This window comes from Helobdella robusta (assembly GCF_000326865.2).
Source record: "Helobdella robusta unplaced genomic scaffold HELROscaffold_3, whole genome shotgun sequence".
Classification (NCBI taxonomy): domain Eukaryota; kingdom Metazoa; phylum Annelida; class Clitellata; order Rhynchobdellida; family Glossiphoniidae; genus Helobdella; species Helobdella robusta.
Genome location: NW_008704501.1, coordinates 2,652,716 through 2,780,115, shown reverse-complemented (window position 1 = coordinate 2,780,115; position 127,400 = coordinate 2,652,716). Strand labels below are relative to the sequence as shown.

General features: G+C 30.9%; 13 protein-coding genes across 13 annotated transcripts; 8 read left to right on the top strand and 5 right to left on the bottom strand.

Annotated features, from left to right (window-relative positions):
- Nucleotides 1–10,463: 10,463 nt before the first annotated feature.
- On the bottom strand, nucleotides 10,464–14,173 carry HELRODRAFT_65888 (hypothetical protein; the record flags this gene model as incomplete). Its single annotated transcript, XM_009021186.1, has 4 exons — nucleotides 10,464–10,668; nucleotides 10,860–11,046; nucleotides 11,476–11,616; nucleotides 13,867–14,173. The coding sequence occupies 4 exons, from the start codon at nucleotides 14,171–14,173 to the stop codon at nucleotides 10,464–10,466; spliced, it is 840 nt and encodes a 279-aa protein (XP_009019434.1).
- A 10,237-nt stretch (nucleotides 14,174–24,410) lies between these two features.
- HELRODRAFT_161249 (hypothetical protein) lies at nucleotides 24,411–25,952 on the top strand (the record flags this gene model as incomplete). The annotated part of the gene is made up of 3 exons (XM_009021185.1): nucleotides 24,411–24,479; nucleotides 25,173–25,374; nucleotides 25,882–25,952. 3 exons carry the CDS (start codon nucleotides 24,411–24,413, stop codon nucleotides 25,950–25,952), a joined length of 342 nt encoding a protein of 113 aa, XP_009019433.1.
- Nucleotides 25,953–27,086: 1,134 nt separating this feature from the next.
- HELRODRAFT_136690 (hypothetical protein) lies at nucleotides 27,087–27,769 on the top strand (the record flags this gene model as incomplete). The annotated part of the gene is made up of 2 exons (XM_009021184.1): nucleotides 27,087–27,164; nucleotides 27,578–27,769. Coding segments are annotated over 2 exons (270 nt in total), but the record flags the coding sequence as incomplete, so codon positions are not given.
- Nucleotides 27,770–33,269: 5,500 nt separating this feature from the next.
- On the bottom strand, nucleotides 33,270–40,606 carry HELRODRAFT_65173 (hypothetical protein; the record flags this gene model as incomplete). Its single annotated transcript, XM_009021183.1, has 11 exons — nucleotides 33,270–33,498; nucleotides 33,654–33,705; nucleotides 33,853–33,945; nucleotides 34,792–34,905; nucleotides 34,960–35,026; nucleotides 35,425–35,495; nucleotides 36,026–36,098; nucleotides 36,725–36,854; nucleotides 37,110–37,189; nucleotides 39,862–39,986; nucleotides 40,525–40,606. Coding segments are annotated over 11 exons (1,116 nt in total), but the record flags the coding sequence as incomplete, so codon positions are not given.
- A 3,654-nt stretch (nucleotides 40,607–44,260) lies between these two features.
- HELRODRAFT_161245 (hypothetical protein) lies at nucleotides 44,261–47,564 on the bottom strand (the record flags this gene model as incomplete). The annotated part of the gene is made up of 3 exons (XM_009021182.1): nucleotides 44,261–44,395; nucleotides 44,864–45,042; nucleotides 46,160–47,564. The coding sequence occupies 3 exons, from the start codon at nucleotides 47,562–47,564 to the stop codon at nucleotides 44,261–44,263; spliced, it is 1,719 nt and encodes a 572-aa protein (XP_009019430.1).
- A 2,925-nt stretch (nucleotides 47,565–50,489) lies between these two features.
- Nucleotides 50,490–59,464, top strand: HELRODRAFT_184964 (hypothetical protein). The gene is made up of 14 exons (XM_009021181.1): nucleotides 50,490–50,540; nucleotides 53,772–53,802; nucleotides 53,988–54,037; nucleotides 54,177–54,255; nucleotides 54,646–54,851; nucleotides 54,933–55,034; nucleotides 55,470–55,538; nucleotides 55,657–55,780; nucleotides 55,868–56,094; nucleotides 56,542–56,744; nucleotides 57,215–57,279; nucleotides 57,768–57,831; nucleotides 58,231–58,336; nucleotides 59,153–59,464. The coding sequence occupies exons 2-14, from the start codon at nucleotides 53,797–53,799 to the stop codon at nucleotides 59,391–59,393; spliced, it is 1,542 nt and encodes a 513-aa protein (XP_009019429.1). The 5' UTR covers nucleotides 50,490–50,540; nucleotides 53,772–53,796; the 3' UTR covers nucleotides 59,394–59,464.
- A 5,622-nt stretch (nucleotides 59,465–65,086) lies between these two features.
- On the bottom strand, nucleotides 65,087–66,329 carry HELRODRAFT_161241 (hypothetical protein; the record flags this gene model as incomplete). Its single annotated transcript, XM_009021180.1, has 2 exons — nucleotides 65,087–66,009; nucleotides 66,122–66,329. The coding sequence occupies 2 exons, from the start codon at nucleotides 66,327–66,329 to the stop codon at nucleotides 65,087–65,089; spliced, it is 1,131 nt and encodes a 376-aa protein (XP_009019428.1).
- Nucleotides 66,330–66,599: 270 nt separating this feature from the next.
- Nucleotides 66,600–72,683, bottom strand: HELRODRAFT_161240 (hypothetical protein; the record flags this gene model as incomplete). The annotated part of the gene is made up of 10 exons (XM_009021179.1): nucleotides 66,600–66,701; nucleotides 67,405–67,647; nucleotides 68,484–68,656; nucleotides 68,769–68,927; nucleotides 69,344–69,410; nucleotides 69,820–69,969; nucleotides 70,393–70,484; nucleotides 70,901–71,043; nucleotides 71,918–72,055; nucleotides 72,670–72,683. The coding sequence occupies 10 exons, from the start codon at nucleotides 72,681–72,683 to the stop codon at nucleotides 66,600–66,602; spliced, it is 1,281 nt and encodes a 426-aa protein (XP_009019427.1).
- A 2,084-nt stretch (nucleotides 72,684–74,767) lies between these two features.
- HELRODRAFT_161239 (hypothetical protein) lies at nucleotides 74,768–77,543 on the top strand (the record flags this gene model as incomplete). Its single annotated transcript, XM_009021178.1, has 2 exons — nucleotides 74,768–75,049; nucleotides 76,371–77,543. The coding sequence occupies 2 exons, from the start codon at nucleotides 74,768–74,770 to the stop codon at nucleotides 77,541–77,543; spliced, it is 1,455 nt and encodes a 484-aa protein (XP_009019426.1).
- A 9,896-nt stretch (nucleotides 77,544–87,439) lies between these two features.
- Nucleotides 87,440–90,087, top strand: HELRODRAFT_161238 (hypothetical protein; the record flags this gene model as incomplete). Its single annotated transcript, XM_009021177.1, has 4 exons — nucleotides 87,440–88,102; nucleotides 88,445–88,657; nucleotides 88,765–89,151; nucleotides 90,034–90,087. The coding sequence occupies 4 exons, from the start codon at nucleotides 87,440–87,442 to the stop codon at nucleotides 90,085–90,087; spliced, it is 1,317 nt and encodes a 438-aa protein (XP_009019425.1).
- A 1,968-nt stretch (nucleotides 90,088–92,055) lies between these two features.
- HELRODRAFT_65165 (hypothetical protein) lies at nucleotides 92,056–106,453 on the top strand (the record flags this gene model as incomplete). Its single annotated transcript, XM_009021176.1, has 20 exons — nucleotides 92,056–92,240; nucleotides 93,360–93,480; nucleotides 94,488–94,669; nucleotides 95,150–95,280; nucleotides 95,906–96,040; nucleotides 96,617–96,704; nucleotides 97,052–97,135; nucleotides 98,187–98,250; nucleotides 98,357–98,428; nucleotides 98,586–98,633; nucleotides 99,163–99,285; nucleotides 100,142–100,275; nucleotides 100,655–100,751; nucleotides 102,175–102,262; nucleotides 102,425–102,584; nucleotides 103,197–103,287; nucleotides 103,918–104,247; nucleotides 105,070–105,171; nucleotides 105,650–105,849; nucleotides 106,345–106,453. The coding sequence occupies 20 exons, from the start codon at nucleotides 92,056–92,058 to the stop codon at nucleotides 106,451–106,453; spliced, it is 2,544 nt and encodes an 847-aa protein (XP_009019424.1).
- A 3,747-nt stretch (nucleotides 106,454–110,200) lies between these two features.
- Nucleotides 110,201–112,782, top strand: HELRODRAFT_161235 (hypothetical protein; the record flags this gene model as incomplete). The annotated part of the gene is made up of 4 exons (XM_009021175.1): nucleotides 110,201–110,269; nucleotides 111,211–111,257; nucleotides 112,151–112,285; nucleotides 112,692–112,782. 4 exons carry the CDS (start codon nucleotides 110,201–110,203, stop codon nucleotides 112,780–112,782), a joined length of 342 nt encoding a protein of 113 aa, XP_009019423.1.
- Nucleotides 112,783–114,409: 1,627 nt separating this feature from the next.
- Nucleotides 114,410–125,338, top strand: HELRODRAFT_94361 (hypothetical protein). Its single transcript, XM_009021174.1, has 22 exons — nucleotides 114,410–114,543; nucleotides 115,590–115,702; nucleotides 116,026–116,148; nucleotides 116,918–117,003; nucleotides 117,470–117,600; nucleotides 118,095–118,169; nucleotides 118,232–118,319; nucleotides 118,527–118,602; nucleotides 118,701–118,806; nucleotides 118,994–119,124; nucleotides 119,348–119,404; nucleotides 119,802–119,899; nucleotides 120,144–120,352; nucleotides 120,744–120,833; nucleotides 121,184–121,268; nucleotides 121,430–121,550; nucleotides 122,129–122,279; nucleotides 122,904–123,044; nucleotides 123,859–123,965; nucleotides 124,043–124,119; nucleotides 124,406–124,463; nucleotides 124,876–125,338. Exons 1-22 carry the CDS (start codon nucleotides 114,478–114,480, stop codon nucleotides 125,075–125,077), a joined length of 2,391 nt encoding a protein of 796 aa, XP_009019422.1. The 5' UTR covers nucleotides 114,410–114,477; the 3' UTR covers nucleotides 125,078–125,338.
- The last annotated feature ends 2,062 nt before the right edge of the window (nucleotides 125,339–127,400 follow it).

The following is a 127,400-nucleotide window of genomic DNA, read 5'->3' as shown; positions in this document are numbered from 1 at the left end:
TTCCCCCCCCCCCCCCCCGGAGCGTTACGTAATATTCGAACGGCCCCTATATATATATATATATATACACTGTTACTTTTATCAACAATTTTTAAAAATTTTCATTTTGATTTCATTGCGATATCGATGATGATGATTGTGACCTGACTGATTAAAAAGCATCAATGAAAATTTTTAAAATAGGATGGAAAATTTGTTATATCGGGATATTCGTATATAAAGCGAGCAAAATTTTAATATAAAAGCGCTTATAAATCTACGCATATTGGCTCAGCTTGGCTTGAAATTGGATGTTAAGCAAGGTGTGGTCACATACTATTTTGAGTTCATCCGAAAAATTTGAACTGTGGCGTATATATGTACCACTGATTACTGCTGTTTTTATAATTAATTTATATTATATATATATATATATATACATGGTTTCTAGTTACTTAATATATATATATATATATATATATATATAGATATATATATATAAAGTAACTAGAAACTATGTATACAAATAGTTAATAAGATATATGTTTATATAAAAAGCAATATAGCAGATTCAACCAGCTAATCAGAAAGTTTCGAAGGCGTTCGTTCGGTGACGTCAATTTAGTACGGTTAGCATTGTGATTAAGACTGTATAATAGTGTAGTACATACATTAAATAAGTTTTTTATTGGTGTGAATGAATGAAATGATGAAAATGTATGGTTGAAACAAGTATAAATAGGAGCTGAGACAACATGAAAATCAGATCAGCATTCTGCCTCGCTTGAAGCAGTCTGTCTGATCTTATTTATTATATTTTTATACTTTTATTATTATTATTTATTTTATTATATAGAGTTATATAGAGTTTGCATGTCTGTGGTTTGTGTGTTTATATGTTGTATTTTTTTTATATTTAAGGTGGGTTCTTTAGCGGTTGCACATACATACATACATACATCATGTTTGTTTGTGTGGTAGTATTTTATGTTTTTTTACTCCTTTTTCTCTTTCTTCATTAGTCTTAAGTTAATGAAACATAGGTAGGTGAGATTAAAAATTAATTTATTATATAGGTAGGCTAGGGCATAAGGTAATTTAGTTACATAGGTAGGTTAGGGACTTCTATTCTTTTTTACTACTTGGTGGTGTGTTTTTTGTTTTGTGTTTGTTTTGTTTCACACCATACATATAACAGGTACGCGGTGGTTCCTGGTTTTAGTGGGATTTTTATTGATTGAATGTGGTAGTATGCATAGTTATATAGAGTTATATAGAGCATAAATCCTATATAGATACCTTTCTTTGAGATTCTTTTCTTTGCCGACCGGTCGGCTTCTTTGTGTTTCTTCATTTTCATTTGAATTAATTAAAGAAGTAAGATTTTTCTATTCATTTAGGATCATTCCGGTTCATTCAGGTTCATTCATTCAGGTTGAAGCTTCCAGAGGAGTTCATCGTGGAAGATCAGAATGGTTGTGATGTCACGCTGCGTTCGTTCATTCAGTGGCAAAGAATGCACGCCTGGCTGAGGTTCGTTTTACGGTTTCTTTGCGGTTCCTTTTTTGCAAGTTGGCTGGCTTTTCCGGCTGGCGGGTTTCACCGCGGCTCACTTCTTTATTTTCATTAAAATTAATTAAATGAATAAGATGTTTTCATTTTATTTAGGTTTAAGTCTCCAGAGGAGTTCATCATGGAAGATGTCACGCTACGTTCGTTCATTCAGTGGCTAAGAATACACGCCTGGCTGGGATACGTTTTATTTTTTTTTCTCTGTAATTTAACATTAAGTAAGAATGCTCTCTCTTGTGCACACACACGCACACACAATTACATTAAGTAGCTATATAGGTAAGTTAGATAGGCATAATTTTAATTGTAGGTAGGATAGATAAGAAGTTGTAGTTGAATAATGTAGTTGAATAGGTAGGCGCGTAAGTTTATCTTTTCTATTTTTCCTTGCACCCACATTACACGCATCAGCGTATTACACACACACACACAAATACATACATAAACACCTATGTTAGTATTTGAGCGTAATTTTATTTTCATTACACATTCTAATTTATTATTACTAAGGTTGAGAGTAATTTAATTTTACAGGTAGTTATGAGCAATAATGTAGTTCTAAGAACAATCTTGGAATGTAAATTAAAACGCTGTAAGTGTATCGATAGGTAGGTTAATTATAAGTTTTACATTATTATTATTATTATGTTGGAGCCCAAGGCATTACGTAGGTGGTGGGGTAGGTGCCGAAAGGCCAATGAATTGGGCTCTTGAGTTTTGTAATTTTAGGTAAGATAGGGCCGTAATGTAATGAATAGGTAAGTTAAGGCTACGTTGTAACACATACTCATTAATAGATTCAGGGTTTAAGTTTTATATTATTATTATTAAGTTGGAGCCCAAGGCATTACGTAGGTGGTGGGGTGGGCGCCGATTGGCTAAATGAATTGGGCTCTTGAGTTTTGTAATTTTAGGTAAGCTAGGGCTTAATTGTAATGAATAGGTAAGTTGAGGGTACGATAGCCGATTAACTCTTGATTTCAAAGTCTCTTGTCTGAGGTAAGCCTTGGTGGCCAGTGGTGAATCGGTAATGGTTTACTATCCTGACGGCAATGGTTTACTATCTGCACGGTAATGATTTACTATGCGGCATGGCCATAGTCTACTACCCGCACGGCTTCCGGACGGCAAATGGTTTACTATCCGCAAGGCAATAGTCTACTATCCGCACGGCAATGGTTTACTATCCGGTGCTCTGGCTGTCGGTGAATCTCTGTGCAAGGAGGGAGAATGAAGGGGGACTTTCGACTATCGTACCATTAACAATTTAATATATATTACTTATGGTAATTGAATAGGTAGATAGGATTATTTTTATTTAGCAATTTGAGATGCAGGCACCGCTAAGCTTTCTGATGAGAATTTTCTCTTTCTTTATTCCACGGGCTGTGTTTCCAGAACAATCTCGAGAAGGACTGGCACCAGTTTTGGAGAACAACGTAGGAACCGGAAGGCATTCATCATTCTGCCTTTGTGGAATGGACGACGGCAAGTTTTTTTTACATTTTACTCTATTATTTTCAGATATTATTAATTTGCTATTATTTCCATTTTATAATTTTTTGCTTTTAAGACTCTAACATTTATTTACTACTACACTAATAAAAAAAATTGTCTACAGAATGATAAGAGGTGGGCAGTGGTGGGAGTCAGCACGTTTCAGATGGTGGTCTCATGATGATTTACGTATGATGATGGTGGTGTAGGAAGAATCAGCGCGTTGGCTGTTCAACTGACACTGAGTAGTTAAGATGAAATCTTGTGGGCTGAACTGATTCTGTTGGTCGGTGCAATGGATTACAGTAACGACGATTTTTGAAGTTAGGTTTAGTTTCGTTTTTTTGTTTTTCTCATTTATTCATTTTTTTCACTCAATCTTTCAAATTATTCTTCCATTAATTGACGTTAATTCATTCTATTCATTTATTCATTTTTTTAATCAATTATTTAATCATTCAATTAATCATTTATTTATTCGTTCCTTTGTTCCTTAATTTACTACTAAGCTAATAAAAAAAAACTTGTCTACAGAATGATGAGAGGTGGTCTGTGTTGGGAGTCAGCACGTTTCAGATAGTGGTCTCATGATGATCGTTCCAATGACAATTCGAAGAAAACAACAACGACGATTTTTGAGGTATGGTTTAGTTTCGTTATTGTTATTTTTCTCATTCTTTCATTGATTCATTCTTTTTATCACTATCTTTCAAACTATTTCTCTGTCAATTAATTCATTGATTCATTTTATTTATTTATTAAATCATTGATTGATTAATTAATTAGTTAATTAATTCATTCAACCAATCATTCAATAATTCAGTTAATCATTTATTCGTTCTTTCATTTGTTCCTTGATTTACTACTACGCTAATGAAAAAAAACATGTCTACAGAATGATGAGAGGTGGGCTGCAGTGGGCGTCAGCACGTTTCAGATGGTGGTCTCATGATGATCATTCCGATGACAATTTGAAGATAACATTAAAGGGAAATTTGTTTTTGTTCTATCGTACCATTGAAAGTACTCGAATTTGGACAAAGGATTGAGTGTCATCTGCCTATTGCCTATTGCAAGTTGCCTATTTTTTCCAATGGCTTGTTTTTTATTTAAAAAAAATTTTTTTTCCATTTAGTTTTATCAGTATCCGGTCAAATTCACTATTCCATCGGTGCGTGTCAGGTGATGGTCGGTGCAATGGAGGTTCGTCCGTAGCGAGCCAAGAAGTTTCTGGAGAGTACACGTGCGCCCATTTACACACACACATCAATACAACACACATAGACAACACCCATTCATTCGGTGTCGTTATGTTTCTCTTCAACTTTCTACTTTCTTTACCGGACTTAATTAAATTCGTAGGTAAGTTAGGGATTGAGATGAGTTGAACAATAGTAAGTAGGCTAGGGCTTAACATTAGTTTAAAAGTTTTTAGTAAAATAAAAACGCTAAAATATGTAAAATAAAATACCTGAAACATGTAAATTCCTAAAACGTAATAATACAAATTTGTAGGTAGGTAGGTAGGTGAGATGAGTTAACCATTATAGGTAAGCTAGGGCCCTGAGAGTAATTTAATTGTAGGTAGGTAGCTGACTACTATTCTCGCGACTTCTTACTAACTTTTAGTGATGTGTTTGTTTGTTTTCGCTTCACAGCACCACACCAACAAAACACTATATATTTCTTTTTGGTCGTCGCCTTAAATTTTTCCTTTTTGAACAATCCTTTTAATGCCTATTTATTTATTTGTAAAATGTTGACTGGTTTCTAGTTTTTTATTTTGGTTAAATAACTTGTGGTATTTCTTGATTTACTTTGCATATATGCATGTATAAATAATTTCTGTTAGGTATGTTGATTTACTCATTATGATAGCTGTGAACTGTTTTTTCTAAATGTTCATGTTACGTGAATCATCCTTCAAAAACTACTGGGGAGTGTTACGTTAATTTGTTTAAAATCCGAATTTTTTTAAATTGACTTTTTTAAATTTTAATTTTCCGTCATTTTTCATTTTTTCAATGATATCAAATAAAAGCAACTGTTGTGTTTTTCTTTTCTTGCTAAAATCTCAAAATAGTTTGTACGATTAAATGTTTTTTGTTTTTATTTTCGTTTTGTCATAATTCGTTCGTTTATTTGGTTCATTGATTGGTCAATTGGTTGGTTGATTAGTTTATTGAATGAGTGATTGAATGGTTGGTTGATTGATTTATTGATTAATAGCTGGTTGAATGAGAGGTTAGTTGAACGTTCGAATTTATCGACTGAAACTTATTCTATACAGGCCGATTTTGGTTTTTATTTCAAATCAGTCACGATAGTTTGATGATTTTTAAAAAAACTGTAAACAATTGAAAAGAAATTATTAATAACCATAAGGTTCTTTTCTTTGCCGACCGGTCGGCTTCTTTGCGTTTCTCTATTTTCATTAAATAAATAAGATTTTCCCATTCATTTAGAACTTTAAGTTCATTCAGGCTCATTCATCCAGGTTGAAGCTACAAGAGGTGATCATCGTGGTGATCATGTGATGTCACGCTACGTTCGTTCATTCAGTGGCAAAGAATGCACGCCTGGCTGGGGTTCGTTTTACGGTTTCTACGAGTTCATCATGGAAGATGTCAGGCTACGTTCATTCATTCAATGGCAAAGAATACACGCCTGGCTGGGATACGTTTTATTCTTTTCTCTGTTTTATTCTGTAATTTAACATTAAGTATGAATGCTCACACGCACGCACACACACACACACACACACACACACACACACACACACACACACACACACACAATTACATTAAGTAGCTATATAGGAAGGTTAGATAGGCATAATTTTAATTTTATTAAATGTTGACTGGTTTCTAGTTTTTTTTAATTTGGTTATATAATTTTTGGATATTTCTTGAATTACTTTGTATATATGCGTGCATAAATACTGTTTGGTATGTTGATTTAGTCATTATGATATGCTGTAAACTGTCTTTACTAAATGTTCATGTTACGTGGATTATTATTCTTGGAGAACTTCTAAGGAGTGTGTATAATAACAATAATGGATAATAATTATTTTTTATCGGTCGATATTTTGTTATATCTGTTTGTTTAAAATTTGAGTTTTTTAAAAAATTGACGTTTTTACAATTTTGATTAACCGTCATTTTCCATTTTTGAATGAATTCAAATAAAAGCAACTACTGTGTTTTTCTTTCTTTACTAAAACCTCGAAATTGTTTGTAGATCTGTACGGTTAAGTGTTTGTTACAGTTTGAACAAGCCTTGCAAATATTTATTTTTTTCATCGTTTTATCACAATTCGTTCGTTTGGTTCATTTAATTTGGTTCATTGATTGATCGATTGGTTGGTTAGTTGGTTGAATGAATGGTTGGTTGATTGATTGATTTATCTCATAGTATTGTACATATGAAAAAAAATCCGATTAAGCCAACCCACGGCTTTAGTAGCAACCAAACCAAGATGATGATGATGGCAGGCAGACAGACAAACTGACAGACAGACAACCAAACATACAGACAACAGACAAACGAACCAACACACATATTAACACACATGCCATACAAACAAACCGATAGTAAAGCACAAACCTTAAACCTTATTCTTGAGGTACTCTATGTTAGAAACGTACAACATTCAATCAACCAATCAATTAATCACACATATACAACCAAGAAAGCTAACCTACGGCTTTAAAACATTATTGATTGATTGATTGACTGATTGATTGACTACTGACTACTAGAATCAAAGATATAGCCTATACTACGAAACTTGTGAGAAACATCAAGAGTTTTAGAATCAGGTAAGGTAATAGGAGGAATAGTAATAAAGTGTTTAGATTTATTAAAACAAATTAATTCAAATTTAGAAGTTTAAGACACGTAGAGTCAGACCAAGCGATAATTGAAGAAAGACAGATAGATTATGAAAAACACTATTGATATTAGATGGAGGAAAAGAAGAATAAATATAAGAATTATCAGCATGTAGTTGACTAGTGAAAGAAAAGTTGTTAATAATACGAGGTAATTCAGAGGTATAGAGTATAAATAGAAGAGGGCCAAAGATAGAACCCTGCGGTATCCCGAAATTAAGAGTAGAGGAGTAAGAAATAGAATTATTGAGAACAACAGAAAAAAAAGATTACAGAGATAAGAAGAAAACCAAGATAGACAAGAATTAGTAATATTAAAAGAAAGATCTAGCAGCCTTAAGAAAATAGTATGATCAACAGTTTCAAAGGCAGAGGAAAAGTCAATAGCAAGAAGAGTAAGATTACTATTGTCACTAGAGAGAAGGATATCATTATGTATTTCGAGTAAAGAAGTTTCAGTACTGTGAACAGGTCTGAAACCCGATTAAAATACAGGTAACAAGGAGTTAGAGTTTAAATAAGATGATAAATGATTATAAACTACTTTTTCTATTATTTTAGAGATGAAAGAAATATTAGTAACAGGTCTATAATTAGATAAAGATGTAGGATTTAAGGATAAGTTTTTAAGAATTGGAATAACAATAGAATTCTTATAAGAAGTAAGAAGTTTGGAGGTGGAAATAGATAAAATAACTAATTTGAGAATGATAGGATAAAATATTGAAAAAAATTCTTCAAGTAAATTAGAAGTAGATCTAGAGAACAGGTTGTAGACGGCATAGAATTAATAATTTTAGTAAGTTCTAGAAAATTTATTGGAGTAAATACAGAAAAAGATATGTAAAGTTAAAGTAAAGTTATGAGGAAAAAAATTAGAATTAGATGTTCTTAAAAGAATAATTTTATTTAAAAAAAGTCATGAAACTGTTGGGCAGAAAAAGATGAGTGAGAGGATTACTCATGAAGAAGTTTAGATAACACAGACCACCTATTTTTAGAATTAGATGTTGAAGCAGATGTTATAGAATTTCTAAAAAAAGTAGAGTGTTTAGAGAATAGTAGATATCTATAATTAATTAATTCAGATTCATAGTTAGAATAAAGAGAGTTAGATAAACTTAACCTATAGACTTTCTCCTGTCTTCTAACACTTTTCTTAGCCAATACACAAGCATAATCGAACCAAGGAGCCTTACAAGAATAGAGCTTATAAGTAAAAGATTTAAGAGATATAAGCTTATCAAGAATAGAAGTAATGTAGATATTAAAAGCGTAGACAAAATCATCAACATCGGAAAATAAGGTAGTATCAAAAATAGTTTCAGTAAGAGATTGAAGAAAAATATCTTTATTAAGAGAAGACCAGCATCTTTTAGAAATGGACATAGATGAATTAGAAAGAAGGAAAATTAATGAAACTACAAAGTTTCAATAAGGAGATGATCAGAGTAAGGAACAGAGCTAGCAGAGATATTAATAGGCTTAGAAAAAGATGAAGCTATAACAAAATCAATAGTGTTATCAGAAGTGTGTGGAAGAAAAGAACAATATTGTGCTAAGTTAAAAAGAGATAAAATATCATTAAATCTAGTACGAGTGTAAGAACAAGATAAGTTATTGAAGTGCATGTTGAAATCACCAGAGATGTAGAGAGGAATAGAAAAAGAGTAGAGATCCAGCGAGTGAGTAAAATTCATCTAAAAATATAGTAGGAGAAGAAGGAGGTCGATAGATTACAGCAGTACATACATGTATGTGACATACAAAAACTATTTTTTCATATTTTTATTAATGTGGTACAAATTTGAAATAACGATTGTTGCCTAAAATTTTTATTTTTACACTCTCGACCATTGAAACACAAAATTCAACAGTGTGATGAAGTGTGATGAAGCACTTGACCTGAAAGCTAATACACAAGCGTTTGAATATCAAATTGTTCCATCTAAGATTTTCTAACTTTTAACGAATTTAATTTAAAGCTTTCTCTAGTCATGTTTCTAGCCGCAAATCATACTTTTAAGCCATCAGCTATATATTTGTGATAAAATGAAATAAACATTCCGGCATTTTAACTCCTAATTCGATTTCTGGTCGGTGTTATGATTGTAATGATTTTTGGAGACCTATCCTGAAAACTCCGAAAAAGCAAAGCACACTATTCTTCGGTCTTTTACAATGGTTTGAATTTTAATAGACTAAATAGGTGATTCATGGCATTATTCGATGATTTTTGATTTTTACATAATTTAAAAAACTTTTCTTATGTTGTCTAAAGAAAAAATTTTGATCTAAGGGAAAAGTGAAAATTAACTCAAATATAAAAACGTTACTGGCTACCAAATACCTGTGAAAACATTATCCGACATACGGAAATTTCTGAAAACGTTAAATAACATGATGCTTTTCATAAGAAACACATAAGGATTATATGGCAGTCGGCGAAAGATGTTTGCTTGTTCTTAAGTGCCAGATTTTTTTTTGGATAATAGCAACGAGGTAATGATGAACAAATGAGACCATCTCTCAAATAAGGTTTTTAAAAAGAAATACAGATAATAGAATACAATGAATCAGTTTCAAAGCATTTATTTGTGCGATAATTCGAGCTGTGGTACTGATTATAAACATAGTCTCTAGAGCTAGACAAGACGGAAACGAACCCTAAAGAAAACTCATTAGCGGATATAAAATGACAGTTACAGAACACAAAAAAAGAACGGTACTTCCAATCAAATCTATTGTTTGACGTTTTCCCAGACACCTGTGTCTGAATTTGTATAGCACCCCACTCAAGAATATCTCAAAAGAGCTTTCCACGGAGCACATCGTTTCGTTGCTTAAACATTTTTTTGAAAATTCATCGATTGGCGATGGAACAGTTTTTTTATTGGGAAGTGAATCAGCTTGAAATTTGAGAAACGGAAAGATGGATAAACCAGATCATCGTAGCCGGATGATGACCTCGGCTGGTTATGCTCACGTGGCGGCTATGACCAACAGTACAATTTCAAACATATACCTTGCTAGAAACCATTCAGAAAGCGTGTATTCCAGAATGAAGTTGAACTTGAAAACATATATACTTTACTATTCATTCTTGCTACCGATATAAACATCGATTGGACAGCCCTATAGAAATAAACTAATCCAAAACATAATTAAATTTGAAATGGTGATTCAACTTCATACATAGCTGTGAGCAAGTGTTTTTGTTGATCCAATTTTAAAAAACGTATTATTTTTCAACTCGACAAAGTTTATAACCGGATCTCCCGCTTGAAATCAGTCAACCTAATCTGCCTTTGACGGATACGGTACCCATATACCTAAAATAATTTTTACCATACGAGTCACGTGTTTGAATAGTTAGAATTCCCAATAAGGTAATACTGCTGTTCCTCGATTTGCTTTCCAGGAAAAATAAATTAAAACACTTTTGCAAGACAATAAAAAATTAAAAGAATCATTAAAGGCAATTGTCAGCAGACACAAATAAACTATGAAAAATAGCGATTAAAAAATGAAACATTCATTTGCATTTGGATCACATTTATCAAAAATTTTTAAATTTGGATGATTTAAATCCCCGTTGTTTTGATCTTGAATAAAATCAAAAGAGGGCTTTCCAGTATTTTTTACACAGACACACCTTGTGCTTTGTAGATTTTGATCAAAGAAGCTTCTGGGAATCCCAGTCCATTCACGTTCGATGCTACCACTGCATAAATATATAAATAATTAAGATATTAAAAATTATAAAAAATAGTTATAATATAGTTATAACAATTATACAAATGGCAATTCATAGCATCCTAACATCACAAAATCTATGGTTCTCATTCATACGTTTTAAATATTGAGATACTAATGATATATTTCAAGCGTAAAAATGAGAATGAAAAGCAAAACCTTTTACTTGTACACCAAAGTTTCGTCCCTTCATTTTCTTTCCAGGCTACATTGCATGAAGGGAATATTTTATTAAGTTCATCAAGTTGAAATTTTTCAGCGACTGCCAGTTTGTACTTTTCAAAAGCTGATGTTAATTCATTCAACGGACCACCATTCTCATCATAAAACCGACCAACAACTTTTCCTAACAAGTCATCAGAAGTCATAATGATCGTTTAATATTTAATGAACGATTTATTGTAGTCATAAAAAATTACCTTCATAAATAATACAAAACGAGTGAGCGAGACACAGATATATTCAAATATAATAAACAGTTTACATTTTCATTTCAATTAATTAACTAATTCTTTATTTCGTTTACACAGGAATTGAAGATAGCCAAGGCGTAGCGGCCAAGACGATATTTGGGTTATTTATGAAAAAAAAATATTATGAACACAAAATAGCTGACTATTCCAAAAATCTTATCGTTTCTTGCATAAAAAGATTAAAGTTAAAGTTATATCTTGTTTATTTGACATTTCTATGTGGATAAATAATTTTCAGAGTAAAATTTTTCGAAAGACAATATACAAATAAAATTAGTTATAACTAAATATGATAAAATAACCGATGAAGGTATATTTTGAATTATAGAACTGAATCCATTTGTAAACTTCTAAAAGCTGACTTCCAGTGAAATCAGATATTTCATATCCAGGAACGTCGCTTGTGAAAAGTCCGTCTACAAATGACCTTGTGCCATCTTTACCTGTATAATTTTACGTTTATAATTACTTAAAAACAAACCCTGTCTAGAAATATATAATAGAATAATCATGTGCAAAATTTCTCGCATTAAATTTTACCACCCCTTCATTTAATTATACATAAATTTAATTATAAACATATATTTTGTACTGTTTATATTCTTCACCAAAGTAACCATATTATAGAAATCAAGCTTTCTCTAATCACATTCAGACTACAAAGATTCAAACAAATTCAGACTATATAGGCAGCAAGATAGTGTAACGGTTAATGGTACCTGGTCTTGCAATGCCATGACTATAACCTGCGTATCATACACATTATGTGTGTGATGCGTTGATTCATGCTTTATGTGTGTGAGTCAAAAAATCAGCATTAAATTTACTGACAATGACTCCTTTGGATAAATTTTTCAACTAAGTCACTGATTTTAAAATATGACATTCAACAAGTTTATCCAACATTTTTTGAATTATAACCTAAAGAAACTGACTTATGATAAAATATTCTACATTAAAAATCATTAACAATCAGTTGACACAATACAATATTCCTAGTATATTAATGAATATTCATGTCATTCATGTCATGTAATTGCACAGTGCTTATTGTTTGTAGCAGAAACAAAGATGCAAAATTCTTAGCTGTGAAATTTTATAACAGCAGAAAATTTTAATTCTATAATTTTCCAGCAGGTAATTCAAATTAAAAAAATTTGCTAATGTGGCTCATTGATGCACACTTTTTAATTTTCGAATAATCTCATTTTTGAAGATGTGTGCAATGCAACAATTATGTAGAGATGTTTTATGATGTTGCAATTACATGCCAATGTGATAAGCAAATTTGAACTATTGGTGCTGCTAAGCAATGAGTAAATTGAATGGTTAATTAAATAAAAAAATCAAGATTAAATGTGTTATTTTGAAATACAATACCTAATGGTACATCTACAAAAACATGCATTATGATACATTACTGTAAGGAGATTAAAAAATATTCAAAGAGTAGTTCTACTAGAAAATGTTGAAAGTTTCCTTCCTGGGAACAGAGGAATAATAATTGAGAATATTGATAATGATCACAATACAATAAAACACATCATAACTTAATTATACCATGCAATTTGTTCATTTGGGAACAGAATTTTCTAAGTATTGTTTGCTTATTTTTTTTTTCAGAAATTATTTCAAAAATAACTTAAAGATTAAAATTAAAAAGTTAATTGCTAAAATATAATAAAATGCCTAACATAAATTAAGAACTTATTAAAAATTTGTGCATTGTCTTCAAGCATAAATAATAAAATCATGTGATAACATTAAAAACAAATATAAAGTTTAAAAAATATTATGGCATTCATTTTTGAAGATCTATAAAAAAGTTTCTTAAATATTGTTTTCAGTTTGTGTTATTTTATGAAAATTTTTTTTGTCAATTAAAACTATTGTTATTCAATTTTTATTATATTGAGAAATATTAAAATCAGAAAATGCCTGTGTAAGATGTAGATAAAACAATGGAAAAAGCCAAAGCTCTGATCTCTCATAATAAAAACAAATATTGTTCAAACCAGTTAAAAGTAGCATTTGTATGCACAATATAATGTCAGGTACTATAATAAATATTATTATATAATCATTATTAAAGTGAATAACAATAAAGGAATAAAAAAAATAAAGACTATGCAAGTAGATGAAATGAATAAGCAAAGTACATTATCAGCTGATTTGAGATTTTAATATTTACTGTATAATTATTATACAGTAAATATTAAAATTATAAAACTTTTATACTATAATAGTTGTTACAAAATGTCATATGATTATGACATTATGAAACAATGAACATCACTTCAATGATTCAGACAAATTTGAGTTTATATGTAATATTTAGATAAAATGAGCTAGTTAATAAATCATATACATATTACAACAGACAACGCAAAGCCCAAGAGTAAATCTCAGATTTTGTCATAAACAAAAAATATGTGCCATAGTTTGTTATACAATTTTACATTTTGGTTACCTGAAAAATGTTAAATTAAAAAACAATATTAATTTTTATGCGCCTGGAACAAAATATTATTTGATCAACTTTGCAACCACACTGCACAGAACATCAGTTTTAAAAATACTTCAATTATTCATTTTATTTATTTAAATATCCAAATTAAATTGAATATATATATTTTTTATTGTTGTTAATAACTTTTTCCAATTATGTCAATCAAAGAAAAGAGACCAGTCACCTGCAAAGTAGCTGTAAGAACCAGACGTGCCATAATGCCTTTTGCCCGAAGTAACATCAAAAACTTGACCTAATATCGCAAGATAAATCTTATCATTATCATATCCTCGAAAACTGGCAAGGGATTCTTCAGTGATGAGTTTCCCATTTTCTTTACGGATGAAAATATTGTCATCTTCAATTTTACTATCAACAAATAATTTTTTTATGAACAAAGGCAAAGCCTGAATATCTAGCTTCCAAAAATTGTAGCTAATTATCAAAACTGATAAGAGAGCGACCGTTAAAGACAAAACCAAAACCTTCATATGTAAACCTTTTTTATAATCTTAAAAAATGGGAATATTCTATTCACTTGACATCTTCGCGGGAGCACTTCACATCACAGCTGCATAAACAACCGAACAAATTTTTAAAAGTGAACGTGCATGAAAATTGCAGTCAATAATTAACAATCGCTATCACCGCATTATTTATAATAGGTTCATATATATAAATATATATAAATATATATTCTATATATATATATATATGTATGTATATATATATATATGAATATACATATATTTATAGAATATATATTATATATATATATATGCACCTTGTATTAATAATATATAATATAAATGTATATGCAAGGTGCACAACGTCCGTCATAAGAAAACGAACCCGATAAGATAACGTCAAATACTTAATCATTGCACCATATAGGACGGCCCTAATTTTCATTGGATGAATGTCTCTTTGTGCCAGAAAAGAAAAAAAAACAAAATGTTGCGATGAGTATATAAAAACAAAAAAAGGAGCTTTGTACAAGTTTTTTAAAACCGACGACTCAAAATCAAAATCGATGCCAAATACTAGTTTTGCTACTGATTTCTTAGTAAGTTGATAAAAATGTTAGATAAATGTGCTTGAACATTTCATTAAATTTTTAAAAATATTTTACTCGTTGCCAACTGAGGAGGCGGTGGAAACTTGAATTGTTGAACCAGATATGAAAGTTCAAGACTTTAACGACATTGGTACTTGGTAGTGTGAATTTCTTTTGATGCATATAGTCAATGTACGAAATGAAAATTTTCATAATCTATCTCAAAAATTTCAAAAATAGGTCTTTTTCTAATATACATTTCAAATGAAAATTAAATAACGACAAAGTAGTCGAAAAAACTTGAATTAATTTTCCAATATGACCCAGTCCAAGGGGAGGCCTATTTACCAGCATACAACAGCTTCTTATGGGTTGAAGCAGGGATATGCAAAGAACCTCAATTTTTTCAACTTTTAATTATTTTCAGTAATGTCTCCCTTGCTCCAAACCACATATAACTAGAATACTTAATCATTGCACCACAAACCACAAATAACTAGAATAATAGGACTAATCGATCAATTCGATCTATCGGTCGGGCTATTTGTCGTGCTTGGATTGTTGGCTTACGAAATTGCATGGATTTTAACGAGCAAGCTAAATGAAATATTTACTTGATTTAATATGCTTAAAACATTGTAGTAATTCTATTTAATTTTAATAATAATTAATAGAATTATGTATTATTAAATTATTTTTGTTAATTTGAATATAAAAATTGCTTTTGGTCCGGTGAAATCCGGTGGCTTACTGAAGTAGGATTGAACTATAGTCACCCTTTTTTTTACACTATTCGACCATGTTAAAAATTAGTTTGCTTATGAAATAAACGGCATAAATAAATCAAAATTGTTATTTGAACAACTATCTTCATTATATTCAATGAATATTTTACATTCTACTGGTGCTCATAAGAAACTGGCTGCTGAAATCATACGTTGGCTTACAGCAGTGGCTTACAGGGTTTCATAGAACTCTTACGACAGCACTTTTTTGTACATATAATGCTTTAAATAAATCAATATATTCATATCACAATTATTTTTGTCAGTATAAATATAGAAATTGCTTTTGTCAGGAGAAAAACAGTGGCTTACTGAAGCCGTAGGTTGGCTTAATCGGATTTTTTTTCATGTATACAATACTATGAGATAAATCAACCAAACAATCAAACAATCAGTCAGTCGGTCGGTCGGTCAGTCAGCCAGCCAGCCAGCCAGCCAGCCAGTCTGTCAATCAATCAATCAACCGATCAATCAACTAATTTGAATGAAACAAATAAACAAAAATAAAAACAAAAATAAAAAAATTTGCAAGGCCTGTTCATTGAATTATATAATTCCATGGGCCTGTTCAAACTCGAACAAACAGTTAACCGTGCAGATCTACAAACAATTTCGATATTTTAGTAAAGAAAGAAAAACACAGTAGTTGCTTTTATTTGAATTCATTCAAAAATGAAAAGTGACGGTTAATTAAAATTTTAAAATGTCAATTTTTTTTAAATTCGTATTTTAAATAAACAAATATAACAAAATATCGACCGATAAAAATAATTATTATCCATTATTATTATTATCATACACACTCCTTAGAAGTTCTCGAAGGATAATAAACCAGGTAACATGAACATTTAGTAAGAACAGTTCTCAACATATAATGACTAAATCAACATACTAAACAGAAATAATTTATACATGCATATATACAAAGTAAATCAAGAAATATCCAAAATTATATAACCAATTTTAAAAAAACTAGAAACCAGTCAACATTTAATGAATAAATAGACATTATTAAAAAGATTGTTCAAAAAGGTACAATTTAAGGCGACGACGAGAATAAAATGTAGTTTGTTTTGTTGGTGTGGTGTTGTGAAGCGAAAACAAACACATTACACAAAACTAGTAAGAAGTCGCAAGAATAATAGTCAGTCATCTACCTATAATAAAATTACTCTCAGGGCCCTAGCATACTTATAAACATTGATTCAACTCACTTACCTACAAATTTGTATTTCTCCTTTTAGATGTTTCAAGTATTTTATTTAACATATTATAGCGTTTTTATTTTACTTGAAGCTTTTTAACTAACGTTAAGCCCTAGCCTACCTACAATTGTTTAACTCATCTCAGTCCCTAACTTACCTATGAATTAAATTAAAGCCCGGTTCACGGTAAAGAAAATATAAAGTTGAAGAGAAACATAGCAACAACGACAGCGAATGAATGGATGTTGTGTATGTATGTGTTGTATTGATGTGTGTGTATGTAAATGTGCGGGCGCGCACTCTCCAGAAACTTCTCACTATCGACGAACCTCCATTGCACCGACCATCATCTGACACGCATCGATGGAATGAATTTGACCGGATACTGAAAAATAAATTGAAAAAAAAATTAATTCACTAAAATAAAAAACAAGCAATTGGAAAAAATAGGCAACTTATCTTTGAGATAACACTCAATCTTTGTTCAAATTCGAGTACTTTCAAAGGTACAATGAGACAAAAACAAATTTACCTTTAACATTATCTTCGATTTGTCATCGGAACGATCATCATGAGACCACCATCTGAAACGTGCTGACGCCCACCACAGCCAACCTCTTATCATTCTGTAGACAAGTTTTTATTAATTAGCGAAGTAGTAAATCAAGAAACAAAGGAACGAACGAATAAATGATTAATTAATTAATCAACCAATGATTTAATGAATGAATAGAATGAATCAATGAATAAATTAACTGAGGAATAATTTGAAAGACAGTGATAAAATGAATGAATGAATGAGAAAAATAAAAAAAATAAACTAAATCATACTTCAAAAACCGTCGTTATTATCTTCGAATTGTCATCGGAACGATCATCATGGGACCTCCATCTAAAACGTGCTGATGCCCACCACAGCCCACCTCTCATCATTCTGTAGACATTTTTTAGTTGCGTATTAGTAAATCAAGAAACAAAGTAACGATCGAATAAATGATTAAGTGAATGATTTAATAATTGGTTGAATGAATGAGTGAATGAATGAATTAATTGATAAATCAATGATTCAATTAATGAATAGAATGAATTAACGAATCAATTAATAGAAGAATTATTTAAAAGGTTGAGTGATAAAATGAACGAATGAGAAAAATAAAAAACGAAACTAAACCTTACTTCAAAAATCGTCGTTACTGTACTTTCCATTGCACCGACCACCACCATCTGGTCGGCACACAAAATACCATCCGAACTTCAGAGTGTCAGTCGAACAGCCAACGAGCTGATTCTTCCTACACCACCATCATCATATGTAAATCATCATGAGACCACCATCTAAAACGTGCTGACTCCCACCACTGCCCACCTCTCATCATTCTGTAAACAAAATTTTTTTATTTGCGTAGTAGTAAATGAATGTTAGAATCTTAGAAGCAAAAAAAAATTAAATTATAAAATGAAAATAATGTAAAATAAATAAAATTTTAAAATAATAAAGTAAGTAAAATGTAAAAAAAACTTACCGTCGTCCATTCGACAAAAGCAGAATGTTGAATGCGGTCCGGTTCCTCCGTTGTCCTCCAAAACTGGTGCCAGTCCTACTCGAGGTTGTTGTAGAAACACAGCCAGTGTTGATGGAGAAAGATAGAGAAAGAGTAGATTCTCATCAGAAAGCTTAGCGGGGCCGGCATCTCAAATTGCTTAATAAAAATAATCCTATCTACCTATTCAATTACCTTAACAAATCTATATTAAATTGTTAATGGTACGATAGTCGAAAGTCCCCATTCATTCTTCCTCTTTGCACAGAGGTTCACCGACAACCAGGGCACCGGATAGAAAACCATTGCCCTGCGGATAGTAAACTATTGCCGTGCGGATAGTAAACCATTTGCCGTCCGGAAGCCGTGCGGGTAGTAGACTATGGCCGTGCCGCATGTTAAATCATTACCGTGCAGATAGTAAACCATTGCCGTCCGGATAGTAAACCATTGCCAGTACACCACTGGCCACCAAGGCTTACCTCTGACAACAGACTTCGAAATTCAGAGTCTATCGGCTATCGTACCCTCAACTTACCTATTCATTACAATTAAGCCCTAGCTTACCTAAAATTACAAAAAAACTCAAGAGCCCATTTCATTTGCCAATCGGCACCCACCCCACCACCTACGTAATGCCTTGGGCTCCAACTTAGTAATAATATAAAACTTAAACCCTAAATCTATTAATGAGTGTGTGTTACAACGTAGCCCTAACTTACCTATTCATTACATTATGGCCCTAGCTTACCTAAATTACAAAACTCAAGAGCCCAATTCATTGGCCTTTCGGCACCCGCCCCACCACCTACGTAATGCCTTGGGCTCCAACCTAATAATAATAATGTAAAACTTAATAACTAACTTACCTCTCGATACACTTACAGCGTTTATTTAATTTAAATTACAAGATTGTTCCTAGAATTAAATTATTTCTTTTAACTACCTATGAAATTAAATTACTCTCAACCTTAGTAATAATAAATTAGAATGTGTAATGAAAATAAAATAACGCTCAAATACTAATATGTGTTTATGTATGTATTTGTGTGTGTATAATACTCTGATGCGTGAAATGTGGGTACGAGAAAAAATAGAAGAGATAAACTTACGCTGCCTACCTATTCAACTACATTAGTGTTGGATGCTTCCTATCTATCCTACCTACAATTAAAATTATGCCTATCTAACCTACCTATATAGCTATTTAATGTAATTGTGTGTATGTGCGTGTGAGCATTCTTACTTAATGTTAAATTAAAGAGAAAAACAGAGAAAAAAGAATAAAACGTATCCCAGCCAGGCGTATCTTCTTTGCCACTGAATGAACGAACGTAGCCTGACATCTTCCACGATGAATTCCTTTGGAAGCTTCAACCTGAATAAAATGGATAAAATGGAAAAATCTTATTTATTTGACTAATTTAAATGAAAATAGAAAAACGAGCCGCGGCGAATTCCGCCGGAAAAGCCAGCCAACTGGCAAAAAAAGAACCGCAAAGAAACCGTAAAACGTACCCCAGCAGGGCGTGCATTCTTTGCCACTGAATGAACGAACGTAGCGTGACATCACAACCATTCTGATCGTCCACGATGAACTCCTCTGGAAGCTTCAACCTGAATAAATGAACCTGAAAAACCTAAATGAATGGTAAAATCTTATTTATTCAATTTAAATGAAAATAACCGCAAAGAAACCGACCGGTCGGCAAAAAAAAGAGAAAAGAAGAGCAAAGAAAGGCATCTATATAGGATGTATGCTCTATATAGGATGTATGCTCTATATAACTCTATATAACTCTATATAACTCTATATAACTCTATATAACTCTATATAACTCTATATAACTCTATATAACTCTATATAACTCTATATAACTCTATATAACTCTATATAACTCTATATAACTCTATATAACTCTATATAACTCTATATAACTCTATATAACTCTATATAACTCTATATAACTCTATATAACCATACATACTACCACATTCAATCAATAAAAATCCCACTAAAACCAGGAACCACCGCGTACCTGCTGAATGTATGATGTGAAACAAAACAAAAAAAAACACAAAACAAAAATCACACCACCAAGTAGAGTAAAAGAATAGGAGTCCCTAACCTACCTATGTAACTAAATTACCTTATGCCCTAGCCTACCTATATAATAAATTAATTTTTACCTCACCTACCTATGCTTCATTAACTTAACTCAAGACTCATGAAGAAAGAGAAAAAGGAGTAAAACAGAATATAAAATACTACCACACAAACAAACATGATGTATGTATGTATGTATGAGCAACCGTTAAAGAACCCACCTAAAATTAAAAAAATTCCACCTACAAACATTCAAACCACCTACAAACATGCAAACTCTATATAACTCTATATAACACTATATAACTCTATATAACTCTATATAATAAAATAAATAAAAATAAAAAAAATTTAAAAATAAAATAAATGAGATCGGACAGACTGCTTCAAGCAAGGCAGAATGCTGATCTGATTTTCATGTTGTCTCAGCTCCTCTATTTATACTCGTTTCAACCATACATTCTCATCATTTCAATCATTCGCATCAGTAAAAAACTTGTTTAATGTAAATACTGCACTATTATACAGTCTTAACCACAATGCTAACCGTACTAAATTGAAGTCATCGAACGAACGCCTTCGAAACTTTCTGGTTGGCTGGTTGAATCTGCTATATTGCTTTTCATATAAACATATAATCTAATATAATATAATTTAATTATTTGTATACATGGATTCCTGTCACTTTATATATATATATAATAAAAATTCATTATAAAAGCAACAGTAATCAGCGCTATATATGTAAACACGCAGTTCAAATTTTTCGGGGAGAATTCAAAATTGTTTGAGACCACACCTTGCTTAACATCTGATTCCAAGCCGAGGCAAGCCAAGCTGAGCCAATATGCATAGATTTATAAGCGCTTTTATGTTAAAATTTTGCTCGCTATATTTATATATTTTATAAATTCATTATAAGAACAACAGTAATCATTGCTATACATGTACGCACGCAGTTCAAATTTTTCGGGGAGAATTCAAAATAGTTTGAGACCACACCTTGCTTAAAATCCGATTCCAAGCCGAGCCAAGCCAAGCTGAGCCAATATGCATAGATTTATAAGCGCTTTTATATTAAAATTTTGCTTGCTTTTTAAACGAATATCCCAATATAACAAATTCTCCATCCTATTTTAACTTTCTTTGATGCTTTTTAATCAGTCATGTTAAAAAAATCATTATCGATATCACAATGAAATCAATTTGAAATTTTTTTTTAATTATTGATAAAATTTTTAAATTGTTGATAAAAATAACTAGTATATATAGTGTAGTAAAACGTTTAAAATTTTTTGAGAGAATTCACGATAATTTGAAACTACACCATAACACAATTGTACAATTTGAATGTGTAAATACAACATTATAAATGTATTATAACTACGTGTATATATCTATCTATTTCTTTATTTAGTTCTGCCTGTGTATGATATTTTGTCAAATTTATTAGATAGGAATTAAATATAACCTTCATACCGGCTGATTTACCATGCAGTAAAATAACTACTGTTGACACCATTTCTTTCAACGATTTCGCAACGAATTGCCCATACCATATAATTAGAATAAACTCTTTCAATCAATGTTTAAATTTTTATATTGTCATTTATTCTTTCGTTTTTGTTTCTGTACTAATTTTCGAGTCAGATACAATAATTTAGTTTTTAAGTAAATTTTCATTTTCGTAGCTATACACAAACATGCCTACCTGTTGCATTTAAAAATTGCATTAATAATAAATAGAAATGAGAAAATTTCTGATGCATCTTTTCACAGGTTTATTTTCAAATTAACTTCACACTAAAATAAATGTAACAATATCCCTATACTCATTGAATAGAACTATTTTGTTTTACAATTACATATATTTTATTTTATGGACTATTATAATTTATAATGCTATCATGGATTACCATTTTATTATTAAAAGAAATACCAGAGAAATGCACAAGCTTCTGTAACAGTTTATAAAATTTCAGATTTCCTCAAAATGTAAAAATGCAAAACGATTGGATTAAGTGCATCAGACAGGAAATAAATGATTTCAAATGGCTTCCATCAAAAAATGCAGGAATATGCAGTGACCATATTTCTGTAATAAAGATTATAAGGGTTATGATGGAGAAGAAAGCATTCCCATGTTTTCAAGTTAGTTATATTTATATGTCATCAGTTACACAAGGAAGCAATTCACGTCATCATTGTACATTGCAACATTCTTATCTATACAAAAAATATAAAATGCATTCACCAATATTCCATGTATTTTATTAAAACTTAGAAAGGGCATAATGACATTGTGAATAATAAACCCTGCTAAGGACTGGGATCATCATCATCATACCAATCACCATTACAAGTAGAGTCAATTTTATATTAATGCTTAACAAGTTAACTAAATTGGCATAATCAAGTTTTTATATGAAATACACATCAAGTATTTAATGTAACAAATAAATTAACAAAAAATTTCTGGAAAAGTTTAAAAAAATTAGAACATATGACTCTGATCAAAAATCATTCGCGTTGACACTGCATTTGTATGGGCATAAGGCATTATCTTTGGACAAATGGCTTACATCTTCCTCACACTAGGACATTAAGAAAGTAATCTTGTCATACCTGTTCAATAATTTTAATAAGATTGTTTTAAATAACTATTCTCAATGTCATTTTATTAACACTACATTAAAAGGTGGCTACAAAACATTGATGGTATGCCTGGGGTGATTTCTACAAACCTTATTGACTAATGGTGATGGGGATCCTCTGGGAATGTAGGATCATGACATTCAATTTGGTCATGGATTGAGAAATCAATCCTTGATATATTTGATAACAAACATTTATTATAATATAAGAATGAAAAAAAGATGTAGGTGTAAGGCAAAATTTTACTGGAACTATTATTTTTAGCAATTTATGATTTATTTTTTTATTTATGACTTTATCCATTTTCAATGATACCGATATTTTTAATTATTATTATCCAAATTATACTCATGCCTATATAAATTAATTTGATTGTGGCTATTTCTATGCTTAATTATTTTATTTACTTGCCATAGGTATGCACAGCATTTAATAAATTAATGATAATAATTAATAACACAACATTCTAAGTGCATAAAATATAATAAATTAAAAGTAAAATTTTTACAAACCTCATTGGTTATGGTGATGGGGATTCTTTAAAACTGAATGATCATGATCTAACAAGTCATGGATTGATGAATCACTGGAATCACACATTATCTTTAATAAATTTAATAACAACATGTACTACAATTTAAGAATGAAGAATATTTTGTAAAACATTAAATGGAAAAAAATTTAATTTGAATCACTCATAATTAATAAATTTTAATTAAATTGCAAGTTAGCTTGCGGAGTTTGAAGCTTGAATTGAACAAATTACAAAATTGTTTATTTTATAAAATTGATTGGTAAGTTGTTTAATATATTTATTTAATTTAGTATATTTTTTATTCCCAGACCTAAGCATTGTTAATAAAAATTTTAAAACCAATCAAGCAATAGAATTTAGGATCTTAGGAACAAGTGCTGTTAGTCGTTAGTGTAGTAGTAGTATGTATTAGTGTAGTGGTTGGTAGTTTCTAGTAGTATAATCTGTTAATGTTCGTTAGTGTTATCTGTTATTTATTTCAATCAGTAATTACTAATTAGAATCAGTAGAGTTTAGTTTTAGCTTAATCATTAGAGTTTAGTAATTTAATTACTAATTAGTCGTCGTTTAGTGTTGTTACAGTTGTTAATGAGTTAAGTCAGTTAAGTGTTGTTGGTGGTTCACAAAAATTTTTTTTTATTTAAAATGCAAAAAGATACTTAACCGTCATACAGCAATATCTATCCTAAAACTGCATCTAGTACCTTTTAAAACATTTTGAAATTTTAAATAAAAGCAATTTTCCGAAATTAGTAAATATACGATCGTAACTTTTGACTTGGGCGATAAAAAATCACCCTCCAATTTCCCTCCGGAAGTAAGCTCCTTGTTCGACCGTCAAAAATGAGCGAAGGCCGTTATATTTATTCTAATTATATGACCCAGTCCAAATGCAAAACGTCAATAACGCAGGTAATCTCGGAGACGGCAAAGTGGTTTTTCCCTGCAATATTTATTTATAGTCAACAGCTTAAAGAGACTCATAAGTTTTTCCCACGGTACAACTGAAAGTTAAACTAAATAATAAAAGCTTATAATAAAAGTTTAAAATAAAAATTTTAAACCAATTTTGACTAGAAAAACCACAAAACCTCTATGAAGTTATAAAAATATGATACATTACAAAATGTGTAACAAAATTTTATACGTATCAGTTAAAAATATAGTTTCACTTTAAAAACAAATAATTAATTTTTAGAAACTTGCTTCCAGAGGTAACTTGCCGTTGAAAAAAATTTTCAATGTTAAAACGTTGGTAGGGCGCTTCCAGTTATATAATTCCATGATTTTTACTTCATAATCAGCAGATAGATCTATTTAGTTTTAGAAATTGAACTATAACATTATGTTGTATGAATTATTCTTTTCTTCGATAAACGTTTTTCATTCATGTTTTTCAATTTTAAAGTCATTAACATTTAAAAATTAAAATTCTTCAAAAAACCGCTTATTTTTTCTAGTTTTTACTTCATAACCGGCGGATAGATCTATTTAGTTTTAGAAATTGAACTATAACATTTCTCAACGGGTACAAAGCATAAAATTCAGGTTATCAATCAATCAATCAATTAACTTATAAAGCGCTATTTCCGCGATGTTCAACAGCGCTCCTCAATGAATTTTGAAAACAGATGGGTCTTGAGATCCACTCTGAACATCGCAAGTGATGGAGAAGTAGTCAGAGAAGTAGGTAGAGAGTTCCAGAGAAAAGGACCAGAAAAAGCAAAAGCAGATTTGGCAAAAGAGTGTTTAACACGAGTTAAGAAAAAGCGAAAAGAAGAAGACGATCGTAAACCGGGGCGTTTAGGTTCAATTAATATATCTGATAAATACTTAGGAAATAATTTAGATTGAGACTTATACATGAACGTGCAAATTTTAAAAATTATTCTATATTTTATAGGTAGCCAGTGCAAGAGAACAAGATATGGAGATATATGAGAAAAGAAAGGGGCACGAGCAACTAGACGAGGAGCAGAGTTAAAAGATTTACTTAAAGGATAGAGTATAGAGTCAGGAAGATCATAGTAGAGCGAGTTACAATAATCAATCCTAGATAAGACTAACGAAGTAACAAGAAGGAGAAGAGTAGGATCATCAAGAAAAGGCAAAAGTTTTTTTATTCTACGTAGATGAAAGTAAGAACTTCTAGCAACACTATTAATCTGAAAAGAGAGAGACATAGTAGAATCACAGATAAAACCTAGACTACGAAACTTATGAGAGACATCAAGAGTTTTAGAATCAGGTAAGATAATAGGAGGAATAGTAATTGAGTGTTTAGATTTATTAAAACAAATTAATTCAAACTTAGAAAGATTAAGTTTAAGACACATAGAATCAGACCAAGCGATAATTGAAGAAAGACATAGAGATAAATTATGAAGAACACTATTAAGATTAGATGGAGGAAAACAAGTATAATTATAAGAATCATCAGCATATAGTTGACTAGAGAAAGAAAAGTTATTAATAATACGAGGTAGTTCAGAAGTATAGAGTATAAATAGAAGAGGGCCAAGGATAAAACCCCGAGGTACCCCGAAAGTAAGAGTAGAGGAGTTAGAAGTAGAGTTATTGAGAACAACAGAAGAAAAACGATTACAGAGATAAGAAGAAAACCAAGATAGACAAGAATCAGTAATATTAAAAGAAAGATGCAGTAGTCTCAAGAGAATAGTATGGTCAACAGTATCAAAAGCTGAAGAAAAGTCAAAAGCAAGAAGAAGAGTAAGATTACTATTGTCACTAGAAAGAAGGATATCATTGTGTATTTTAAGTAAAGAAGTTTCAGTACTGTGAGCAGGTCTGAAACCAGATTGAGATACAGGTAGCGAAGAGTTAAAGTCTAAATAGGATGAGAGTTGATTAAAAACAACTTTTTCTATTATTTTAGAGATGAAAGTAATATTAGTTACAAGTCTATAATTAGATAAAGAGGTTATATTTTGATTCAAAATCGTTTAAGGGTAGATTGCATTGTCAAGCGTTTTACATTTAATTTATTTTTTTTTAAATTCAATAACATTTTAAAAATAATTACTCAAAAAACAGTTTTCCTTTTTTAAGTATTTCGGCTGTTTACATTATACTGTCGCTAACCAACGAACACGCAGGCTGTATTTAGTTTACTAGTTTACTAGTTGGAGCTTATAAGTCTATTTATACTGTTGACTATAAATAAATATTTCTGGAAAAACCACTTTGCCGTCTCCTAGATTACCAACGCAACGAGTACAAACAAGAGAGTAATATATTTTCGATATTTTGAAAAAAAGTACAGCCTCAAACTTTTTTTGCACCTGGCCCCTGATACGTTAGCACCGGCCCTAACCAAAACACATAAAATAAAACCAAAATCTTTGTAAAACTGTTTTGGCTTACTATACTATTTTCGTAGAGTATTTATTATATAGGCATTACATAAGCAGGGGTTGACGGGAAGTTTGACAACACATAGTTTCGTATCTTCACCTGGATCTTTCGTATCTTTACATTCATATGATGGCTGACGAACAAGAAAATGACAAAACCGTTTGGTGTGGAAATTTGCATAAACTTGTTAGTGAGGAAATCATATACGAACTTATGCTACAGGTTAGTTAGAGGATGATTAGGTTTGTTTTTTTCCTTTAAATTTAATTTCAATATTTTATAAATAATTAAATTTAATTTTATTATTACTTTAGTATTATTAGAAGAGTTTATATTCTTTAGTTTTAGAAAAGTTGTTATATAAATTAAAATGTAACTTTACTTAATTAATCATAGACAAATTTTATTTAAATTTAATTAATTCTAATGTAAATATAATTTTATTCATTTTCAAATTCAACTAACTAAATTAAAAGATTAATCACTTTAAGCAGATACCTGATATGTATTTTTTTTAGTTCACATTTTGATTTTAACATTATTATAATTTCTTATCATTTTTTTTTGTTACATCATTTAACGACACTTTGTAATATCTTTTTTTTATTGTTTATCTACTTATATATACTATATAGGCTGGTCCAATTGATACAGTGAAATTAATTACAAACAAGGACCCTTCCAATTCAAATTATGCTTTTATCAAGTTCCAACACAGAATTTCTGTTGCTTTTGCAAAAATGCTATTCAATGGATTGTCTTTATACAATAATCCAATTAAAGTTCAGTCAAGATACAATTCTAAAACTAGAAGCTCAAATCTCTCAGAGACTGAATTAAACAGCTATTTAAAATGGAATGATGAACTTAAAATGTCTTATATTTTAAAGAAACCTTTGGAGAAGAATGATTTCCAAGATAATTACAAATATCAGGTTGGTGGAATGATACCGTATTCTCAAAATACTAGTTCAAACTTCCTTATGCCAATGCTAATTATTCCATGGGGAAATAATTCAAGAACAGAATATCAGATGTTTAGTCAGCGAACAATGCCTCGTCAATTTTAATACCTTACTAAATAATTGATGCATCCACCATTTTTAAAGAGTGTTTGTTAGATGTGTTTAAAACTCTATTTAAATTAATTATTTATATTTAACTTTTGAGATATACTTTTGCAATTATTTAAATATAACTTATTTTTTACGAATGAATCAAATCAATTATAAATTTTTTAGTCTTTTGTGGAACAGTTGAGGTCAGCGTCATCTACCTTTTATTTTTATATTCGTAACTTTGTAGACCAGAAGAAATTCTTTCTGAAGTGGCAGCAAATACGAACAAAGTTGCCAAAAGTTAAAGTAGAGTGTATATATTTAGACAAACTTTTATCGAACAAATCTAGATATTCAAAAGCACATTTGGAAGCTGGCTTTTTGGGGCAAAACTAACTGTCTATACCTTGTACCTTGATTTAATTACTTTTTTTTTAGTAATGAGCAGTACCCAGTCGCCGTGTAAGATTTGTGTTTTGCTATTCTTTCTATTAACGGTAAAAATCGTGTGGTCTAGCTCTAGGAAAAGGATAAATGTATTAATGCAGCACCACACCTTTTTCTTATAACTTCTTTTTTTATATTTTTAATGTACATTTGACTCAGTTTTGGCATTTGATGCTTAGTTGACCAAATTTTTTTACCGTTTTTAAAAGAATAAAAATAAATAAACACATTTTCAGCGGAATACACACACCTCAAAACAAAAGAATTACAACGAAATAACTAACACTTTAGCAATAGTCCCAACATTTCGATCATTTCTTAAATAAACAAAAACACTGCACAACTACCAAGACCAAACAACATCCTAAGACCAATACAAATGTTCGATTGATTTACAACAAACTGAATTATATGGTCGCCACTATATCACGAATCTTATATTTAAAAGATATCTATTTTTAATCTATAAAGGTACAATGAAATTTAATAAAATAATTTTATTTCAAAAATCAAAACTCAATAAGCAGCTTTAAAAAATCTAATTGAATAAATGACTTTAATACTATGCTTGACAAAAATCAAACAGAAGTAGATAGATTAAAAACAAAGAACTTATATAAACATGCAAAAAAAATCTTCATTTTGTTGACTAGAACTTGAAAACTATGTCTCTTATATGAATGGTTAATTCAAACAAGCTTTGGTCATATGATGCCTTTGCTTGTTAACTTTGCTTTCTGCATAAAAAGAAAAATTAAAGTCGTCGTAAATTTTTATTTAATTAAAATTTCAAAGAGTTCAATACCAATTTTATTTTCTGTTATTGAAAAAAATTGTGAAATGAACTTGCAAAGTTAATTTTATTGAAAAATCTTATTAAAAGTCTGAACATATCCCAGATGAAACAAGTCTGATGAACGTTTCTGATGAACGAAGATACTGACCGTCGAAACGAATATTTTTTTAATGTCTAATAATTTACTTATAAGGCACCATTTCTATAGTAAACAAATCGGCATAGTGTAACTGTAGTCCATTTTCACTTGGAATAGGTTTGCGGTCAGGTATAAGCAATACTGAAAGAGAGCAGGCTAGTCAGTGCAAAATATAAACTCTAATGTATCAAAGGAATCGTGAAGATATCATTTTGGTCCAGTCTACAAACTGATTAAATATGGTCCCGATCCAAGCTCCTCCAAATTGTTGAAACACGAAGACTCAGAAACCAGAGGCAACACTTTCAAGCTCAAAACACAGTCGTTCAAAACATTATTAGAATATATTACTTCTGCAATTATGTCGTTATTTTATGGAATAATCAATCTTCGTTTAGCGTCCAGAGACCCAGTTCCCCCGAGGTAGGACTTCCCCGACTAAGTCCGAGGTTCGACCAGGACTTCTTTGGCCGGCTTTTGGGACGTGTGCCAGGTACTTCAACATCTACAAGAGAAGTTATGGCACAGTTTCCACTTCGTTTGACAATGACCAAACCACTGCAAACGGTGTTGCCGGCATTCATCCTTTATATCATCTAAACCAGCACGACGCAGGATTTCGGTAGATTTGACGTGGTCCTTCAGACTAATTCGTTGCATCCATCGGAGCAATTTCATATCGATTCGTTGAAGTTGTTGTTCCAGTTTGGCTGTCATTGGCCATGTTTCTGCACCATATAACAACACCGGACGTATAACAGATTTATAAAGTCTTGATGGTAGTGGGATGTCACGCCGCATCAATATAGAGGCAAGGAGATGCAATTTATTCCAGGCTGCACGTATGCGTGCTCGAACAGCAGCTTCAGTTGTCCTTTTATGGAATAAGCTGCCAAAATAATGTCGTAAATGCAGTGGACATATGCAGTGGACATTCAAGAATTTAAAAAAGATGCTTCGGTTACATGTTATCTTGTTTCGTCGTGGATTATATTATTATTAATTGTCACATCTTTTAGTTATTTATTTTTTATATATTATAATTTCTGAACATTAGGATACCATTAATTTACCTGTTTGAAGGTTTGCAAGAAGGTGTGATTGTGTGTGAATGTACGAATATGAAATGGATTAATGTGTAACGCATTTAAACGAGCTTGACTGCGCGCGTATTGACTGTATTTTGCAAGTCGATGAATCAAGGCAATTAGAAAAACAAAATTAATTTAAAAGGTAATTTAACACTATGAACTAACTAGTCCAGTTTTGTTAGTTGGAGCAGTTGTAAGCATCTTTTTTTTCAACTCCTGGATTTTCTTTAAACGTTTTTGCGTGATCTCTAACCTTTAGAAAAATATTAAAACTTTGAATTTTTTTTTCAATAAAGACTTACAAAACTAAACAAGAATTCAATGTTAGTAGGAAAAAAATTAAGTATTTACAGGCTAATTATTTCAGATGTTCAAATGAATTAGTTTGATTCCAATTCATATAAATAAGCTTAAAATTTAAATAACAGAAATTAAATAAAGTAGAACAAATTAAAGTAAACACATTGAGAAATCGGGAAAATTGATAATTCAAATTGCGCGAAGTGTATAAAGCATAAATCAAGTCCGAAAGTTGATCAACAATTTTCTGTCGACAATTTTTATTTCCATAGAATCATTTTTTAGGCTTTGAGGTTTAGGGCTTACCATTCAAAGTAAAATCAAAAGCAATTTCATTTTAAAATGTTAAAAAAACATCAACTATGCATCTGGTTTGTTTGTGATTAATTTATCATTGTTGTAATATGTTTACAAACTGCATTAAAAAATCTTTTGTTTTTAGAAGATAATCATATAAATTTTCGAGACTTGAAACTTTTATATCGGTAACGACAAACTTTAGCAACTAATCTCACAATATCAATCAATCTTCGTTTTGCGTCCAGAGACCCGGTTTCCCGAGGTAGGACGTTGTTTTCTTTGCCATCAACTTTTTGCGCCAAATTAGACGATCAGTTGTATCCATTTCATTTAAATTTAGAGCTTTCATGTCTTGCTCGATTGTTTGCGACCAGGACTTCTATGGACGGCCTTTGGGACGTGTGCCAGGTACTTCAACATCTGCAAGAGAAGTTATGGCACTGTTTCCACTTCGTTTGACATGACCAAACCACCGCAGACGGTGTTGCCGGCATTCATCCTTTATATCATCTAAACCAGCACGACGCAGGATTTCGGTAGATTTGATGTGGTCCTTCAGACTAATTCGTTGCATCCATCGGAGCATTTTCATGTCGGTTCGTTGAAGTTGTTGTTCCAGTTTGGTTGTCATTGGCCATGTTTCTTCACCATATAACAACACCGGACGTATCACAGATTTATAAAGTCTTGATCGTAGTGGTAGTGGGGTGTCACGCCGCATCAATATAGAGGCAAGGAGATGTCATTTATTCCAGGCTGCACGTATGCGTGCTCGAACGGCAGCTTCAGCTGTTCCAGTACAAACCAGAACATCCCCTAGATATTGAAACGATGTGAATTTCTCTATTTTAATGGCTTCAAAAACAGTGCTATTTCGAATTTGTTGTTGATTGATGCAAGCAGGACAAACAAAATTGGACACTTTAGATAAAGAACCAATTATTTTTGAACAACGTTTGTGACACCACTGGTTACACTGCTGACACTTGATTGAATTGTTACCTACACCAGCTTTACAAACTGAACAGGGCCATCGTCCAGTAGCTGTGGATTGGATGGGTTCACCAGTGTTCATTGCTTTGGTTTTGCTGATGTTGACTTTGAATCCATGATCGGCGTGTCTGATGTTCCAATCTTCAAACATCTGTGCTGCATTCTGCTCAGACGTGGCTGTTAAAACGATATCATCAGCATATACTAGATTCCAAATGTCACCAGTGCGTATCGGTTTTGTGATTTCTTCCATCACAGTTATAAATAGCAGTGGACTGAGAATCGATCCTTGGTGAACTCCAACGCCGATGTCAAATGCATCTGTGTTTCCAACCGTTGTGCTGACAAGAGTCTTAGTATTCGTATACATTTCCATCACAAGTCGAACAAGATATTCTGGAATGAGTTGTCAACGTAGACTCCACCTGATTGCTTCACGGGGAACTCGATCAAATGCTTTTTCAAGGTCTACAAAAATGTGTGATAGTTGTTGATGCTTTGCGAGGTACTTCTCTTGCAGTTGCCGAAGGATGTGAATTGCATCAATTGTTGATTTCCCCGCTAGAAAACCAAATTAATAATTTCCGATCGTGATGCACGACGTTAATCTTCTCTCAATGATTTTCTCGACAATTTTCAGGGAGTGTTCTAACAGACGTATACCCCGATATGATGAACAGTTCAATGGATCACCTTTGCCTTTGTATAGAGGAACTGTTATGATATAGTTCCATTCAGTCGGCATTGAGCAATTTCTCCAGATTTCACGGCAAAGTTGTAGTAACGTTTTGATACCTGCAGTACCAGATGCTTTGATAATGTCATTTGTGAGTCCAGAGGGCCCTGCTGCCTTTCCATCCTTCATAGCTTTTAGAGCTTCTGTAAGCTCCTCTACAGTGATGTCTGGAATCGGACCTTCGATGGGTGGAGCGTCAAAGTTAACATTGATTGGATTTGTTTCGTTTAACAGACGGTTGAAGTATTTTCTCCACTGTAGCTTGATCTCATCTCGTTCAAGAACCATCTCATTTTTTTCATTTTTTATACATGAGGCACCAACTATGTCTTTTTTCGTACGCTTTGCTTGTTTTGCTATACGATACAGAGATTTCATTTGTTCACCTTTGCTAATCTCACAATAAAATTCAAGATATTACTGCCGGAATACGTCAATCATGTATCAACTTATTCTTTGAAAATAATCTACTTTTTATGAATTAAAAAACTGGGGACATTCATAAAAGAAAAACAAATAAAATTTAAGTTGTGAAATTTTGTATACCTCTCCTTCAATATTTTTTGTATTTCCTTTTTCCATATATCTTTGAAATCTTGACAGAAACTGAACCAAAGACTGAAAAAATCTTTTGGACTAACACTCGATTCTGCCGGTTTCGGTTTGACCATAAAAAATGTTACGCAGTTGTTGAACCTGTTAAAAAGTATAAGGAAATCAATATTATTACGGAAATTTATATACAGCGCTTTTTTAATATATATATATATATATATATATATATATATATATATATATATATATATGTGTGTGTGTGTGTGTGTGCGTTATATATATGTATATAAACAAACTTTTTCACTGAATCTTTCAAGTTGTTTTCTTGTTCTTGTAAACTTTGCCGTGCTACGAAACCATAAATTAAATTAACATTTTGAGTAAAAAATAATATATTCTTAAACATTGGATAACTCTACTTTTTTTTTAAATGAAGCAAATATAAAAAGTTGATTTGTTAAAAAAGTTTGCAGCAAATACATATATACAACAGACCGTAAATAATGAATTTGTTCATTTTGCTTTGAAACGGTTCTAGAGTGGCAGGTGACGAACCACGTAAAACGCACGCCACCTTTGACATACATGCTGAAAAAATTGCATATTTATTGTCATTAATATTAATTTAAAAAAAAATCAACACTCGGTGGACACAATTGATACATCTTAGACAATTTGTTCAAATGAAAAAAAAAGTTGTATTTTCAAGCCATGTGATTTTGCATCGTTTGAAAACATCTTTCGACAAGGCCCTGTAAAAACATTTCTTCCAAGTTGAATCTAAATCTTGAATCTTCCATTTCAAAGGTTTTCTTTTTTAATTTAATTATTCCCCCGTTTTCTTTCCTAACGCCCTAACTCTTAATATAATAATTCTAAATGCAAGCACTATCGCTATCTACTCTCAATTTCTATTCATCATTTATTACTTTTTAAAACAACTTTTTAAAAATGCCACCTTAAATCTTTATAGCATTTCCATTTTCTCTGATCATTCATGTTTATTGAGACTGCACAAGTTAATACTTCACAATACGTTTGGTTATATATGTACTTTCACCCTCAATTTAAACCAAAAACGTTTGGATGACATATTACAATTGAATTTTTGAATTTTAATAATTTTTTTTTCATGCCATTCTTGGTCCACTCGTCTTACTTTCTGCCGAATAAAGATAATGGAAAGAAAGAAATTTAAAACACTTTCAAACGTCACAACTTTTATATTTTTCCATAATTTCGAGCCTCTTAACCATTTAACAATTCCAAACTTTAAATTATTAAAGACTTCTTCAGTCAACAGCAGTGTGAGTGTGCGTGCGTCTGAAGTTTATAGAAATTTATAGAAATAAACTAACAAGAATATGTTGAGCAAATAAACAAAATGCATTGGCAAAATTTAAAAAAATGTTTTGAAGACAATCGTCAACGTACATTCTAATGAGTTGGACACCTTATTTAATTCAGCTTCCAAATCATCAAAGTTGACGTTGGCTGCTTGCATTACATCGCTTGGTTCCGGAACTGGAAGTGGCATGTTATGATCTTCTTCAGTAATTTTGCTCTCGCAATCATCAACATCATTGTTTTCGACGGATGGACTAAGAGATGGTAATTTTGATCTGAGGTATGTGGTCACTAAATATTCCAGCAAGCTAAATGTATTGTCCTGTTATTTTGATTTTTTTAAGGATATTTGTTGAGAAAAATTTACAGTGCATTGTGAAAGAAAAATTTTGAGAATTGGAAGTCGACGGAAAATGAACAGCAGGAAGACACAATCTGAGGTTGTGACGAAGATGTGAAGGAAATCATTTTAATACAACGATAACGTATAACAAAAAAATATGGAATAAGAAAAGCTTGAAAAGCCAGGATTAACCTGAGATAGCTATAATAACTTTAGAAAGTGTTTGAAGAAACACAAATTTTGTTAGAGAATTCGAGTGCCTTTAAACAGCCAAGATCATGGTAGTAAAAAAATAATTTTTTATTAAAATTACAAAACAAAAACGTCATGAAAACTTTTATTAATAACAATATTTACTACAGACGAATTCAGCTAACTTTATTTTTGACATCTTTAAGCTTAGACAAGATATCCAAAGCAAATCCATCTGCCTGTCCCCTTATGGTTCCTATAAAAACAACCAATTAAATTAGCTATCTTCATTATCATCTACGATTAAAGGCAATTGTTCAAACTAGAAGTGAAAGGCTATGCCAGTCAAAAAAGACCTTAAACTCGCCAGTTGTGGTCAAACGACTTATCAACTTAACGTCTAATCTGCATATCTCATTAAACGGTTGCACTGCAATATTTATCAAACTTCAAATCTACCGTTTGGGTATGCAAAAAGTACTTTTACCGAAATACGGTACAATAGTTATGACATTTACCGAAAAATTAAACACCGAAAGATAAAAACCCATCTATCACATGATCATGCAAACTGAAGGCATTGCAATGAATAAAGTTCTTTTTTATAATAAACATTCATCAAATTTTTATCTAATTAATGAAAGGTTATTTGCTGACAGAAAGAAACAATCCTCCAACTTATACGCCGATCAAATAGCATAGATCTAATACTATAGTGTATCAGCCAATACATGTAAAACATTGTGCAAATCAAATATTCAATAAAAAATTATGTCGATAACATACCTCCGTTCATGTAGTTACCAAAGGCAAGAATCATCGCCATAATTTTTTGTATCTCTTGACTATTCATCAGACACTGAAACATAAGTGAGACGTGCAAATTATAAAAAAAAACAAGCAAACGAACATAAGATATCGTCAGTTTATTATTATTATCAGAGATGGAAAATGCATAGTGTACATTAAGTACATATGATCAACGCGTCAAGTACTTTTTGCATATGAAAGACGAGGATACCTTTGAATTCAAGTTTAACAATTACACCATCTCACCACCAAATAAATGTAAATGTATAATACAGTTATTTCATAAATATTACTATAAGCAAACTAAATATTCGGCAATAGAGACCTTTGGAGTTTTAGTACTTGAAAGTACTTAACGTTTTGTCTGCTTTGGTTTTTCATTGTACAAGTTTGTACAATTGGTAAAAAGGTTTGTTAGAAATTGTATGTGCGTGAGTTTGTCTAAGCTTTGTCAGCAGGCACTTTTATCTTTAAAATATTGCCCTATAATAAATCAAAAATTTGCACCAATGTTGTTTGATGTAGCTTCAAGTTTCTACAAATTTTTGAAAAATTTTGGCTACAACGCCTCTCAAAAGAGATGCAGATATAGATTTTTATTGAGGAAAATACATAAAAAAAACTTAAAAAATTTCGTAACAACGAAAAATAACTGTATGAAAAATGCAAAAGCACCTCCGTGACTAATCTAATGTTGACCAATCTTTGTTCAATGCTAGCCAGTGATTCAACAAATGTTGACTGAAATATGAAACAGTAACATCGATCAGCAAAACAAGGAATCGAGGATAGCTCGTATATGAACCTGATATGAAGAATGAAAACAACGAAAACAAAACACTTATTAATAATGGGGTACTTAATATATTTTGAAATGGAATAAAATAATAATAATCCAAAAATAAACTATAACAATCTTTCATTTACAGCACTAAATATATTTCCCAAATTTCCTCCTAAGAAAGTTTAACTGTTATGACTATGTGTTCAAGGGCAAATATAAAAAATGAAAACATTAGCTTGAAATGAAAACATCAATCTAATAATGAAAGCGACATACTGCTCAGGTCTATCTAGAGATGCGTCAGGTTGTTGTTGCATAAATGACCTTATCGTCTCAATCTCAGCTTCTTCTGGTTTCTGCACAGAAAAAATTGTTATTTTTTAATTGTATAATATAACGCTCATTCACTACCAAAAAACGACTCTTTCTCAACCACACTGCTTTTATTTTTTTTTAGAATGTTCTCATTCATTTCTAAAGTTTTAAACCACACACTGCAAAATGTCTTTGAATGTCTAAATAACTGACAACATTCGCAAACCCTGGAAGTTGCTGCTCTGCCTGGATCTCCTGGCTTTTCCACCATCTACCGATGAAGTTGTTCTTAATAACTCAATTATATATCAAAACTACTGAAACGGTGCCAAATTTTCGTAAATGGTCTATAAGTTTTGCTCCTCGATTTTGAACCGAATGCCTTTAAAAAAAAGTTTGAGCAACCGCCTAGCAAGCTTGCGGCATTCAACTTGTGCAAATAAAGCCAATTACTGGGTTCTTGTCGACATTTGCGTGAGATAACGTCTAATACACTTATTTTATATAGATTATAAAGAGCTCTATGAGAGACGCTTTACGTGATCCCCATAGAAACCTGAGTCGAGAACAGCATTAAAGCCGTCCACATAATGCAACTTGCGTTGACCTTCAAGTCACATACACACACACATAATATATTTCTATTTGTACTGAATCTGAAATGGTAACTAGTAAAAGATTAAGTACATGCTGTCGATGATAATTCTGGTTGGTGTAAAATTTCGTTAATTTCACAAATTAAAACTTAAAATATTTAAAATTCACTTTATCATAACTTGACTAATATCTATTTTCTATTCCAAATCTACGATAGCAAAAATCAATCCTTCCATTGAATGATTTGAGAGTATAAAACATCATAGCTAACTTGCTGCAGTACTTGTGCTAACAAAATAAAATTATAATTGGTTCAGTTTTGTAATAAAAATTGTCGTTTTCTAAAATGGGAAAAAATAAATGCAAAAATCATGCTCAATCCAGTTCACTATAAATACTATAACAAGACAATAGAAAAAAATAGGAAATTTTTAAAAAGAAAAAGCTAACTTGTTCATAAAAAGAAATAAGATTTTCCATTGTGAGAGATGACAGTTCGAAATCCAATAAAACTGTTAAAAATATGCATATATTAAGAATTAATATTTACTTTTACATTAAAATGAGATTTTTATTATTTTTCAAAAAGTTTATCTAAATGGACCAGAAAATTAATTAAAACCCCTTCTGGAGGGCTCACCAGGCTGTTATCTCGTACACACATAAACAACGTATTTAAAGTATCAATGCAAAATAATGCACTTGAGAATTTAAAAATGTAGATTTTTTTGCTTTCAAGCCAGGTGATTAACAATCTAGGCCAACTGGCTAAACAACTTTATCAACATAATATATCTTTAAAATTGACCATTTTTACAAATAGAGCGTAAGTAAATTCTAAAAATGGGCTGATGTCGACGCAACTAAAAAAAAATATCCCTAACCACGAGGAGAAATGATAATTTAACATTCAAATATATCCAAAAATATTGATGAGAATCTGTTTGATAGAGAAATTTGATGCGATTGCTTAACAACAAAACTACACACTTGTTTCAACTTCACTGACTGTAAGGTGCAAACTTGTGATGAAAATTCCTAACGATTGGGACCTTTTGTTGTCTAACAATTTGATAACCTGATTTCAATAATATTAATAACTATACGTCAATAATATTAATAGCCATGAGACCTAACAGCAACATTGTGGAAACATTTGTTTCTTCAAATTCAATGACAACATTATAATTCTTTTTATAAAACAATCAAAAATGAAAATGTTCGCCGCGTTTTAACTTAGTCTAATCAAAAGCAACAAATGGACGATCAAAAAGATGTTTCCATATATTAAAAACATTCTAAAATATAGTTAAGTGATTTTATTTTTCTGTTGATACAGTCCAGAAAATATTTTCTATGCTTTAATATTCATTATTTATGAAAACATTATCGATAATACATCTATCATTCAATAATATTACAATAAATAAGAATGTTCTTAAAATTAAAATGTGGCTTTACAATCAAATTGTACAGTACGAGCTACGGCGTTTGATTTTATGAATGAATATTTCAATATTCGATAAGCATCTATAAGATTATAACGTAAACTTCAAAATTTGTTTCAAATAATAAACGAATCTGTTTCAGACCACTAAAATATAGTAATCTTAATCTTTCAGTCGAATCCACTAAAGCTATTGTCGGTATTATTATACACAGAATCTACATAGAAAATTTGAAAATATTTTTAAAATTAATTCATACCTTACAAACATTAAATTATGCCATTACAAAAAAATTACAGTTCTAATCATTGTTTAAGGCTCATCTTTATTACAATTGTGAAATGTGGCCCGTCTGACCAAATGATATTCGACCCATGCTTCAAAGAAGGTCAAGAGCAAGAATTGAACTGCACAAAGTCTACATTCTTAGGATTGGTTTGTAGAATAATAAAATAAATTAATATTGGATACGCTATAAATTGTACACACAAAACAGTGCACAAGAGAAAACTTTACAATAGTGTGGATATAGTAACAAACATCACATACAACATTTTCAAATGCTAACAAATAGATAAAGTTGATAACATTGAAAATTTTGTTGAAATCAAATTAAAGTAAAACATAAGTTATAATAAATTAATGAACAATAAATGAAAATGAATCACTTCTTTAGATTTCAGCTTCTTGTTAATAATTGAGGATGTCTTTTTCTTTGTTGCGGTTTTGGAGAACATGTCTTCGAATTCGGAAAAATCAACGTCAGGCTCCTTCAATATTTCCCACAAACAATCTCGACAATCACTGTCACTAGAAGAAGAACATGACGCCATCAAATAAATCAATGATACAAAGATACTTCAAATAAAACAAGCTATAATGAACTAGAAAAATAAACTGGGTTTGCCTAGGTATTAATCGGAATCATTAAACTGTTGAGCAGCCAATCTTATTAACAGTCACACGCTGTCAAATCAAAGTTGCATGCGTATGCAACTTTGATTTTGTGTGTTGACATTACAGCAATATGATGGTTGCAAGTCTGAGGAAAGAAGAAGGCACCTGATTAAGAATCTGGAGCGGGTCGCAACAAACCAAACATGAAAATTACAAGAGTGATAACAATGAGTACGTGATTATTACCAAAATTACGTTATCGCAAACGTTACATGATTGCACTTAAAATAAAAAATGAAATTATAAAGAATAAGTTCAACGACGATGATTTTTGTAGGTTAAGACGACTAATTCAAAAAGAAATTTGTAAAAGACATTGAAGTGTTTGCAGATTATAACAAATATTAACCTGGACAGCGGCTGCTCAGCAAGACAAGTGCCAACTGTGTCCACTTGAATTTTTTTCCAAAATAGGGGTTTCATGGCTAAATTTGGTTTAACAACCGGTTTGTTTGATTCTGTATAGATGGAAATTCAAAAACTATGTCAACAACAATTCAGCTAATTTATATATTATTACACAAAATTATATTTTTTCAAAAACTTCAGATAGCAAGCAAGATTGTAACTTGAAATAATGCAAAACATACTGGTAGTGGAAAATTCCGTTGGTATTGGTGGTGGACCAGGAGGCAAAGAACATGCTGGAGGTAACGGAATGCATGGCGGTGATGGTACAGTACCAGGAGGTGGTGGTGGTGGAGGTGGTGGGACGCAGGAGGGTGGTGGTGGTGGAGGTGGTGGAATGCAGGAAGGTGGCGGAGGTGGTGGGATGCAGGAAGGTGGCGGAGGTGGTGGGATGCAGGAAGGTGGCGGTGGAATGCATGGCGCCGGTGGTGGAGGTGAAATGCACGACTGCGGCGGTGGAATACATGGCGATGGGGCGCATGGTGGAAGCGGCGGTGGTGGAATGCAAGACGGGATAGGTTGTGGCTGTGAAAAGCGAGGTGATGATAAAGAAACGCATGATGGTGATGAAATTGATTTTGACGCCACGTTATTCAATGAATCGTTTGAAACATCCACTATGCTTGTTTGATCTAATTTAAAAAATAAACATAGCTCATCAACAGGTGAAGTTTTACTAAAACTCTTATCTTTGTTAACAATGTTTTCGGCAGTATTATCTGACGATTGTTCTGGCGTAGTGATGGCACTAGAATCTCCGTTGCTTAGTGAAGAAAATTTTGCCTTGGTGCATGACTTAAAACCTGAATAAATATAAGATTTTAAATCATCGATTGGAGATGTGGCTTGTTCACATAATGACTTTCTAACGGAACTGTTATTTTTAGGAAACGGTAAGGTTGTCTGAGTATATTCATCATTGGCAGAAAGTGTTGTTCCTATCGAAACATCTAGCATTTCAACCTTCTTTACGTTTTCCAGACTGTCTCCACCCATTTGAACATTAGGGTTAAGACTTTCAATACTTGCCAATATTTTGTATTTTTCAACCTCTTGTTGCAAGGCTTGAAGCCTTTGTTCATATTCTTGAGTCAGAGATGCATTTTCATGTTTTAAAGCTTGAACTGTCATGTCATGTCGTGTCTGTGAAAAGATAATGTTACTTCTGTTTAAGAAAAAGTAAAAGAATGGAAAATGATTGATGTAAGTAAAACATAGAAATTTACTTAATGAAGTTTCAAACATATTTAAAAAATGAATTTAACAAACTTAAATTTACTTTTAAAAAATCGGCTTCTTCTTTCAATTCTTTTTTAAGCGTTGAAACCATTGAAGATGTCAAAACTGAAATCATGGAATTTTTTGAAGTTATATAGAAAACTTTTGAAAATATTGAATTTACTTTTATCTTCAGGTAAGTTTCCAGCATTATGACAAGCTTGAACGTTGTTCAAGTTGAAAATTGGATTGGCGCCATTGAACTGGCTGCCCTGAGGAGGCCAGTGACTTGCATGCAGTCGACCTGGCAGTACATCAGCAGACTGGATAGCAATCGTGTGTGACCAGCAATACATCACATCAGGCTGTTTCATTTCAATAAATATCAAAATATCGTCATTAGACACACATCATACATACAATTCATCCTACTAGTTAGTTATGTTAAGTTATACATACATGTATGTCATACAATTTATATATTATGATATTAGTTAACCGACAGCCTAGCTTAAGACTAGTTTATATAAAACAGCTTGGAACAAACTACACAGGGAAGAAGAGAAGAGAGAAGAAGGGAAAGAATGATATAGTCAGAGATTGATTGTTTGGTATTATAGAAATAATCTGAGTAGTTGATAACTAGTTGATAGCCAGAAGATCGAGACCAAGACAGAAGTTGAGAACCAGGAGTGCTGGTTTGACCAAGAATGATATAGTCAGAGATTGATTGTTTGGTATTATAGAAATAATCTGAGTAGTTGATAACTAGTTGATAGCCAGAAGATCGAGACCAAGACAGAAGTTGAGAACCAGGAGCGCGGACCTGTGACGTGACATTCAACACAGTTTAGTGCTGGTATTAACACAACGTCAACTTGTATTTCATATTGCTTGTCCTCATATTAAACTGAAACTGTTAATGAAAGATGAAACCATCAAAATGTTGTGTTTCTTTTAGTGCTTTTATAAATTGCATTCTCATGAAGCAAAATGTTCTGTGAAGCACACGTCTCGTATAGTGAATACTTCGAGCGTTAACTTAACATTGTAGAGAACCGATATTTTATCAACACAACATTATTATCAATACAATATTGATAATATGAATAATAAACATAACATGGAAATAATAAATATAACAATATATGCTTCTCATGTAATTGAAGCACAGATATTGGCTACACTTTTATTAAACATATTTATTACACCTTCTGTCTAAGTAGGTTACATCACCACAGTGTTGTACTACCTAAAAAATGTAGTTGTGTACTACTGTAATAAACTACTTTGAAAAAAAAGTAGTTTACAACTACTTTCTAACTACTTTGAACAGCAATAGTTAGTAACTACCCTTTAACTACCACCAAGTAGTTAACTACTTTTCAATACTACCATTTAAAAACACTAGCGATTACGAGCTTTTGATACCATGAATCTGCTGAATAATTCAATAATTGTGAAATAATTTAAAGGCAAACATTTTCATTTGACATGTTTTATTAAATTTAAATTTACAATCATTTTCTAAAAAAATCTCTTAAAAAAATCATTTTATCTATGTGTTCACCGGACAACCTGCTGCATTTTTCAGTAAAAATATGCCCAGCAACGCTAAATAATCTTTTAACAGCTGCTGAGTGGAATTTATTTTTTAAAAAGTTGCACACACAACTGGATAACTGAATAAATGTTCTACATTTCTAGCCTGACTAATTATGAAAAAAATATGAAAAGTTAAACTAGTTATCTACATGAAAAAATATGGCAACTAAGTAAAGACATGCTTTAAAAAATTGGATGAATTAGAGATGTTATCCGAAATTCTTTTGCTATATGTAACGAATGCAGCAGTGAAGTTTCTGTCACTATCTTTCTTCAAAATCACATCAGCAAAACAATTTTAGCTATTGGCCTATTCATATATCGTATGTATATCCGGAGTTTAGTTTTTTTTAATGTTCAGAACGTTAACCATTTAAAATTTGTTATGACGTAATATGTTAAAACGTAAAATACAACACACAGCACAAACTAAACTGTTTTATAATGCAAGCTGGGCTATCAACTATGTTATGCACATACAAGCAGTGTGTAATAAATAAACAGAAAATAAACAGTGCATCATATGGTGAAATACAAAATGCAGCACAAACTTACATGCTATAGTTTTATTATGCAAGCAGTGTGTAATAAATAAACAAAGAGAATAAAAGAAGTGTACCAGATGGTAAAATAATGCTTAACTGCTATTGTTTTATTATGCAAGCTGGGCTATCAGCTGTGTTAGGCACATGCAAGCAGTATGTAATAAATAAAAAAATGAACAGGGTATAAACAGTAAATAATGTCCTGGTTATGACATTTGTCCTGGTTATGACATTAAACTGACCCTCACTGCCTTGTGAGTGATGTTAGATCATCAAAGGCTAGGCCCACCGCTTATAACTGTGGTTGCGTAAGGAAGGGCGTCCTGCGTAAAAATTAGCCAAACAAATTACTTATGATGACAGAAGTGACAATGGCCCTCAGTATCCGGCAGAAGAGGGAGCGCGAGGGGTATTTCGGTTTCATCATAGGTAGCCAAACGGCAACCCCCGATTTCGGGGAAAATGTCGTCTAAACGTGTGTTGTTTGTTGTTGTATAAACAGTAAATAAACAGTGCACGACATGGTGAAATACAGTGTGCAGCAGAAACTTACTTGCTATGGTTTATTACGCAAGCAGTGTGTAATAAATAAACAAAGAGAATAAAAGAAGTGTACCAGGTGGTAAAATGATGACATTTAAATGTTGTTTATAATATACCGTGAATTTGCATAATTTTTTGAAAGAATATAAAAGTAGTTAGAAAAAGTAGTTAGCTACTGTATTTATTAAATACTAAAAAAAGTAGTTAACTACTAGTTAAAAACTACTTATTAACTAGTAATAAACTATTTGTAATTAGTAACACCAATCACTGTATCTCCATTTAAAGACATGATTCTACAAATATTCTAAATTCAGAATGAAAACAAAAATTGAAGCGTTTCTGATGTACATGCAGCCATACAAATAAATTATTAAAAAGTTGAAAAGCAGACCCTAAATGTCTCATAAGGAACAGAAAAGTTGTCCAATTTTCTGATGACTCCAGCGGCCAGCAGGTGAGTGCAAAACTGCACTACCAAGAGCTTCAGTTCTTGTAGTGACAACAATTTAAGAAATGCATAATGTACTGAGTCTTGGAAACAAGAACAGAGCCAGGAAATTAACATTTGACCTGCAAATATTACAATAACATTTAAACTATTTAAACTATTAATTTCAAACTATTTAATTAGAAATAATTTAATATTAATAACAATAATAATAATAATATAATAGTTTCAAATAACTTATTATAACAATATAAAAAGAATAATGTGAAAAAGAAAAACAACCATTTTGACAAAAAAAAACCTAAAATGAATCTACAACTACTACAATATTTGAAGTTAACCAGAAAGAATTTGGAGAGTTTACTCAAGGTAATGAAGGGCAAATGGTAACGGTAATGATTATATTCTTTCTTACTGCATTTCTCGGAAGTATAAACAGCAAACAAAACTTAAATCATCACACACATTGCATATTATAGATAGGCCCTCAAGCACTGCATGTACCTCACCGCCATACATGGAAAAAGTATTAGAAACTACTTTCGACTTAATTGTTGTCGGCCTGTTTAATCTCATTTTTACTCCTTTTAACATACTCAAGTTAGTTAGCTCCTAATTTATTAATTTGTTTTCCCAATTTTGCATCTTTTAATTTTATCCTCATTCCTTGGGGGAGCTGTTGAAAATATAAAAATTTGGTTTATAGACTCGCTATCTGGAAAAAAATGTCAAAATACTGAAAATATCAAACTGTCTACAAAATGGTGAACAATAATTAGGTTCCAGTAAAATAAAACATAGCAGCTGGTTGAGACAGATCATTTTAGAAATATCCAGACCACATTGCAATACATTTGCTAAAGTTTAAAGGTAACTTTTATGTTTCATATCATAAAACAATAATTCAGATGACCTGACTCAATTGTAAATATGTATAAATACTTAGTGGTCCTTCAATAATACTGCTTGGTACCTGGAGATAATAAAAATATTGTAAGACTCAAACAAAAGTCCCAACTACTCACAAATACCCTACATACTATGTATTACTATATATGATCATAACAAAAATGATATCAAATTTTCTTTGTTTATTCTTGTTCTTATAATTGTTCTTTCTGAAAAAAATTTTTGAATTTTTCATATATCAACTTGAATCATAACATGCCACCTTCTTAAAAGCACAGTAAAATATCACAAAATTTTGAAAATATATTATGGACATAATTTTAAACCAACCCTCAAACTTTTCAAGCTGCTTAAAATCCAGTTTTTCGGGCACCATTCTAGGATATTGAATGATTTCCTCAAGAAGAACTTGTGAGAGACTGTTTGTTGAGCACTTTGCTTTTGCGTGTCTGTCAGATTTTTTAAAACTTGAACAAGACTCTGACAAATTTGAGCTCTCACTATTATATCTAAATCTTTTTTGGTTGAAAGCATAATCATTTTTTATTGTACCATCTTTTACACTGTTACATTTGTCAGTTTCATTCAGAACTGTTTCCAAATTGGTATCATCTTCTCCATGGCAAATTTCATTTTTGTGAGACTGCTTTAAGCTATTATAAATAACGTTGCTATTTTTGACAATATTTTCATGATGCAACACTGAGTTGTAAGATTTGTAGTCAGCAGCAACCTCCATTCCTGACTCCAAAGAAAATCCAAACTTGGAATTTATTAAACCAGACATGTTGGTCAAACATTTATTCTTTTTTGAACACGACTTAAAATCTCCATGGTCTTTAATAACCTCCTGTGCTTTATGAGATATAAAGGAAGAATTTTTTGAGTTTGATTCAATTCCTGATACAGATAATAATCTTGATGTAACGATGTATGGTTTTGTTTCAACACATTTATGTTCAATTTTTAGAGATTGGAATGATTGCCCGACGATCTCAGGTAAAGTTACATCTGAGTTCATTGACGATGCCATGGGCATTGAACAATTTTTGTCTAAATCTTCTGCTTGTATCAGAGTGGTTGATGACAAGGTTGCAGTTGGGCGATCACAAAGACTTATTTCTGATGAAGACCTATTTTCTGAAGCAGAAAAAAAAGTTGATTCGATATTAGGGCTTTGTTGATCTTTGGCATCAACGTACATTTCATCACCTGGGCTTACCTTTCCATCTTTATCAACTAAATCTATTTCAACATTTCCTGCCGATAAAATTTGTGGTCTCTCTTGGTCAAAAATACACTTGCCTCCATCCGAAATGTTTGAAAAAGTTTCAGCATTACACATAAACTTATTTGAATCATTTAATTCACTTGATTCCTGTTCAGAATTTGATGTTGAGCTGTTCAAAGAATCAGTGACATTATGCAACAAACTTTCATCGTTTAATACTGAATGTACGTCTATAGCATTTATGTTTTCAGCAACACATTTTTTTATTATTGGACTGCTAGTCAAAGCATTGTTGCCATTGTAATTTAGATGATGATTGTTGTTCAATTTTTTGGAATGCTTTGAACCAGCACTAGATGTAGATTTATTTTTATTTCTAAGATTTTTAAAAATTTTAATTTTATGCTGTGATTGTGATCCAAAACTTGAATCCAACAGATCAGAAGAGCCCTGAGCTGATTTCAAGGGATGGTCTGCTCCATTGTGACTTCCCTGCTGACCCATTTTAAACTTTTAGGCTATCTTTAACCACATCTATATGTAGAAAAGTTTGCTATAGTAATATTGTATAATAACAAATTTTTAAATAGAAGCAAGCTTCTATAAAATAAAATGTATAAAAAGATAAGATAAAACAAAAAACTTCATTTGAAACAAACAATTCTTCCCTGGTTTTCATTTAGAAATTACATGCTACAAAATTTTTAAATACAAAAATAATTAACTTGAAATACTTAAAAACCATATAATAAATAACAATAAAAATATTATTTAGTTATAAAAAAAATAAAAACACCAATGACAAAAAGTTTTTTTCCTTGTTAATAAACTATCTCTTCATAGAAAAAGGCAAGAATTTTTGAAAAAAATACTAGTAGACTGTAGTTAGCCTAATTTAAATAGAAAAATATAAACAAACAGAGGGCTGATTCAAGATTGTAGCATTTATTAATTATTAAAAAAACTATTTTATTATTATAACCAGGTGTGAAATTTTTTATATCAGGCATCATGTGCATATAAACTATTTATGAAAAATATGATTCAAAATCATTTCAAAATACAGTACTTCAGTACTTTACTACTTCACCTTCTGTTTTAAATCATATTTTAGGATATCATTTTGTTAAATCAGAAAAAAAATACAAATAATGTTCATTCTATGAAATTTAAAAAAGTGAAATTCAAATTTGACTTTGCTAGCAACTTTTACAACTGCAAGTCATTTTTTATTTTTATGTTTTCTAATTAGTAAGTAAGTAAGCTTGATTAAAATTAAAACTAAATAATAATAATAAAATAAAACAATTCATCATTAATAGAGTGATAAAAATAAAAAAATATATAAAAAACTATAGAAAAGCCCAGACACCAAAACCTCTCTTTTTTGATTTGGCTAGACTAAGAGATATATTTACATTGATTAAAGAGAAAAAAACCATTTATTAGTAAAAAGTAAACTTTTAAGTTTTAAAATATTTAATTAAATAAAATATGAATAAAAAAAATAGTGTAAGCTGTAAAAAACTGAATACTAGTTAAATTTTATTTTTTATATAATAATTATTTATTTTAAAATATAACAAATAACAATTCAATAAGTTTTAATCAATTTTTAAAAAATGAGTCAATTAATCAGTCGATTTTACATTGAAAATTGTGAATAAGAAATGTAATTGTGTTAAAAATTGTAAATTTTACATTGCCTATCAGTCAGTCTAAACCAGATTTGTTGATGAACTTAAATAATAAATTGAAAAATCATTGGTGAAAATAATGATGATGAATAACAATAAAATAAATATTTAATAAACATGCAACAAGCCAAAAGAAAGGTGAAAAATGATGAGGCGTTACGATCAAGATATTGAAAATCTAACTTTAAATGAACGGAAGATATCAATTATTTATTTACCGTAAAGCTCATTAAATTAGATGCAATAAAAAAATAAAAAGAAAACAAACGTCAGTGACAGCGGGTACACAAACATGGCAGTTGTATAAAGTTGAAATTTATTCAAATCATATCGATGGTAATGAATATATATATATATATATATATATATATATATATATATATATATATAGCGTCAAAAATTATTGATTCAACCTCCCACAGCGAAAAAAGTAAAAAGAGCGCGTCTGAAGTCAACACAGGAGAGACAATTTTTGCTATACGATACGATACCATTTGATACGATCACAATGTAATATGTACATTAGAGACCGTTAATTATTATTAATATAGTTACACGTATATTTATATCATAAAACAGTTCAGTTTTTTATCAACAGCAACTAAGAGCTGAGTGGCTGATTGCTCTATTTACTTGAAATACAATGACGCTATTTTTGTATTTTTCTGCGCATTCGTTTAATCCTTTCAAACATGTTTTATCGTTTGTTGCTTTTACATAAACTGATGTATCAAACTCTTAACTATCAAATGTTGACTTTATGGTGGTTAGGAACCAAAAGACTGACTGAAAAAACTGATGGAACATCCGTAAAATTGCCAGCAAAACGGCTTGATTATTGGAAAGAATTTTTTGTAGACCTTTACAACCACGACCCACCAATAGAACCACTTCCAAACTCACCAGAAATCAACTTTCCAGCCTCACAAAGCATTGCAATGCAAAAGCATCAGCAGATGAAATCAAAATGACTGTTGTTTATAACTTTAAACATAGACACTACCATATCCACGCGAGCACAATGTTTTGATTAAATATCTTTATATCTAATTAGAAGATATTAAATTGTTTTTTTGAATTCTCTCCCTGCGCATCCAACTTTAAGCAATCCTGTTTTTTATATGCAATAGCCTATATATGATTCAACTTGTATCAATCAATCAATCAATCAATCAATCAATCAATCAATCAATCAATCAATCAATCAATCAATCAATCAATCAATCAATCAATCAATCAATCAATCAATCAATCAATCAATCAATCAATCAATCAATCAATCAATCAATCAATCAATTAGCTTATAAAGCGCTATTTCCGCGATGTTCAACAGCGCTCCTCAATGAATTTTGAAAACAGATGGGTCTTGAGATCCGCTCTGAACTTCGCAAGTGATGGAGAAGTAAAAATACATTGATATTAATTAATATATATGTAATTATTTATATAATATATATTATAAATTTATTCACATACATATTTGAATTTGTCTTGGTTTTATATTTATATTGACATAGTGATTGTAAATAATTATTAAAAGTAAAAATATTTGGAGTTCCATACTTTTTAAACTTTTACTTCTTGGTTACTTGCAGTAATATTTTGATCTCTGCATTCTTCCACAATTCCTTTTACTTGTGCTATATATATATATATATATATATATATATATATATATATATATATATATACTTACATATCTGCTTGTGTGACTTCTTGCACATTCGAATCAAAATATTAATTATTTACGTCGAGACTTCTCATTATTTTATTTCAACAGTTGGTACGTTTGCGAATTAAATTCTTTCTTTTTTTATTTATTAAAATGTTCAAAATTTAATGAAAGGTTTTAGACAGGGTTGTTGTTACGTTATGGTTATTACTTTATTAGTTTTGTATCAGATTAGGATTAGAATTAATGACATAAGATAAGAGATGATTTTATTTTAGTATATACTAAAATAAAATACAATAGATAGAGGTAGATTAATACCGTGTTTCCTCGAATATAAGACAGGGTCTTATATTAATTTTTTCCCAAAAATTGCCCTAGGTCTTATATTCAAGGGAGGGCTTATATTATTATGCCAATTTTTTCGACATCATTTATTTTTCCCAAATACAATAATATTTTATTCAAATACAATAAGATCATCATCTTCTGGGATATCATCATTTTCTTCCAGATCAAGACCTTGAATTCCAGCCAAGATTTCATTTGACTCCAGCTCCTTCAGTATCATAGGTCCCAATCTATCGTGTTTTGCGATGTAGCTCGCTTCAAATGGCGATGTTTTGTCCAAGTACCCTGCTTTCAGAGCCTTTGCAACACAGCTATCAGTGACTTTGCCCCATGCATTCCTTACCCAAGAGACTACCTCCTGCAGATTAGGCTTCACGAAGTTGTTATTTTTGTTTCTTGACATCCTATTCTCAATATAATCATTGATTTCAAGTCTGAGGTAATCCTTGAAAGGCTTGTTTATTGCAATGTCCAAGGTCTGGAGGTAAGCAGTCATCCCTGCTGGGATCATAACCTGATCAACCCTTCTTTCTGCCAAGAAGTTTTTCATATCCTTTGCACGATGAGTGCTTGCAGAGTCCCAAATGAGGAGACCTCGTTGACTTCCTCTTAAAACAAGTGGCAGCATAAGGTCCACCCATTTTCTTATTACATTCTGCGTACTCCATGCCTTTTCTGATTCCAAGACATAAACTCCTCCCTGGCATTCAATCTTTTCTTTCTTTCCTTTGGTAATAAGAAGTGGAGCAGCTTTCTTCCCATCCAGACGAATTGCCAAAATGCAGGTGACGCGTGCACTTTCATATCCAGTTGATGGTACATAAATTGATGAAGCTCCTCTGAAGTCGACTGTCTTTTGAGTGTCCTGACCCATGTAAACAGCAGTCTCATCCAGAGCAATCATGTTGGAAAGCTGATACTTTGAAAAATCCAAACCATCCATGAAAGACTTGAACATGAGAGCTCTCTTGACAGCTTCTTTATCCTCAAGCTTGAACAGTGTTGTTGATCTTCGTAGTGAGAGTTCATACTGCTGAAGGAAGCGATCCAGCCAACATTTTGAAGCTTTGAACTCCTCAGGAGGGATGTCAAGTGTAGGAGCCATCTCGAGAGCAAAAGCTTGAATCTCAGCTCTGCGCACAACCATACGGTTTTCTCTCTTCTCAGCAATCCAGTCAAAGATGATGTCTTCTAACTCTGGAAAGAATGGACGATTTCCAGAGCCACATTTTCTTTTTTTTGCCTGCCCATCTTCAACCTTTTGATTAAGATCATCATACTGTGCTCGCCATTTTCTAACCATTCGTACGTCCAACTTCTTCTCTTTGCAAAATGCAGTAATATTTTGATCTCTGCATTCTTCCACAATTCCTTTTTTGTATTCGACAGAGTAACTTTTCCTCTTGCCACTCATCTTAAATATGGGCAAAATGTTACAAAATAGTTTATTTAAATAGAAAAAACAACCCTTACTTTGACAGCTTTGTAACCTCAGGATATGCTTGAAGGAGGAAAAACAGTTCGAAAAACGAAAAATCTTGCAGCAGTTGGCGTTTCCGGTGTGGTTTTGACAGAAGTTTTTGTTGTTGTCAGCTGATTCATACTAGAAATTATAATCGAGGGAGAGCTTATATTCGAGGGAGGGCTTATATTAGAAAAATAGACAAAAAACGTGCTAGGTCTTATATTTGAGGGATGTCTTATATATGAGGAAACACGGTAGATAGATAGAGGCTTCTTGCTAATAGAGGCGTTTAATTTAAAGCCATTGCTGGCTTTAGTTTTAAGTTAAAGTTCGTTACTGCTAGGGGAATGCATATATATAAAAAATTTCGAATTCTAACGGAATCGGAATTTGATTAAATTTGATTTGTTGAATTTGATTTTTTTTAAATCTTTATTTTATACCGTTGTTATTAAATTGTTAAAGTAAAGTTTTGCTTTGCATAATTTTTTTTAATAATTGACTTTTTATTATGTGTGTTGTCCTAAGAAGAATTACAATTTCAAACATTGACTTGTTTGTAAAACGGGAGATAGGTACTCCTATGGTATCGTCCATGTTTACAAACAATCATAATGTACTTTTAATAAATTGACTCCACCCATTTTGAATTATCTAGCGCTTGATTATTTATTTATATCAAATTGAAGATAATTTAATACAAGTTAATTCTTAGGTAAGTAATTTAATACAAGTTAATTCTCAGGTAAGTTTTTTATTTTTAGATCATTACTTGTCAAATATCACAATGGCTTATGAAGTGGTTAACAAGGTTAGGGCCTCCATTTTTAAAAAATTTTCAATTATTTCATAAATGATTGAAAGTTTTAACCTTTTCTTATTCTTGAAATGATTGAAAATCTTGTTAAAAAGGGAGGCCCTAACCCTAACCCTAACCCTGTTAACCACTTCATAAGCCATTGATTGTTATCAAAACAGAAATTTACTCATATTTTAACTTTTTTTATTTAATGTTTACTATTTCAACTATTTGACAAGTACTGATCTAAAAACTTACCTAATGAAATTATTTTCAATTTGATATAAATAAATAATCAAGCGCTAGATAATTCAAAATGGGCGGAGTTAATTTATTAAAAGTACATTATGATTGTTTGTAAACATGGATGATACCATAGGAGTACCTATCTCCTGTTTTATCAACTTGTTTAGGCTCTAATGTCGTTACGGTGCTAAGAAAGTGTTTTAATTTCTTGAATAATTTAAATTTAATTGATAAACAAATTAATTAACATTTATGGTTATTTTACAGCATTAGCTACAGTACAGCCATTTTAATTGATTGAAATCCTTTTTTAAAGCTATTATTAAACAATTCAAATCAACTTGGATTGATTAAAAAAAGTCAAATTAGATTAGACATTATTAGAACAGACTTCTGTAAAATCAAAAAGTAATAAAGTTTTGATTTTTGTTTCAGCTCTTTCATTTCATGTAATTTTATAAGTAAATATTTTATTTTTCAGATTAGTTTGTTGCATTAGTTAGAGTATGGCGGTAAGTTGCTTTTATTTTTTGTTTCAATATTTTTCTCTTATTTTCAATGTATCCCTTTGTATGCTATGTATTAATTGTTGGTATTACCAATGTTTTAGTATAAATGCTATTTTTTTGTATGTTGAGATGGAATTAATAAGCATATTCGATTTAAATGTATTTTGTCTTAATGTATTTAATTGCAGAACCATCCCCCACAGTCACAGGGCCAATGTTTTTCTGTCTGCTTGGCAGAGTTAGTGAAATTTTATTTATGTACCATTTTTTGTTCTAAAATTTTTTTTGCTTCATTTCGTAAGTAATAAATACTGTTGTCCTAATTAATTATTTCAAAACTATAAAATTTATTATATTCCAAATGAACATTATGAAAGGGCTGATGCGAACAAAAAGTTTGCAGTGTTGAAGTTCCCACCCAGTAACAAGGTCGACTTCACTCTTTGTACAGCAGGGGTATGAATTATTTTCAATCATTTCTTTTTCTCTTGCACATTTTTAGTATTCGTTATTTATTTTATTTTTTTTATTCATAGCATTAGATTGTTTTTGTTGCATTATTTTTCTAATCAGTATACCACTACATACTGAGTATTTTTTTTAAATTTGTTTTAAATTGCGTCTATAAATTATGTGCATATTTTATTCATCCTCACTTTTCATCTTCTACAATCTCTTGTTTGTCTTTGGATGTTCATATATGCCAAATTATCATGCTGTTGTACTTATTGTTTAGAGGTTGTTTATTTTTCTTAGGTAGTTAGCGCTTCTGTTACAAATCCATCAGTTTTTAGACACTTAATTACGGATGCATTGGCATTAATAACAAATGCATTATTTTCGCAGGCAAAGTTAGAGAGAGAAAATAACTTAAAGGAGTTCAAATCGGCCTATGATATCGACGTCCTCCCAAAATTTGGTGCTGGCAGTGAGTATGGCAAAGAGCAGAGAGAGGAAGCAAGAAAAAAGATGTATGGAATTAAAATTAAAAAGTACGATCCCCAAGACCAACCCTGGTTACTTAAATTAGGCTCAGGCAAACAAATAAAAAGGTTCTGGTTGCTTTCTTTCTTTTCATACAACTAATTTTTGAATTATTTTTAATTTTAATTTTTGAAAATTTGCTGACCTAGGTTCCGGGGGACGCGTAATGGTGGAGTAACGAAGAATGCTTCCTATTATATTTTCATGCCCATGTCAGACTCCAAGTTTATTGCTCAGCCCGTTGAAGAATGGTTTGTTTATTTTTTGTTATTCCTTTTCATTGTTTATAAATTCATACATTTCTTTTTTTCTGTTGTTCATTCTTTAGAGTTTAATTGTTTAAATAGTTTTTCATTATTTTGCAATTCCAACCGATCACATTTGCATATTCTAATTCTCCATCATCAGCAATATATTAAAATAAAATTTTTTTGTTGCTTATGTTTCATCTGTTTAAAAAGCGTTTAATGGATTTAATTTTGTAATATGTATTTCTGAATCAACAAATGAGATTGATGAACATGAAATGATAAATTGTTTGATTGAAACAAATGAAACACACATAAACATTGAAGTAATTCAAATTAAACACATGTGAATATCATTGAAGTAACTCAAATCAAACACACTTGAACATCATTAAAGTAATTGAAATATACACATGAACAACAACTGTACAACTGCAGGTACGATTTTATTCCTCAAGCCAAATATAAGGCACTAAATGCAGAAGAGGCCGAGGAGGAGTTCAGCAGGTCTGCAAACATTTTTCACCTTCTTCGATTTTGTTTGCACATTTGTATTGCTTCTTGAGTGAAGTCTGTTAAAATGCATATAACTTTTTCATTTGAACTTGTTATAACCAAATCACAGACGCGATAGAACCCTGAATCATTTTGCAATTATGATGAAGAAAAGAATTGATAAGCATGAAAATGATGGGAACATTGAGGAAGGTGCTGGTGGAAAGAAGAGCAAGAAGAAAGATAAATCATTTGTAATATATTTATTTTTTTATTTTTTATTTTCTTACAATATTCATTTAGATTATCAATTTTTTACATTAAAATTATTTCACCTCAAGCTTGTTAGTGAATTCGATGAAATGAGCAACGAAGATGATGATCTGGATAGTGAATGTGAAGTGGATAAAGATGAAAATGCCAATGAAGGAAAGCCAAAAAAAAGAGGAAACAAGATGAAGAGAAGTAATTTGGTGAAGAAAAGAAAAGGGACGGACGATGAAGCTGAGGAAGAAAGTGATGAGATGGATGAAGGTCAAGAGGTCGACTACATGTCTGGTTCTTCGAGGTCAATTACATTTTGTTACATTATTTTTTATAAATAATTATATGCTGTAATTTTTAGATATTTTCAATTTTATTGTAGCATAATCATTCTACAGTTGTCAGTTTAGTTCCAGTACATTCGTTACATTGCTATACCCATTTTCCATCATTTGTTGCATTTGTAATGTTACAAAAGGTGTGTGAAATACGTGAGAATATTATTATGTACAGTTAAGTTTGAGATATGTGATGTTGGTGTGCTGAATTATCATCATTTATAAATGAGGAAAGATTTTCATAGGATGGTTATAAACAATTGTCTATATTTCTTTACATTTGTTGATCATTAGCTTGTTTCTTTATAGTCGTTGTCTATTTAATTCGAAATAATTGATATTTATGATAAATGTAAACAATATGATAATATGTTATTACAATTATATATAATTAACTGATATGCCAACAACAGTGATGATGAGGGAATGTACGATGACGGCAAGCGAGATGAAGGCGACACGTACAAGGATGCGAGCGTCGTAGAGGAGGAAGCCCTCAGGAAGCTCGTTAACTCAGACGACGATGAAGATGATGAGGAGAACAAAAAAGATGATGATAATGAAGATGACGATATCATGGAAAATGATAAGACGAAGGATGGAAAAGCCGGAAGAGGTAGTCAATTTTGTTTAGTTATTCAGTTAAAATATCTAGTAGAGTGCATGTGTAAGCACGATTGTTACCTTACATTTCTTCGTTTTTAATTGTGATATCTTTCCTCTTTTATCTTTAATCTGACAACTATGTAATCCACTGACACTTGGATTTTCTCCTTGTTTTCAACATTTTCAACTTTTAGTTTTTCAAGTCTCAACTCTGTTACATATCACTTTCTTTATTTTTTGTTTTCCTATATATATATATATATATATATATATATATATATATATAAACACTCCAATAATAAAAATAATTATAATAATAATAATAATGATATGTAGATTACATAGTTGTCTAACTGCATTATAAGGCACACTATATATTTATATATATGTAATTGTTTAATTTTGACTTCTGTTAATATTTTATTATAAGCATTATTTTGCTAATTTAAAAAACCGTTGGTATTTTATGAACAACTTAAGAATCAGACGCTGAATCATCGTCATCTAGCTCCGACATTGACGAGGAGAATGATCAGTTACATATTGTAAGTGTAATTATTTTTATGTGTATTTTTGATTTAGTTTTCAATTATAAATGCTATCCAATAAGACTCACTTACACATCAAACATACATCTAAATATTTATTATAATGGGACCTGTGATTATTTGTTTGTTCGTGTATAAAAGGATAAATAACATTCATTGATATGTTCCACGTGATATGAATTTTCATAATTCTGTAATTTTTTCACACTAACTTCGATTTGTATCATCTAAACTCAGCATTTTTCTGAATGCTCACTGTATTCAGAAATATTTATTTTATAATTGTATTTCTTGCTGTCTGTCTGCATGTTTGTATTTATAAATTTTATTTAAAAAAATTTGAGCACTCTTTTTCACAAAACTTTATTGAAACGAATCTGGTAATTTTAATAATGTTTATGCATCTAACATGCATGTATAAAATGTTGAAAACATTATGTTATTACAAACTATTATTGTCTCATACATAAATATGCTTAAAACAGTCTGGAAAATCAGCATCAGCTGTCAAGCAGACCGAATCAGATGTCTCAACAGTTGATCTTACAAGTTAGAATTTAGATTTCTTTATTTTCGCTTTTTTAGATTTCTAAAAAAAAAACATAAAATGTCTGAAATGATTACAATTGTAGTTTCTCTGTTTAAAAAGATTGATGATTTATTTAACAAATGTTCAGTTAAGCTTCTGTATAAAAATTATGTTTTGTTAGAAAATTAAAATGCCAAAAAATCTAGAAGGAATGTGAAAAAATTATCAAAAATTTTACATATTTTGATGAATTTGTTTTAAATTTCAAACCAAATATAATATCCATTATTTCAACATCTCTGGTTATTATTTATTTGTTATTTATTATGAAAAGCCACTTCCAATTCGTTAATTATTAAAAATTTGTTTTCTCTAATGTTTATTTTATGATTTACATGATTATTTTGTAAATTTTTCAGATAAGAAACGAAAAATGGATCCTCTCGCCACAAGTTTGCTAGCCAAGAAAGTCAAGCTGGATTCATCTTTGTCTCAACGAACGACGCAATCATTTTCCTCAAACAGGTCTAGTTTTGTCTTTTTTTCATAGAGTTGATAATAAACATTTATCTGGGATCCAATTTACTTTAAAATTTTTTAGCTTACGAGTTATATCTACATTGCATTTTGCAATTATTGATCAAATGTCCTGATTTGTTAATTTTTTGTTAAAATATCCGTCTATCCACACAATCTTTCATAAGTCCAGTTTATCACTCTCACTTCTGGCTTGCATGCAACCCAATTTCAAGCTAAGTTTGTTTTTTCAATTAACTACATTTAAATCTTCTCTATGGACAGCTTAAAATTACTTAACTTATCTCTTGGATCTTTGGCCTGCGCTTTCTATTTCTTTTTTCATTGCATGAACATTTGTGGATTCTGAGCACTGTTGCAGTATCAAATTAAATCCATTTCATACACACATACTCTTCACACTCGTTCTAACAATAAAGATAGCATTAATCAAGATGGTAATCTGTTTTGATTGCAATGCAGGCCTAAATATAAACTTGTCAAAAGTTCTTTAATGTTGTATCTGAACGCGTTTAATATTGTACTTAAACAAGTACAAATAAAAATAAAAATTACAAGTCCTTAAATCTCAATGAATACTTTAAATTTTTGCTATAGTACAAATCGCGTACAAGTACAAAGTTCAAGAACCGCATCACTTATATGACGTTGGCAATCAAAGAAACAAAATTTCTTATAAAGTCCTCTTTTTATGTAGTACTGTATTTATTATTCATGCAGGTTCCAACGTAGATAGTTAATCAAGAATTTTATTTTTTATTTCTTTTATTAAGTTGTTATAATTCAATTTAATTAAATTTTCAGTGATGCTTCGATGGAGGAAACATTGAAAAGGTATCTACTGCGGAAACCGATCACGCCACGTGACCTTCTACAGAAGCTGCATTCTAAACATAACAAAATAAATAGACTCTCTAAAAATCAACTCGAAGCCTGTTTGGCAGATATACTAAAGAAATTGAATCCCGAAGTGAACAAAATTGATGGAAAAATGTATCTTTCTCTCAAACCTGCTTTAACTGTTTCAAACAACACTGAAATTTGAAATTTTTTTTGTAATTAGACCTTTAAATTTTTTATGACGAATTTACCCAATAAAATGTTATTTTATTGTGATGAGCTTTGTTCTAACAACAACAACACACGTTTAGACGACATTTTCCCCGAGATCGGGAGTTGCCGTTTGGCTACCTATGATGAAACCGAAATACCCCTCGACGCCATCCACATCTGTCACTCGCCTCAGTATCACGCAACCCCGCTTTCACCCTGTCCTTCTCCACCTGCTCTCTCCATCCCAATCGCGGACGACCCCTTCCTACCACTCCTTCAACCTCGAACTCCGACGCTCGCCTAATCCCGACCCTTTCATCCCTTCACAACACATGTCCATTCCATGTGATGAGCTTTGTTCTAAAGAAAAATAAATACAGTGAATGAGGAACAACGATTAACTGAAATTGCACATGCTTCCAATAAAATTTGAAATTCAAAAGAATGCTGTAGGTTATCGTTTATTTATTTCCTCAGTCGGTGTTTCCAGACCAAAATGACTTGTAAATGTATGTGCTGTGCGCTGGTAAATTTTTAATCTATGGTGTGACATTTCTTCACTTCATTTTTATTTAAATAAAAGTAAACTTTAACGCGAGTCGAATGATAAAAATTGCCGTTCGTTCCATTGCACCGCCTATCAGTGGTGTTAAATTTAAAAGAACTCACAATCTAATAGTAAATTTTTGTGACGTAACTAAATCTATTAAATAATTATAATTAAATAACAGCAATAGTAGGGAAGGAAGATTAAAAAAAAAACGAAGGTCGGGGCGATTAATTCATTTTTTTTTAATTTTTTATAAATAAATTAATTTTTTAAGATTAATTAATTGTCCGGTAATTTGAGTTGTTAAATTTAATTTAAACCATCATAATACTTAATTATTTTATATGAGGTATGTATATGGACCATGAGGCCCCTAATTTTATCTAACTAAATCTAAATTGTTTTGAACATTTTTTTGAAATCAATGTCTACTTACTTTATCTGTTTCAGTTTATAGGATAAAGTAGATAAAGTTTATCTATTCTATCATCTTGTAGTTTATACTTGATTATGCCTATCAAACATACATTTTAGCTTGTAAAAATTATGTAACTTAATGTTTAATGACCTTTTAATTTTAAGTTATTTTATTTATCCATAAGCTAAGCAGAATAAGTTATCTATCAACTATGGTAACTTTTGAGAATGGTGATATCATATTACTAATAAGTCAAAAAGATTTAATTATTTTTTAGTATTTTTAAAAACCAAAAATTTTTCAGACTTTTTTGAAGTATCTTTTGTTTTGTTGCAATGTAAATGTAAAAAATATTTTTAAAAATTTTTATAGCAAATGTTGAAAAATTTTGAGTTGGGAGTCAAATTTTTATTCAAATAAAAGTAGTTCTACAGCTTTAAATCTTATATAAATAAAAACTCCTGTTTTATTCTTATTTCATTTCAGCTCCAATTGATGATAAAGTGTATTTATTATTCTTTTATCAATTTTAGATTATGAGAAAATTCGCTTTTAGAAGAAAATTATCATACCACCAAATTATTGTAGCATCCTTAGTTGGCTTCATGTCAGCTTTGTATGTGTGTCATCCAATGATTAAAAAGTACAGTGAAACAAAGAATTTGAAAAAACAAAATTTTGATAAATGAATTATATTTAATATATTGTTTTCAATATAATTATATCACCTGTTTTGTACAATGTATGTTTCATGTAAATATTTTTTTTTATAAACTAATCATGTTTGAAAATTCGTTCTTTAACGAGAATGTCATACACACTTATGAAAGAGTATTCATTTTAATCTGTTTAGTTCCTGTTAGTTGCACACTTCGTGATTTGCTACAAAAGTTATAAACGAATGAGTGATGTCAAAGCTGCTCTTCCAAAGCTATAGTTTTACAGTATCTTTATAAAATTTAAACTACCTCAACAATGTAACGAACTTGCGACATTGTTTTCGTGTGAAAAGTTTTTTCGCTAATCTTTAAATTAAAAATGTCTCTTTCGCATTTCAGTTAAACGTTTTTTATTATCTTGAAGAAATATCCCATTCAAAGACATTGGACACCGAAATCCGGTAATGAACGAATAAATAAAAATTTAATCAGTTTTAAAAAATGCAATAAAAATTCTAAGGTTTATATCTGTGGCATCATTCAAAAATCCAAGTTTAAACCATGGATATATATCCATTGTCTAAAACAACAACAACACACGTTTAGACGGCATTTTCCCCGAGATCGGGGTAACCGAAATACCCCTCGACGCTGTCCACATCTGTCACTCGCCTCAGTATCACGCAACCCCGCTTTCACCCTCTCCTTCTCCACCTGCTCTCTCCATCCCAATCGCGGACGACCCCTTCCTACCACTCCTTCAACCTCGAACTCCAACGCTCGCCTAATCCCGACCCTTTCATCCCTTCTCAACACATGTCCATACCACCGCAATCTCGATCTCCTTATCAATGTCACAATGTCCTCATTCAGTCCCATCATTGACATCAGCTCTGTACTACTCCTCCTATCCTTCACTTTAACCCCACACATCTTCCTCACCATAGCTCTTTCAGCCCTCTGCAGTACACTTTCCTCCTCTCGCATCAACACCCAAGTTTCACCACCATATACCATCGCTGCTCTCACACATGCTTTATATACCCTCCCTCTCATCTTCACTGACCATTTCTTTCCACACAATACCCCACCAAGTTTCCTAAATTTCATCCATCCAACACGAACTCTAGCCGTAACTGCGCTCAAACATCCTCCATCCGCATTCAGCTTATCCCCTAAGTAAACAAAGCTTTCCACTCTTTCAATACCACCACTCAACCCCGTCCTTGCGTCCGTCCTATTAATCACACCATGAACACATTTCTTACATTTGAACGTGCTTTCCACCTTTTTCAGTGCCCCCCTCACACCACTACATCTCTTATGCACCCATTTCTGACATCCTATACACAATACCGAGTTAGCCTTCACTCTCCTGTCACATACCCCACAGGGGTCTATTTTACTTATCACTCGCTCCCCACCTTCCCCACTCACCATTACCTTCGTCTTACCAATATTAACTTTTAACCCTTTCTTTTCAATAACACTTTTCCATCTGTCAAATTTTAACTGCAATTCTTCCATGCTATCAGCCATCAAGACTAAATCATCTGCATACAAAATCTCAAATAACACACACAACATCCATCACAATTGCAAACAGAAACGGTGATAACACTGATCCTTGATGCACTCCTACCTTAACACTAAAAGCGTCCGACATCCCCCTTCCAACCCTCACCTTTGTCTTTGCCCCTTCATACAACTGCATCACAGTTTTAACAAGTCTCTCATTCACTCCTTTCTTCCTCAACGCCCATTCAATGACCTTCCTCGGTACTCGATCAAAAGCCTTTTCTAGATCCACAAAACACATGTACAATCTTTGTTTCTTTTTTCTATAATTCTCCTGCAACATTCTCACCATGAACAACGCATCCACCGTTTCCCTACCAGGCATAAACCCACACTGCATTTCATTAACTGTCACCATACTTCTCAACCTCCTCTCAAGCACCCTCTCCACTACCTTCATTCCGTGCTCTAGTTATTTCACACCCCTATATGACCCACAATCTCTCACATCTCTTTTGCCCTTATACAACGGCACCAACACACGGTGTCGCCAATCCTCAGGTATACCTTCATCATCAAACATACTGTTAGCAATTCTCATCATAACTTCAATTCCTATCACCCCACTCGCTTTTATATGATCTGCCGCCACTTCCGAAACCCCTGTCGCCTTACCTAGTTTCATTTCTCTAACTGCTTTCTCTACTTCCTCCATCGTCACCTTCTCTATAGGTCCGTGTGTGACCGCGGATTCCACATCTCCATCCCACTCATTCTCTTCATTCATCAACCTTTCCATATGAGCTTTCCACACCTGAGCTTTTTCCTCCTCATCTTTGCACAACTTGCCAGATCCATCCCAAACACATCTATTCCCTATAACATCTTTCCTATCCCTCATTGACTGCTTTGCTACTTTGAACATTTTCTTCGAACTCACATCAAATTCCATTTCCTTCATTAACCTATCTGATGCTTTCGTCATTGCAGTTGCCACTGCCTGTTTTGCAACCTTCTTAGCCTTCCTATACTCAGACTCCGCTTCCTCCGTCATGTCCCTTCTCCATACCCTAAACCTCTCCTTCTTGACTTCCAAAACCCTTCTTATATCTTCATCCCACCACCACGTCTCACCATGCCTACACTTTTCTTTCGTCCATCCACATACTTTATCTGCCGTAGCCAACACACAGTCCTTGTATCTCTCACAAACATCTCCATCCTTACCACTCTCCCAATTTTCAGCCACCTTCACTTCAAATGCCTTCCTCACCTCTGCATCCTGCAACTTCCATGTCTTTCTCTTTGCCACAAACTTATCCTTCTTCCTCCTCCTCATTTCTTTTGATGTCATATCCATCACAACCATACTATGCTGCAACATGCCAGGTATCGCCTTCACATTCTTCACATACTTCCTATGTTTGGCCCTTACCAATATATAGTCTATCATCGATCTATGTTCCCCTGACCTATAAGTAATCAATCGCGCTGGTTCCCTTGTGAACCAGGTATTCCCCACCACCATGCTATGTGCATCCGCCAACTCCAACACTCTACGCCTTTCCTCATTCCGTATACCATATCCCCATCCCCCATGTACACCTTCATATCCGTCGGCATCCACCCCCACATGACCATTCAAATCACCCAACAACACCACAAACTCATCAAACTCCGCTTGCCCAATCTCGCCCAATCCATTGTCTAAACTAAAAGAATAATATATAAACACGCCCAATCCATTGTCTAAACTAAAAAAATAATATATAAACACACGAATAGAAATAAAATAAACGTGAATAAAGATGTAAACAAAATGAAAAAAAAATCGACAGATACGTAAATGAAAAATACCAAAATAAATCGGAAATGCATGTTATTTTGTTGAAGTTTTTCATAGAAAGGGACTGCATAATTTTTTGAAAACACGTTTTAAATCAAAATTTATATAAATTGGACAGCGTGCGGGTAAACAAGAAATATTTTGTTTTGAACCTGACCTGCAAGAAAACCAAAAATTTTGTACTACGTCAATACTAGCTGGCGTTAACTCTGACGGTAGAAGCGCCATATCTTGCGTTATTATGGCTCGATAACCTAGTTTGAGTGCAATCTATTGAAAACTCAAAAAATTGTACGTCATGTGTGTGGGATGCGGTGCTTGCTTGCGTGCGTACAGATAGAGATTGGCTACCTACTTATGTGGTGTGGTGCCTTCGTTTTTTAAGTAAATAATTATTAGGAAATTTTGTTCAATTGTAGCTACACGTTTTTGAAATATATAATTTGATTGAGAATTATATTTGAGAGAGGTTTTCGTTTTTGCCCACAAGTTATTTTTTATAATTATGTTTTATGGTTTATGTTCTACTTCTGGCCTTCTGGTGAAGGCCAGAAATAGAGGTTATATAACTATTGACTGATTTATAGGACAAAATAAATTATTTTTTTATATATAACTTATTATGTACAATTTTTGGAATTTTTTTAGACAAAATGAATTAGAAAACAATGTCAACAGAAAATTAATAAAATATTCATAAAACGCATTGCTTAGGGAAAGTCTCAACATCTAAATTGGTTTGCTTTGTTAACCGTCCCAATCGACAAACAAGAGATTTTGCCATTATGGGCAGTGAATTTTTTCTTTTCATGGTTTCATTGGTTTCCTCAACCGATGGACAAATGCAGTTTTTGAGTTGTTGCATTATCTTATGAGGATGATCTTCGTTGAAGATGTGTTTCAAAAAGTAGTAATAATTGAGTCCAGGTTGCAATGTTTTAACAACTGAACAGCAAGGACATTTGAAATGTAACTCATGAGATGTGCAGATAACGTCAGTTGAACTATAACATAGGTAACAATTAACTTCGTCACAATCTGTTTTTGATCTAATGCAATTGATGACCGGAGAAATTTTCCAAGTGTTGGTGCTTGGAAAGGTCACTGAAGAAAGTGTTGATGCATTAGAAGAATCGCTGAAATAGTTGCTCAGTTCGTTTGCGGATGCTTCGAGTGATGTTGATTTGCTTTTTTGTGGTGTGGTGTCGCTAGTGAGGTCGATGCCACGATCGACCAAATTGTCTGTTAAAATGATTTGTGATTTAAGTTCTGTACTACTTTGAACATTTTCAACGTTTTCTTCATCTTCGTCCTCATCTATGTACTTCATATTTACAAATATGTCTAGATTTGTGAAAGAAATGCTCGGAATTGGTGTAGCGTCGGTTTCAGCTGAAAAGTTCGATGAACAACCAGTTTCAGTTTTGATATTCTCTTCAGGAAGTGGAAAGGTTATTTCCTCGATGCCATCGTCGCTCTCTTCCTTTCCATCGCTTGTGTTAACGAGTAAACATCTCAGTAGCGAACTGTTTAGGCTGTTTCTTCTTTTACTAATGATGTTGGACAGACGTTTTGACGAAGATGAGTTGTATGTTTTTTCGTTCATGTTGACTGTTACTTGTGTTGTTAACATTTTTATAATTTCTATATAAAGAGCAAATTTTATTTGAGGTTGAAGAATTTTTGTAAAGTTCAATGTCTTTGTCGTTATTCATCGTTTTCGTTGCACATGCTGGATTCTCTCGTTCATTATATTTAACTGATTCACTGGATTCTTTCAATATTGATTTCCGTTTCAGGTTTTGGGTTGTGTTAGTTGAAGGCTGAGTAACAGTTTCATCAAATTTGAACGGACGCCCTATGTTGGAAATGTTATTACAAATCTGGTAACTCTGGTCCACCTCATTGAACAACAAGAAGGTTACTCGTCTCGCCATTTTAGTTCAGTTTATGAATAAAATTGTATCAGGTTATTTGCAAATACTTGAGATGAATTTTCAGAAATTTGGAAATTTTTTTGAGAACCTCGTGAAATTCCCAATTTATATAGGTGTCGATGGGATGGAATCAACCTTAGAGAGTTTATTGTTTAATTAATAATCGATGTCTTAATCGTATAGATTAAAAGTGATTAGCCATCTTTATTGATCTTGCTCAATATTCAAACAATCGATGATTGGCACGTGTAGTAAACATTCTAATTGCAATTAACAGTTGGAGACCGTTGAGTTGTGGCTCTCTTTACAATTGATTATTAGAATTTTGTTTTGTAAATATGTTTGAGATGAGTTGATTAGTGTGTTGTTGGGCTGATTTGATTGTTTTGTTTCATATTTGGTTAATCAAATGTTTCTATTGGAAATAATAAACTTGAAAAATATTTTGACAATTTTTAATAATTTGCTAAAAGCTACATTTTTCTATATGGATTTGTACTTGATCAATTATTTCGTTCTGTATTTTTTTAATCCTTGTGCTCAAATGAAAGTTTATGGATGTTTTTGAATGTATATACTTTGTTCATTTTTCCATTTTAAGATTTGAGTTAGACACGTTTCTTTCTATTTTATTTTCATTCTTATTCATGTCATCACATTAGTAAGCCTGTTTAATCAATGAAATAATAGCTCAACATTTTCGTTTGACCTATATGAATGAGAAATATTCTTCCACGTTTGAAATTTGTCCTACACTGCATTTTTGTCGATCGCCGGTGGCAGCTCAAGCTATTTTTTATTTGTACTGGTTCTATCCTATCGTGTTTTCTCCAACCCTAACGCGAACTGAAAGCAAATGACAATTCAAAGGAAATTGAATAAATATTTATTGCATTGGCTCGTAAGAAAAAATGTTGTTAAAATTTAAGTCTACAACATTTGAAACAAAAGTCAACATGATTTTTAACGACATCTTTGTCTTTACATAACGTCATTTTCGAGACCTGAAAATAGAACCTAACCACTTTTTAAAAATAAATTTGCTTTCATCTTTAATGTGTGATAATTTGTTAACATTATCAATATTTCCGAAATTTTTTTCGTCTTTGTCGGTTGCGGTGGGTTGTTTGTCTTGAGTCATTGATTGCACTGGCTGTGGGAGGACAAACTTTTTGCCGAGTTCTTTGGAATTAATCTTTCGTGTGTTCTCATCGAGCACCTTCAAGAGCAATCCATTCATGTAGGCCTCCATGTCCAAGATGTACAATTCTCTGTTCTTGATCCATTCCCTCTGGTCTATCACCAATTGGATTAATTCCTTTTAAACAAAAACACGTTTATGATCAAATTATTAAAATTTCAATTTATTACATTTTGGACAGAAAAATTAAAATCGAAATAGTAGTTAAAGCTAATGTTGAGTTATTTTATTTTCAATAATATAAATAATTGCATAGTTTAATTATTACAGATAATAGATACAATGCTTTCAAATATGTTAAAATTATGTTTCACAAAAATTCAATTCAAATTGAAGTCCAAAATACTTTATACGTAGTAAGCAAAAAAATGAACAATCGAAACTTCAGTCTTCGAAATTCAATAAATGGTTTCTAAAGAAAATTAAAAATATCTTAAATACGGAGATCTAAAGGAAATATTTAAAAAATTCGTTTGATGAAATCAAGAACATTTTTTGTTAAAACATTTGGGGCATAAGGAACTTAAATAAAGAAAACATTTAAATGAATTTTTGAGAAAATCATATCTGGGTGAAATTCAAAAAGTTGCTCTAATGGGAACTACCCAAAAATTTTAGTTTTAGAAAACTGTTCGCTATCGATAATAGGAATAACAAAAGGTTTTCATTTATATAGCACTTCACCGGCGCTTAGAACTAGTTTTTCCAGACACGCTAAAACATTGCATTGCTTTTGAACTCGGTCACTGCGAAACAGAAAACGGACACAATCTTTATTGAATACTATATTTCAACTTTGAAAAAAAGCGAATATAAATTGTTATAAGTATTGTTATGAGAATTAACGCCGTTTTCATTCTTAAAACAGTTGCTAAAATCAACGCCCTTTAATAAAATGTTTTATAAATTACCATTTGAGAGATTTAATAATTTAAAAAAAGTTGACTACGTACGTTTTTAGAGTAGCATTCTAGTTGGCGTGTGATGTTTGAAGCGTTGGTGTCTCGTGTGACTTTGTCTTTTGAGAAATTTGAGGTTTTTAAATTACTTTTACCACCGTTGATATATTCTTCTTCTGATCCTTGCAAGCTATCATAACTATCGAACTTTTCCAACAAATTTTTGTCTGAAAATTAAGAAACGGTTCACTGATGCTTCGAATTTGTTAAACGAACTAAAAAATATTTTAAATATTTTGATGTTGCAATTGAATGTTTATTTGCAGAATTTCATTTTACCGGCTTGTACAACTGTTTTAAACAGTTTTGAGTTTGAAGCTGTTTCTTCGTTGGCCGGACAAACATCTGTTTCAGCCTGGAATTCCTTTATAATTTCTCTTTTACAATTTGGTAAATCTTCAGTCAACTCTGGACTACTCTCTTTTTCATTTTGAGCATCTGCACAAAAGTTGATTAATTATTTAATTTATTTTGAATTGTTTAATAAATTGTATGCTTGATTTTGAATTTAACGGGTTTGAAATGATCTTAAAAAAGACATATTTTTAATAGATTTCAACTTATTAAATTGCTTTAACTTCAGCAAAAAGTAAAAATTACATTCCCTACATTTTCTTTATCTTAATGAACTTGCCACAGTCCAATGTAAACTATTAACTATTGAAGAACTGATTCTTATCAGTTTGCACAACCAGCTGACGGCAATCTGAGCGAGCCAGTTGAAAAGTTATATATTACCGTTATTTAACTCAAACTGAGGCCCTATGTTCAGTATTAAAATAATTTGTAAGTGTTTTTATTAACTTGATCTAATAGTAATTAATAAGTAGAACAAGAACATTTATCTTACTAACCAACATTTTCTAATGGACTGAATGAATCCAATGTTGAAAAATCGATCGTATGCCTCAGTCCGGTAAGCTGATATTTAAAATATTTAGTGTTTTTAATTGTTGAGTTCATGTTATCATTGTTAAATTTAAATAAAAATTTGTTCATATACGGACATAATAGGAGTTATTTGGAAATAATTTAATTGTACATATGCACCTAGCAAGTTTGTAACTTATAAAATGGAAACATGAAACGTCGTCTAGTGTTTAGTGTGGTCGAATGGATGCATAGGAAAACATAGTTGTTTATCAGACGTTTAAAAAATATAAAATATTGATATTTTTTTATAAACAGAATACAGAAATAAAAAAATTAACACTGGGCGAAATTTCTAAAAATAAAAATCAATAATATTGTGAATATTTATTTACCATAATTTACATTTTATTAATACCATCATATCAGTTCTTCATCATCAACATTTGATAAAGCCAACCGTTGGTTCTGATTTTCGTTTTCTTCTCAAAAATGTTTGATCGGACGATTCTGAAGATGTTGAAATATCCAACGGACTCTTCATTATTTCGTCTGGTGTCCAATATAGATCTTTTATTGTAGCTCCCATTGAACCAAATTTTGATATCGACTGGAATTATTAGTATTAACATTTCTATATTTAAAAATGGGATCAGCTTACTGAATTGTTTACATTTTTTCATTTAAATACTTTTAACACTGCTAGCTTGATTAATTTGAAATCCGTTTTTAAAACAACGTGAGCTGAGTGGATAAGATATTTTAAACTTTTATAAACTTTCAAACTTGTTTTTATTTAGATATTGATGTCGTGAATGATATTTTTTATAATTGAATGATACCGTTTGACTGATTGTATTTATAGATCATATGTTTTCAGCAAACAATATTGTGATTTTTAATAACATTATAACAGAAATATTACCAACTCGTTCGAAGTAAATCAAATTTGCTACACAACTTCATGCAACAAATATTCTCTATTATGATATGTATTATAATATAACAATTGCGCTGTGAACAATGAACGTACCAGTTCATTATCTCCACTTCTAGGCATCTGACACAAACTTTCTCTTCGCTTCTTAAATTCATTTTCAGCCTTTTTCACAGATAACTTCTCTCCTTATAAATTGTCAATAAGTGAATTACTTTGCGCCTTAAGAGCACAAATCTATAAAAGTTGTTAATTAATTAATTAAAATACTTTTCTTGAAATTAAAAGAATTATTACCGTTTAGAGGTTCATGTTGGAAAATAATACAGTTTTATGTTCTATAGTTAAATAATTTTTACGAAATAATTAGAAATTCAAATCCATCATTTACATATATGATACGATTGTTCTATCGAAGTAAAAAAAAATGAACAAATTTTATTAAAAAATTATGGACAAAATATTTGAGACCGCTATACTATCAATGATAAAATTAACCTGTTTGCATTAATTGGCAGATTTTAGCCTAAATAATGTTCCAACTTTAACAGGCAACACAAAATAAATAAACAAAGTGGCCTATAATTAGAGAAAACGAACGAACCAAATTTGACGGCTAAGTTTTTGAACGATGTTGACTTCCGAAGGAATGAATAATTTTCCTTGATAGCGGTGAGTGTTTCCCCATATACCAAGGTTAACAATATCTCTCCTTCATCATTGCCTTGATTTTGCAGTCTAAACCAGCTGATCGTAGAGACAAAAAATTGTGATTTTAAATTAAATATTACATAATTTGAAGACCTACTAAATATCAGACTTTATTTTATTCAAAATAAAATTGATAATGCTGACGGATAGCAAGAGGTTATATTGGTTTGTATCAGGTTAATTTTGAATATTATAAAAAATATTAGTTTTAAAAGCGCATAATTGAAAAATGTTATGCAATTTATATAATTATTTTTTCTTACGTTTTTAAATTTTTGAACAAAATTTTGTGATGAGTTATGTTTTTTTTTCAAAAATAAGTGAAACGCCTTCTACGGGGTACAGAACTTAACATTACAGAAATTAAGACCGGAGGCAGTACGCTGGTGACAGCAATATGACTTACCGACCACTGATAGATATTATTGCAGGTTGGTTTCTCAAGAAGAATTCGGAGGAAGTTGAAGTCTGGAGAATTCATTCAAAATAACCACAGATTAACGTTGCCAATTTGACAAGAAAGACTTCTAGAGAATGAACTTCAAATTGAGAAATAAGTTGTGGCAGAATATATTTGTTTTATAAAATTTTCTACAACTCGGTAAACATGTCTTTTTCTTGGTTGACATTTCACTGCCTGCCGAGAGACGTCCAGCAAGTGATAGTTGCAGCATTTGTACATTTGCAACGAAGTAAATGAGCTATTAACTACAGGTTTGGCATTCTGAAGAAAGGACACACTGTAAATCTAATCTATAAATTGTTGTACATTAATATACAAAACCAAAACTTGATGAGGACAAACACTGTCAAAACGTCTTGTTTGAATTGTTGTTTGATTTAGCGCTTTGTAAACTTATTATGAGTAATAATCATTAATATTAAGTATTGATCATTTATTAACACAAACTTCGTTTTAGGGGATTTGTAACAAGTAAGCTCTTTCAAAAGAATCTCCGCTGAACCAAGCAGTTCATCATTGAGCAATAAAAAATTTCGATTGCACACTTTTACAATTATTGACCGGGTGTCGTTTGATTCAGGATTCCTGTATAGAAATAAATAAAATATTTAAATAGTTTCTTTTTTTAACAATTAAATGATCAATTCGATTGTAATACTATTTTTATGTTATTTTGAGAAATGTTGAAAAAACTTATTAATAAATTGTTTTTGTTGTGGATGGAATTTACAAAAAATGTTGAATAAGTTTTTGAAATCGTACAAAATACATTCTTCGTTCCATTCAGGATTTAATGTTCTGTTTTTGACCGAAGTGGCGTGCTTTTCCTTTCCGAATTTGACCACTACATAGCTATCAAGTGAGTCTGATGAAAGATTTTTGAACGAAATTTTTACAATAACAACCTTACTAGCTGACGATCAGTGGGGTTATTTATTAATGCGGATTAACCATCGCAGTAGTCGTAGTTAAAATATTGGGCACATAAGTGGCAAACGAATTTATTGAAACTCCCAGCACACTCAGTTTTGGTTAAATATTAAAAAAATAAGCCTTTTGTGATATTTTTATAAACGACAGAGCTGCGTTAATGCTTCAGTTAAACGAGATAAATATTTTACTAACAAAATTTATCAGCTAAACATCTAACATTGTCAAACACAACAAAATAATCAAAAAGTTAACTGACCTGTCTTCACCTTAGAATGCACATTTCGTGTTTTGTGTACTGAAATCGAGAATATAAATGAAAATATTGCGCATAAAATAGAACAGCCGGTGAAATATTAATCCTCTTATAAATTCAATAAGATTGCGTAATAAAACTTTTAAACATGATATTTTTATATTTTTTTTTGTAGTTAAAGTTAGAAAATGTTTGAAAAGCTACGTTTACAATTACAAAACTTATTATATTGTGAAGAGCAAAATGTTTACTTGTTAATTTCAGTCTTGGTTGGTTTAACATATCTTTCTTAGTAAAGACAAAAATTTTAAAATTTCAAGTTGCGGAATCGACAAATTAGAAAAGTTAACGACAAATCAGTGCTAAATTTATCAAATAAATTTCAATGAGTTAAAAACTGTTCAATTAGAGTGCACATAAACAGCAACATGCTTTTACTTATGCTTAAAAAGAAAATCTTACAACAACATAATGGTAAAAACTGCGTTGTTCAGCTTTTAACGTTTAGTGTAGATGAGCTAGAAAGCAGAACAATGAGTCTGTATGCCTGCGAAGTAATGTGGAGGCAAGGCAACATATTAGTCGCGTTGACTTTAACAATGTATTGTAATTATACATTCATACTCGGAAGATTGCAGTACGAAATTTTGACATACAACACAAAACAGCAGATAAAAAAGGATCAAGTAGCTCTGTCTTACGAAGACCATTCCATGTCTTTGGTCCATAAACTGGGATAACGCGCGAACCAATTTTCAGCAGATTCAAGTGGTCACTTCTTAAATGTCTGGATGACAGCTTCATTAAACATCTATCATTCAAAAACTTAGGTGCCAAACCATTCACAACTTTAAATATCAACAACAACATTTCTACTAACTCCTACTAACAACCAGCCACTGCAATTCATTCAAATCGGAGAAACATGATCAAACTTAGAAGCACCCACAACAATTTTAGAGGCCCAATTTACGATTTTGAAATGAAGCATTTTTATAGACTTTGCAGGCAGACTAAAACACAAACATTAACAAAAATTTAAACGAGGCAAAATTCACTAATTTACAAAATTTCAAGTTTCAAAATACTTTGTTCTTGACAAAAAGGGACACACGAACTTATTCGTTTTTCTGTTTGATGATTTTCACACCTTGCCAAAATAAATAATTTTAAAGACAATAATTATGCGATTTTTTAGAGATCAAGATAAGATCATATTTTTAAATATCAGCAAAGGCGCGTCAATCACAAGGTAACGTGACTCAATAGACGTATTATTTCACTTGAGGAATTTAAATTTTTGCCCGGCGTGATGATGATGTAGTAAGGTGTCCGATTTTTGTATTCCAGAGACCAGATTCAAATGAATATGATCCTGTATTAATGAGAAAGTTGAATATAGAAGCGCGAAACGTGCTATATAAATTAAAACAATTTTTACATTTCTTTATAAAAATTTCAATCGTTTACTTTTATTTGCGCAACATACGTTACATCTTTAATTCTCAAGAAACATGAGGAGATGGTTTGCTATGGAGACAGTTTGACATAACATAATATGTGTGGACACTTAGTTAGGAAAAAAAGAAATAAAAAATATTTTGAACGTGTCCATGTGAGCGTTTGTTCTGAAAACAATATTTATTAAACGTTTTGCTTGTTTACATATTGTAAAAATTTACTTACCAACTTCTAAAACAAAGCAAAAGTAAGTAGAATATATGTGCGATTTTCGAACCAAAAATATTACATTCAAACTTTATATAATCATATCATGTCTATTATTTGATTCAAACTACGTAACATCTTGTAAGTTACTCATTATTTTAAAAGATTTTGTAGGAATGGGTGAGACCAGGTTCCTCTAGCCCTGGCAGTTTGGTGATCAATATATTTGATCAATGTCATAAAAAAGATTAACTCAAATATTTTGAAGAATAGTCTCTCTCTCTCTCTCTCTCTCTATATATATATATATATATATATATATATATATATATCAATAATAATAAGTACCTTGATAATTATATATATATATATATATATATATATATATATATATATATATATATATATATATATCTTTTTAAGGTTATTGATATATTTTAAACATGGAAAACAAAGAAACTTTGATGCAAGACAAAAAATGCTATAGTTTCAAAAAAGAACAAATGGATGTTGCCCAAAAAAATTATGCAACTGATCATGAGAACCAAACATTCTTCATGTCAAATGATGCTGAAGAGAGTGCTTGTCTTGATGTTAGCGATGAACATAACAGCAATGTATCTACCGAAAATAGACTTTATGTTAATAAGGAAATGGATTTTTTACCAATGGAGGTTGAACATGAAACAGATGTAAATACCATTAATGACAATGATCGCCAAAATGTTAGTTGTTAACTTTGAATGTGACTGATATGAAATGGCTGAACTCTTATTGACTGATATGAAATGGCTAAACAGTTAGCATCGGCATCATGTGGTTTTCAAAATTTAATTTATTTGAAGATATGTATATTAAGAGATATAAAATATCTGACAACGTGATTCCATACCTTTTTAATAGCAATAATATTGACAATATGACAAAAAATTTCAAGAAAAATTTCCGTGTCTTCAAAATTTTTTCCACGCGTTTAAGTTTAAAATTTTCAAAGACATCTATCTCTTACTTGAAACTTTTCTTTAAAATCACATAAAAGTATCAGAATATAAAATCTACTGTGAATCTATTGTTCTTGAATCCGCTTGAATGTTTGGACAGACTCTGAAAAGCGTAGGTTCGAGTTTTGTAATGTCATTCCTGTAAAAATCTTACGAACATTGAATAGTTCCAGCAATTTGCTTAGACCTGTTACTTTTCTTACCTTGATTTAGAGCCTTTTCCGTTGATCCAGTTTACAATTTTAAGTTTGTAATGTAAGACTCATCAGTGCTGTGCTCTCTTTTTTAATTTTTCAAATCTTTTAGAAAAATTGCTTTATTTTTCACTGAAGTGTTTTTAATTAGTAATCGCTTTTTGTGTTTAGTTTTTAACTGCAGGTTTAATTTTTTATTTCTGTTTACCGTTGTTAATTTACAGTGAGTGGCTTAACGAGCTGACAGTTTCGAGCAACTCTCTAATGATGAATGATGATCAAGATGTTTGCTATTACCATTTTAAAATGATATTTTTCTATAATATTCATTGAATAATTTGTTTTCACGATAAAATTACTATAATTAAACATTAGAATTACGAAATGTAAAGATTAGTTTTAAAACAAAACTTAAGAAAGGAACGCAGATTAGTCTCAGTTCGTGATTTTAACATTTTTAATGTGAAAGAATTCAGATTTTGAAATGAGAATCTGTTCTCACTATTTTTACTATCGCTCAAACGACAAGATGTAAAGATGATCTGCACATATTCATTGTTTTGACTCTAATGGTGGTAAAACTGCATAAGCAATGAAAAATAACATATACAACATGTTCATTTATTATGTATATAAAATCGTTCGATTTTTTTGAAGTGTTTCTAAATACAAGTCAAAGTTGTTTTGAATGATTGTTAAGTCCGATTTGACAAAATCGTTAGCCGCAATTTATTTCTCTTAAATTTACTTCATATAATTAATTTTTAATTATAAAAATAAAAAATGAAATTTACGGAAATAATGTTCATTTTTAAAAATAACTAATCCATTTAACAAAAATGATTTTTAAGAGATTTCAGGATCCTTATTTCATAAAGAGTTGTCAGATTTATGAAGATGAAATTGCTTGTACAGAATTGTTTGCTCCTGACATTGCCGCAACAAGCCAGTTGATTCAAGAAAATATACGTCGTAACAATTGTGATGTACTGGAAAATGACTTAGTTACTGAAGAAGCACCAAATTGGCGATTATTTAATGATGCCCTGGAAAAACATAATAAAAGTGTAATTTGCGAGAAACAAGAAAATGAAAAATTAACGATTGAGAAAGAAATGAAAAAAACTGTCAAAAGTTCTGAAAGCTACATGTTAGAAATGAATAATCATGTTACTTATAATACAAAATCAGATGACAATCAAATCAATCAGCTTCCAATGACAAAATACGATCTTTGTGAATTTCAAAATATGTTTGCAAAGACAAATGATTATGAAAAAAAAATGTCAACAGATCGTTGTTCAAAACATTCCGACGTCACTTCTTTGTTCGCGGAAAAGACAGTAACAGCATCAAAAGGAGATGTTATATCAAATGGTTTTAATATTTCTCCAGCAGTTGAACAAGGAATTGCCAAAAAAATAATTAGTTTGTTTGAAAATAGAAAGGAAAATAATGTGTCCAACGAATTCAAAACAGATATTGACTTTAATAAAGCAGAAGGTTTTACAAAGACACTGAAAGAAAAATCTATCGTGACAAAAAGTTTATCAACCGATGTCAATAATCATATCCCTGGAGATTTTATAGTGTCAATAGCTAACAAATCTTTATTTCCAAATAATGATAATATACTTCCAAAATTAGAAAAGTTTTCAAAAGTAGATTGTAGGGAAGAATATTGTGTAACGGAAAATACATCCAAATGTTTTCCATCATTCAACTCATACAATGAAAAGTCAATTCCTCAAGGAATTGCAAAAACCTTAATCGAAAAGTGGAAAACAAATGATTTGGAAAACCATAATGACGGGACCAAATCTTTAAAATATTTGGATATCAATGCAATTATAGAAGCCGGCCAAGCTTCTCAATCTGGGATATTTGAAAACGATCCGGAAGTAAGAATTGATGTATCTAGGGAAGAAGATCAACTGCCAGAAGTAAAATCACTTGAACAAATGAAAGCTACAAAAGAATTGTGGCATAAGATGGTTAAACAAAATCCTATTAAAAATAAGTAAATACAGCTTTTCATTTTACTTTTTAAAAAACTAACCCGTTCCTTGAGTTATATAACACATTTTAAAAATTTTTGTTGCATCTATTCTAAAGCTTTTGTGTATAATAAAAATTATCCAAAAAAATTCGAAATTTTTAAAAATTTGATTTCAGCATTATATGCCTAATCCTAAGAACAATCAGCTGAAGCACTCATTGTCAGACAATTAGAATAAATTGAAGTAATAAAACCAAAAAACATTTATAAACTAAAAGTATTGAATATAGATTGAAAACATAGAATTGTAATGCCCATTTTTTGTCCATGCATAGCAGATTGAAAGAATGAATTTCTAGAAGCCAATGAATTGCTAGTTATAATTTGCGGCGGTTGGTCAAAAAGCGTTGTTGACTATGATATGAATGTTATTTGACGAATTTGCAGTTAATGATCGCAGGCATCTATTGAAATTTTCAGTTGGTTGTAATCACGTTTCTGTGACGAGGTGGTTGTGATGCTGGTAGAAAGTAGAGTCACCGATGTTATTGCTGAAATTTTTAATTGAAAATCAATATTTGACTGAAAACTAGTGGATATTTTGAAGCTTATCTTTTTAAGTTGAGTACGACGCTAGATTTTGATGACCAGAGACGGTCTTAGAGGGTTGCGGGAAACAAACAAAGAAATAAAAAAATTATATAGCAAAATTTACTTAGTATATTAACATTATTGGATACATTATTAATGTGGAGTCTTTCGTGCTGAACATTTTTTGTTGCGCGTCATATGGTGGTGTCACAGTAACAAGATTAATGAAGTTTATGGCAATAGGGGGTATTTATATTTTCTGAACTGTTTGGGTTTTAAGAGGAGAGGATAGGTTGCTTTTTGTGAATATATAACTTTCTATTAAGAATGATATGAAAACAATATAAGTTATCGCATTTTAACAATAAAAATTATATTTGCTATATATCATTTACGAAGTTTTTGAATATTGAACATCCTCCATTTATCTGAAACGTTTTTGAATCAAATCTTTCATTTTTCTTCTCATTAAAATTGTCAAACAACAAATTTGTAATTCGCATCCATATGGCATACCCTGATATTGTTAGTCATTCTTGGCTCTTGCATTCGAATATTTTCAAGTGAATTCATGTTTTTTTTTTATTTTTGATTCCAAAGCTGAACTTAGTACTCTAGTTTAAGTCAGCCTGATATAGGTTTAATATGACGATTATTATGACGCCGATAGTCTAATGTCTAGGGCTCCCATATGTCCTTTTTTTAAGAGGACAGTCCTTTTTTTTACATTGGTGTCCTTTTTAAAATCTGTTCTTCAATTTCTTTAATTTTGTCCTTTTTTTTAAAATGTGTCCTTTTTTTGTCCTTTTTTTTCATTATTAAGTTTGAAAATATAACACAACATCACGGTAACCTCGGAGACGGCAAAGTGGTTTTTCCAGAAATATTTATTTATACTCAACAGTTTAAAGAGACTCATAAGCTCCACCCACGGTGCAACTAATAAACTAAATACAGCCTGCATGTTCGTTGGTTAGCGACAGCATAATGTAAACAGCCGAAATACTAAAAAAAGGAAAACTGTTTTTTGAGTAGTTATTTTTAAAATGTTATTGAATTTAAAAAAAATAAATAAAATGTAAAACGCTTGACAATGCAATCTACCCTTAAACGATTTTGAATAAAAATATAACCTGAATTTTATGCTTTGTACCATAAAATTAAAATAAATATAACGGCCTTCGCTCATTTTTGACGGTCGAACAAGGAGCTTACTTCCGGAGGAAAATTGGAGGGTGATTTTTTATCGCCTAAGTCAAAAGTTGCGATCGTATATTTACTAATTTCGGAATAATGCTTTTATTTAAAATTTCAAAATGTTTTAAAAGGTGATACTAGATGCTGTTTTGGGATAGATATTGCTGTATGACGGTTAAGTATTTTTTTGGATTTTAAATAAAAAAAATTTTTTGTGAACAACTAATTAGTAATTAAATTACTAAACTAAACTCTAATAAATAATTAAACTAAAACTAATCTCTACTGATTCTAATTACTAATTGAAATAAATAACAGATAACACTAACAAACATTAACAGATTAGACTACTAGAAACTACCAACCACTACCTACACTAATACATACTACTACTACACTAATGACTAACAGCACTTGTTCCTAAGATCCTAAATTCTATTGCTTGATTGGTTTTAAAATTTTTATTTACAATGCTTAGGTCTGGGAATAAAAAATATACTAAATTAAATAAATATATTAAACAACTTACCAATCAATTTTATAAACAATTAAATAAACAATTTTGTAATTTGTTCAATTCAAGCTTCAAACTCCCCAAGCTAACTTGCAATTTAATTAAAATTTATTAATTATGAGTGATTCAAACTAAATTTTTTTTCATTTAATGTTTTACAAAATATTCCTCATTCTTAAATTGTAGTACATGTTGTTATTAAATTTATTAAAGATAATGTGTGATTCCAGTGATCATCAATCCATGACTTGTTAGATCATGATCATTCAGTTTTAAAGAATCCCCATCACCATAACCAATGAGGTTTGTAAAAATTGTACTTTTAATTTATTATATTTTATGCACTTAGAATGTTGTATTATTAATTATTAATACCTCGGGAAACCGGGTCTCTGGACGCAAAACGAAGATTGATTGATTGATTAATTATTATCATTAATTTATTAAATGCTGTGCATACCTATGGCAAGTAAATAAAATAATTAAGCATAGAAATAGCCACAATCAAATTAATTTATATAGGCATGAGTATAATTTGGATAATAATAATTAAAAATATCGGTATCATTGAAAATGGATAAAGTCATAAATAAAAAAATAAATCATAAATTGCTAAAAATAATAGTTCCAGTAAGCTTTTGCCTTACACCTACATCTTTTTTTCATTCTTATATTATAATAAATGTTTGTTATCAAATATATCAAGGATTGATTTCTCAATCAATGACTAGATTGAATGTCATGACCCTACAGTTCCAGAGGATCCCCATCACTATTAGTCAATAAGGTTTGTAGAAATCATCCCAGACATACCATCAATGTTTTGTAGCCACCTTTTAATGTAGTGTTAATAAAATGACATTGAGAATAGTTATTTAAAACAATCTTATTAAAACTATTGAACAGGTATGACAAGATTACTTTCTTAATGTCCTAGTGTGAGGAAGATGTAAGCCATTTGTCCAAAGATAATGCCTTATGCCCATACAAATGCAGTGTCAACGCGAATGATTTTTGATCAGAGTCATATGTTCTAATTTTTTTAAACTTTTCCAGAAATTTTTTTGTTAATTTATTTGTTACAATAAATACTTGATGTGTATTTCATATAAAAACTTGATTATGCCAATTTAGTTAACTTGTTAAGCATTAATATAAAATTGACTCTACTTGTAATGGTGATTGGTATGATGATGATGATCCCAGTCCTAAACAGGGTTTATTATTCACAATGTCATTATGCCCTTTCTAAGTTTTAATAAAATACATGGAATATTGGTGAATGCATTTTATATTTTTTGTATAGATAATGTTGCAATGTACAATGATGATGTGAATTGCTTCCTTGTGTAACTGATGACATATAAATCCAACTAACTTGAAAACATGGGAATGCTTTTTTCAGCATTACCTTCCTTTCTCCATCATAACCCTTATAATCTTTATTACAGAAATATGGTCACTGCATATTCTTGCATTTTTTGATGGAAGCCATTTGAAATCATTTATTTCCTGTCTGATGCACTTAATCCAATCGTTTTGCATTTTTACATTTTGAGGAAATCTGAAATTTTATAAACTGTTACAGAAACTTGTGCATTTCTCTGGTATTGCTTTTAATAATAAAATGGTAATCCATGATAGCATTATATTATAAATTATAATAGTCTATAAAATAAAATATATGTAATTGTAAAACAAAATAGTTCTATTCAACGAGTATAGGGGTATTGTTACATTTATTTTAGTGTGAAGTTAATTTGAAAATAAACCTGGGAAAAGATGCATCAGAAATTTTTTCATTTCTATTTATTATTAATGCAATTTTTAATGCAACAGGTAGGCATGTTTGTGTATAGCTACGAAAATGAAAATTTACTTAAAAACAAAATTATTGTATCTGACACGAAAATAAGTACAGAAACAAAAACGAAAGAATAAATGACAATATAAAAATTTAAACATTGATTGAAAGAGTTTATTCTAATTATATGGTATGGGCAATTCGTTGCGAAATCGTTGGAGGAAATGGTGTCAACAGTAGTTATTTTACTGCATGGTAGTTAATCAGCCGGTATAAAGGTTATATTCAATTCCTATCAAATAAATTTGACAAAATATACACAGGCAGAACTAAATAAAGAAATAGACATGTAGTTATAATACATTTATAATGTTGTATTTAAACATTCAAATTGTACAATTGTGTTATGGTGTAGTCTCAAATTATCGTGAATTCTCTCAAAAAATTTTAAACGTTTTACTACACTATATATACTAGTTATTTTTATCAACAATTTAAAAATTTTATCAATAATTAAAAAAAAATTTCAAATTGATTTCATTGTGATATCGATAATGATTTTTTTAACATGACTGATTAAAAAGCATCAAAGAAAGTTAAAATAGGATGGAGAATTTGTTATATTGGGATATTCGTTTAAAAAGCAAGCAAAATTTTAATATAAAAGCGCTTATAAATCTATGCATATTGGCTCAGCTTGGCTTGGCTCGGCTTGGAATCGGATTTTAAGCAACAATTACATTAAGTAGCTATATAGGTAGGTTAGATAGGCATAATTTTAATTGTAGGTAGGATAGATAGGGAGCATCCAACACTAATGTAGTTGAATAGGTAGGCAGCGTAAGTTTATCTCTTCTATTTTATCTTGCACCCACATTACACGCACCAGCGTATTACACACACACACACACACATACATACATAAACACATATGTTAGTATTTGAGCGTAATTTTATTTTCATTACACATTCTAATTTATTATTACTAAGGTTGAGAGTTATTTAATTTCATAGGTAGTTAAGAGCAATAATGTAATTCTAGAAAAAATCTTGTAATGTAAATTAAAACGCTGTAAGTGTATCGATAGGTAGGTTAATTGTTAAGTTTTACATTATCATTATTAAGTTGGAGCCCAAGACATTACGTAGGTGGTGGGGTGGGTGCCGAAAGGCCAATGAATTGGGCTCTTGAGTTTTATAATTTTAGGTAAGCTAGGACCGTAATGTAATGAATAGGTAGGTTAAGGCTACGTTGTAACACATACTCATTAATAGATTCAGGGTTTAAGTTTTATATTATTATTACTAAGTTGGAGCCCAAGGCATTACGTAGGTGGTGGGGTGGGTGCCGAAAGGCCAATGAATTGGGCTCTTGAGTTGTTTAATTTTAGGTAAGCTAGGGCTTAATTGTAATGAATAGGTAAGTTGAGGGTACGATAGCCGATAGACTCTGAATTTCAAAGTCTCTTGTCAGAGGTAAGCCTTGGCGGCCAGTGGTGAACCGGCAATGGTTTACTATCCGGACGGCAATGGTTTACTATCTGCACGGTAATGATTTACTATGCGGCATGGCCATAGTCTACTACCCGCACGGCTTCCGGACGGCAAATGGTTTACTATCCGCAAGGCAGTAGTCTACTAACCGCACGGCAATGGTTTACTATCCGGTGCCCTGGCTGTCGGTGAACCTCTGTGCAAGGAGGGAGAATGAAGGGGAACTTTTGACTATCGTACCATTAACATATTATAGATTAGTTAAGGTAATTGAATAGGTAGATAGGATTATTTTTATTAAGCAATTTAAGATGCAGGCTCCGCTAAGCTTTCTAATGAGAATTTTCTCTTTCTCCATTCCACGGGCTATGTTTCAACAATCTCGAGGAGGACTGGCACCAGTTTTGGAGGACAACGCAGGAAACGGAAGGCACTCATCATTTTGCCTTTGTCAAATGGACGACGGTAAGTTTTTTTTACATTTTACTCTCTTTATTATTTTCAAATATTATTTATTTGCCATTATTTCCATTTTATAATTTTTTGCTTCTAAGATTCTAACATTCATCTACTACTAAGCTAATAAAAATAACTTGTCTATAGACTGATGAGAGGTGGGCAGTGGTGGGCGTCAGCACGTTTCAGATGGTGGTCTCATGATGATCGTTCCGATAACAACTCGAAGAAAACAACAACGACGATTTTTGAAGTATGGTTTAGTTTCGTTGTTTTTATTTTTTTCATTCATTCATTTTGTCACACAATCTTTCATTCATCCATTAATTGACTCATTCTATTCATTCATTGAATCATAGATTGGTTAATTAATTCATTCAATCACTCAATCATTCGCTCAATCATTTATTCGGTTGTTCTTTCGTTTTAACATTCATTTAGTACTAAGCCAATAAAAAAAATTTGTCTACAGAATGATCAGAGGTGGGTTGTGGTGGGAGTCAGCACGTTTCATGATGGTAATCTCATGGTAAAATAAGTTGCTCCTTACTTTTTTTCAATGGCTTGTTTTTTATTTTAAAAATTTAACTTTTTCTTTCAATTTTGTTTTTCAGTATCCGGTAAAATTCATTTCCTCCGTGCGTGTCAGATGATGGTCGGTGCAATGGAGGTTCGTCCGTAGTGGGTGAAGAAGTTTCTGGGGAGTACGCGTTTACATACACGCACACACATAAATACAACACACACATACACAACATCCATTCATTCGGTGTCGTTGTTGTTATGTTTCTCTTCAACTTTCTATTTTCTTTACCGGACTTAATTTAATTCATAGGTAAGTTAGGGATTGAGATGAGTTGAACAACTGTAGGTAGGCTAGGGCTTAACATTAGTTAAAAAGTTTCAAGTAAAATATTAACATTAACATAAATTAAAAGCTTCAAGTAAAATTAAAACGTTAAAATATGTAAAATAAATGAGTTGAGTTATTATTACAGGTAAGCTAGGGCACTGAGAGTAATTTAATTGTAGGTAGGTGACTGACTACTATTCTTGCGACTTTTTAATATTTTTTTTTGTGGTGTGTTTGTTTTCGCTTCTTAGCACCAAACAACATCAACAAAACAAACTACAATTTTTTTTGTCGTCGCCTTAAATTTTACCATTTTTGAACAATCTTTTTAATAATGTCTATTTATTTGTAAAATGTTGACTGGTTTCTAGTTTCTTATTTTGGTTATATAATTTTTGGATATTTCCTGATTTACTTTGTATATATGCACTGTTTGGTATGTTGATTTAGTCATTATGATATGCTGTGAACTGTCCTTACTAAATATTCATGTTTCGTGATAATTATTTTTTATCGATCGATATTTTGTTATATTTGTTTGTTTAAAATCTGAACTTTTTAAAAAATTGACATTTAACAAATTTTAATTTCGTCACTTTTCATCTTTTGATGATGTCAAATAAAAGCAACTGTTGTGTTTTTCTTTTCTTACTAAAATCTCGAATACAAACATGTACAAAGAGACACAGACGCAGACACACATACAAACATACATACATACATACATACACGCATACTGCCATCATATATACGCAGTACAATAAACATTCATGTCATTTCTGTCAATGTATTTTAAGTATGTTATACTGTTAATCTTATTAACTATGATGACGATCATCATCATCATCATCACAACCATCATCAACGAACAACAATAACAACAATATAATAATAATTACAACAACAACAACAACGAAATAAAAATAGTTGTTCTCATTATGCATTTCAAAAGCTTGCATTCTTCTTTTAATACAAGCGTTATATATATATATATATGTGTGTGTATGTGTGTGTGAGTTTGTTTGTGTGTGTGTGCGTGTATGTGTATTGTATATTTTTATCTATTTATTTTTACCCCTTGTCTCATTCTCTCTCTCTCTCTCTCTCTCTCTCTCTCTCTCTCTCTCTCTTTTTCTTACTTTATATATATATAAACATATATATATATATATATACATATATGACTGGCTGGCTGGCTGGCTGGCTGACCGACCGACCGACTGACTGATTGTTTGATTGATTTATCTCATAGTATTGTATACATGAGAAAAATCCGATTAAGCCAACCTACGGCTTCAGTAAGCCACTGTTTTTCACCTGACAAAAGCAATTTCTATATTTATATTGACAAAAATAATTGTGATATGAATATATTGATTTATTTAAAGCATTATATGTACAAAAAAGTGCTATCGGAAGAGTTCTATGAAACCCTGTAAGCCACTGCTGTAAGCCAACGTATGATTTCAGCAGCCAGTTTCTTATGAGCACCAGCAGAATGTAAAATATTCATTGAATATAATGAAGATAGTTGTTCAAATAACAATTTTGATTTATTTAGGCCGTTTATTTCATAAGCAAACCAATTTTTAACATGATCGAGTAGTGTAAAAAAAGGGTGACTATAGTTCAATCCTACTAAGCCAACCTTCGGCTTCAGTAAGCCGCCTTATTTCACCGGACCAAAAGCCATTTTTATATTCAAATTAACAAAAATAATTTAATAATACATAATTCTATTAATCATTATTAAAATTAAATAGAATTACTACAATGTTTTAAGCATATTAAATCAAGTAAATATCTCATTTAGCTTGCTCGTTAAAATCCATGCAATTTCGTAAGCCAACAATCCAAGCACGACAAATAGCCCGACCGATAGATCGAATTGATCGATTAGTCCTATTATTCTAGTTATGTGGTTTGGAGCAAGGGGAAACATTACTGAAAATAATTAAAAGTTGAAAAAATTGAGGTTCTTTGCATATCTCTGCTTCAACCCATAAGAAGGTGTTGTATGCTGGTAAATAGGCCTCCCCTTGCTTTGTACCCGTTGAGAAATGTTATAGCTCAATTTCTAAAACTAAATAGATCTACCCACCGGTTATGAAGTAAAAATTTTAAAAAATAAGCGGTTTTTTGAAGAATTTTAATTTTTAAATGTTTATGACTTTAAAATTGAAAAACATGAATGAAAAACGTTTAACGAAGAAAAGAATAATTCATACAACATAATGTTATAGTTCAATTTTTAAAACTTAACAGATCTATCCGCCGATTATGAAGTAAAAATCATGGAATTATATTACTGGAAGCGCCCTACCAGCGTTTTAACATTGAAAATTTTTTTCAACGGCAAGTTACCTCTGGAAGCATGTTTCTAAAAATTAATAATTTGTTTTGAAAGTGAAACTATCTTTTTAACAGATACGTTTAAAATTTTGTTACACATTTTGTAATGTATCATATTTTTATAACTTTATAGAGGTTTTGTGGTTTTTCTAGTAAAAATTGGTTTAAAATTTTTATTTTAAACTTTTATTATAAGCTTTTATTATTTAGTTTAACTTTTAGTTGTACCGTGGGAGGAACTTATGAGTCTCTTTAAACTGTTGACCATAAATAAATATTGCTGGAAAAACCACTTTGCCGTCTCCGAGATTACCCAACATCACATCATAAGTATAAATCAATAATCATAATGCTTAAAATAATTAAAAAAAATAAATAAATTATTTATACATCATAAATCATAATGCTGCTCTTAATAATTGTTTCCAGGTATATAATGCTTATGTTCTGTCCAATCTATAGATTAAAATTCCATGGTTCGAAATAACTTCTATAACAATACTATTTATGATTTCATGTCCATCTAACTTCACTGTGCGTGGAGCGCGTTCTCTTCTTCGCGTGACGTTTATATTATACAGCCACTTTTTTTAATCTAAATTTTTTTAATTTTATCAAATAAATTAATAAATAAAACTAATTTAAATTATAAAATTAACGATGTCAAAAAGAAAAAGCGTTTATCGTGAACAGTTTTCAACTGACTTTCCAGGGATTAAAAACAGTAAAAAAAGGGAAAATTATGCCTTTTGCGAATATTGTTCAACTGATGTTAGTATTGTGAACGCAGGCGTTTCATCTATTAAACAACATTTTGAAAAAGAAGTTCACAAAAACAACGTGAAAATTAAAAAGTCTACTGTCGGAATATCAAAATTTTTTCATAGTAATAATTTGCCCACATCTAGAAAAACTGCTGCAGCAGAAGGAGCATTTGCATATCATGTCGCTTTTCACTCGTTATCGTTTAAAGCTGCAGATTGTACAAATCGTTTAATTTCAACTGTTTTCGCTGAATCGGAAACTGGTCGGAAATTTTCATCTGCTCAAACAAAAACGCAGACAATCATTTCAAGAATATTGGCTCCGAAATCAATTGAGAATCTTTTGTCTGAATTGGGCAGCGAGCCGTTTTCTATTGCAACCGACTCGTCAAATTTTAAAGAAATCAAAACATTCCCTATCATTATTCGGTATTTTTCGCATGAAGGATTGAAAGTTGAATTGTTAAAGTTTTCAAATTTGCCAGGAGAAACGTCAGAATTGATTTTCAAATATGTAATGACTGTACTTGACAGATTCAAATTGAGCCCTAATAATTTGGTAGCGTTCAGTGCTGACAACGCTAATGTAAACTTTGGTGGAGCAAAACAGAATGGTCAAAATAACGTTTTTGCCAAATTGAAAAACATTCAATCAAAACTGATTGCTGTAGCCTGTCCAGCTCACATTCTCCATAATGCAGCTAAAAAATCCTGTGAAAGGTTTTCACTTGACATTGAATCGTTGCTGTTCAAAATCTTAAGCTATTTCAATGGATCCACGCTGCGACATGAAAAATTTAAAGAATTTTGTGAATTTATGGAAATTCAATATGCTAAATTTCCAACTCATACTCGCACACGATGGTTAAGCCTTCTTCCATTGATTGAACGAATTTTACAGTTATGGGGTGGCTTAAAATCACTAGTTCTATCAACGGATGACATTCCAAAGGTTCTGGAAAATTTATTCTCTGATGATTCAAATGAAATCTACTTCTGGTTTCTACAGAGCTCATTGCAGCTGTTTCAGCAAACTTTGCTGATACTTGAAAAAAAAGACCTTGTGCTTCCTGAAATAATAGAATCACTGACAGGATGCAGAAAAATTTTTTTGGTGCCATGACTCAATCAAAGTTGTAATCATTAGAGGATTCTAATTTGGCTAATTGCATAGAAAAGGAGTTTTCAACATTTTATTCGGCATCTGTTGATTACATTCAGAAGTGGTTCAGAATTACTGATTATCCGTCTTCTTCTAAGTGGTTAATGCTGAAATCTGTCGATACAATTTCGTATGAGGATATTCGAAAATCTGCAGAGTTTCTAATGCCAGAAATTTCTGTGAAAGATTCTCTGTTTGATGAAACGAGTCTTCTAATATCACTGTTGAAAGATTCAAAAAAAAGTTTCCACGAATTGCCCATTGATATAAAATGGGCTGTTCTGTTTCAAAACGAACTGTTTTTAGATTTGAAGAAATTGGTATACACAATTTTTGCCATTCCTATCTCGAATGCTGCTGTTGAGCGAATTTTTTCATTATGTAAAAAACAATGGACTGATGATAGAAACAGCCTAAAAATTGATACTGTTAAAAGTTTACTACAGGTAAAGTTTAATTATTCTTTAACATGCTCTGAAATGTACACTTACTTGTTAAAAAACGATGACTTAATTAAGCAAATACAATCAAAGGATAAGTATGTTGGTTGATTTCAGTAGTATGCCGGAGATCAGAGACTTATACAAAAAATTGAGAAACTGTCGTATAGATTGAGTACTACAAGGAAGGAACGCTAGTATTTTTATTATATATATATATATATATATATATATATATATTTATTTATTTTGTTGAAATCGATCGCTGTTATTAAATTATTAAATTATTTCTTTTCTTTTTTAGATTTTCCAACTTTCGAATTAGTTTTTTTATGTTCGTAATCTAGGTCGTGTATTAAGTTTCCTAAAGTCATTTTTAACAATTTTATTTCCCGACGTTTCGATGATATTACATCATTTTTAAGGTTAATTTTATAACTAATTTTTCCGTAGTTATATAGATATCTAAACAAAGTAAGTTTGAAATTTCAAACCTAGATTACGAATACGAACATAAAAAACTAATTCGAAAGTTGGAAAATCTAAAAAAGAAAAGAAATAATTTAATAACAGCGATCGATTTCAACAAAATATGTATAAAAGAGAACCTACTGCCGAATTACACAGACATATATATATATATATATATGTATATATATATATATATATATATATACACACACACACACATATACATATATCTGAATCTGGTTTTAAATTTTGAAGTTGAATAAAGGAAATTTCCATTGTTATTAGTATTTACTGAATTTAGATTTTTTGTTAAAATTGTCCTTTTTTTTGCGAAAAGTAAATGGGAGCCCTACTAATGTCAGATGTTAAACATATTCAAAACATTAATTTTGTTTATTATTATTCTTTAAAAATCAGGATCTGACATACGCAGAAACTGTTTTAGCATGCAAGGCAATAGTACAAAATTAAACAAATAAGTAAATAAATAAATAAAAAAACGGAGAAAGAAAAATGTTTAAACAAAAAATAAAATAAATAATAATAATAAAATAAATAAAATAAAATAAATTGACAATAAAATGAATGGCATAAAAACGCAAATTAATAGACTAGATGATGACTTAGCGAGTAAGTGATGTGATCGATAAATAAAAACTTGTTGAAATTAGCCACTAATTATAACATTAGTGGCTTGTCGTGCTTACAATTTACGAAAACTATTGCACGGTCGTTGTCAATCTTAATCACTAATTAAAACAAAGACGATAAATTTTGTGATTTTACATCAACTTTTGTTTGTTACATTCATGGTAAGCCATATATATTGTGCCTGGTAAGTCAAAATTCGCTATAATATGCGCTGCAAAATGTAGCGTGTTTTGTAAGTATATTTGAATTTTCAATGATTTACAGTTTTTGACTAATGTTTAGGCATAAAAATATGGAGGCCACCATTTTTACCATAGTTTCGTAAATTTGACGAAATTTTTGCCGTTTTAGTTATTTTCCAGCAAAATGTATCGTCCCATTGGTACTCATGGTTAGATTTTTGCATTTTTGGTAAATTTACAATCATCGTTTGTAGCTATAATTTGTTGATTGGTCGCTAACACCTATCCACTGTGTCTGTTGAAAAGACTCCACACATATGAATTAGAATTGAATTATAGTGCATGCCCTAATAAATCTTAAACTAGAAAATTAGGAGCCGGACTGAAATTTTTTAATGCACTTTTTTTAATGAGCCAATAAATTTGCAACACATATTATATATATATTATATAATATAATTCTGATGTAGAGATAGTTAATAAGTAAAGTAGTCTGGTTCAGTTCAGTTTTGTTTAATTAATAAAAAATTGTAATTTAGTAGTTCATGGTATGTACATAATATATATATTTATATTTATCTAAAATTTCAATAATTTATGATTGAATTTAAATTTAAGAAATTATTAGAAATAAAATAATACTACAAGTGCAGTGTTAATAAATAAATGTAAGCAAAAATCTTTTGGTTGCAGAAATCAAATTGATTCATTAACATATTAATATAATTTTTATTGTTTTTTAGTGTGAATTTTGTCACATGTAAATAGATATGTCAGTTTTGTAAATTGGTTTTTCTTGTCAACATAAGAAATAAACTGCTAATGTTTAATTTAATATAAGCAATAAATTACTAATACTTTTCTGCAAATAGATGACCTCAACTTTAATGTAAAAAATGTGTTACAAATAAAATAGTAATGTTTAGTAAAATGTTAAGTTTTCTTAAAAAATTATAAATTTGGGTTTCATAAATTTAATTTTCCTTGATCTGTTTTTAAGATATTTATTTATTTTATCCATAAAATAAAATTCAATTTTTTGTCAAACAAGGTCCACCTGCTCAACGTCCACCAACAACATCTATCCAGAACCCTCTCCCTCCTGTTCCCCCAGGTCCAATTGGCCCACCATCAGGTCAATTTTTATAACTCTTGTCTAGTAGTATATGGGTGGAATGTATGTGATTTCTATAAAAAATAACAATTTTGTAGATTGTAATTGTGTCAAAACAATATATAATATTTATGTATGATAAAAAATTTTTAATGTTAAAATATAAAGTTATGCTTAATTTTCTTGTCAAATAATTAGTTTTTGTTATTATGTATGATAATGGTTATTCACTGAATTTCTAAATTTTACACATTTAAAACTTTTTTTGTCAGTTGATTTTTAACTATAAGTTTACTGCTTACCCAGTTCAGTGTTAACCTTAATTTTATATATTTATAAGACATACTTTATCTGATTGTTTTTTTTGTTGTTGTTTATAAGCATGTTATTGAAACTGAATTGAATAATTAAAGCAATACAAATCTGAATGTAATATTGTTTTCAGCTACCTCTGCTGTCTCGACTTCTTCACTTGGTCTCACTCAAACTCAGATGCCATCAACCTCAACAACACCAATCTTGCAAGACTTTCAAAGTCCTTCTCGTCCAAACCACGGAAATGAAGGTCAACCCATCTGTCTCAGGGCTAACCATTTTCAAGTGAGGATTCCAAGGGGATTTGTGAACCATTATGATGTAACCATATCACCTGATAAGTGTCCTAGGCGTGTCAATAGGTAAGTAAACGGAAGGTGTCAAACATATAATGCCTAAATGTTTAAACATTCAATTGTTTTTTTTTAGTAAATATTAGCATTCATTTGTTCTTGATTCTATCAATAATGTTTTACATTACATTCAGTTTCAGTTGGAAATTATAATGCTTAGTATTTGCATTTTTGAAATCACCTTAACAATCTTATGTGTGTTACGCTGTTGGTGAAATTACTCCCTCTACATCTTAATAGTGATATAATTTATATTTTATCTATTCTATCAATCATTTTCAATCCTATTCAGGTCAGAACCAATTATTTATCATTCTCATACCTTCTATCTTCATGGCTTATCATTACTCTGTCCAATTTTTTTTAATTTTCTTATTTAAAGTTTATGCCATCTCAACTAAACCTGTCAGCTTAATTTTTTTTCATTTGTGACTTGCAAACAAAAGATGCTGGTTATAAAAAAAATAGGTAGCTAGCTGAAAGTTACACAATGGCAGTTATTTTGAGGCTTAATTTGACAGCCATCTTTAGAGCTTTGAATCATCATATCACTTTAAACAATACATTTTAATGAAATGATTTTGTTTGTTATTTAAAAATTGCTGTTTTCTTAATTTTGAAAAAAGCTTCAGTAAAGTCAAGATTAAATAGGGTGATTGCATTTGGAATCCAAGAACAGTGAGAAAATTTTCAGCCATCAATAAAATACCAAAATAGATCAAATATGGTCAATGAATGATGGACTAAAATATTTGTATCTTTCATGTCTCATATGTTACCCTGAGTGACCTCATATGGTTGTATGCATGTACAACATGTTGAAATCAAAATAGAAAGATAATTTACTCTGTTTGTAAATTAACATTGAGACTTCTTTTTTATTTTATGAAAGATTCCTTCATGAGATTATTTTTATCATTTTTATTTTTTCAAGTATTTTGTGAATTAAAAGTTTGCAAATCTTTTGAATTTATGAAATTAGAAAAAAGTAAATTTATTAATGCATTTAACATTTTTACATTTTGACATTTAAATTTAAACAAAATTATCTAAAAATGTTTGTTTCCAAATTATTCTAGCACTTATATTAAAAGATTCAGTATAATGATTTGAAAACATCAATTGTAGAGAAATAGTAGAGACGATGGTACAGTCTTATTCTCAACGAATATTCAGTGGACAGAAACCAGTTTTTGATGGTCGGAAAAACCTTTACAGCAGAGATCAACTTCCAATAGGCAATAACCGAGTATGTACTCATTGCTTTTACAACACATAAGGTGATCTTATTCGTGAAATAATCTATATATTTTGTAATATATTATAATTTCAGTTACCTTAATCTAATTTTAATTTTATTTGCAAGATTATAATAAAATAATGATTATTTAATTATTTAAATTTACAGATAGTAATTTAACATTTTGAAACTTACTCTCAAATAAGTTGAAAACAAATGAAGAATTAGTTGTAGGCAATGTTCTCCTTAAGCAATGCTCTGCCCCTCAGCCCAACTCTTTCATTGATTGTTTTTTAGTTATCATCTTAACAAACATTACATCACAAAAAAAGACCTTTTTTTTATAACTTTGCGTATGTGTTTGTGCGTGTGTGTTTGTGTGCGTGTGACAGTTTATGAAATTTATTGCTCTTTTTGCATAGTTAACTTTTTCAAACTTCCAACAATTTCACGTCTATTAAGCAGAAAATTTAATTTTGATGTTTTTGAGATTCATTTTATTGAAATGGTATCAGATAAATTGCTGACGAAATGGTATCGAATAAATTGCTGATGAGATGATGTTATTGGTGTTCTGTTTTACTCTTGGACTAAAGGCTTTTTGTGTTCCTAAGTTGCAAGTTATGATATTGTGTTGCTTCTGGAAACCTTTAAAATGAGTTTTAATAGATTCATCTTGTTATTGCATTGTAAGTCTTCTTTTCAAGGGTCTCCTTGTCATTCTAATTGAGACTAATTTATGGTGCCTGTACTCACCAAATGTACATTTAAACGGATATATCAGATGACCAAAGGATAAAAATGAATAAAAACGTAATTAAAAACTTTGTTTTCTATATAAATAAGGTAAAAACAATGATAAAAATACGATACAGAATTTTTTTTTTAATATGATAAATGAGAATAACCTGAAATTACCATCACTCATGGTAATCAGATGCCTAATTACGCTTTCAATATTTATTCAAATATATTGTGAATGCTTAACAATATAAATGCATAATGAACCCATGAAGGTAGATCTCGAAGTGACCTTGCCAGGAGAGGGGCGAGACAGAGTTTTTCACGTAAGTATCAAATTTGTTGCCCAGGTGAGTCTCTATGCATTGGATGAGGCTTTGGAAGGTAAAAATCAGCAGATTCCACTTGATGCAGTTCAAGCTCTGGATGTTGTCATGAGGCATCTTTCTAGTATGACGTACGTTAATTTATCATAATCATAAAATAATTTGCTTGTATTATCATAAAAAGTTTTCTCTAAAATTCACTAATTTCAAATGCCTTGAGTTCTTGTGTAGTGAAGATAGGTCATATATTCCTGAACTTCACATATAGGAAACTCAAAAACTGTTAACATAGAAGACAAATAGGCGTAATGATTGTAAATCAGGTTTTTAATGTAATTAAAGTTCAGGGAAATTAGAATGATGTTGTTTACTGCTTGAAGTATCTCAAATTTTAAAACCTTATTCAATGAACTATTCAAATAATGTACGTTGACAGGTACACTGCAGTCGGTCGTTCTTTCTTTACACCTCCAGTCCCACTTATGGAAGCCAGTGCTGATCGTGGTCAGGGTCAAAGGTCTGTTTCACCTGTTACCAATTTTTTTTATTTCAATTTGCCATAATTTTGTTTTTCGGAAGCACCAGCAGACATTTTCGTTTTTTTTTTCAAGGTTCCAAGGACGTTCTTTTTTCTCACCTCCTGAGGGGTATGATCATCCACTTGGTGGAGGTAGGGAGGTTTGGTTTGGTTTCCATCAAAGTGTACAGCCTTCACATTGGAAAATGATGCTTAATATTGATGGTTACTTTTGATGCTAAAATTGATGGTCAATGTTTATAGTAGACATATCATTGACTTTTTTTTTATTTAGCTTCTTTTATTGGTTGTTATTGAAGCAGTTGTTATTGGGGAAGTTTATATTGAAATGGAATATTCATATTTACGAGAATTGAAAGAAAGATAACAGGATGTTGGAGTAGGATAAAAAATGTCTGACTCTGACTTCTTGGTTGAAAATTTTCTGACTCTGTGTTCATTTGCTATTTGGTGGTTTCTGCATGAAAGATAAAAACTGTGCAGTGCATGGTTGACGCTGCTCTTACTTCCAGTTAAATCTTTGATGGAAAAAATGTAATAGGGCGATTTCAGTACTGAAGTCCATGCATAGTACTCATTTCAGACAATATCGATATCATAAACCCTTTACGTTTGCGATGACTCTATCACTTAGGAAAAGGTGTCTTTCCTTAATAAGCTTACTGAAGATTTTGAATATTATTTAGATTTATATGAAACATAAAAAAAAACGTTGATTTATTCAGTCAATCCTATATGTAGTTGAAGTATTTGAACATGGCATAAGACTTTTATTAATAATTGCTAATTCTAATATATAATAATTTTTGTAATAATTGAACTAACTCAGTGTCAGCAACAGCATTTTATAAAGCTCAACCGGTGATCCAATTTATGTGTGAGGCCTTGGACCTGCATGATATACAAGAACAAAGAAGGCCGCTTACTGATTCACAGAGAGTTAAATTCACCAAAGAAATCAAAGGTTTGGCCCATAAATTCAACATGTTTTATCACAGATGTTAAAAATGGTAAAGATCTTCAAAAATTTAATAAACTATTGCATAATTGATCAAATATATGTTTTACCTGCCTTGGCTGGTCCAGTTGCAATGTCATTACGTAGGAGGGTTTCTTAACTTGATTTTATAGTGATTTAAAATGGCAGATGTTTGGTATTTTATTGATGTATATTTTCTTGGATGAAAGGATTCATTTTGTAGAGCTTAATAGTTAGACTAATTGTAATTAGTCAAATTTTTTTCCATTTTAACTTTGTGATTAATAAAAGATAATTAAAAATTTTATGATGAAACTTTTTGTTTAAAATGGCTTTTCAAATCATAGTTTTTTAGGTTATATAATATGTGGTAATATAGTTTTTGTTTATTATTGACTTAGTAAGGATTTGTCTATAGTTTTTGGGTTTAGTAAATTCTTGTAATCAGTGGTTGATAAATTTGTTAAGCATTTATTTATCACTTGGGTTTGATGAGAAAAAACATAAATTGACTAAATGGATCTTTTCAATCAAGTTCTGCAAATAATTTGTATGAACTAGGTTTAAAAGTTGAAATAACCCATTGTGGTGCGATGAAGAGGAAATACAGGGTTTGCAATGTAACAAGGAGACCTGCTCAAACGCAATCGTTAGATATTTTTATAACATCTTATTGTTACATACATTTTCTCTGTATATCAGAGCAATTTGAATGCTATGCATAATTTGTTGTATTATATTTTTTGGCTTTTCTTTTTATTCTTGAGCCATTTGATTCAACAAGGACTCAATGGTAGATAAACTAAATCATGCTAGAATTTTAGAAAAATATTTAGACTTTATTTAGTTTGAATTTAATTCGCTATAAAAACTGGTTCATCTTGAGTAGATTATTTAAATGTTTATGGATATTTAAATTTTTAATTTTTATGAAACATCAAAAACATTTATAATTTTTCGTTTATGAAGTAATACAAATGTTTAATGTATCCATAGTTTTCCTCTGCAGTTGGAGTCAGGGCAGACAGTTGAGTGTACTGTGGCCAAATATTTCCAGGAACGCTACAAGATGAGACTTCAGTTAGCATTTATCATTTTCGAATTTTAATAATTAATTTTTAAATATTAATATCAAAAAATTTTTTATTTTCCAAATTGTAACCCATATTTTGTTGGGTTTGAAAAATCGGGTATTAATATAAGTAATAATTAAGTTGAAGTCAAATAAATTCCATGGATTCAAAACACGAAAAATAGTGAATCAGTTGATTTGCAGTCTTTATACAACGTCACATTTTTATTACATTAGATTACTTTTTTTTATTAACCTAAAATAGATCATTTATTTGAATGTTATGCATGTTCTTTATAAAAACTCTAAATAACGTAAATTTACACCTAATCTTTGACTTGATTTTTTTCACTCCTAAATATTTCTTTCAACATACTTCCATTTCATCACTCAAGCATTTTTGATTGACATAAATGAGCAGCTAAAAAGTAAAATTTTGGTGCTATGGAAAAGTAGAAATACAACATATTTAATCAGATAGTGATGACAATGGTTCACCCAATTTGTTAAATAATACCATGAAATTAATTATAGTTTTTTATTGCAAAATAATTGTAACTGTCTTAATTGATTGCGCTGGCAACAAGGTAGTTGATTCTTTCAACGACTTTGTGTTCATCCAGCTCTAATTACTTCCACTCTCTTTTAATTATAACTTCTACTTTCTTTTAATGATTTTATCAAATCTTCATTCGCTGTTGTAATGTTGCGTGCGCGCTTAACATTTCAAAGAATTTGAATTAAATTGAAGTGTTTGAATTAAAAAATTTTGAATTTTAACGTTAGTTTGTTGATTTGACTAACTTTACCAAAACATTTTTTGATGATGGAATTGTAAAAGCCTTGAATTGGAATGTTTTGAAAGACAATTTTACATAGGCGATCATTAACCATCCGGTTTTCTCAGCATTTGGTTGTTTGTGGTTTTGCTACTGGGCTGTAATCAAACGTTTTTATGTGATGAAGACGATTTTCTTTTTTACTATTTATAACCTGACAAAAAATAGACATTTCTGTTTCAATATGATCATAAATTATGCCTGATATTTTAAATTTTAGGTACCCACACTTACCCTGTCTGCAAGTTGGTCAGGAACAGAAGCACACATACCTGCCTCTCGAAGTATGTAACCAATGTTTCATCCTCTTCTATTGCTCTGCTATTTTTTTAAATGTTCTGATGTTAATATTCGGTTGCAACTTTGTTCAGTAAAATTTACATGTTCCAGGTTTGTAACATAGTGCATGGTCAACGCTGTATTAAAAAACTGACTGATCTACAAACATCAACGATGATTAAGGTAGTTTTTTTGACACACATATGCGAAAAAATCAATTTGCTACTAACCTTTATTCAAATACAATAAATTCATGAATGGCTAGTACAATCTATAATTATTTAATTATATATTTAAATGAATGCTTAGTTGTAATAAAAAAGAATAATTAATTTGAAAGGCTACTGCAAGGTCAGCGCCGGACAGAGAAAAAGAAATTAACAATTTGGTTGGTTTAAGAAATTTTTCATTTATTCTTATTTGTATGGCAGTGAGATAGTGCAGTGATTAATGGCAAGGAGTATCAAGGTTTCAACAACAAACACACAGACCATGCATCGCACACATTATACATATAGGCGGGGATCTCTGCATTCAAACCCTGTCATTGCAATAGCATGACCACTTTTTTAACCACTACCTTATAGCGCCGCTTAATATAATTATAAGGTAGGGCAAAGTTACTATCAATTTAATATAATTACTAAATATAATCAAGTAGCACACCATTTTAAGTTATTGATATAAAATGATAAATCATATTTCTTCTTACATGTTATGTGTTAGCATTGTCTTTTCCCAATTTTTTTCGTTATAAAATGGAAATGGATTATATCTTTAAACGGTAGATAGATAAAATCTATTGCTATTTTTATTAAAAGTTACGAAGATGAAAAGTAATGTTAGTATTTTATTATTTGAGGGTATTTTTAAGGCTGATATTTTTCCTTTTTTTAACTGGTCTTATTTTTCTACAGGTTATGAAAGCTAATTTCAATTCTGATCCGTATTTGCAAGCATTTGGCATTACAGTGGCAAGTCACATGGTTGATGTTCAAGGTCGAATTCTTCCTGTCCCGAAGTTACAATACGGAGGCAGAGTTAGCTTCCATGAATTTTTGTTTTTCACTTTTTTAAAACTTTCTATTTAGGGATCATTGGTTGGGAAGTTGATCAGTTTTTGAGTTTTTTTCATCTTAATAAATTAGACATTATCATTTTTAGTACTAGGACAAATGTTGCAAAAAGTTGGTATGCATAATATATATGTTCAAAAAGGTCAAAGCAAAAATATTGGAGTTTATGTGAAAACAAATAACCAAAATTTTAATTTTTGTTACAATTTCATGATCGTTCTGCTTGAAGACGCGAAAATTTATAAAATATAATTGAACCTCTGCTTGAAAATGCAAAAATTTATGATAGATTATATACTAAAAAAGCGAAGGCTTATAAAATATAATAGAGCAGTTGTTTGAAACTTTAAGATTTATAATAGGTTATCTGCCTGAAAAGCGAAAACTTATAGAATATAATAGAGGATCTGCTGAAAATGCTAAAATTTATAATAGATTATTTTGCTTGAAAAAGCGAAAACTTTTACACTATAATAGAGGAGCTGCTTGAAAAAGCAAATAACAATAATAATAATCTGCTTGAAAACACGATATTTTGTATATACAGAGTTATACATAAAAATTTGGCCCAATTGTTTTCGTGTTTACTTTTTCTTTAGTAAGCTCTAATTGTTATTATCACAACTCATTCATTTCTAACTTTTGTTATTGAATGCCGAATATGGGCGGCTACCTTTTTATTTTAATTAAATGAAGTGCCTCACATTTAATTTTACCTGGAAATAAGGTATAGCCAATTTTAAGCCATAACAAATTAATGGGAGGCATATAGACTAACTTCATCTTTTATTCTTTGCAAACATTACTATATGAAATGCAGACAAGAGCTCAAGTTGTTCCAAATCAAGGTGTGTGGGACATGCGAGGCAAGCAGTTATATCAAGGCATCCAAATACGTGTTTGGGCCATTGCTTGTTTTGCCCAGCAGAGAACTGTAGGAGAAGAATCACTCAGGTTCAATTTTGTTGCTCATTGATCTATGCCATTTAGCTGCTTCTGTTTTTTAAGTATTCTTTGTAACATGATATATAAACTATGTGGCTACTGTTTCTTATAGAAAATAAGAGTTATATATTTGCCATTTATAATATAACAGGATATTGTCAATCTAATGTATCTCTATTTGATCAAACCAGAGTTGTTAAATTTTTTTTTGTAGTAATAAATTGAAAAGCCTTAAAGATGATATTTTATTATAAAACGTTTACGTCTAACAAAGTACTGCCACTTTGCAAAGTTGGATACACATCTACTAAGTTTATATATTTTATGATTGTTTAAAAAAAAAATCAAACTCGGAAAGAATTTCTGATGACAGAAATGTATTTTGCAGGACGTTTACACAGCAGCTGCAGAAGATATCTACAGATGCCGGCATGCCGATCATGGGCCAGCCTTGTTTCTGCAAGTATGCAACAGACGCTGATCAGGTCTGCCACTCGTTGATTATTATTTTCATTGTTGTTGCTATTATTATTAATATTATTGTTGTTGTTGTTGATGTTGTTGTTTTTGTTGTTACGATTCTCTCTTTGACATTTTTCAGAGGCAGCCCCAATAAGCACACATTGCATGTGATAGGAGGGGGTCTCCTTTGTAATTGAATCCGGTCACTGCAGCCGTCTTCTGCTGTTGCATCATCGCGCAGCCCAAGTTGTTCACTTTTGTTTCTAGTTGATTGTTTTTGTTGGTGGTATTTGTTGTTGGTGTTTGTTGTTTGTGTTTTTTATTTTCACTAGTGGCTCATTCTTGATCTTGTTGATCTTCATTGGTTGTGGTTGTTGTTCCTTTATTAACTAGCATCAATTGGTTATTGCTTTCTGAATTTTTTATATACAGACTGCAATTTTTTTATAAACATTTTAGCTAATATAATGAAATTTCATAGTCATATTTTTCATAGACATTATTACCAATCTTCTTTATTATCTTTATTGTAGAATTTGGTAGTAACGCAAGTAGAGCTGAAATCAGTAAATTGCAAGAATGTCTCTACATTTTTGTTATTATTAAGTATTAACAACAACGCTAATAAATAATGCAAGTTCTTTGGTCATACTACCCTGAGGTTTAATATGCCGTTAGTAACTTTACCAACTTTGATATTTGTTAAGTAATATGCAGAAGAAGTTTTAAAACGTTTATTAAAGCAATTTTCCTGGATGTCCTCAGAAGACTTCTGACTGAATGAATGCCTCTTCAATATATGTAATATTACCCCTAACCTGAAGTCCATAAATGAGTGTTTTCTTTTGCGTGCTTGTAATGTTTTTTGAGGCTTTTGTGATGATGAACAGGCATAGGTCAGATAGTGTAAATTTATAAATTGGTTAATTTTTTGGTGCATTAAAATTTTTTTCTTTGGCAAAATTTTGCTTAATCAGTAGGTATCGTTTAATCAATGTTTTTAAAATGAACTTCTAGTACATTTGCAAATATTTTTTGCATCAATATTTTTTGATTAGAGCGTAAAGGAATGCTAACGATTGTGAAATCTAACGTATGCTGTGGTCGCTAAAACGCAAAAAATTCGACGGCCAGATAAGTTGATGAAGAAATTGCCTGCGTGCTTACTCATTTCTCTTTTGAATTTTTTTTCTTCAAAAAAATTGTAAAAGTTATTCCTTGAAAAAAAAAATAGTTGCTTGACTAATTTAATTATCCGCTTTTCTAGTGACCATTTTGTAGAAAAATTTTGAATTATGTTTTGTTAAACGTGGGATGTTGATGTTTTTTGGTACTTCAAAATTGTTAGTCTGTCAACCTTTTAATGACCGTGCTTTAGTCCTAGCTAATTGTTTGCGGTTTGTTTGACATAAAAAAATAAAACAAAAACTTGTTTTACATGACCAGGTGGAGCCAATGTTTCGGTATCTGCGCAACACTTATCAGGGTCTCCAACTGATTGTCGTTGTTCTGCCTGGAAAAACACCTGTCTATGGTATTAAATCGTATAATATCATGACTGTGGTTGTTTATGTTCTAACAATTTTTTATCACAGTTGAATGCTAATTTTTAAAACTAGTTTCAACCTTTTCTTTTAATTTAAACATTTTTAATCTCCCAACTAAAAGTTTATTTTTTTTAATTATCTCCTCACAGCTGAGGTGAAGCGTGTTGGAGACATATTGTTTGGCCTGGCAACACAATGTGTCCAGTCGAAAAATGTAAATAAAACATCGCCACAAACTATATCAAATCTTTGCTTGAAGATAAATGTCAAGTTAGGAGGCATCAACAGCATCTTACTTCCCAGCATTCGGTACACCTATGTTATATTATATTTAATACAGTTGATAATTTTTTCGTTAACAGATTATAAAAATGTAACTGGTATTAATTAAATTTTTCATAAAATACCTTAACTATGAAAATGTGAATAAACTTTAATCTAAATTTCTGGTTTTAACCTTATAGCAAATTGCAGCTTATCCGGTTCTTAATTTTTACCTGATCAGACGATTTTGGGAAATAGATCTACTTATTTAAACATCTCTATGTTACTTTGTTCCTGGCCAGTTATGATTTACCCTCCTCGTTTTTCTCACAGTTTTCAAATTTCGACCTTTTTTCTCTTTATGTAAACCTCTCCATTCCCAGCATGTCCTCTGCTGCTCTAGATTCCACTTCATTTCCATAGCAAGCAGATTGTAACCAAAGCCTATTAAAATTTACACTCATGCTTAAACTATGAAATTTTTGATTGGTAGTTCTGTAGTTATTTATAACTACTTCATCTTGCAAACATTTTGGTATGGTCAACAAAAAAAAACATGTAAAATTTGCCAAATTGAACATTCTGCTCCATTTTATTGTAACATTTTTATTTGAAAGTATATACTTATTCATTTGTTTTCTTATATACTTCCCACAGTCCTCAAGTATTTCAAGAGCCTATCATATTTTTAGGAGCTGATGTTACGCATCCACCAGCAGGTGACAGATCTAAACCATCCATAGCTGCGGTATGCTGGTGTATATATATTGTTGTTGCCAATGTTGTTGTTGCTGCTGTGCTGCTGCTGCTGGGGTTGTTGTAGTTGTTACTATGCTAGTAAAATTTCATGTTAAATTCTGCTAATCCTCTGGCTAAACGTGATGATAAAAACGTTGTTGTTGATGATGATATTGCAATATGAATTCTTATGATTCTTATGAACACTTATTATGATATTTCTTTGTTTGCTCTTTTCAACAATGAAGGTGATTGACATTGTTCTTTGATAGTATCAATACATTATGATGTTAAAAGATATTCTACAAAAAATATTTAACAAAAAATTATTTTTCTGTTTTATTGTATGCAGAAACTGAAACTGCTGAAGTATCATTCTTGTTGTTAAACTTTTGTACTGCACTGACTCTATCATCCATACCACTTGATGTACATGCTTGCAAGCACTCTAAAGCACCACATCACACGCACGTGGCATATAATAGTTTTTCAGTTTTGGACAGGCAATATTCGAATCAAAACATCATGCAGTAACTATACGAGCGAGGTGTTGCACTTTTACTGTCTATGCTAACTGGTCAACCAAAATAAAAACGAAATCGACATAAAAAAATATTTTGCACGTTGATTGATTTTTTAGGTTGTAGGCAGTATGGACGCTCATCCTAGTCGATATTCAGCTACAGTAAGAATCCAACAGCACCGCCAAGAAGTCATACAGGAGTTATCTGCAATGGTCAAAGAGTTGCTGATACAGTTCTATCGATCGACCCACTTCAAGCCAACACGTATCATTTTCTACAGGGATGGCGTCAGTGAGGGACAGTTTGCACACGTTCTCTCTTATGAATTGCGTGCCATCCGAGAAGCCTGCATGAAGTTAGAGGTCGACTACCAACCTGGCATCTCATTCATTGTCGTGCAAAAAAGGCACCACACCAGACTTTTCTGTGCTGACAAAAAGGACCAAGTACTGCTTACATAACTTCTTAATTTTTTTTATCGATGTCGCTGATATATTTTAAGCATAGAGAATCGATACTCAACATCAATACTTTCAAATATCAGTTGAAAATATTTTTGTTAGAAGATATTTCAATTTTCAAAATTAATCTCGTTTTCCGTTTGATGAAGTTTCCATCCAAATAGGTTTCGTTGTCTTTCGCAGTTTTGTTTTTATACACTTACGCTGTACATGCTCTCCATTACATCCTGAAACGTTTTATTCTTGTCACTGATTTATTCCTGTCAGTAATTTGTAAAACTTCTAAAATCTGCTTATCAATTGGTTACCAATGAATTTATTCAACTTTTACAAATTATTTATAAATAATTTTAATATAATTCAATTATTAAAAAGAAAATTTCAATTTCATTTTTTTTCTGCCTAAAGAATAAGTTTTTGAACAAGATCTATATAAAATCTACTGTTACAAATATATGTATTACATTTTTCAGTCTCATTGATGTTTTCTCCGTTTTTGCATATTTAGATGTTTAGTTGGCTATTCAAGCTGCTTCATATTAGATGATTGATTGGCAATATCCAAACAATTTGTCATTACACAGTCAGTTTTACTTGTCATATAAACTATTGAATGCTTTATTGATGGCGAAATGATCATTGAATGAATGATTTCACACAGCATTGTTATAGGTGTCATTTCAAAACTGGCATCAGCGATATTTGACTTTTGAGCGTTTGCATCTTTGAATAAAAAGAACATTTTTAAATTAAGACCGCTAATGTTATGTTTTAAAGTTTAAATTTTGTTTGCAATGGTTTCAACAGATAGGGAAAAGTGGCAACATTCCAGCTGGGACCACGGTCGACATTGGCATTACTCATCCAACTGAGTTCGATTTCTACCTCTGCAGTCATGCCGGTATTCAGGTGAAATATCTTCACGTTTTACGTAGAAACAAGCTAATCAGGCAGAAATAGCAATCCTCTTCGTGTGCTGATGAACTAACTTCAATTCAACCTTACTATTATCAAATTTAAATTCATATTTCAATCTTTCGAGAACGTCCATCTAAGTTCTAATTCTAACTATAAATGTTTTGTTGATTTTTTGTTTGTTTTATTTTTTAATATGATAACCTTGAATTTATAATTTTTCAAACTTGCCCTTTTTATTCTTACTTGTTAACTATTGCAGTTGGTTATTCAATATACAAAGGAAGAAGTTATTATGATTTTTTATATCAGTAGTTAGGATGTTTCCTTGGGCACATTTAACAACATATTCCATTCAATTTTACATTAGTGTAGTAAATTTACAACCGACTAATTAATTGATTAATTGATTGAATGATTGATTGGTTGATTGATTGATTGATTTATTGATTGATTGATTGATTGACAACAGGGAACAAGCAGACCTTCGCACTATCATGTATTGTGGGATGATAACCACTTTACAGCGGATGAATTACAGATGCTGACATACCAATTGTGCCATACTTATGTAAGATGCACAAGGAGTGTTTCCATTCCTGCACCTGCCTATTATGCACATTTGGTGGCTTTCAGGGCACGATATCATCTTGTGGAAAAGGAACATGATAGGTTATTTTTTAAAATCTGTTCATATAGGAGAATTAGCTTAATCTTCAAACTGATTTTTTCTTGCATACTGAAAATTAATTTGGTTTTAAAGGTATTCTTTCTGAATGTTCATCACTGTCATTTGGCCTCTTTCTTTCTCCTTGCCTTGTTTCAACCCATTTATTTCGTTATTTCTTGTTTGCCTTGTGTTTCTGTTTTTTTCACTTGACCTGTTGTTTCTTCTCATTTTGTCTTGCTTCGTCCCGCTTCTTCTGTTTTTTCTCATGTTTAAATGTTGGTTCTTCTTTTCATTCATGCTTACCTTATATGCATTGTTTTTCTTAGTCATTGTCACTGTTAATGTCATTCAGCTGATGCCGTTGGTTGGCCTACTTGATAGTGTTTTAAAGAATTTTTTTCTTGCATTTGCTCTACTATCCTTAGAAAGTTTTTTGTTGTCAAATTATTGTTTTGAACATACTCCGATAATAAATTGATTTTTTTCAACTGAAACAGCGGTGAAGGTAGTCAAATATCAGGTAACAGCGATGAACGAAATTTGGCTGCTATGGCACGTGCCATCTCTGTCCATCCTGACACATTTAGAGTCATGTACTTTGCTTAAATATTATTTATTGTCAATTGAATAATTGTCAAAGTTTTTATAAAAGTTTTGTTGAAATTTGTATTTCATCGTGCTAATTTAGAGTTATTTTTCTAACAAAAACTTTTATTATCTTAGCAAGCATTTGGTGTTCATTTCTCTCCTTTATCAAATATTGGAAATGTGTTTTATAGAACATAAATACTAGACGTTAGTTATCAAAAGTTATCAAGTCCTCTCTGCCTGATTCATTTTTAGGTAATTTATTTTACAGCTGTTAAAAATTAATGAGAATAAGAATTATTTTCTTGCCATTTGCTTTAAGATGGTCTAAATTATTTATTAAGTTTTTGACGGCAAAAAATTGTGCACTGCGTGAGTTGATTCTATTTGCTTCACGTAACTCTATAATTTTAAATGCAACCTTGCTAATGATGGGTTTTGTTTTATTGTTTTGTTTACACATTTTTATTGCATTAAATTATATTTTAAAATATAATTTTAAGACACGTTTATTCATACATTCATTCATTCACTCATTCATTCATTCATTCATTTATAATTTTGTTTGTTCGTGAAGGTTTTATTTATTTTTTTTTTATTTGAATGTTGTTTTATTGTTAAATATTTGATTTTATTCCTTATATTTATAATATACTTCACTAATGAATTGCATGATAGATACATTATGTTAAATACAAAATTATTTGATAGGATTAATTTAATACAGTATGCACAGATACGATGTATGTGCACATATATATGCATAACATCAATATTGTTAGAGACAATTTTGTTTTTTTGTTATGTTTTGTTTCACTTTTTAGTAAAACATTACATAATAATTTATGAAGAACCATTTAATAGGAAAGTTGCAATAAAATTCAAAGTACAAAACTTTAGTTTATTATTGTATTCGTCTCGTTTGCTCTCTTGGACATCAAGTTGTAAACTGTCGATTACTGCTGTGAATTTGTTCATTTTTGGCTTAATGTTAATGTTGTCTTGTTCTGATCATAATCATTACTGATAATTTTTCTCAATATGTATATATACACATGTGTGTGTGCGTGTGTGTGTGTGTGTGTATGTATGTTTATGTAATATATTTCCGTGAACTCTCTGAGGTCAACACAAATGAACTTGTTTTGCCCGCTTTTTATTCTGGTGTATGTTTGTCTTTTGATTATTATAAATTTTCCTTAGTCTCATTGGTTTTATATCCTGATCTTTCAAATCAAACCATTAAGCTATTTTCATGCTCGTCCCAGTTTTTGATAGTTTGTGTGATAATTTAACTACCAATGTCAATTAATTCAGTGCATCGTATTTTTTTCGGTTAGAATGAAAACAGATCATACACAAACAGTCGTTCTCCATCACTGAAACATAATTTGACATAATTTGTCGTTGATATTTTTTTAGTAATTCTGTTAAATGCTAAACCAAGTTAGAGAGGGTCATGTAATTTGAATCCTGTCAAGTATATTAGTATTTTTTGCTTATAATTTAGTTTGCTTACTTTCTTTGTTATAATTTCGTAAAGTAATTGTGTTTTGAATTTTTATAGTTTTTAATTCGTTTGAAAATGGCATGAGATAACAATTTTTAAATGTAGTTTTCTTTGAAAAAAAACTTGTTGCATTTATCCGTTGTTTCTTGGCAAGGCTCTACGTGCGTTTTCGTAATGAGACATGACTGATTTTGCTGAATAAATCTTGTGGAATGCAATGCTATACCTTTTTTTAATGGGAAGCGCATCTGTGCTCCACAATGCATGAAGATATTATGACGGATGCTGGAGTGTTCGTATAACATTTTTTTTTTATTGCAAATCCTTTCTAAATTTGTCGTTGATTAGTAAAACAATTTTCAAAGTTTTGAGGCCGTAAAAAATGTATATATCTATCAAATTACTCAGATCCGAATGGCGTTGGCACAAAGAAGTTAGGTGGTGAAAAATGAACTGAAACAATTTAAATGACTAAAATAGACGACTTACAAAGCATGAGTTAAATGGGCTTATATATGAAGAATAACAGCAGTTTCAACTGGAATTCAACACACTGATTTCTAATATTGGTTAAATTTTTGAGAAATATTCTGCATGTTACTTTTGGTTAAATATATAGAAAACATTTTTTCGAATAATTTTTATTGCAGTATTTTTTATATCATTAACAAATTGATGACCAGTGTGGTTCTCTATGCATTTGTTATTTTGTTTTTTATTCAATGAGGTCTCTAAAATTTTCAGTAAAAGATATAGGTGACTGTATATAGTGCACATTTATGCTCATGTTAGATCTCTAGAGATCTCGTTATTAATAAAGTTATTGCATTCATTCTTAAAACGTTGAAAACTTGACATTTCGCATTGCAACTGCCTTTTTTAGGATCAGAAAGTTAATCAAAAATACTTGTCTTCAAAAAAACTATTTGAGGAACTTTTTTGGGCAAGAAAGGTTGCTTGCTGTTACTGTGGAATTAACGCTGAATAATTATTGCTAAATTTGCTATCTTCACTATTTGTCATCGATTGTAAACCATAGAATCTTTTCATACCATAGAGGACTGTAAAAGTACTGTGGAAGCTATAAAAGGGCTTGTGAATATTGAAGTCAATGGCGAGGTTTGAAACGAATTTGTAAATGTGATTTATTTAGTTACTCGGATTAGTTTAGTGTTTCTATTACTCTTGGCATTCAAATAAACGTTCAACAAAGTTTGCGTTTGAAGTAGTTTTGTTCATCTATCGGAAATCTTGGACCTACGGAGTAACGATAACTTGACGGTCGTTGGAAGCTACAACACTGGTTTTGGAAATTTAGAGATAATTGAAGTTATGACATTGATGTTGGTAGTAACGAGCGTTAACGATTACAACGTTATATATTTTAGTCAATTAGTCATCAACATGTTAGTCAATTAATGAAATTCGATTGCCATGTGTTATACAGTGCTGCAGAGTCGAAAAAAAAAATTTATAATAATAAATTAAAAAATAATAATAATAAATTGTGAAATGATTAAAAAGAAAACTATTTATTGACAAAACGTCAACTAATTTAAGTGTAGTTGACCTTTAATTCGGTTTTTTCTGTGTTAATTTTTTCTCAAAAATGATGGCCAGTAAAGACATAATCCGACCAGGTTTGATCGTTGTCTTCAAGTTAGATTTGAAAAATTGAGCTTAAAAATCATATATAGTTTATTTTAAAAATCATTGTGAATAGACTTAAAAATATTTAAAATATACTCAGTAGCTGGTGGTTCCTTTTTAAATCTTTTGCGTTAAAATAAAATATCCTCTTATCTTACAACAATGTTTATACATCTTCCGAGTCTAGACATCCATTCAAGTAAACGGCTGAGCCCGTAAAAACAAAATAAAACTAGAAAGTATTGGTTCAACCCATGGTTTAACCTTGCCTACAACCTTTCATATATTTAAATTTATATCTGTGCAATCAACCAGACCATCAGCGATCTTTAATACTGCTACTCTGTTTCAAATATGACGTTTAATATATGATGATTTTATTTTTCGACAACAAATAAAAAGTAGTTAAAAAACCATATTATTCTGAGTATACTGATTCTAACTATATTGTTATTCTGCAACTATATATATATGATAAAAACTAATATTGCAAAAATGATTTCGGCATTCCATGTACAATTTTTTCAAAAACGAAAAGGACGTTTAGTAAATAATTGATTTTTTCGACTTTTCAGGGGAATTCCGTTTGATCGAGTTGTAGAATTATGGCCGCGAAAGTTAAGCCGAGAGATGTTACTCCGATTATTCAAGCTGTTCGAAACTGGCTAGGCCAAGTACGTTAAGTTGAATCTTTAGTCCTTTAAACGTAGAATTTTGGACATGCATCTTACTTATGCTTATGGCATATATAAATTAATATTAAATAATATAATTTTTTAATAAAATAAGTAAGGGCTATGGAAGGTCATTTAAAATTTAAAAAGTAATGTAAGATTGAGAATCCAAACAATAAAGAAAAAGCTGGTATGTAAATATTTTTAGGTTGTTTGGTAGAGTACAACAAACATAGCAAGCATAAATAAATTATTTTTATTTTGTCTAGTTAATGATTAACTAGTTAGTTAATGCTTAATTAACTGTGTTTATCTTCCTTACTTAATGGTTTTCATCACATAAAATGTTGACAATGAGGTGCACCTGGTTTCTTAATTACACAAAGCTTTCATTTTATATTCTATTTGAGTTGAAATAAATAAAATTAGGTAAACATGAGAAAAAGTGAAGTAAAACTAAAACTAAAAAAAAAGATGAACTAAAAAACCTAAAGTTTTAATAATGTTAAGAAAATTATGGTAAAGGTAAAGTGAAGCTTTTCCCATCTTGTTAAATTCTCTCTCTCTCTAGAAGTCTAAAGTTTTTGCTACCAATAATTTTTTCTTTTGTCTGTCTACGAGTTATAAGCTTTTATCTATAAAGTATTAGAAAAATTTGTTTAAACAATATGCTACCTTAGTCTGGATTCCTACATGTTCATAGTACCGAAAATATCGCCAACATATACACAGCCCACCTGATTGTTTCTATCTGATTATGCTAAAAAATTTAATTTGACAATTTTACATGTTGAATCATTTAAATTTACAAAAATGTTTTGTATAAATTCATTTAACACATTGAAAACTTTTTTTTTATTTTTTACTTTTATTTTTTATTCCTTGCAGTGTTGGTTTCGCAAATAATTTACAATAATATATAAATAATTTATTTTTTCAAGAGAAAACTGGTCAGAACTTTAAGATTTGAAGATTATGTTTCTCCAAGGTAAATAATATAAAATGAAAAAAAACATGATAATTTCTAATTTAGTCATTTGTAAAATATACATCGAATCATATTTCCATTCACACACACACACAAATAAACAAACACATACTGTGTCAAAGTTTTCATTATTCCTATCTATTTCTTTTTTATTTTTATATTGTGGATTTTATAGTGGATGGCTTCAAAATTTTAATTTCATCCCATTTATTTCTATGAATCATTAGAAATACTAAATTCTTTGGATTAGTGATTAGCTTAAAAATATTGTCATTGCGTTACCTATTCACATCATTGAAATTTTTATAGTTTTTTCAAATTCTCATTCCTCATTTAAACTATTCTTTGTATTTTCTGGAACATCAATGCATGTTCCTGGTTTTACCTTTTTTAATGCTGGCATGTTGTTTTTGTTATATGTTGGGTATCAAATTTGATAAACAAAAAACCATGCAATAACCCATGCCGCTCCGTATGTCTGGAATGCGTTACCCCCTGAGTTTTTTTCAAAAAAAGATTAAGGACTCATCTTTTAAAACTGGCTCCGGGCGCCTCTGAAGCAGCCGTGCGAATGGGCGATTCATAAATGTTTATATTATTATTATCCAAGAGTCCAAGACTTAAATTTTGCAAAATGCATATGTGTTGGTTGTGTTTTTGTAAAATTATCCTGATATAGAAGGTCTCTTGGTTTTTTATGCAAAACCCTGATTGTCGTTTTTTCTTGTATTGTTTTGTCTTCTGCCTAGCTTTTTAACAATTTAGATTGATAATTATTATTATGAACTAATATTTTACATTAAAATTCTATTACTATTTAGCAAAATAAACGAGTTGTTTTTATTATTATATACCAGTTCATGCAAAGATAAATAAATTGTTCCTTGCTATAGATCGGCACCTCCTCCGAAACTTCCTCCTGGTATAAATCACAAGCTGTCAGCCAATCTTTATTATGCAAGAGATGGAAGGAGGCAAGCTGAACCACCAGTTGTTGTGTATGACACTACAAAATTGATAGCAAGCAAGTAAGTCTGATCAGTTGTGTTCGAGGTTATAAAATTAAATTTAAACAATTTTACGCATAATAGTTGAGACTGATGTTATTGCTCTATCACATCCTTCTCATTGTGAACTTTATTGAACTTTATTGCAAGCAAGAGCGGCGATGACATCATACACTCTTTATAATTAGTGATTGGAGATCTTGGCAGTTTACATTTGGTTAATCGACGGGAGCTAAAATATAAAATGACGCAATTTCTTCCGTTCACGTTCAGGTTAAATGCTTCGTTTCCACCCCACGCGTAATTTAGTGGTTTCTCATCACGGGTCATGCATCTTTTATGCTGCATTTTGGTCTATTTGAAAAAGAAGTACAATGTCTAGTTACATAATTTTCAGGTGATTTTCTTGTTAAATATAATTTTATAGAATGGAAAAAGCGGAAACTTCCGTTAGCTCAGCATCAAGTATTCCAAAACCTGGTAGTGGCTACGACTGGAACACAGGCTCTTCCAACTAACTAGCAATATTTACCAAAATCAATTATGCTAAAATTGGGTTATTAATAAATTTTTTCTCAAACTATGTATTTCGTTTGTTGTTATTATGATTAACCAAATCATCACAACCAACCGGAATTGAGATTTTTATTGAAGGAAACTAAAGAAGAAACAACTTGTGAAAAGGTTTCATTATAAAAATTAGAAAATTTTTGTAGCCTAAAAAGTTTCAGATGATTTCCATGCAGTTGAAAATTTTTTTGGTTGGTTTGTTAATAGCTTCTATCTGTGGTTCCAAACCTGTATTTTTGGCTGGAGCCTGACAGTTTTTCCATTTGTGAATATTTATTTTACGAAAAATTAAATTTTAGAAAATGTCGTTCTTGTATTTGACCTCAAACTTTATAGTTTTGTTCAAATACAGCTGTTAATTTAAATTTTAATCATGCTTTCATTATAAAATTACTTTTGATGAATGTTTGCATCGTCTAAAAACATTTGAAAGTTAGCGATATTGGGTTGTCAAGTATAAAATCAGGCAAACTAGTTTTAGTGCGATTAGTTTTAATCGCACGAAACCCACTTAAATTATGTTTTTAGGCATAATTTTTGAATTGAACGCCTATTTAAATTTGCAATATTTTTTTTGTGGTCATGATTTAAGTGACAGTAAAAACTCTCGCCTAGCTTCAATAGTTCGTTCGTCAAAGATTTTTGAACGTCTGTTTGATAATCTTTCCTATTAATTGTTCACTTTAACACTCGTCACCTGTTGCCTGATGTTAAAGGTCAATTACACTTTTCCAAAGTTCAGAGGATTCAACAACTTTAATAACAACTTCAATAATTTTTGTGTTTGCGTTTTTTGTGGTCATGATTTAAGTGACAGTAAAAACTCTCGCCTATCTTCAATGCTTCGTTCGTCAGAGATTTTTGAACGTCTATGATAATCTACCTAATAATCTATTTGTTTTCCATACTCGGGAAACTGGGTCTCTGGACGCTAAACGAAGATTGATTGATTGATATTTGATAATCTATTCTATTAATTGTTCACTTTAACACTCGTCACCTGTTGCCTGATGTTAAAGGTCAATTACACTTTTCCAAAGTTCGAAGGTTCCAACGACGCCACAAACATCATTTGTGAATACATGCTAAGCGACGCATCACACACTAAGCATGTGATAAGCGAGGATCTTGTCAAGTCTGAACCCGGTTACTTCGAATCAGCACCAAGCGACCTTAACCACTAGGCCGTCACGTCGGCCTACCACTCTACCACGGCTTTGCTTGAAGATTTCAATGCAATAATGTTTTAAAAATCGACGAGTTTTGTTTTTGGTGTTATTAGATAAGATTGCCGCATTAGACGCTAATGATGATCCTACGTTGTTGACGCGGCTGGGTTTAGTTTTTGGTGTAAAGGACGTTGTTATTGAGCCGTCAACGTCATTTATCATTGACAGAGTAAATATGTGGCACGACTAATTAATTTAAAGTTATTTATAAAAAAATATGACTGGGTAACGCAAAACCGATATTCCACGTTGACAGCGTTCCTTTATTAAAGTTAATATAAAATAAATTTTTCAACTAGATAAACCCAAGATGTTCACGTTTTAATAAGGGAACGCACCTGGTAAGTGAATGTTTAACATCAAGTTAGGATTATCTTTATTGTGTATTTGAGTGGCGGGAAATAAATCGTATCGATGGCCGACGCAGATTTGCATTTTAGACAAATTGTGCAAGAATATCTTGACTTCCTAGACGATAATGTTAGTAAACTTTTGATTTTAATTTGGAATTTATGTTTTTCAAAAAGTTAGAAATTATATAATTCGCTCCTTCATGTTTTACCTACAGTTGGTTTTTTGTTTTCTAATATTGTTGGTTGATTCAATCATAATTTTAATCAATTTCAATTTTTATTATGTCTAAAGCGCTGTTTTTGTGATGTTTAACTCAATGAATATATGTTAAAAAAAATGATTCCATTATTTTTACAAAAATCATGACATATTAGTGATGGAGGAGATGGAGTTAGTTTTTTTAAGGTTAAAAAAGAAGGAAAGAGAGTTCTAGAGAAAAGAACCAGTGAAAAAGCAGAGGCCATTAGGCTTTAGTTGAAAGAGTAGACAACAATACAGTAGAATCAAGAAGATGATGATAGTCGAATGAATAACAGTAATTTATTCTTAATAAAACTAAGGAAATTACAAGTAAGAGAAAAGTAGAATAGAAAAAGTTTTTTTATCCTACCTAGAATAGATAAAGCATGAAGTAAATATAAGAATTTTTAACAACTTTATTAATCTTTGATAAAAGAAACATGCTAGAACCAAGAATGAAACCAAGTTTGAAAGTCTGGCAAGACATAAATAAGAATGAAAGTTTTGAGATGTCTTAAGATTTTGTTTTGAGATTGTTTTTAAATTAAGATGGATTTTGTTCAATATACATTTAATTATTTCAAAAGATATGAAGACAAATTTTTAAGAACTGTATTTAGATTAAAAAAGGATTATATATGGAGGAAAAGAAATGTAAGAGTCATAATTGACTAATTAGTTAAAGAGTTCACTAATCTCTGCAATCTTTATTACAAGCTGTTGTATGTCCATTTTATGCCAAACAGAATGTCAATATTTATCTATATCAGCATGGTTTCATGCTTGGCAGGAGCTGTATTTGAAATTTAAAAATATCGAGCCTTAACATTTTAGTCAGAATCCTGTATAATATAACCAGATGTATGTATATCTTATAAATTCTGAGACTACCTATATATCATATTTTAATGTTGAATGTTATAAATTGTTAGGATGACCAGTGGATATATCACAAGCGTGTGAAGGACATGATTGCTGATGGCAGAACAAGATTGCTCGTGAACATAAATGACCTAAGGAGGAAAAACCCCAGTAGAGCATTGAGGTACATGTGTAATTTGTACATTCATATTATATTTCATATATCCACTGGCTCGGTGAACTTGCTTCTGATGATATAAAAGTTTTTTTCTTATTTGTGAGTGCATTACTTTATAACATTTGAATTACTGAAATTTGAAACTCTTGTTCTACTATCTTGAGAAACCATTACTGAATTTGTATCCCATTTTTATGTGGCCTTGTCTTTTTGATTTTCCCATCATGTTAAGTTAAGTAAATAAATAATTTCTTAATTTCAGTTTTTCAATCTTTCTATACTCTTAGTTAAACCAAAAAATAAAAAAAATGCATTATTCTTATTTTCAGGTTATTGCAGAATGGGTTTGAAGAATTGATTGCATTCCAAAAGGGACTGAAGGAATTTGTTGATTCAGTTGATCAGGTATTTGGAAAGCAACATGAAGAGTTGTACATAGGACTGGAGGGCAGGTTCTTCATTCTATTTTTTTTCCTGAGATATATTTGTTCAATATTTGTTTTAAAAATCATCCATTGACTAGTTTGCTATCCTGTTAGTTTAAATTGCTTAATTTCAACATAATGACTAGAGCATAAAGGATGGTAGCCAGATGATAAATTTGTTCTTAAATACTTTAGCGTTATCTTTAGCAAATGGAAGAAGTTGTTTTGTGTGCATAGTGTTCAATTTAAAACTGATGGAAGAGGTCTGTTACTGAGCAGTTACAAATAATGTGGTTTAGAGATATTTTTGAATGAAATGGATGTTGCACAGTGACATAATAATGGAATTAATCTGCAGAAAACTGATTTGTCTCATATGACCATTCACAGCAGAAGCAGATTAAATCTTTTTCTATTTGAATGAGGTTTGAAATAAAAAAACTGTGTAGTCTAATGTAGGAGGAAATAACTTGAAGTTGTATGGACCACATGAGGTGTCCTTCGTTAGGTCATTTGAAGGTAGTGCTTGCTCTCCATGAGGTCATTCAAGCGACGACTTTTTGAAATTTTAGTTAATATTACTGCCAAAAGTTTTATTTGATATATCCTTAGTGAGCATTATCATAATGACATTTGTTTCAAACTTTTCTAAAACTTTACATTATTCCATTTTATTTTTATTGATGTGTTGGATTTGAAAATAAATAAAAAAAAGGTGGTGTGTTCCTGAAGTTGCATCACAAATTAGCTGAGTTTGCAATAAATTAACAAGTTTTTAAAAACATATCTCCACAAGTTTCGGAAGTCATCATTTGACACCAAGGACTCTGAATTCCTCATTTTTAGGAAACACTGTGTGCATTGAAGGAATTGTATCAAAATGTTGGTATTTGTCATGTCACTTGTTTGTTTTTTCATTTTGTGTCACATGTTAATTAGAGAATTCACAATTCTGCATGAGTGAATGATATCTATTTAATACTGCTTGTAAATAAATCAGCTTGTATAGTATTTTGTCTGTGAAAATGTGAGCAGCCTAAAGTTATTTTTCACTCAATCTACCTCACATCATATTTTTCAGTTTACTTGAATGGTTGGCTAATAAAACACTACTAAATGTCATAAAAATAATTGTCTGAGATGAAACAAACTAAAGGCTTGCAATCATATCTTTTTATTGATGTGTTTGGTAAATCTTTAGAAGATTATGCGCTTACTAGCAAACGATTCTTTTTGAAGAGTTTTATGTTGAAATTATACAAATGTGCATTAAATCCTGTGATGAAATGTTCATTTTTTGTTTGGTTTGATGCGCAAGTTAGATTATTCTTCCAACATCTGTTGTCAGGCTCATTGGTACGTCCTAAAATATCAAGAAGTGTCCATTATTGTCCAGCAACCAAAAAGTCGATGGAGAGGAAATATACAGATATGACGTCTTTAGATGCATTCCCTTCCTCTGGTGTCTATCCTACCAAAGTATCTACATAGTTTTTTTTTATTACAAAATGAATTTTTAAATATTTGGTCATACTCATAATCAAAAAATTGTTTTTCTAAGTTGAAAATATAAATTTCTGACCTATTTATTTCCTCATATGTGTTATATTCTTAATCTATTAGGTTCAATCACTTTCTATGCTTCAACTCAAATTTTATTTTCAATTTGTGCTACTCTACCATATTCATCAAACAATCCTTCTTGCCATTGGTAAAAATTCTTCTGCGGGCTGCTGATTTAGGCTCATTAAATTCAAAGGTTTTGGCATTGTGAAACATTAAACAACCTTTAAACGTTGTTTAACATTGTTTTTCTCTGTTGGCATATTTATTAGATGATGTTTCATAAAACTGCATTAAGTTTTCATACAATTTGGTCCTATGAAAAAAAGTGAATATAAAAAAATTTTATAAGCACTGATTCAATTGTGTGATCATTATGTTACATAATTGTTTAAACTTGTCTCTTACAGGATGAAAATGGTAATCTTCTTGAAACTGAATATGGACTATCTACTTACAAAGATCACCAAACGTTCAGTATTCAGGTAATTTATGGGAACAATTACGTCGTGATTAAAATAATTTTGATCTTTTCCACAATAAACAGGAAATGCCGGAAAAGGCTCCTGCTGGTCAGTTGCCGAGGAGTGTCGATATTATAGCTGATGATGATCTAATTGACAACTGCAAGCCGGGTTAGATGCATTAAACTGTTGCCATATAGAGGCGTGTTCAACTTTTAGTAATGTTATATCGTTGGTGGAATAATCTTCTTACATAAGTTTTAAAGTTACTGAAAATAACTTGTTTTTAGCATGGTTGCATTTTGAAGGTTTAATTTAATGGTGGTCCTGTTTACTGGCTTCTATTCTAAGTATTTTTTCAATTGAACAATTAAATAGGTGACAGAGTTCAGGTGATTGCTCTGTACAGATGTCTTCCCAGCAAGAAAAACGGTTTTACCAGTGGCACATTCAGGTTTCAAAATTTCTTGAGATCACAGCGATAAAGTACTCTAACGTTTAAAATTTTTTTCATAGGACACTTTATAAATTTGTAATTTTATTTTTGTATAGGACAATCTTGGTAGCCAATAACGTACAGCTCTTGAATAAAGAGCTCCACCCAACTTTCTCTTCCAAGGATATCTCGAAAATTAAAAAATTTTCAAGACAAAAAAAAGTAAGTTGTAATTTCGAGTTAGCTTCAAAATGGCGCCACCATCATGGTCATAACTGTCCAATAATAATAGAGGTGCTACTGCTCTTGAAGTAAATAATATAGCAACTCTACTTTTTTATTCAACAATAATTCAATGATTTTTAAAACATCAACTTCTAAACAACTTTGATGTGTAATAAATGGACAGAATGTGTTTGAAATTCTATCCAATTCATTGGCGCCCACCATCCATGGGCATGAATACATTAAGAAGGCCATTCTTTGCATGTTGTTAGGGGGTGTGGAGAGGATTCTTGAGAATGGAACCAGAATAAGGGGGTAGGCGTCATCTGTTGTTGTTTTCTTTCTTGCCTCATCGATCAACATCATGATGAAATAGGACTAAATATTTTAATTAAACATTTTTCAAAGTTTAATTAGACTGGTTGACAATGACAGACTGTTAATTATTGAATTATTTCATTGTGCATTAGAGCCTTTGATTTAGCAACAGGCATGATACTGTTAAGTGAATGTAAATGAAATGTTGTTTGTTTCAAAGGGACATCAACATTCTACTCATTGGTGACCCCTCAGTTGCGAAATCTCAACTTTTAAGGTATTTATAATCTTGTTTGATTTCATGAAATTTGGTTTGTATGAACGAAAATGTATTCAGTTTCTCTGAGTATTGAATGATCTTCACTGATCTGATCTTCTTTTATTATATTGTAATGTTTCGTCGGTTGGTCGGTCGTATTATATTATATTATATTATTATATTTTATACATTTTAAATATGTTCAACGGGCAACTTTCATTGTTGTTGGATTGAAATGTTTACTGGCATATAAAACAGTGAGGTAGAGCATCATGTCAGAAATGAACCTCCATCTTGCAAGCATAACATGAATGAGATAGTTAGAATCTGATAAATGTTTTAATACTTTTTTATGCAAGGTAGGCGTTTCAATATTTTTTACAATTAACCATTACAAATTGCATTCTGCTGTCAGGTACGTGTTACATTCTGCTCCTCGTGCTGTCACAACTACCGGACGAGGATCATCTGGTGTCGGGTTAACTGCTGCTGTCACCACTGATCAGGAAAGTGGTTTGTTCAACATACCTAACTTGACTATTTGCAATTATCTCATTAATCCTTTTTTTCAAGTTTATGTTCCCCAAATTTGTTAGATAAAAATTAAAAGTTAGTTTGAAACGATTTATAAAGAAGAATATAGGATGTTTTATACTCTAGCATCGAAATTAAAACAAGGTTGAAAATATAAGATTGACAAATAACACTGTATTATAAAAGAAGATGTACACTGTTTTAAAATTCTATTTGAAACAAGGGGAGCGTCGTTTGGAGGCTGGAGCAATGGTCCTGGCCGATCGAGGTGTTGTTTGCATTGACGAATTTGATAAGATGTCTGACATGGATCGAACAGCCATTCACGAAGTCATGGAGCAGGGCAGAGTAACCATTGCAAAGGCTGGCATCCATGCAAAATTAAATGCAAGATGTAGTGTTCTCGCTGCCGCCAACCCTATCTATGGCAGGGTAAGCCAGTGCACATTATTATGTAAATGCTTTATCAGCCCATTATCGTGTATCTAAATTATCATGCATGCCATCTGAGTTGTCATGCATATTCGTTGTCTGCACAATGAAGAACAAAAATTTGAAACTAAACCATTGGAATGGGGAAACTAGTTTACAATTTTTTTCATCATCTACAATAAATTATGGAAATTTTTAGAGGTTTTGCATTTAGAAAAGCATTAAAATAAATTTAGGAAAACCTTATATGCATTACTATGTATAGGCATTTTCACCTGTATATTGTATATCAACTCATTGCTAGTTTGAGATGGTAATTTGCACCACTTGCCTTGGCCAATGTCTTTAAAGGTTTTCGAACAACTTTTATTCAAGTATTTTTACTTTTCAGTACAATCAGTACAAAACGCCCATGGAGAACATTGGACTCCAAGACTCTCTCCTATCTCGATTTGATCTTCTCTTCATAGTTCTTGATATGGTTTGTAGTGATTTTGTTGAGAGCTTCCATCTTTCCTCCATTACTGTTATTTAGATTTGAAGTAATGGAGTAAAATTCCAATTGAATGAAGTTTTAATTTAACTCATTTTATTAAGTGCATATTTCTTTTTCAGTGTACCTGCTATCACTAATCATGTTATGCATTCCATTTTTTTCTTATAATCAGATAAATCATAATTTTTAACAATTTCTTATTTTGATGTTTTCTGGTCATGTGATTGTGTACATATTTGTCGAGTGGGCAATTGCTTATATTCATTGAAATTGTTTTGTTAGTTTGCAATGAACTGCGTTGGACGAATTTGAAATGATTGAAATTAAATTGTTAGAACGATCCAGAGAATGACAGGATGATATCAGATCATATACTGAACATTCACAAGTTCAGATCTCCAGCTGAGCAAGATGGAGATGGTTAGAAGTTAATGATTTGATTTAATTCATTGCCAATCCTCTTAAACTAAATTACTGCTTGTAACTGCCTGCCACTGCAGCAAGTCTTGCAGTGGTCATTAAATTTTTTTTTAACTTTCAATCATCGTAAAAATCTGATTCCATTATTTTCATTTTACCAGTGCTTCACCTCTCAAGCTCGTTGGACTTGCTGACTACGGAGAGTCTGGATGAGGTGGGAGACGATGATGATGTGCCAATTTACGAAACCTTCCACACCATGCTGGGAGGAGTTGCAAAAAAGTTTCAATTTTTATAATTATACCCACGTATATACACGCCCACACACACACACACGCACATTTTTGTAATAATACTTTTTCAACTGGGAATGGGCCATCATAAGTATTTTTAATTGAGTATTTTTAATTTGATATTTAGGATTAAAAAAGTTGTTGCTATGATGGTTTTATCTGTCAAACTCAAATTACCTTTATTCATGAAACCATAGGAAAATGACTTGCCAAGAAGATTCAACATTCTTGTGAACCACTTGCACAAAATTTACATTTTTATTTTCATGAAAAAAAACAGCCAAAATAAATATTTCTTTGACCTAAAACGATTTCTAAACGTACATAAGTGTACATAATTTACTAAATGTATATAAATCATGAAATCAAAATATTGAATAAATAAAATTAAGTAGACAACAAATTCTTTAACACTGTAGCCAATTTCGTTTCCGTTTAGATGATTTTAATTTGATCAATCCACAAACACACCGTGTCAACAGTTTCAGCGTTTTAATGTTTAAAATAATAGCGCTAAACAAACGTGTTAACATTTAAAGCAAAGCTACTTTTCAAAATCGCCGTAAGGGAGCAGTATGTGAGCCTGAAGTTTATGCGCAAGTACCTCCACGTGGCCCGGGAGATGAAGCCCCAGATGACCAGAGAGGCCGCTGACTACATTGCCGAGGAGTACTCCAAACTCAGAAACATGGACACCGCACCGGAAGATGTTGCTCGGGTAAGGGTTGTCCAAATTCTCAGGCATGCACTGAAATGAACCTCACTGGGGGTTTTGTATTCATCTCGATGTCTAGTTCATTTTTTGTTATTTATCTCATGTCAAGTTCATTAAGGTATCGTTACTTTGAAATAATTTTTAACTTTGGCTTGTTCTATTCTTATTGTGATATTTTAAAAATAATATTAAATTAATATATATATATTTTTCCATTTATTTTATTTTTATTTGTTTATTTGTTAATTTTTTATTTTAATTATTTGTTCAGGTATTTTACTTATATTATTTCATTCTATTTTGTTTGTTATTTATTCATTTAATTATTCATTTGGTTATTTTTTATTATTATTGACAACTAAATGAAACAAGTGAACAAAACATGATATATTCATCAAAAATAAAAGAATTATCAAGATTGAACAAAAAGCAAAATCAAAGCTGTTAAATTAAATTAAATCAAAATAATTAAGACACATTATAGCACCATACTGGGAGCTGCAAAGCCGTAAAATCAAATAAAATAAAAAAATATTTTAGAAATGTTTCATTATACTTTCAATCAATAATTTCATGTTTCATTGAAAGCAATTTATTCGAGAATAAGTCAACTCATTTATATTCCAGACACAACCTGTCACTGCTCGTTCCCTGGAGACGATGATTCGATTGTCCACGTCGCATGCCAAATGTCGTCTCTCGAAGACCGTTGAAATCCAAGATGCTCAGGCTGCTTTAGAATTGATTCACTATGCTTATTTCAAAAAGGTGTGCACACAATTTTACTAATCTTATTTAAAACAAAAATCTTTATTAGGTTTTATACACTTTTTTAAAATTCACAAACAGCGTAAATGAATACTTACTAAACTATGCATCTTTTTATCATATTCGAACCCTGTTATTATTTGCACTGCAAACAGGACCAAGCGCTTCAATCACTAGACCATCACGCCATCTCTCATAAATTAATTATTTTGAAAGTTTTTGCTCTTGTAATTCCTAACAGTAAGTTATTCTCGTATTGTATAAATCTTATTTGCAGTGGTTTTTATTTATTTATATCTTGCATTGAGTTAAATTTTTGGATAATGTGCTGTCAAAACTTTAAACTTATTGATAACTGAAAATCTTCTAGCAAAAAACAAGCAATTCTGAGCTAACTATTTTATTATATTACTCACGAGTAAGGAAAGTCCGCTTATTGGACTGTCGTTCACGCTGTAGAAAAAAGGACAAAACGCTTAATAAAACAGATCTGTCACTGTCATAGATCTGCAGCAACGTTTAAACTTTCAAAATTAAAATTTATAAACGTACATGTCTAACTATTCTCTTGTCTGCACATCAGCAAATTGCACTAAGAGAGAAATTTTCAACAAACAAATTAGGGCCAAAAAATGCAGTTGCAATAAACGTCATTGTTTGAAACGCTAAAATATACAATGAACGTGATTTGAACATAATGTGTAGGTAACTAAGGTAATTGTTCTAAGGTTTGCACATTTTTTTCTCAATATGCTGATTCATGTTACATATTCTTCATAATGGATGTTTTAGAGTTTATTCGAATCATTGACAGGTTTTGAAGAAAGATCGCAGAAGGAAGCATGTGAGTGATAGTGAAGGAGAAGATGAAGTGGAGGAGGAGGAAGAAGGCAGTTTGAAACTACAGAAGAGATCGAAAAGGTAGAAAATAATTTAACTTGTTTGATGGCAGCGTCAATTGAATGCAAATAAATTTATTGTCAATGTTTTTGAATAAGGTCAAGGTTAGGAGATGATGACGTTGAAACTGGTAATGAAAATGAAGACAAAAACAACGTGGACAACAGAGTAACAGGTTTCGATCATATCAATACAGCATCCTGACCTTTAATAACTTTCTCTTTTATTCAATTCTTTGATTTGATCATCGATTTGCTATTCTTAATTTAAAGAATATATAACTGCTGGTGACGACCCTTGTTGAACATTTTTGTAACGTTTGTTCAACTCTGTGGCGGCAGTTGCTCAACACTGTTGCAACAACTAGATTATTTATTGCTTACATATTTTAATTTTAAAATACATAGTTTTCAAATAATTACTCCGAATCTTATCGATTATATCGCTAAATTTTTTAACAGATTCTATGACTAGCAGTGCTATTGCTGAAAAGGAGGATGATCAACTATCTGGAACAAAGTTATTATTTTTTCCCTGAAAAAATTTTTATTTTATTATGTCACGAAAATTGTTTTGGGATACTTGGCTTAAAAAGTTTTGATGTATTGTTGAATGGTGATTTAGCCCAGAAATTAACAAATGACATCGGGATTACACTTCAAGAGTAATCAGCTTGTACTGTTTGGTAGTGAGAAGGCTTTGTTGATCAGCCATCCTACTGGGCAGCCGTGTCAACTCTGTTTTCTATTTGGCTGAATTCTGTTTTTTGTTGTTGATTGAACTAAATGGTTTATATGAAAATTATATAGACGCAGATCATTTATTTTATTTTAAATTTTGACGGTTCTAGTTAAGGTAGTTAAGGGTGACTTATCTTTTTTAGCCATTTTACTGAAATATTAATAATATAAATAATAATTATTTTCCACAGGTTGCAACGTATCCGTGGTTTTATCTTCAAAAAATTCCAAGCAGATCACTCTCAATCATTGTCTGTAGATTTAGTTTGGTCCTTTGTTGAAGCACAACATGCAGCTGAAGTTATAACTCGAAAGGACTTTGATAAAGCCATTCAGCATATGCACGATCAAAATCAGATCATGTTGCACGAACAAACGATTTACCTAATTTAAAATTCTTTGTAGATTTTGTATTAAAGACTAAAATTAAATATTTTAGAGACTATTTTTTATTTTTGTGAAAGTCTATGATGAAACCCTGAGTTCTTTTATGATTTTATTTCAAGGTCCAAGGCCGTTGGATAACTTATAGAATTTTATTAAAGAAACGGCAACAAAATAACTTTTCTTTAACAAAACAGTTACATAAAATAATTAAATAGTAGATGTCTTAAATAGATTAACCGTGATTTAAAAGTTTTTCTTCCTTCGTCCAGTGAGTACCGTTGTAGTTTTGACCCCTGGAGTTCTGCTTGTCAATAAATCCAGCGTTCGAAAAATTTACGCACATATATCGAGTGAGATAACGGCTTGCTACAGTCAGTCAGTACGAGTGCAATGCGTTTACTGTCTCACCACGACCTGATTCTACACTCCACCCTTTAAGCAGAGCTTTTAACTGCTGCTCGTCTAGTTTTTCATGCCCCTTTCTTTTCTCATATTTCCATATCTTGTTCTCTATCTCTTGCACTGGCTACCTATAAAATATATAATAATTTTTAAAATTTGCACATTTGTGTATAAGTCTCATTCTAAATTATTTCCTAAGTATTTATCAGATATATTAATTGAACCTAAACGCCCCGGTTTACGATCGTCTTCTTGTTCTCACTTCTTATCTCGTGTTAAACACTTGCTAAATCTGCATTTGCCTTTTCTGGCCCTTTTCTCTGGAACTCTCTACCTACTTCTACATCACATACGAAGTTCAGAGCGGATCTCAAGATTCATCTGTTTGCAACATTCATTGAGGAGCGCTGTTGAACATCGCGGAAATAGCGCTTAATAAGCTATTTGATTGATTGAAGGTGCATTGTTTTAAAGACTTAACTAGTTCTAGGCATGAGTTAAAACAGGACCTAGCCCTTTTACAATTTCGGTAGATAATATTGAAAACTGAGGTTTTTATGTGATTGAACATTTTTGCCGATAGAGACGTACTACTATATCAAAAGAAAAAGTAGTGCGTTAGCAGGCAAGTATGTTTGGATGTGAAATGCCGATCTGCAACTGCAGGTAAGAGCACAATGTACACCGTCCACGACACCAACTCCGCGAACATCTCACTACGACCAATGAATGGTGCATTGTAAATTGTGGTGGTGAAACGCGCCAAGCCTCCTGGAACGAGTTAGGTTATGAAAATAAAAATATTCAATAAATGGGATTGCAAAATAAATTATTAACAAAAATAGTCAAAAAATATAAATGAACCAAGTTACTCTATCCAGGCAGGTTCCTTCATTCTCGAAGCCTTTACTAACAACATTATGGCTTTAAAATCTGAAGATAAAAAGATAATTTATATTAAATTTGCTATCTATATCATGGATATGATTATATTCATGATCTACATCAATGATATATCCATGATCTATGTATTATTTTTCTCTTGTTTTACTTATACTATATTATCGTCCAACCGCTGCCTGCCTAAGGAAACAAAAATGTTGAAGGCTTTCACTTGCAGACGATTGAATTTCAAACGATGTAAGAATATTTGTCAAGGCTAGTTAACCTATTGATAAATTCTAGATCACGAATTTACCAATTATTTTAGAATTTAATAAATTATTAAATTTTAATTTAATTTATTAATTGTTTTTTAATTAATTAAATTAAAATAAATAATAAAAAGTGTATAAATTAGCAGGTCGCACGATTTTTTTAAAAAAATTTTTTTCGTATATAAACTACTTTTTCTTATAAAGTAAAATTTGCTGATTAAAATAATACTAAATTTATTATTGTAGCATTTATAGTTACCGAGAAAACGAATTTTGAAAGAATTATTTTTACTTTCAACTTGCGCCATGTTAAGAGTGGCGCTCAATGTTAAGTGAGCATGGAGCGTTACATTCGCGCACAAGACGTGAAAAGAACGATTTAAAATTGAACACAACACAATTTTTCTTCTTGTTTTTATAACAGCTGTAAAATAAGAAAATAATAATTATGAATAATTTATATTTATAATAAAATTTAATTATAAATGATTAATTATAATTATAAAATAATTATATATGTATCTATAATTTATATATATTATTTATATATTAAAATTTAATAATCATAATCATATTACAATGGTATTTATATTTTTATATCATATAATATATTATAATTTATATATATATATATGTTGGGCAGCTGTTGAACTGCATGAAGGAGCTTCTGGGTTCAGACTGGTTGGCTGACCAATAACTTTAAAATAAATTGATAATGAATTGAACAAAAAATTATGTCTCAACTATTTTTTAATTTTATTATTTTTACT

Excerpts from the sequence above, each read along its gene's own strand:
- HELRODRAFT_94361 (XM_009021174.1), top strand. The coding sequence starts at position 114,478 with ATGGCCGACGCAGATTTGCATTTTAGACAAATTGTGCAAGAATATCTT. Across the intron at positions 123,045-123,858 it reads ACTATGCTTATTTCAAAAAG|GTTTTGAAGAAAGATCGCAG; the intron begins GTGTGCACACAA and ends AATCATTGACAG. Across the intron at positions 123,966-124,042 it reads CTACAGAAGAGATCGAAAAG|GTCAAGGTTAGGAGATGATG; the intron begins GTAGAAAATAAT and ends TTTTTGAATAAG.
- HELRODRAFT_184964 (XM_009021181.1), top strand. Across the intron at positions 57,280-57,767 it reads AGAATGATCAGTTACATATT|TCTGGAAAATCAGCATCAGC; the intron begins GTAAGTGTAATT and ends TGCTTAAAACAG. Across the intron at positions 57,832-58,230 it reads CTCAACAGTTGATCTTACAA|ATAAGAAACGAAAAATGGAT; the intron begins GTTAGAATTTAG and ends TAAATTTTTCAG.